This window comes from Microtus oregoni, unplaced genomic scaffold (genome assembly GCF_018167655.1).
Source record: "Microtus oregoni isolate MIOR12 unplaced genomic scaffold, Mior012 000008F_ref0000371, whole genome shotgun sequence".
NCBI lineage: Eukaryota > Metazoa > Chordata > Mammalia > Rodentia > Cricetidae > Microtus > Microtus oregoni.
The window spans coordinates 22,594,359-22,717,863 of NW_024543067.1; the positions used below are offsets into that span (position 1 = coordinate 22,594,359).

At 38.6% G+C, this 123,505-nt stretch overlaps 2 protein-coding genes and 3 pseudogenes across 6 annotated transcripts; 2 read left to right on the forward strand and 3 right to left on the reverse strand.

Annotated features, from left to right (window-relative positions):
* Window positions 1–1,699: 1,699 nt before the first annotated feature.
* LOC121451876 lies at window positions 1,700–4,986 on the forward strand (annotated as a pseudogene).
* A 14,779-nt stretch (window positions 4,987–19,765) lies between these two features.
* Window positions 19,766–20,685, reverse strand: LOC121451943 (annotated as a pseudogene).
* Window positions 20,686–26,999: 6,314 nt separating this feature from the next.
* Window positions 27,000–32,599, reverse strand: LOC121451704 (annotated as a pseudogene).
* Window positions 32,600–50,633: 18,034 nt separating this feature from the next.
* Aasdhppt (aminoadipate-semialdehyde dehydrogenase-phosphopantetheinyl transferase) lies at window positions 50,634–77,223 on the reverse strand. Of its 4 annotated transcripts, none has more exons than XM_041656682.1 (7): window positions 76,942–77,223; window positions 76,437–76,662; window positions 71,344–71,465; window positions 70,607–70,768; window positions 69,575–69,646; window positions 66,836–67,012; window positions 50,634–50,651 (listed from the first exon to the last, which is right to left on the reverse strand). In XM_041656682.1, exons 1-6 carry the CDS (start codon window positions 77,122–77,124, stop codon window positions 66,848–66,850), a joined length of 930 nt encoding a protein of 309 aa, XP_041512616.1. In that variant the 5' UTR covers window positions 77,125–77,223; the 3' UTR covers window positions 50,634–50,651; window positions 66,836–66,847. The 4 variants fall into 4 exon arrangements, with proteins under 4 accessions (XP_041512616.1, XP_041512614.1, XP_041512617.1 ...); XM_041656680.1 differs by lacking the exon at window positions 50,634–50,651 and adding an exon at window positions 60,006–63,525 and having other exon boundaries at window positions 66,862–67,012; XM_041656683.1 differs by lacking the exon at window positions 50,634–50,651 and adding an exon at window positions 60,213–61,556.
* A 142-nt stretch (window positions 77,224–77,365) lies between these two features.
* Window positions 77,366–120,343, forward strand: Kbtbd3 (kelch repeat and BTB domain containing 3). Of its 2 annotated transcripts, none has more exons than XM_041656678.1 (4): window positions 77,366–77,578; window positions 96,677–96,821; window positions 102,499–102,740; window positions 113,685–120,343. In XM_041656678.1, the coding sequence occupies exons 3-4, from the start codon at window positions 102,523–102,525 to the stop codon at window positions 115,285–115,287; spliced, it is 1,821 nt and encodes a 606-aa protein (XP_041512612.1). In that variant the 5' UTR covers window positions 77,366–77,578; window positions 96,677–96,821; window positions 102,499–102,522; the 3' UTR covers window positions 115,288–120,343. The 2 variants fall into 2 exon arrangements, with proteins under 2 accessions (XP_041512612.1, XP_041512613.1); XM_041656679.1 differs by having other exon boundaries at window positions 77,576–77,695.
* The last annotated feature ends 3,162 nt before the right edge of the window (window positions 120,344–123,505 follow it).

The following is a 123,505-nucleotide window of genomic DNA, read 5'->3' on the forward strand; positions in this document are numbered from 1 at the left end:
TAGCATTTGCTCCAAACTCCTAGGATAGGAAATTATTGGTATTGAATAATTTTTATTTTTAAAATGAGTAAGATGCCAAAAGAATAATAGTTTATAAAACCATCGATTGAGTTTGATTCCAAATGTGCTGAAACTATCATTGTTCTCTTGTATGTTTTCCTCATTTATTTGTCATACGCAAAAGGAGACAGATGTATAGTGACTTTTCTACAAATCTAGGACAAAAACCTGAAGATACATAGCATATATGGCTTTCAGAAGCTCATGGTTGGCCTGCTCCTTCTGCAACAGACAACTGAAATTACATAATTCTGTGACTAAAAGAATTAAGTACAATGGATCTTGATTCATTCCCAAATGACAACTTATCACCACAGACATTTATATTCATGTGTTGATTTGGGGAAAGATCCTGAAATCTCTATTAATCCAAACTTATCCACATGGGCTTTCCCTTATGAATGACTCCCATTAGAATGTCTATGACTTTACTACTAAGGCTATCACTAATAAAATTAAAATTTGTCTTCTCCTTATACTCATTTCAATTGAATTGATTGATAAACTCTTCCAGAAATATTGAATTCATAGTTGTCCAAGTGGACTGACATGGTGTTATGCAACATGAAACAGGAAATAGGAGGATATAGGATTAAAAGCTGATGATAAATGCAGAGTACTTCATCTTCTGTTTTTACTTTTATTTTTCTTTTTGCTTCATGTATGTATTTAAATATCACATCAAGGAAACTGAAGAGAAATCCTGGAATTCACCTAGCTATAGCTGAAGAAATTACCTGGGACATTGCTTCCTTCTTGATTAAACACCAGAGCTGGCTTCATCTACAGCAGATTCTTCTATTATCATCAATTTTTATCATATTCATGCATATACTCTTATCTTTGCCTTTTCTTCAGTATTTTGTTTTGATTTTATGCTCATGGACTGATTTAATTTCATTGTAGAAGTGACATTTTATGACAAACAATAATGACAAAATTTTATATGACAAATGATGTGAGGGAAGTCTCATGAAGTTAAATGATTCATCTGGCTTACAGTGGGATCATTTAAGAATCAAGTGTGACTAAATTAAGTTTCTTTCTACAATACCACATATTGATGTTCAATTCATGAGGTCAGATGAGAGACCATAGTGTCACTTCAACATGCTCCAATTTTTAGGGGAAGGGAAGTCTGCAGAAGTCATTGTGGCTTGTTACTTGTGATTTCTGAGTAGATATGATACCCAGGTAGGATAGTATGAAGCAGGGTAAATATGAGCAAACATTCTTAATTCTGTATAAACAATGCTGCAAGCATTTGTTGATATTTCAGACAGAATTGTGTTTGAAATTTAATAGATATCTCATGCAAAATAAGATCCAAGTACACTTAGAAACTGATATATAATCTTTGAAACGTAGAGAAGCAAATTCTTCAGGTATAATGTGAGACTGCAAGAATCAGTCTTATGTCTTAGGCCTTTACTTCTCATCTTAATTAAAAAGAACACTGGGACATATCACTGAGGTAAGTTGATCTGAACAGATGCATTTAAACTGATTTCAGAGTATGAAGTCCTACGTGCTCCCCTTCCACCTCTAGTCATCAAAATTTTTTCATTTGTTATAAAATAAGAATGAGTGTTGACTTTTTTCATTTGTCTTTAAGGTAACTTTAAGTCTTTTGGGGATTATGCCCTCAAGAACTTATTCCATAGAAGAAGTAAACAATGTCAGTGAATTTATTTTCTAGGGCCTTTCTCAGAGTCCAGAGATTGAAGAAGTATGCTTTGTGGTGTTTTCCTTCTTTTACATGGTTATAGTGCTGGGAAATCTCATTATGGCCACAGTTTTCAGTGGCAATCTTTTCAAGTCCCCCATGTACTTTTTCCTCAGCTTTCTATCTTTTGTGGACATTTGCTACTCCTCAGTCACAGCGACCAAGATGATTGCTGACCTGCTGGTAAAGAAAAAAAACTATCTCCTGTGTAGGGTGCATGTTACAACTTTTGGGGGTTCACATCTTTGGTTGCACTGAGATCTTCATCCTTATTGTCATGGCCTATGATCGATATGTGGCCATCTGTAAACCCCTCTACTACACGACTATTATGGACCGGGAGAGATGCAATAAGATGCTGCTGGGAACGTGGGTGGGGGGTTCTTTTTTTTAATTTTATTTATTTATTTTTTATTGAGAAAAAGAAAAAAAAAGTTTCCGCCTCCTCCCAGCCTCCCATTTTCCTCCCCCTCCTCCCACCCTTCTCCCCCTCCCCCCTCTCCTCTCCCCCTCCCTCTCCAGTCCAAAGAGCAGTCAAGGTTCCCTGCCCTGTGGAAAGTCCAAGGTCCTCCCCCCCTCCATCCATGTCTAGGAAGGTGAACATCCAAACTGGCTAGGCTCCCACAAAGCCAGAACATGAAGTAGGATCAAAACCCCGTGCCATTGTCCTTGGCTTCTCATCAGCCCTCATTGTTTGCCATGTTAAGAGACTCCGGTTTTATCCCATGCTTTTTCAGTCACAGTCCAGCTGGCCTTGGTGAACTCCCAATAGATCAGCCCCACTGTCTCAGTGAGTGGGTGCACCCCTCGTGGTCCTGACTTCCTTGCTCATGTTCTCCCTCCTTCTGCTCATCATTGGGACCTTGGGAGCTCAGTCCAGTGCTCCAGTGTGGATCTCTGTCTCTATCTCCATCCATCACCAGATGAAGGTTCTATGGTGATATGCAAAATATTCGTCAGTATTGCTATAGGATAGGGTCATTTCAGGTTCCCTATCCTCAGCTGCCCAAGGAACTAACTAGGGACATCGTCTTGGGCTCCTGGGAGCCCCTCTAGGGTCAAGTCTCTTGCCAACCCTAAGGTGGCTCCCTTACCAAAGATTTGTGCTTCCCTGCTCCCCTATCCAACCTTCCTTTATCCCAATCATCCTGTTTCCCCAAGGTCCCCCCCTCCTTCCCTTCTCATTTTTCTCTCCCCATCTCCCCTTACCCCCATCCCACCCCACCCCACCCCCAAGATCCCAATTTTCCCCCCGGCAATTTTGTCTACTTCCCATAGCCAGGAGGATAACTATATGTTTTTCTTTGGGTTCACCTTCTTATTTAGCTTTTTTAGGATCACCAATTATAGACTCTATGACCTTTATTTATGGCTAGAATCCAATTATGAGTAAGTACATCCCATGTTCATCTTTTTGGGTCTGGGTTACCTCACTCAGGATAGTGTTTTCTATTTCCATCCTTTTGCATGCAAAAAACTGGAAAATGTAAAAGAAATGGACACTTTTTTTAGATAAATACCATATACCAAAGTTAAACCAGGACCAGGTAAACAATCTAAATAGACCTGTTAGTCGTGAAGAATTAGAAGCTGTTATCAAAAACCTCCCTACCAAAAAAAGTCCAGGACCAGATGGTTTCAATGTGGAATTCTACCAGGACTTCCAAGAAGACCTAATACCTATACTCCTTAATGTATTTCACAATATAGAAACAAAAGAGTCATTACCAAATTCCTTTTATGAAGCTACAGTTACTCTGATACCAAAACCACACAAAGACTCAACCAAGAAAGAGAATTACAGGCCAATCTCACTCGTGAACATCGATGCAAAAATCCTCAACAAAATACTCGCAAACCGAATCCAAGAATACATCCAAAAAATTATCCATTATGATCAAGTAGGCTTCATCCCAGAGATGCAGGGCTGGTTCAACATACGAAAATCTATCAATGTAATCCATCATATAAATAAACTGAAAGAAAAAAACCATATGATCGTTTCATTAGATGATGAAAAAGCATTTGACAAAATTCAACATCCCTTTATGATAAAAGTCTTGGAGAGATTAGGGATACAAGGGTCATACCTAAATATAATAAAAGCTATTTACAGCAAGCCGACAGTTAACATCAAATTAAATGGAGAGAAACTCAAAGCCATCCCACTAAAATCAGGAACATGACAAGGCTGTCCACTCTCTCCATACCTCTTCAATATAGTGCTTGAAGTTCTAGCAATAGCAATAAGACAACATAAGGGGATCAAGGGGATTCGAATTGGAAAGGAAGAAGTTAAAATTTCGTTATTTGCAGATGATATGATAGTGTACATAAGCGACCCCAAAAACTCCACCAAAGAACTTTTACAGCTGATAAACACCTTTAGTAATGTGGCAGGATACAAGATCAACTCCAAAAAATCAGTTGCCCTCTTATACACAAAGGATATGGAAGCAGAGAGGGAAATTAGAGAAGCTTCACCTTTCACGATAGCCACAAACAGCATAAAATATCTTGGGGTAACTCTAACCAAGGAAGTGAAAGATCTATTTGACAAGAACTTTAAGGCATTGAAGAAAGATATTGAATAGGATACCAGAAAATGGAAGGACCTCCCTTGCTCTTGGATTGGGAGGATCAACATAGTAAACATAGCAATTCTACCAAAAGCAATTTATAGATTCAATGCAATCCCCATCAGGGTGGGGGGGTTCTTACACTCCATTATTCAAGTGGCTCTGATGGTACAGCTCCCCTTTTGTGGACCCAATGAGATTGATCACTACTTCTGTGATGTCCACCCTGTACTGAAACTTGCCTGCACAGACACCTACATTGTAGGTGTGGTTGTGACAGCCAACTGTGGTACCATCGGACTGGGAAGTTTTGTTATTTTACTAATCTCATATACCATTATTCTGGTGTCTCTGAGAAAGCACTCAGCAGAAGGCAGGTGCAAAGCCCTCTCCACCTGTGCTTCCCACATTGCTGTGGTCATCATCTTTTTTGGTCCCTGTACTTTCATGTATATGAGGCCTGATACTACCTTGTCAGAGGATAAGATGGTGGCTGTGTTTTACACCATTATCACTCCCATGCTGAACCCTCTGATTTACACTTTGAGAAATGCAGAAGTAAAGAATGCAATGAGGAAGCTCTGGGCTAGAAAAGTCACTTGGGAGAGGACTGGAAAATAGCAGAAAGTTATCATTAAGTAGGCAAACTTCAATTTCTTCAGCTTTGAATAATGTCATTGCTTAGTGAGACAACAATAGCAACCTCACTGGATTCAGGAGAGAAATGTTGGGGCACTGTGTTACACAGATGTAAGGTACAATAATCATGAACATACTGTAATATTTTATGTGCAGATAATTTTTGGAAATACGAATGAAAAAGAATGTATTACTGGGTCATAAGAATGATCACATAAAATCATTGCTGTCTGCTCTTCCTAATTATTTAAGGGAGAATCCAATGAAATACTTAAGACTGTTTTTAGGTTTTAAAAATGTGGTATTTAAGTTTCTAGGAATTCAAACTGTGGTGGTAGCACATGCTTTTAATTCCAGCACTTAATAGCCAAGAGAATCTCTGTTAGTTCAAGGCCTTCTTATTGCACAGAGCAAGTTTCAGAATAGCCAGGGCTGTAAAGAAAAAACCTGTCTTGACAAATGAGGGGGAAAAGCTATATTTACCTATTACACTCTCATTGTATGTATATTGCATAAATGATCCTATACATGTGAAGGATCACATCCAAGTTAATGTCTTGACAGATTTCAGAAATCAAGGAGAACTAAGCTTCATAACATTGAAACTGTGATACAGCCGGCAAAGAATGTAAAAATATATGGTAAAACAAAAGTTTAGTTTTAATCATTGGTTTTGGTAAATAATATTTTCTTTCATTATTAGTCATTTTCTTTTATTCCAACTATTAGAACACTGGATAGACTGATTTTATGATATCTCAATTCAGTTATACCATTCCACTCTACCCTTTCTCATTTCAGGCATAGATTTCTAAGAATAAAATTTCCTTTCATTGGGATCCACAAACTCAGATTTATTTCATTAAGGCAAATGTTGAGTATAAATGCGTCTTTACCATTGTTTCATTGTATTTCTTAAAATATAATTATCCAACTATTATTTCTCTTTATATATAGGTTCCAATTACGTAGAAAAATTGAATATAAATGTTACTCCTTGGGAAGCCTGTATTGCCTAATAATACAAATGTTGAATTCTTGTGGTTAAATGTTCTTTTTTAAGCAGTATGTTTACTGGAGATTCCTGAAACCTTAGCACTGAAGAGGTGAGTATGTGGGCACAAGTGGAGTTGTCAGGATGAGGATCAGGATTTCAGAGTCAACCACAGCTACATAGCAAATTCATGGGCAATGTATCAGAATGAGACCTTGTCATATCTGCTCACCTTCACTTCCCTGAGTCAGATCATCCCAGCAAAAGTTTCTTTCTCCCCATGTAAATAAAATTTGACAGTTGACTATATCTTCCTGCCTCCTTTTCATATATTTTATCATTCTTCTTGTCATATTTCTAAATATCCAACTCTTTTTTAAACAGAGCCAAACTCTGTCTTTTAGATTTGGAAAAAAACTCTCACTAAAATTTTTGCCCTCTCATGGATCCTTTTTAAAAGGGGTTTTTGACCTTTAAATATAGAATCCTTTGTAAAAGAGATGGAGATAGTTGAAGAGATTTCAAGCCATATTTCTTTTAGAGTAGACTGTTGTACAGACGATGAGCATCAGAAATATTATGTTTGAATGTCTGAGGAACTCCTACTCACTCTCTGGGCAGTAGCTCATCAGTTTTGAGGTGCAATGGACCCAACCCAGAGTTCCTGCCTACTGCACTGAAGGTCTAAGGAGAAATAAAAGAAATGCCTATTAGTATCCTAAGATTATGTTGACTTATACTCCAGAAAAAGTTAGTTCCAACTGTTTCATTTTTCTTGTCCAGTTTTGTTGTGGTATTGATAAAATTATTTTATTTGATATGTATATGTTGTTCAACATGCATACAGTATAAAATGAGTATTAAAAGCAAATACATTAGGCTATCCATCTCCATAGTCATTGTGTGTGTACATATGTGTGTGCATGTAGTTATTTTGCCACAAGGTCTTATTTATTCTATAAGTGTAGGGCAGGTTTATGTAAAGAAGATATTGACACGACTAAAACAGTGCAGAAAAATATTGATTTCTATGCTCTGTTTTCAGTAAAGAAAAGCAAATTGTAAATAAAGAATTTTCAATTTCTTTATTTTTACATTTTCCTAAGTTTTGAGTTTTACACTACTTTGAAGACTTCCTATGCTCCATATTTGTAAAAAAAAAAAACAAAGCAAAACAAGTATATACTTGTGGCCTCATGATGACTTTTTAAATGGGGCTGTAGAGTCTTATTTATGAACTTGAAGAATAAAGATATTCATCACCTGATTTGAAATGTTAAATTGAAGTAATATACCATAATTAAGGAACTGATAATTAAATGCAGTGTTTTCCCATGTTAATAAGTGAGTGGCGTTTACATAGAATTACATTTTCAGAAATAGAGTTTGTTTGACAGGATTATCATATACAACACCCATATTTTTCATTTTTAAAAAATTTAGTGCAATCCTCAACTGAAAGTAGCTAGGACCTATTTCTCTTCATGGCCAGTAACTCTGTCAACAAACAAGTTCAGGGTTGAGCTGTATATTTTGTACAGTTTGCTCTGGTAAGAGCATCATCATGATGACTGTGGACAGGAATATAAAGGAGAAGACATACGGATGTGTCAGTGCTTCAAGATCCTCTAGTACTTTTTTATGCAGAGCCTCAAACAATAAATCAATACAAAGGCACAAGCTAGCCAGCTTCTCTCTTAAACATTCCAACTTGAAGTTTACGTATTTGGGGGCTGGAGAGATGGCTCAAAGGTTAACAGCACTGGCTGCACTTCCAAAGGTCCTGAGTTCAATTCCCAGGAACTACATGGTGGCTCACAACCATCTGTAATGAAATATACTGCCCTCTTCTGGCCTGCAGGGACATATCCAGGCAGACCACTGTATACTTAATAAAATATAAATCTTTAAAAAACAAAATAAGACTCAGGGCAGACAGAATTTCACTTCAGAGCCACCTGGCAGACTCTGGAGAATAAGCACAGCTCTGCCCCCGGTCTCTACACTTGGGACAGAAAGAATTCCACCCAGGAGCCTGCCCAACACCTATCACACCAGGCAGTCTGGGCACCTTTATGGTAAGTACAGAGTGGCAAAATGGGAGGGGGGTGCAGAATACTGCACGTGCTGAAGAGAGAGACAGGTCTGAAGAGGTGGAAGGAAGAGAAGAATGAACTGAAGTACAGGCCCAACTTGCGACTCAGGGTCAGATGTCTAGATCTGGGCTTCTTCCAAAGGTCATTACTTGGTTCGTGACCCTAATGCAGAAGTGGGGGTCTGTTGCCACTAAGTTTCATACTGAGGACTGCAGTCCAGGCTGAATCCTGAGACCATGCCGATTTTTACAGGGTCTAGATGCCACACAGAGCCATACAGAACTGTGCGGCCTATAATGTTAACGCAGGGTCATGGTGTCATCTAGTCCCAAACTGTAGAAGTAGCCGGTATATGTATCTGTGGCCCTACCACAGCAAGGGTCTGTGCTGATGTCTATGGCTTCTATTACCATCTAAGATTGAGTGGACCTGGGGACATATTGCTGTTTGGGGATGATGCTGTTTCTTTGATCATGCTGATCTGAGAAATTAATCCGTCAAGACTAAGTAGGACCACGATGACATCCAGTTTGGGCTGTTGCCAAGGACCATATCTGTGTTCGTGATTATTTGTGACCCATGTTGCCACAAAGGACCACACTGTTTCCCAGGATCCCGGCCTCCACCTGTCGTTTTCTTGAAGCCTGAGGGCTATGCTGCTGTCGCACCCATCCCAACCTGAGTAACATACGCTGTCACCCAGGGCCAAGGCCTCATATAATCCTGTGCTGCCATTGGGGCTATGTCTTGTTCCTTGGCTCTGCCTGGGCCTACACTGATGTTCATGGCTCGGGAAACCACTGAATGCAGTGAGGATAGGGCTGTGTAGAATTGGCCCTACCTCTAACTACAACACTTTGGAGAGCAGAACCCTGCACCTCCCTCGGGCATCACAGGAAAACTGTTCCTGCAAGTGCGAATCCGCATAATCTGTCCCTAAATATGCAAGAGTGGAGGAGCTAGCTGTCCCCTTGGTCTGTCATGCTGTGGTGTATGGGAAGAAGAGATACCCTCCTTGTTCCTTGTACTTCATCCCTTAACACCTACAGCAGGGTAGAAAAACTGGTCCCAGGATCTTGAAAGTGGGAGAGTTGATCCTACCCATCACTGGCTGTAGCACTCAGAATAGTGCACCCTTGCGCCTACCCTGGGCAGAATAGTAGAGCTGACCCCATTGACAAAGGCACAGGTAATCCAGCACCACGAATACACTTGGGAGATCTGACCTCATCTTTTGTCTGTCATATGGTGGAGGGAGTAATGGAGGGATGATTTCACCCCCTTGTAGTTTGTGAAGGCTTGCTGGTGCGGCCTGTTGTGCAATTCCCATTTCCGGGGGGGGGGGACAGGAGGCCAGGGGCAGGGAGTTAGAAGACAGGGAGGCAATGACACAGACTCTGAGAGATTCCAAAGCACAAGCTCTTTATTGTAAAAGGGTCGGGTATTTTTATGGGCTAGGCAAGATAGAGTTGTCCTTGTTGGTGGGGCACTGAAGGCATAAGTCACAAACAATGCCACACCAGTTTGTAATTATGATTAATAGGGTGGTATTTATTTATTTATTTTTTATTTTTTATAGTATATTTTATTTTATCCTTTTGTGGTATTGAGGTTGAACCCAGGACGTCATGCATGTTAGTTAAGTAATCGATACCACTGAGTTATTCCCATCCCCCTTTCTAATTTTTTTCTATTTCCACTCCCATTTTTTTTAAATTTATTTATTTATTAAGGATTTCTGCCTCCTCCCCGCAACCGCTTCCCATTTCCCTCCCCCTCCCCCGATCAAGGGTGGTATTTATTTAAAGGGGAAAAAAACTTACAAATCACTGTCAGCCCTCTGCGCAACCAGGAAGGCGGAACGGGAAGTGAAGAGAGAGAGGAGAGGGAAGTGGCTGCTTTTTTAAAGGGAGAGAGACCACGCCCCAATGGGCTGGTATCTCAGCGGCTATAGGCTGGAGGAGGGAGGACCTCCCGCAACACCTCCCCCTTTTGTTTAAAAAAGAGAGTTCTAAACCTACTATGAAATTATATACAATAAGTACAAATATCCTATTCTAACTAGCTTAGGTCTTGTATAATAAATAACTTGGCCAAGTCATGAGAGAAAAGTATATAGTCTTCAACCCCATCGAAGATCTGAGAAGGGAAATAATGTTACCTGGGGAATTAGGAAGTTCAGTAAAACAACTTCAAAAACATGCAACAGATCACAGAGACAACTAGCTACCTGGGCAATCACCCAAAGTCACGTTAGCAGCGTTGAAGCAATCAACTTTGGCTAAGGCCTAACATAACTGACATACCATTTTCAAAGGCAAGCAACTTTTCAAAACTATCTTACCCTGTCTTGGCAGGATATGACAGTCCTGTTTAATCCATTGATGCATGCTCTGTATCTTTGTCAGTGGTTGAGGTATGGGCATTTCTTTGCCCCAAGGCCAGTTCTGCCAAAAAGAAAGGCTCCAGGTGGAGTGTCTTTGGTGCTCAACATTCTCTCGGGAATAGAGCGGTGTTGCCAGGAGCAATTGTGTCTCACTACCACAAAACTCTGAGTTAGATTAAAGGCCATTTTCTACAGCTCTTTGAAGAAGTTGAAGATTATCTATCTATACTGAGTATAATCTCTATATATCTAAAGAACCTGATTAGTCTAATTATAAATGACAAACTTAGATGACTATTAGTCTATATAATTCTCAATATCTATCTAACTTAAAGACTAAGACAATAAATGACTGTGAAACAAATGAGGACAATGACCTTCAAATATAGACAATGTACAAATATACACTGCAGTAGGTAAATATATATCAATACACAAACATTATATAAGTATCTTAATCAGAGGTAGAAATTTACACTGCAATATGGTAAATATATACAATATATATATATATATATATCAATACAAAATATGTCAATTCATAAAAATGTTTTAAACAGAGGTAGAAACATGCATGCATACGATAGTCAATAAAATTTAACTTTGTATCAATATACAAGAATCTATACCAATATATTTGTCTAAAAACAGTAACTCACAATTACAATCTATTATCCCAACATCCCTCTTTTTTTTTTAAAAATGATCCCTGAGCTTATAAAATTCCTCCCCCAACCCTCAATCGTATACTAATTATAATCAACCCCTAAATGATGTCCCTAAACCCAAGGGCAAACTTTACTGGGAGAGGGGACGTCGTCCTCTAGAATTACTTCCAGCTGTCATGGGGGCGACGTTCTTTCTGGGGGATCCTGTGAAAGTAAAATGATGGTTAAATTTCAAGATCAATGTCTTTTAAAATTGCCAATAGTCTCTGAGTATTTTGTGCAGGTCTGGCCAAAGTGTTGTATAAGATGTGCACCACTTCAGCTAACCAAGTTGGAACTGTCTTGTGCAGCTGGTACCCAAAGCAGGTCTTGTAGTAGTGCCATCAGTATCATGACGTCATATCAACCAGGTGGTGTTGTTGTTGTGGGGCCCCATCTTCTTCCTGGAAACTTCAAATGTCACTTCAGGAAAAACTCATTGTTCATTGTGAAAAACTTAAACATTAATCATATAGACATATATAGACATATATATATTCAATGAAAGACATGATAGATATATTCAATGAAAAGTATGATAGATATAAAGAAAAGCAAAGATGTTTTCTAAACTCATATTTCTTTCTGTCCCACATCATGGCTCTTGACATGAGACAGAAACTCCAGAAACTCTGGGTTTTTCTCTTACTAACAGGCTTGGAATTGGAGAGGGACTGAGCCAGAGTCCAACTTCAAAACCAGCTTTATAAATTTAGAAATAGGGTTTAATATTACTTACACAACCCATTCAGTTTTCTTGATATTTCCTATTGGGCAGGTATTTTTCCATCTGTCAGTATCCAAACATCCAGGGTCCCTTGAATTTCTCAAAGATGAGTGTTTTCCTGTGGAGATAAGAACAGAACCCGGCCCCCATTCTATATGTTTTTCTTACCACCTGTATGAATATCATCATTGTGGATGAGTTGTCATTTCTCCTTTCCAAGAGGTTTCTCCTCTTCAAATCGAAACTTTATTAATTTTGATGGTATCCACAATTTTTCTTCTCCTGTGGAAACAAGAGCAAAACCCCTTCCCCAACGTAGCACATCTCATGGCTTCCACTGAGAGGTCAGCACATCTTTGCAATAAATCGGTTGATTTGGTTCAGCAGACTTTTCCATTATCCAATGTCTTTCTGCTGCTGCCATTCCTTTCTCATTAGCGTTAAGAAAATTCAAGGTTAATGAAGCATTATGTAATCTATTTCTGGGGGTATTTTCAGTCCCTTTCTGTTTGTTCAGCATATCCTTTATAGTACGATTTGATCTTTATATAACTGCCTGACCTGTAGGATTATTTGGTATACCTGTAATGTGTTTTATATTATAATAATCAAAAAAGCATTTCATTTTCTTAGATACATATGCTGGACCATTATCTGTTTTTATTTGTGCAGGTATACCCATGATGGCCATAACTTCCAATAAATGTGTGATTACTGAATCAGCCTTTTCTGAGCTCAGGGCAGTAGCCCATTGAAAACCTGAATATGTGTCTATGGTGTGGTATACACATTTTAATTTACCATATTCCATAAAGTGGAACACATCCATCTGCCAAATTTCATTTCTCTTAGTGCCCTTTGGGTTACTCCCTGCAGGCAATGGTGTTTGGTTATAGAAAGAACAAGTAGGACATCTCTTTATAATGTCCTTAGCTTGTTGCCAAGTAATGGAAAATTCTTTCTTTAGGCCTTTACTATTGACATGATGCTTCTTATGAAATTCTGAGGCCTGAAACACACTTCCAATCAATAATTGATCAATCTCAGCATTGCCTTGGGCTAGAGGACCAGGCAGACCTGTATGGGACCGGATGTGTGTTATGTACATCGGACAAAGCCTGTTCCTGATTATGTCTTGTACCTGGATAAACAATGAAGTCAACTCTGTGTCATCTGGTATAAATTCAGCGGTTTCAATATGCAAGATAACTCTTTCTGCATATTGTGAATCTGTAACTATATTAAGAGGTTCTTTAAAATCCCTTAGCACCATAAGAATGGCATATAATTCTGCCTTCTGGACAGAATTATAAGGGCTTTGTTCCACCTTACTCAATTCATCTGACTTGTAACCTGCTTTCCCTGATTTATTTGCATCAGTATAGAACGTATGGGCTCCAGTTATTGGAGCATCACGTACAATTCTAGGAAGAATCCAAGAAGTTCTTTTTATGAGGTTAAGTCTACCACTTTTGGGATAGTTGCTATTAATTTCTCCCAAAAAATTAGCACAAGCTCTTTGCCACAGTTCATTGTCTTCCCATAACTTTTTTATTTCTTCAGTAGTAAAAGGCACTATAATTTCTGCTGGGTCTATACCTGCTAGTTGACGAAGTCTCAGCTTACCTTTTATAATTAATTCAGAGACTTTTTCCAGATAAGTTTTTAATTTTTTACTTGGTTTATTAGGTATAAATATCCACTCTAAAATAATATCTTCCCTCTGCATTAGAATCCCTGTAGGAGAAATTCTGGAAGGCAATATGACTAGGATGCAGCTAAGATTTGGGTTCACCCTATCCACATGTGCCTGTTGTAATTTTTCTTCAATCATTGTCAGTTCCTTTTCTGCTTCAGCTGTTAATTCTCTGGTACTATTTAAATCTTTATCACCATCTAAGGTTTTGTTTAAATGAACTATTAGATCAGGTGTTATCCCAACAGCTGGTCGTAGACTGGAAATGTCTCCTAACAATCTTTGGAAGTCATTAAGAGTCTATAACTGGTCTCTCCTAATTTGTGCCTTTTGCATTTTAATTTTCTCTAACCCTATTCTGTAACCTAAGTAATTAATAGAATTTCCTCTTTGAATCTTTTCAGGGGCAATTTTTTCTTTAAAAATATTTATTTATTTATTATGTATGCAATATTCTTTCTGCATATATGCCTGAAGGCCAGAAGAGGGCACTAGACCTCATTACAGATAGTTGTGAGCCACCATGTGGTTGCTGGGAATTGAACTCAGGACCTTTGGAAGAGCAGGCAATGCTCTTAACCTCTGAGCCATCTCTCCAGCCCTTCAGGGGCAATTTGTAATCCCCACCTAGGCAAGACTTTCTTTACTTCTTCAAACATCCTTTCTAAAGTATCTTTATTTGAATCAGATAACAAGATGTCGTCCATGTTATGATAAATTATGGATTTGGGGAATTGTTTACGAATTATTTCCAATGGCTTACTTACAAAATATTGGCACAATGTAGGACTATTGAGCATACCCTGTGGGAGGACAGTCCATTGATATCTCCTATTAGGCTGAGAATTATTATAAGTAGGCACTGTGAAGGCAAATTTTTCTCTATCCTTTTCTTGTAACGGTATAGTGAAAAAACAATCTTTCAAATCAATAACTATAAGAGGCCATCCTTTTGGTAACAGAGAAGGCAAAGGAATTCCAGATTGTAGTGGGCCCAGAGGTTGAATTACTTTGTTGACAGCTCTTAGATCTGTCACCATTCTCCATTTACCAGATTTCTTTTTTACAACAAACACAGGAGAATTCCAAGGGCTGGTTGATTCTTCAATATGGTGAGCATCTAGTTGCTCTTGCACCAGCTGTTCCAATGCCTGTAGTTTATCTTCAGCTAGAGGCCACTGTTTGATCCATATTGGCTTCTCAGTTAGCCATTTTAAAGGTAGGACTGTGGTACCTCTAAAGGTTCGGTATTTGCTGTATGTTCTTGTACAGACTGAATGGCTGGTGACCTTTTTCCATAATACCTCACCATATCCTGTTGAAGTACGGAGCGGCGGGCTGTGTCCCGCCACCCAGCTAGCTTTACCCGAAATAATTACACGGAAACTGTATTCTTTTAAACACTGCCTGACCCATTAGTTTCAGTTTCTTATTGGCTAGTTTTTACATATTGATCTAACCCATTTCTATTAATCTGTGTAGCCCACGAGCTGGCTTACCAGGAATGATCTTAACCTGCGGCTGTCTGGAGTGGGAGAATCATGGCGACTCCCTGACTCAGCTTCTTTCTCCCAGCATTCCATTCTGTTTACTCCGCCTACCTAAGGGTTGGCCTATCAAATGGGTCTAGGCAGTTTCTTTATTAATAAGAAATTACTCCCACATCATTATCCTTCCCAGAATTATGAGTTCCTGGAACTACAGGAATGTTAATCTGGGTATTCCACTGCTGTAGCAGGTCATGGCCCCATAAATTTATGGCAATATTGGATATATATGGCCTTAGTCTTCCTATTTGCCCTTCGGGCCCTATGCATTCAACCCATCTTGTGCTTTGTTTTACACGAGATAGAGTTCCAATTCCCAGGAAATGAACATCTACCTCTTGAAGAGGTCAATTTGGATGCCAAGATTCTGGGGTAATGATACTTACATCCGCACCTGTGTCTAATAAGCCTTCAATAAAAGTGCCATTTATACAGACTCTTAGCTTTGGTCTTTGATCATTAATAGAAGTCTGCCAAAATATACATTTACTCTGTCCTACTGGGTTTTTTGACTCATCCTCCACATGTATTTCATCATTTAGACCAGTATTACTTTTTACAGCAGAAATTGGAGCTTTTAATTTTCTTGGTGAGGCACATTCTCCACTGTGACTGGGAATGACTGGGCCACTGTTGGCTTGGGGGCCTGCGAGAGGCCCCTCAAGGAGTTTCCCAACGGTATCGGGTTGCCTTGTTTGTCTGTTGTTGACCTGCATTCGTTGGACCAATGTTGGCCTTTACTGCATCTCCTACATATACCTGAAGGCCTAGGTCTCCTATTTTTGTCATTCCCAAAGGAGATATTATTCCTAGAAATTCTGTGCCTGCAATCCCTTTTCAGATGTCCTTATTTACCACAATTAAAACACCTGGCAGTTTGATGTCTCCTCATTGCTGTGGAAATCGCTTCTCCTACCCAAGATTCATTGTTATAGCTAAACGTCTCAACATTCATCATATGCTGAATCCATTCATCCATAGGTGCTGAACTAGACTTTAAAGGCCCAATTATCTTTTTGCATTCTATGTTTGCATTCTCAAAAGCTAGAAATTCAAGAAGTATTCGTCTAGCTTCTGGGTCTGTTACCGCTATGTCCAGAGCCTTAATTAATCTTTGCAAAAAGTCAATAAAGGGTTCTCTCTGTCCCTGCCTAATTCTGGTATATGATTCAACCCTTTTTTGCTGGATCTTGTATCCTATTCCAAGCATTTAAAGCTGCTTGGTGACATAGACACAGTACTTTATCATCATAAAGAGCTTGGAGCTGTGGAGCAGCATATTCTCCTGCACCAAGAATTTGATCTTGGGAAACCTCGACACCTTTTGCTCTTCCTTGCTGTTCCATATGTTTGGATTCTTCTCTGAAATAAATTCCAAGCATCAAGGAAGGTCCATTATCTAAAACTGCAGACACTAACAGATGGAAATCATGGAGTTAGCTCTAGCATTAGGAGCCTAAGTCCTTATCATTTCCTTTACATATGCAGAGTGCAAGCCAAAATTAACAATACCTTGCTTAATTTCTTTTAGATCATTCATTGCTATTGGTGTCCATCTAGCTTCTCTGACTCCCTTTGAGCCTTTAGAAGTTGACGCTTTGTCAGAATTAAGTATAGGGTATGCCGCTAAAACCTTGGGTAAGCCAGTTCTAATAGCTGGTGTTGGCATTGTATCCTGTCCTTGTGCCTTATTACTCTGTTCACCAGTTCCAATCATTTCTTCAATCATTTCATGTCTTTCTATTATTGTCTCTTTTGAATCCTGAATCTCCTGACCTGCATGAGTTTCTAGTAAAGATTGTATGGTTCTTAGGAGTGCCATGATCTTCCTAAATGATAGAATATGCAAAAGAATACTGAAACCTAGTAACCAGTAAATTAAGTTATCCCCATAGTCATAAAAAACCTTGCATGATATAACCCATTGTATTGGTAACCAGAACAGTAAAATTCGCATTGGGAACGAAAAGTGCCATATTACCTATTATCCAGCAGGTGGCGCTGTTGCCAAGTTGTGACGAAAACAGGGTCCTGTTTCAGAGTCCGCAGAGTATTTGTTAAAAACTGGAAAATGTAAGTTGCTCAACAAAGTAAATGTAATTAAATCAATTCCAGAGACATAACCAGAAACCCAGAATCCAGGGGTAGAGAAGAGCAACCTGGAAGCCGCTTATGCCTCCACGTGATAGAGTCACCCTGAGGGGTTGCAGCTTTCAGCAACTGCGTGCTCTGGTTCGCGCCACTTAAGAGCTGTGCTTGCAAGGGAGATTTAAAAACGACTCAGAAAAGAGCAAATCACGCGGGCAAAGACTATGTGGGCCTGTGGAGTTTAAATCCACGTGGGGAGGCCAAGGCCGCCGCTGCAAGGCACAGGCAGCGGCTGAGGAAGGGAGGGCTCCCGCCAAGCTGAACTCGAGGCCGGCAGCCGAGTAGGGAAAGGAGAGGTTCTAAAACCAAACGTTGGGTGCCAACTGAAGGCGTAAGTCACAAACAATGCCACACCAGTTTGGAATTATGATTAATAGGGTGGTATTTATTTAAAGGGAAAAAAAACCTTACAGATCACCATCAGCCCTCTGCGCAACCAGGAAGGGAGTCTAGTTGCCGGCGGAGCAGGAAGTGAAGAGAGAGAGGAGAGGAAAGTGGCCGCTTTTTTAAAGGGAGAGAGACCACACCCCAATGGGCTGGTATTTCAGCGGCTATAGGCTGGAGGAAGGAGGACCTCCCGCAACAGGGCATAGGTAAACATCCTGGGATTATAAAAGAGGGAGAACTGAAACAATCCCTTCCCCTGTCATCCTGCATGTGGTAACATGCATGAAGAAAAAATTCCCTTCCTCCCCTCACTCCATGACTCCTGTGGCAGATGAGATAGCTGGACCCAGGGCTACAGGAATTGGAAAACTTGCCCTGCACCTCACCAACTGGAACACATGCAAGAGCAGAATACTAGAAATGACCCTGCTGGCAAGGGCCCAGGTGAGCTGTGCATATAGGTATGAATGGAGTAGAGCTGCCCCCACCCTCCCTGGTATGTCACAGGGTGATGAGGGTAATGGGAATAGGCTCCTCCCTCTTATGCAGGCCCCCAAATCATGGCACAGAGACTTATAATTGAACCTCAACTGTAGCTTCAGCTTGTTTCTAACTAGTTCTTAGGACTTAAGTTAGCCAATTTCTATTGATCTATATCCAGTCACAAAGCTCATAGTTTTTGCCTATCTCGTCCTCCACATCCTGTTTTCTCTGGATCTGGCTAATCTCTTCACTATTCTTCCTCAAGACCTTTCTGTCCCAAGAAGTCATGCCTAACCTCTTTGTGCCTATTTATTGACCATACAGGTCTTTATTAAAGCAATCAGTGACACGTCCTTACACAGTATAAAGGAAAATTCCACAACACCCCTCATCACTTGGCACCTATGACAGGCAGGAGAGTTAACCTCAGAGGCATGAGAACAGGAGAGCTGTCTCTGCTCCTCAGGAAGTACAGTAATAAGAGAGTATGCCCTGTACTTCATCTGGGCAAAACAGTAGAGCTGGCTCTGGTGATGTGAGTACAGGTTAGCCGTACTCGAGCTGTGAGAACAGGAGAAATGGTACTGCTCCTTGCTCTCTGCTTCATTGTGTGAGCTAGGCAGGGCGGTGCTGGAGAGCTCATCTGGATGCTGACAACGAAGGGAAGCTGGCAAGATGACCAACCCAGCTACTATGCAGGCTTAGAACAAGGACTAATAGGTAACCTACCCCAACAACTATCTCAACTAGGAACTTCTAGAAAGTGGGGGCAGATCTGCAGATCCAAAGCTACATGATCACTAGGACACAAGGCAACAAAAGGATATCCAAGAAGAGGCCCAGTGAGAGCTGACTCTCAACAGCATAGCCAAAGTCAGAGGCTTTGATCCAGATCAATGACTCAATGCAGTGAACACTTACAAGTAAAGGTGTATTAACTAAAGGGTATACTGTGTGATTCAGGAGGCAACAACACCATAGCTTCCATTCCATACCAAGCATATATATATTTGGGGGGAGGTTGAAAGGCAGAGGGTAGTAGTAAGGAAGGGAATGAGAGAATGAGATGCATGATGTGAAATTAACAAAGAACCAAAAAAAAGTTTCTGAAAAAGAATAAGGAGTACGTGACAAGAAGAACATGCTTACTCATGCTAACACACATATTCACACACACTCAAAAATAACACACAATGACTGCACAATGTTATAAAGAAAATATCTACAAATTTATGAATATAATACATTCCTTTGAATGAAGGTTATGTTAATGGAAAAGTCATGAGAAAACATATCATCTATAATAAAGGAAGTCATTTGAAAGAGGATAAACATTACAGGCTCTGAATCTAAGTTGTTTCCCCTAAACATGGGCCTACTAGCAATGAACATTTATTAAAACATGAATGAGATAAATATTCACTTCCTCCTCATATGTCTTCTTTTACAAACTTCTTGGTATTCACTTCAGGATTTATCCATTATCCCATTCTCTAGAAGGAACCAAATCACTACTCCCAGGAAATTTCTATTCTAATCATATAACTGAAAGATAAGGTATTTTTTATTAAGATAAATACAATTGATTCCTTATATATCACCCGAGACTTTTCTGCTCCAGAACTTCCTCAATGGCATTTTTCACTTCCGCATTCCTCAGTGTGTAAATCAGAGGGTTGAGAAAGGGTGTACAAATTGTATAAAACACGGATATCATCTTGTCCATGGGAAAGGTGGATGCAAGACATGTGTATATAAATATGCAAGGCACAAAAAACATGACTACAATGATGTGGGAGATACAAGAGGGCTTTATTCCTCCCTTCAGCACTGTGGTTTCTCAAGGAATAAAGGATGATTACATATGAGACCATGAGCATGAGAAAACTCACAGTGCAATGGATCCCACTATTGGCCACAAAGAGAAGGTTGATCACAAAGATGTCTGAACAGGCAAGTTTCAACAGTAGTTGTAAGTCACAGAAATAGTGGTCAATCTCTTTGGGACCACAAAAGGGTAAACTCAAAGCCAGAAATATCTGCACTAAAGAATGAACACATGATCCCACACAGACTATGGCCACCAGCATCCCACAGACCTGGCAGCTCATGATGTTCATATAATGCAGAGGCTTACAGATGGACACATAGCGGTCAACAGCCATGAGGTTGAGAATGAAGACCTCCTGGGCGCCAAATAAATGTAATACAAAGACTTGGATTAAGCACTCACTGAAAGAGATAGAGGCCTCCTTTCTGAGTGAATCCACAATGGTTCTAGGGGCTATAGTTGTAGAGAAGCAGGTGTCAGACAAGGATAAGTAGAACAGGAAGTAGTACATGGGACTCCCAAGTGTCTGACTTGTCTTGATGGTAGCAATGATCAGCAAGTTACCCACTAATGTCCCCATATAAAAGAACAGGAAAATGGCAAGCACTATGCTCTTCCTCCTGGGGTCCTGTGTTAAGCCAAGGAGAAGAAAATTGGTCACATTGATACTTGGCTGCATGGCTCATGAATGAGAAGGAAAGTGTATAAAATGTGTCATCTGCAAAATTTTAACAAGTAGTATGACATAGTTAAAATAAATGTATTTCTTTCCTATAATTATATATTCTACTTCTTGATTATTAAATTGCTATTCCCAATCTCTATATTCAGTTTCAAGATCTTTATTAGTGTCACAGAAGCTCATGAAATTAACACTTTTTCCACAATACTGTCCATATATAAACTCACTGACTTTAGCATGGTTCTGATTAAATTTGCACTACAATTAATATAAAATGAAGTAGTATATACTTTCCTTTTTTTTATTTAACTAATTGATCATGGGCAAAACTTCTGATGGAGTATGATTTTTAATCTATTTTTCTTATTTTGAATAGAGTTCTAGTCCAATATATATATATATATATATATATATATATATATATATATATATATATATAATGTCTAATCAAGCTACTCACTTTTGGGTGTTAATGATAAAAGCATAACAAAATTAATGGTTGATCTCTGGCAAGAACTCAAACCACAGGGAAGCAAATGTTGATATCTGAATTTCAAAATCATGACTAAAGCCTTCCTACTTAAAATTTTTGTATAAAATGAAATATGAACCTGAGGACATGAGGTGGTCTTTCAAGACCAAATTATGAAGAAAAACTCACTCCTAAAAATCTAATGATTTTACAGTTTCATTGACTATATAGCTTTTGATTTGTTTATCATCAACCTATATATTGTCAGTTTCTACAATGAAGTTTTTTTTTTTTTTGGTTTTTCTTTTTTTTTTGTTTTTTTGTTTTTCGAGACAGGGTTTCTCTGTAGCTTTGGAGCCTGTCCTGGCAATAGCTCTTGTAGACCAGGCTGGCCTCGAACTCCCAGAGATCCGCCTGCCTCTGCCTCCCGAGTGCTGGGATTAAAGGCGTGTGCCACCACTGCCCGGCTTGAAGTTATTTTCTTTATGCATTCAGGCAAATATTTAAAAATAAACTAAAAATTATAGATTCATATTTGAATAAGATAAATATAATTATGAGTCTTCATCAAGCATTTAATGACTAATTTATACAATGTTCAATCTTGCTTAATCATTTATCCATCCATGACAGATTTAAAGCTTCAAACAAGAAACACGTATAAAGAAAAGTATGATTACATTTGATGGGTAAAAATTGTTTTGCATCTCTCTAAATAGAAGAACTCCAAGATTTTTTGAATAAGAAAGTAAATGTAATATAATTCATTTCTAGTCAATAAAGAAATTAATTTTCTATGTGGTATGAGGAAGTATTTTAAGAAAAATATATTTCTCATATCCACATTCTACTTGTAGTTTGTTTTTAAAGTTAATTCTTTAGAATTTACTTTTTACTTTTTCATAAAATTATGCATTATTGGAAAAATATAATTATGCATACCTTTCACATAGCTTCTTTTGTGGAAATCTACGCATCTTCAGCAATACTCTCAGAGATAAATTCAGTGTCTTTTGCAATGTAGAAGGTTCGTGGTGTTTCAAGTGAAATAGTCTCTATTAAAATTTGAATGCAGTGATAATTATCTAATATTGTTAATGGCATTCACATTATGAAAACATTCACATAGCTAATGTATTGATGATTTTATCAATCATGTAGAGAAGATAACAAATTCATTTAAAATTTATGAACCCAAGACAAAAACCCAAACAGAACCAACAAAACTGAGATTCATAAAAATATCTTAATGAGTTTCCTAAATGACTTGGAATGGAAGGGCCCATGTGCTGTACGTCTTAGCATAGTATGAGATGCTGTCTTCTGGAAGAATGGCTGTTTTAACATAAAACACTGAGACATCAGTACTTGACCTTTGAAGCATGCAAGGATAATGTTAAAAACAATATTCTCCTTTGACTGTACTATGAGTTTATTGTTTGTATGCTTATTTATTTGTTTAATCTTTGGATTTGTGGGTGTTTTGTTTTAGTTTGGAGTTTTATTTCTTATTGTTATTTTTATTTATATTTTGGTTTTTATGCCTATATGTAGTAATAAGGGCGGCGGGGCTGCATCCCCAGCACCCCAGCCACCCGCACGGCTAGCTTATGCCCGAAATAACAACACACAAACTGTATTCATTTAAACACTGCTTGGCCCATTCTCTTCTAGGCTAATTCTCACATATTAATTTAGCCCACTTCTAATCATCTGTGTATGGCACCCAAGGTGCGCTTACCGGGGAGATTCTAGCCTATGTCCATCCTGGGTCGGAGCTTCATCTCGGGAGTGGGGCATGGCGTCTCTCTCAGGCGTCTGCTCCCAAGAGGAGAGCTGTCGAGACTGAGCTCACTTCCTCTTCCTCCCAGCGTTCTGTTCTGTTTTCTCCTCCCACCTATCCTCTAACCAATAAAATGGGCCAAGGCAGTTCCTTTATTAGCCAATGACCTTCCTCCATCACCTATAAATAATATCTGTCCCCATTTCTCCTCAAAAGTAGCAAAAAATTCAATTTTTCAGGTTATTAGTCATTAAAATGTACCTCAATGTCCTCAAGACAAATAGCAGGAGAATACAGCATAATTTCTAGAAACAACTGTACTTAACCTAAACTTTTCAAATAAGATCAAATAACTTTAGACTGGCTACAATGGTTAAAATATAGTAAACCCAGAGCATGTAGGTATTGGATGTGATGGTTAAGATCTGAAATAACAGTAAACCAGAAAAGGCAGCAAATGCAGAAGGGTGGAAATTAGTGTCTGTTGGCTCCTTTCATGGATCTACACTGCTTTGAAGAGACTGTACTGGAAAGAATCTGCTTTTCAAGGATGCTGTCTTATCACCTATCCTGAATTCAGTGGCACTGTCTTTGTGTCTTTCAGAGACTCTCACTCTTAAATATACTTCTTTACATCAGTTAGCACAGTCTGAGAATATTAACTAGCTGCCATAATTTCTTTAGCATTTTAGAGCTTAAATTAAAGTGTTACATAATAAACCCTTTTCAAACCTCTCATGCTGTATCATCAAAAATGAGCACTGGGAAATACCTGGGCAGAGATACAGAAACACACAAATTAAATACATTTAAAGTAGACTTTCTGTATCTAGTTCCCTCAATTGTCAGTAATTACTATGCAGTTATTTATTTTTTTTTGAGTTTTACTAGACAGATAGCAGGTACATTGTGAAGGACTTAGGATTGAAAAGGTGATACCTGCTATTCATATAAAAGCAGTTTCTCAGTGAGATTTCAGGAACACCCCTATACATTATTATTGTTATTATTATTACTCATTATTAATATTATTAATTTCATACGTAAAATGTGTCCTTATTGTTTTGTTTTGTCTGAAGTTTATCTGAATTTAAGATGTTAGTCAACTTCTTAAAGTAAATTTCAGGTGTATATCTATTATAATATCACCTTAGAAGCATGTAAAGAATATTCATACTATGCTATGATATACAGTACTCTGCTCAAGTATTGTATTTGCTCATCACAAAGCTGCTGCTCCCAGAAGTGCTGTCCATTATTCCATATCAAACTTTTTCTCCAAATTTTAGTTAGAGGTACAATCTTCTGGGCTTTTTTGTGAACATGAATAGTTCTTGGTCAATCTAATCTCATCCAGAAATGTTACAGAAAAACATTTGGGAATGTTTCTATACTTTAGCAGGTCAAGAAACAATCTTAAATTTTAATATATCAGATGTATCCTATTCTTCCCACACAATAATGATTAACTTTCACATATCCATTTCTTATGTGGTATTTATTGACTTTAGAGATTTGCTTCATTCCAAAGACAGGACTTCATATTTATCCTAACAATAATTTTTTAGCCGGGCAGTGGTGGCGCATGCCTTTAATCCCAGCACTTGGGAGGCAGAGGCAGGCGGATCTCTGTGAGTTCGAGGCCAGCCTAGTCTACAAGAGCTAGTTCCAGGAAAGGAACCAAAAACTACGGAGAAACCCTGTCTCAACCCCCCCCCCAAAAAAAACAAAACAAAACAATAATTTTTTAAAAGTATACTGTTCTTTTAAAGTTAATGTTTCTTTTCCAAAGCATAGTGGAGTAAACATATATTCACACAGTGTATTGAAACATATGAAAATAGGTATATTTACCAAATCTGTAGTAATGTATGTCTGGACTCACAATGTGAAAATAATCTCTCTCTCCTGTTATAGGACCAGCTTCATAAGTCTCACCTGTCCAACACCTTTTAATAGCAGCCAACCCACAGGATTCTTGAAAAAAAATATTTTTCTGCCCTCCTGAGGGCAGAACATTGATGTTGTTTGTAGCATTATCACCTGAAATTTCCCCTCTGCAGTTAGTCAAAACCATTCCAGAGACTTTAATATATCTAATTTACACTTTTTAGACTATGGCAATATTAAATGAATCATCCTTGAATTCACTAACAAGAAAGGAGTTAGAACAAAAAAATTGCATTAAAGTTGCCAGAGTAGAAAAAATGCAAATGTATGAATGAGTAGTAAGACAATATTAGGACCAAAAAAAAAAAAAGGAGAAAATATTATTGGTACAAGAGAATTTGAATCATGAATCCTTGCTTCAATGTATGACCTTAAATTAGCCTTACTACCTTGGATGGGGGATGTGGAGAAATTGTAGCTCACATGATGAATTTGGAAAGTAGTTGTTAAATATCAGGGAGGAAAGTTTTGAGTGATAAAACTTAAAGTCTATTCTGTGGTCTACAGAAGATACATTTCAAGATCACAGAATTATTAACAATTTCTCTGAGGATTAGTATGAATACAGAGCTCTGAATCTCACTTTAAGAAAATAACTTCTCCATTTGTTTTACAAACCCAAATCATTGGAAACAGATGTTTTCATCTTTCAGGTCTTTTTAGATAAAATAAACATTACTCAGATACTTGAGTTAGATCACATCAAAATATGGAAATGAAAAATGAAACAAACAAAACCCAAAACAAATGAATAGAGTAGACAAGCTAGAGATAGCCCCAGCTCCTTGTAGAAAGAATAAATAGGGGAAATTAGGCTTTTAAAGTTATAATCAAAAACACTCTCAGGTTTAGTAAAAGAATTCTGTAAACAATCTAATGGGAAATGGGATGTATTCAGAAAGAATGTCTAGGGTTTCAGGGCATGCAGCTTAGGCTTTGGTCCATTGTGCTGAGATAAGATCGGAAAGAAAAATAAAAAGGTTTCTGGGTTGGAAGGCATAAAACAGGTATCTTAGCAGTGAAGGTCTGCAAGCAACTACATTATTCAGAGGGGCTTCTGGGGCATATTACAGCATATCTCATCCAGGAGACAGTCCTCCCATCTTATGACTAACTACATTAGTCAGAGGGGCTTCTGGGGCATATTAAAGCATATCTCATCCAGGAAACAGTCCTCCCATCTTACTGTTTCACATGCATCATGTTTATTTTCTCCCTCTGGAGTCACGCCGCTCTGATCAGGATGTAAAACTTGATTTTCTCCTACTCATAGGCTTCTTTAGTTGTGCGAGTGAACCTCTCTGGAGTTCTTGTCAGAAGGTATTATGAACTGCATGACGCTTTTGTCAAGGAGATTACTGGCGATCGATCATAATATTTTAAAATCCATGGAGTGATAATTTGATGCTTCTTTCTTCTTTAAAAAGTTAAGTGTTTACCTCACTCAGGATAGTGTTTTCTATTTCTACCCATTTGTATGCAAAATTCAAGAAGTCCTTGATTTTTACTGCTGAGTAATACTCTAATATGTATATATTCCATACTTTCTTCATCCATTCTTCCGTTGAAGGGCATCGCTTTGAGGGAGCCTAGGCAGTTTGGAGGCTCACCTTAGGAGACCTGGATAGAGGTGGGCGGTCCTTGGGCTTCCCACAGGTCAGGGAACCCTGGTTGCTCTTCGAGCAGATGAGGGGGGGGGACTTGATCGGGGGAGGGGGAGGGAAATGGGAAGCGGTTGCGGGGAGGAGGCAGAAATCCTGAATAAATAAATAAATTTAAAAAAAAGTTAAGTGTTAAAAAGAACACATGGTATTATATCCAAAGCATAGTTAAGCAGGAATCCAGTCTTCTATAGCTTTCAAACCTGATATATATATATTTTTTTTTGCCATCCAATGTGTCCCAGGCTTTATTTATTATTTAAGACCAAAATGAGTGACAGGCTCACGATCAAAACAGCATCACTGAACTTCATCTTCCCCACCCTTTTTGTGCTTGCGACCCCTCCTCAGTAAAGGAGCTTCACCCCCAAAGCTGTGGTGGCTCCAGTTTCTATCTACCTCTCCCTCGCCTCAGCTCATCTCATCCCCAGGCAGGGCTGGCACCTCAGTTTGAATGCATGGGAGAGCCCAGAGCAGCGACGGGAAGAGTAGGAAAGGCCTCGCCCTCAGGAAACGGGACCGCAGAGTAGAGTGTGGTAAAGTGGGAGCTCCCATAGCTTGGGGTACCAAAATGGGGCCCTGGGGGTAAAGGAAAAGATACAACCCCCTCTTCCCCCCCCCCCCCCCGGAAAGGGGACCCAGCAGCCTCATACTCTTCTCGTTGGGAATAATCAGCGCTTGATCGTTTGCCCTTCTGGCGACGGTTACAGAACCACACTCGGACCACATCCTTCTCCAGGCCGAACTGCTTGGCGATAATGCTTATCTGCTGTAGGGTGGGCTTCGGGCACTGAAGAAACATGCTCTCCAGGTTCCCCCTCACGCTGTTCTCAATGCTCCTCTGCTTTCTCTTTCCAGCCTGCACCTAGGTCTCTGCTTTGCATAGCTCCTGAAAGTTCTCGTTGTTGTCGGCTTCCTCTACCCACTTCTCCAGCAGGGGGCGCAGCTTGCATGTTCTTGAAGCTGATCTGCAGCGCTTCAAAACGGCAGATGGTGGTCTGGCTGAACACTTTTCCAAAGAGAACACCCAGGGTGAGCCCCACGTCGGCCTGAGAGTACCCTAAGGTGATCCTCTTCTGCTTCAGCACCTTGGCAAACTGCTCTAGCTCCTTCTGCAGATCTTTCATGTCCTGGGACTCCTCGGGACTTGGTTCCACCTTCTCCAACTTCACCGCATGGGGGTGGACAGTGCCGGGCTCAGGGGAGGACCCGTCCGAGTTGCTCTCCGCTCCTGCTCCTCCTGATCCTCAAATCTGCGAAGTCTCCAGGCCAACTTGGGGCACTAGGCCCAGTCCAGCCTGAGGTCCACAGTATGCCATCCCTCCACAGAATTCATACGGCAGGGGATAAGGGGAGATCCCCAACACCTCTGAGCCTGGCCCAACAACCCCTGGCCTGATTCCAGGCTCACCTGGAGGCCCTTGGAAGCTTATCCAAGTCCGAGGGTCCACCAGCCGGGCTCCAGCCCTCCGGACCCATCACTCCCACCAGGTGTCCAGCCATAGGGAAAGCAGACACCCCAGGCCGGGGGCCTGACGGAAGGAGTGCTCACCTAGGGACGGCTTAAACCTCTCTCCCTCCAAACCTGCTATTTTTTAACTAGATACCTGGGAATTGTGGTGAAAACACACTGTAAATTAGCTATCTAGCAATTTCAGTAAAAAGACACATTAAAGAATACATTTTTCTTAAAATAACATCCAATTGTTTTAAAAACCTTCATGTAATAATTTCTTATTTATACTTGAAATGTTTCCATACTCCGGTATTAAGTCTCTCTGTAGATGGAATAAATCAGATCAAGCTGAATTAAAAGTCTAGGGTTAATGTGCAAAGCAGCTCCTGGGTGGCCTCAGTAAGGAAGTAGAATACCACGAGGGGTAACCACGAGGCAGGTGGGTTATTGCATCATAAGTATTGTAAGCATGGTCCTGTGCTTGTCCGGGGAGGAACTGACCCTTGACAGGCTTTCTGAGGGGACGGGGTCTAGAATGGGAGGAATGAGGCTGGGTGGAGCTTCCACATAAACATCCCAGAGTTCTTGGGTATATGGGTACACATTCAAGTCTGACTAATTCCTGGAGGCATGGGACAACATGGGGAAGGGGTAGATAGGAGTCTGTGGGCCCAGGCTTATCAGGTGATACGAGTGGAAAAGCAGCTAATTGTCATCCTAGAGACCTTAGGCATCTGTTCCTTAAGGAGGGTAAGAAGAAAGGCTGGTAAGGAAACTATAGATTATCACCAGCCCTATGAACTGGGCTAGCCATGGGAAGAAAGAAGACTGGCAGAAAGAATGGAACAGATGGGCTGGAGAGATGGCTCAGAGGTTCTTCCAGAGGTCCTGAGTTCAATTCCCAGCAACCACATGGTGGCTTGCAACCATCTGATCTGGTGCCCTCTTCTGGCCTGCAGAGATGCATGCAGGCAGAACACTGAATACATAATAAACTAATAAATAAAAAATAAAAATAAATAAAAAAGAATGGAACATTTAAGTACCCTGGTTGTACAAAAGAGACAAGGCTGAAAGAGACATGAGAGTAGGTGTGCTCTTTATTGGGACATGTTTGGAAAACTAGGTCCCAGTTGCTCGATAGGTGTCTGCTCTAGTGTGGAAAGGTGGTACCAGCACTGATGTCCCAGGAGCTTGGGAGCGGGAGGTAGCATGCCAAATAGATGGATGATGTGTTCTTCAGAAGTACTTGAGGCATCCTATCTCCTACTTCAACAGAGGTGGTGAATACATCCATCCTCTAAAGGTGTTAATAAAAGTTAACAGATAATGGTGCCCCCTGTCTGTACTCTTAAGAGGAAATGACTAGCTGGGCGGTGGTGGCTCACGCCTTTAATCCCAGCACTTGGGAGACGGAGGCAGGCGGATCTCTGTGAGTTTGAGGCCAGCCTGGTCTACAAGAGCTAGTGCCAGGACAGGCTCCAAAGCTACAGAGAAACCCTGTCTCGAAAAACTAAAAAAAAAAAAAAAAAAAAAAAAAAAAAAAGGAAATGACTAATGAACCAAGAGCTACCAAGCTGGTTGTAGCCTTGAGGGGGTGTGGGTCAGGGGAATGCTGCTAAACTGCTAAGGCTATCAGTATCCTACTCATCCAATGCCATCAGATCTGAGAAGGATAAGCATAAGTGAGACAGATTTCCAACTACCTAGGAAGTCCCAAATTTCTCCGTGGTTATTGTGGGACCAAAGATCCAGAAGCAGTAACTGTCTTTAGATTCTGAGTTCAGAAGATCTGACAGACATTCCTGTGGGTAGGAATTTGGGGAGAGTGACCTACTTGACTTAACAAAATGGAGCAATGGATCCTCCAATGTACTGTTGTGGAGTCTTGACAGGGTCCTGTCCTTGGTTTAAAGATTAAGCAGTTTCTTGCTTCATAGCTGGTTTTGCCATATTTAAAGCATGCTTCCAGGTAGAAGTTCTGTGGCCAACAGTCTTTTTTGAAGAGATACAGGACACTGCCTTCAAGAGGACAATATTCTTCTTATAAAGATTTCTTAAGTCAGAATGGTAAAATAACATGCTTAAGGCCATTGCATCCATTGGTCTTGAGTTCAGAACTATTCTTTTCTTATTGTAAAGCCTGTCCTTTCAGATTACCTCACAATCATGATGATGAGCTTAGCTAGAGTCACAATATATGACCAGGCTTCCTTTTAGCTTACTAATTGCATTAGTGACTAAGCAAGGCAAGCACTTCAGGAGCATACTTCTCTGTTAAGACTGTACCTTGAAAGTATGTTTTCTTGGTCCAAGCTATGCTCACTCAGGGGAATTCAGTACCTTACTGAAATATTTTTATAGATGTTCTTCATGACTTTGAGCTAAGCAAGATTTCTACTACATGTGCCTAATATAGTTTTTCTTTAAAGTAGAATCTTATATATACTCACTCATGAGTATACTCCACAAATGAGCATGTTTAGGAGTGGTTTTATCCTCTTGGTCAAGGAGAGCAAAAATATCACAGGAGAGGGTATTGGTTTTATGTTAGATATTTATGAGTGAAGACTGCACTTGTTTCTACAGCCATTACATGAAATGCCTAAGCTTTGTACTGTGAACCAAGAGAGAATATATAAAAAAATAAACATGTATACAGCTGTCATAGATCCTAGCCAGGAGTTAACTTCTATTGTTTGGTTAAATAGCTATGGTATGTATGTCAAATGATTTCTAAACATCTGTCTATGTCAGTTAGCTACTGTTAGTCATGAACCTTGTTCATGGAATAAAAGGTCTTTACAAATTGGTGGTAGTTACAACAGAGAGTAGCAGCAGGCCATCTGTACATCCCAGCCTCCCATCCCGAAATAACCTCACAGATACTGTATTAATTAAATTACTGCTTGGCCCATTAGCTCTAACTTCTTATTGGCTAACTCTTACATCTTAATGTAACCCATTTATATTAATCTGTTTATTACCACGATGTTGTGGTCTACCAGCAAAGACTCAGCATGTTTGACTCCAGCAGCTCCATGGCGTCTCTCTGACTCCATCCTTCTTTCTCCCCATTCAGTCCAGTCGTCCCCACCTACCTAAGTTCTGTGTTATCAGCAGGCCAAAGCAGTTTCTTTATTCATTAATGGCAATTACAACACATAGAAGGGACTTCCACATCACCTCCTGTTTTCTGTTTAAATAAAAATGAAGGTTATAACTTTAACATAGTAAAATTACATATAAGAGGTATCAAGCAAAAATTACAGTTACAATATTTATATTTACTTTATCTATTATCATAACTCAGGAAAAATAACTATCATTATAAATTCTTCAACTCCATCAAAGACTCCAGAAGGATATAATATTACTTAAGTAAACAGGAGATGCATTGTAAACAACTTCCAAAGCTCTAGAATAAACAGACATCTCGCTGCCTTGAAAGTCAACCAAAGTTTTTCTGTACCATTGGGACATCCATCTTCAGTCTACAGACCCATAATATCCAGCAGACTTTTCATGAAGCAGGAAAATATGACAGTTTCATCTATATTGGCAGTTTCTTTGTCCCTTTTTTTTCTTCTATATCCTGCAGAATGTCTAGCAGACTCTTTTATGAAGCAGGGACCTCAAAGGATCATCTCACCTTTAGGTAAGTTCAGCAGTCAGCAGGGGAGGGGACAGGAAAGGGGGGGAACAGAGAAAAATGTATAGTTCAATAAAATAAAAAGAAGAAAAAAATAGGACTAATTATAGCTCATACAGCTTAGTCCTCCTATAATCAATCAAAAGGTAAAGACAGATGGACACTTGAATCTTTTTGACTATTTAGTTAGACAAAGCTTACACTGTGTGCTACTATTCATATTATTATTATTATTATTATTATTATTTGGTTTTTCGAGACAGGGTTTCTCTGTGGTTTTGGAGCCTGTCCTGGAAGTAGCTCTTGTAGACCAGGCTGGTCTCAAACTCACAGAGATCCACCTGCCTCTGCCTCCCGAGTGCTGGGATTAAAGGTGTGTGCCACCATTGCCCGGCTTTACTATTCATATAATTAAATTGAAGGCATTGATTATGTGGCTTTGGATGAGGTCAACCATACCCCAAATCTTTAATTCTAGAATTATCACATTGTGACTTTTCTCTTCCCGTCCAGTTCCAATACAAACTGCAACAGACTCTGCACACAAATGCCTGTCATTAGAAGTCTCACATGTCTCCACTGCTAATGAAATCTGGTTCTCCGTCTCATTATTACTTCCCATCCCTTGATAGCACACCACTGTCGCAGATCGTCAGTCCCTCTTCGGGCTTCATTTGCTTGCCTAAGCAGCCTTGACGTTAGGGTCAGTCATTTTATCAGATTGTCACACTCGCGTGCCCAAGAGCTGCCATTCTAATTCCCAAGAATGGGTAAGTACAGTCATCTACCTTCTGGCCTCCCAGTCCCAGGCTGCCAAACACTGCAGGAGAAAGTCACACAGACATGTGGCCTGGTTCCACTCAGCGCTGGGCACTCCGCAGTCTGACAGAACTTGTTCTTGTGGGTGTTTTACAGTCTTTGGTCTCCTCAATGCCATGTGCAATATTCCTTCCCACTTAGGTTCTAATGGGGTACTTTCTTCCAGGCCCGACAGAAAGTGAAACCCAGCTTGATTTTCTTTCTCTTTCTTTCTTTCTTTCTTTCTTTCTTCCTTTCTTTCTTTCTTTCTTTCTTTCTTTCTTTCTTTCTTTCTTTCTTTCTTTTTTTTCGAGACAGGGTTCCTCTGTAGCTTTGGTGCAGGTCCCAGAACTAGCTCTCGTAGACCAGGCTGGCCTCGAACTCACAGAGATTCGCCTGCCTCTGCCTCCCAAGTGCTGGAATTAAAGGCGTACGCCACCACCGCCCGGCCAGCTTGATTTTCTTATCTAAAATTTCAGCTTTCCTGTCTGGTCCTCTCTGGTCTCTCTGTCTCTTTGAGTCTTCAGCCATTTTATACTGTAACTTCACCTTATGGACCCTCCTTACCGGGTCACTTTGGGGACTCATTGTGCCGTGTTTTGTCCTTGACCTTACTTGGAAAGAATGACTGCATCAATTGTTTTTGCCTCCCTGCCTCCTACTCTGTCAATGTCTCCTGCTTTCTCTGATGACCTGTTTAGCTGGCTCCTCTCTGTTCTGTGTAAGGTGACACTGTTTTGTGTTAGTCCGCTTTGTGTCCCCATCAGAAGCAGTCCCCTCTGATGCCAGGTTCCCTTTAGGGGCAACCTTTCTTCTGCAAATTCAACATTCAGAATCCACAATGTACCTGCTTTCTGTATCTCTGTTCCTCCTGAGCAGCAGTTGATCCTTCCTGCCGCTTCCATTTGTAAAACTTCTCCCACATTTGTGTTCTATCCAATTTTTCTTTTCACCTAACAATGTGTATGTGCTCTCGGATTTTAAAATCCATCAGTGGTTCCTAATTTATCTTTTATTCTTAGATATTCTCACCCTTATTCCATTATAAAGAAGCCTGTGCTCTTCTCTATTTTCTTTTATTTAAATAACATTTTAAAATTTATTTTACATACCAAGAAATTTCCCTCCCCCCTCCTGTCCCCTTCATTTTTCATCTATCTCCCTCCCCATCTACTCCTCCTCCATCTCCATTCAGAAAGGGACAGGGCTCCTATGGGCTTGCACAAAGCATGGCCATCAAGTTGAGACAGGTCCGAGCTCCTCCCCTGCCAGGGCCAGGGAATCCATCAAGTTACCAGGGGAAGTTCTGCTCTGTTAGAAGCCTTACTAAGACACCCAGATACAGAATGGTCATACACATGCAGAGGGCCTAGGTCAGTCCCATTCAGGCTCTCTGACTGTTGGTTCAGAATCCATGAGCTGTCTCTGTGGGTCCCCCCCCCCCATCAAGACCCCCTTGGTTAGTACAATCCCTCCTCCCTTTCTTCCTCAAGACTCTCAGCAAAGCGCTTTTCTGTGGATCTCTGCCTCTGCTTCAATCAGTTACTGGATAGAGTATCTCTGATGCCATTTAGGAAGTCACCAATCTGCTTACAGTAGATGGCCAGTTCAGGCACCATCTCCACCATTGCTAGGAGTCTTAGAAGTGGTCATTTTTGTGGGTTTCTGAGAGTTTCCCTGGCACCATGTTTTTCCCTAACCCCAAAATGCCCCCCCCCCATCAAGACATCTCTTTTGTTACTCCTGTGCTCTTCTTTCTAAAGCCTGACATTACCAACCACTTGCCTGAATTTAGAGATGGAAGAAAGAGGATTGTGTGTGGGGTGGGGGGACCCAATTTCCTGCCAAATATATACTGCCAATACCCATGATATCTGACTAAAGATGAAATTATAAATTATAAAACACAACAATAAAAACAGTCTTACAGGCATTACACAGATGAAGAGGCAGAAGCATGTACAATTGAGCAATGTGTTTATTAGGAGGAAAAACTAGTTAAATAAATACTGTGCAGGAAGTTTTGGTCAAGTGTTAGCAAAATGGCCCAGTGGGCAAAGGCTCCTGTTGCCAAGTCTGATGACATTGGTTTGATCTCTGAGACCCCGATACTGGTATAACACCTGATTCTGTGTTACCCTCTCAGTACAGTTGGTGCACCACTGTACAGTACGTGAGTCAGGCAAGGGCCTGGAGATTGAAAGAACACATAAGAGATTTACCTGAGCTTGCCTTTGGCTCTGGCACCGTGAAAATATGAAGATGATGCTCCAGCACCTATAAGCACTCCTTAAGGAGGCTGTGCCTGCTCAGTCCTTAATAAGTCTGCCCGCAAATTGGAGCCCTTAAGTAAGGTCTCAGCACTGGTGGGAGGAACTCTGGTATAGTTAACTAGAATAATCTCAAGAGCCAATTTTTAAATAGTGCACTCCAGAGTCAGTGAATAACAGCAATAAGCCTTTTACTGTATAACCTAGCAGCGTTCTTCAACCACAACCAATACATAATTAACTGTAATATTCATTTGTAAATTTAGCTCAATTTGGATGGCCAAGGCATTTGCAACCTGCCCTGAGAAGGTATCCATTGTGCTAGCAGAAGCAACTGACTAATGAAAAATCTAGCAGCCATAGCCCCTCTGGCAGCCACAGCAATGACTGCCATAATCATGGGAAGGGTTTATAGAGGAATAATCCTTAGCACTTGGACCACCACAGCCAGCTCCTCAGGATCCCAGCAACTCTTCAGTTGACAAGCCGGTGTCTATTTGATCTCTTGGCTCTGTACTGTCTTTAGGCTTCTGGACAGAAAAATCCACAGCATGCACCAGATGCTCAGGTACCCATATTGGACTGTCAGTATCCTGCGGGAAAACACAAACAGCCCCTCTTCCCCACACCAGTACAGGATCTGGACCATACCAGGTGCCATCTGCTAGATTCTTCCATGTGACATGAGGCATCCTGGAAGAATCTGGCCACCAATGCCAGTCGAAGCAGTATGAGATTGAGCATCAACAGTCAAAAAAATGAAAATGTATAAAATAAAAGACAAATGGTCTCTGGGGGTGCAATCATATTACCCCTTTTTTGTTTTATGCAAATAGGCTTTGAGCTTATGTTGTGCTCACTCTCCTATGGCTTGTTCTTGAGGAATAGGGTATTCCTGTTTTATAAGAAATGGAGAACTCAGCAAAAATTAGCAGTGCTGTTGTAGGTTGGCCCTTTGTCAGTTTTTACAGTTTTTTGGAACTCCTATGTTCCAGGCAAAAGCCTGGAAACTGTAACGGCGTAAACAAATGCAGACAGATTGTAAAAATATATATACAGCTTTAATGGCGAAATAGACTTACAGAACGACCGTTCCTGCGGAGACCAGGAAAGCAGAAGGGACGGCTGGGAGCACACTCGCCAAATTTATAGGCAAACATTAGCCCGAGGTGAACACGCCCCCCAAGGGGCGGGACTTATCCCTACATCTCCCCTTTTTGTCTAAATAAGACAGAACCAAACCAAATACAACTATATACAATAACAACAAATAATAAATATAACAAACAATATTGAGAACAAAAGCTTTGCTAAACATTCTATCTCAAGGAGTCCAAATAATGTAGAGAGTAACTACAATTATATAATTTTCAACTCTGTCAAAGATCTGAGAAGGGAATAAACACTACTCAACAAACGAGATATATCCAAAATGTGCAACAATTGACAGAGACAACTGACTACCTGGGCAATCACCCAGAGTCTCGTTTGCAATGTTGAGTCAACCAATTTTGGCTAAGGCCTAACATAACTGACATACCATTATTAGAGGCAAGCAACTTTTCAAAACTATCTTACCCTGTCTTGGCAGGATATGACAGTCCTGTTTTATCCATTGATGCATGCTCTGTATCTTTGTCAGTGGTTGAGGTATGGGCATTTCTTTGCCCAAAGGTCAGTTCTGCCAAATAGAAAGGCTCCAGGTGGAGTGTCTTTGGTGCTCAACATTCTCTCGGGAATAGAACGGTGTTGCCAGGAGCAATTGTGTCTCACTATCACGAAACTCTGAGTTAGATTAAAGGCCATTTTCTACAGCTCTTTGAAGAGGTCGAAGATTATCTATCTATACTGAGTATAATCTCTATATATCTAGAAAACCTGATTAGTCTAATTATAAATGACAAACTTAGATGACTATTTGTCTATATAGTTCTCAATATCTATCTAACTTAAAGACTAAGACAAGAAACAACTGTGTAACAAATGAGGATAATGACCTCAAAATATAAACACTGTACAAATATACATTAAATATGGTAAATATATTTTAATACACAAACATTATATAAGTATCTTAATCAGAGGTAGAAATTTACACTGCAATATGGTAAATATATACAATATATATTTATCAATACAATATACGTCGATACATAAAAAAATGTTTTGAACAGAGATAGAAACATGCATGCATACAATAGTCAATATAATTTAACTTTGTATCAATATACAAGAATCGATACCAATATATTTGTCTAAAAGCAGTAACTCACAATTATAAATCTATTATCCCATCATTCCCTCTTTTTTTTTTCAAAATGATCCCTGAGCTTATAAAATTCCTCCCCCAACCTCCCAACCCCTAAATGATGTCCCTAAACCCAGGGGTAAACTTTACTGGGAGACGGGACGTCGTCCTCTAGAATTACTTCCAACTGTCATGGGGGCGACGTTCTTTTTGGGGGATCCTGTGAAAGTAAAATGATGGTTAAATTTCAAGATCAATGTCTTTTAAAATTGCAAATAGTCTCTGAGTATTTTGTGGAGGTCTGGCCAGAATGTTGTACAAGATGTGCACCATTTCAGCTAACCAAGTTGGGATCGTCTTGTGCAGCTGGTATCCAAAACAGGTCTTGTAGTAGTGCTATCAGTATCATGATGTCATATCAACCAGGTAGAGTTGTTGTTGTGGGGCCCCATCTTCTTCCTGGAAACTTCAAATGTCACTTCAGGAAAAACTCATTGTTCATTGTGAAAAACTTAAACATTAAGCATATGGACATATATAGACATACATATATATATTCAATGAAAGGCATGATAGATATATTCAATGAAAAGTATGATAGATATGGAGAAAATCAAAGATGTTTTCTAAACTCATATTTCTTTCTATCCCATTTCATGGCTCTTGACATAAGACAGAAACTCCAGAAACTCTGGGTTTTTCTCTTACTAACAGGCTTGGAATTGGAGAGGGACTGAGCCAGAGTCCAACTTCAAAACCAGCTCTACGTATTAATAAAGAAATGTTTAATAAGACATATATATATAAAAATTATACTTACAAAAATGTGTCCATCCATCAGTAATTAAATATTCAGGGTCCCTTAATTTCTTTGAAGATGAGTATTTTCCTATGGATATAAGAAAAGAACCCTGCCCCCAACCTATCTGTATTTCTTACCATCAGTATGCTCACCATCCTTGTGAATGAATTGCTATTTTTCTTTTCCAAGTGGCTTCTCTTCTTCAAACCAAACCTTTATTAATTTTGACGGTATCCACAATTTTTCCTCACCTGTGGAGATAAGAGCAAAACCCCTTCCCCAATGCAGCACATCTCCTGGCTTCCATTGTGAGGTCAGCACATCCTTGAAATAAACTGGTTGATTTAGTTCAGTAGACTTTTCCATTATCCAATGTCTTTCTGCAGCCGTTGTTCCCTTCTCATTAGCGCTGAGAAAATTCAAGGTTAACAAAGCATTATGTAACCTATTTCTGGGGGTATTTTCCACCCGTTTCTGTTTGTTCAACATATCCTTTATAGTTCGATTTGATCTTTCTTTGACTGCTTGACCTGTAGGTTTGTATGGTATACCTGTAACATGCTTGATATTGTAATAATCAAAAAACTGTTTCATTCTCCTAGAGACATAAGCAGGACCATTATCCGTCTTCATTTGTGTAGGTATACCCATGATAGCCATGACTTCTAATAAATGAGTGATTACTGAATCAGCTTTTTCTGAACTTAAAGCAGTTGCCCACTGAAAGCCTGAATAAGTGTCAATGGTGTGATGAACATATTTTAATTTGCCAAATTCTGCAAAGTGGAACACATCCATCTGCCAGATTTCATTCCTTTGGGTGCCCTTTGGATTAGCCCCTGCAGGCAGTGGCGTTTAGTTATAGAAAGAGCAAGTAGGGCATTTCTTTACAATCTCCTTAGCTTGTTGCCATGTAATTGAAAACTCTTTCTTCAAACCTTTGCTATTAACATGATGTTTTTTTATGAAATTCAGAGGCTTGTAGCACACTACCAATCAATAATTGATCAATTTCTGCATTACCTTGTGCTAGAGGACATGGCAGACCCAAATGGGATTGGATGTGTGTTATGTACATAGGGCAAAGCCTGTTCCTGATCAAATCTTGAACCTGGAGAAGCAATGAGGTTAGTTCTGTATCATCAGGTATAAATTCAGCAGTTTCAATATGTAAATTAACTTTCTGCATATTGTGAATCAGTGACTATATTAATAGGTTCTTTAAAATCCCTTAGCACCATAAGAATGGCATATAATTCCACCTTCTGGACAGAATTATAAGGACTTTGTTCCACCTTACCCAAGTCGTCTGATTTGTAACCTGCCTTCCGTGATTTATTGGCATCAGTATAGAATGTATGGGCTCCAGTTATTGGAGCATCATGGACGATTCGAGGAAGAATCCAAGAAGTTCTCTTTATGAAGTTAAGCTTCTTGCTTTTTGGATAGTTGTTATTAATGTCTTCCAAAAAGTTAGCACAAGCTCTTTGCCATGGTTCATTATTTTCCCATAATTTCTTTAGTTCATCAACAGTGAAAGGCACTATAATTTCTGCTGGGTCTATGCCTGCTAGTTGATGAAGTCTCAGCTTACCTTTTATAATTAACTCAGAGACTTTTTCCACATAAGTTTTCAGTTTCTTACTTGGTTTATGTGGTAAAAAGATCCATTCCAAAATAATATCATCTCTCTGCATTAAAATTCCTGTAGGAGAAATTTTTGATGGTAGTATGATGAGAATACAATTGAGCTCTGGATTCACCCTGTCCACGTGTGCCTGTTGTAATTTTTCCTCAATCATTGTCAGTTCCTTTTCTGCTTCAGCTGTTAATTCTCTGGGACTGTTTAAATGTTTATCACCATCCAAGGATTTTTTCAAATGAATTATTAGTTCAGAGGTTATTCTGATAGCTGGTCGTAGACTGGAAATGTCTCCTAACAGTCTTTGAAAGTCATTAAGAGTCCGTAGGCGATCTCTCCTAATGTGTACTTTTTGTGTCTTAATTTTTTGCAAACCTATTTTATAACCTAAATAATTAACAGAATCTCCCTTCTGAATCTTTTCAGGAGCGATTTGCAATCCCCATTTAGGTAAAAGTATCTTTATTTCTTCAAACAGTCTGTTCAAGGTGCCCATGTTTGAATCGGATAACAAAATGTCGTCCATGTAATGGTATACTATAGATTTGGGAAATTTCTTGCGTATTATTTGTAATGGTTGGTTCACAAAATATTGGCACAGGGAGGGGCTATTTAACATACCCTTGGGGAGGACGGTCCAGTGGTACCTCCTCGAAGGTTGAGAATTGTTATAAGTAGGCACTGTGAAGGCAAATTTTTCTCTATCTTCTTTTTGCAAAGGTATAGTGAAAAAACAATCCTTTAAATCAATAACTATGAGAGGCCATCCTTTTGGTAATAAGGGCAAAGGAATTCCAGATTGTAGAGGGCCCATAGGTTGAATAACCTTGTTGATGGCCCTGAGATCTGTCACCATTCTCCATTTACCTGTTTTTTTCTTAACCACAAATACAGGAGAATTCCAAGGGCTGTTAGATTCTTCTACATGTCCAGCATCGAATTGTTCTTGTACCAGCTGTTCTAAAGCCTGTAACGTTTCCTCAGCTAAAGGCCATTGCTTTGTCCATATTGGTTTCTCAGTCAACCATTTTAGAGGCAAGGCTGTTGGTATCTCTGAAGGGACATCAATTGCTTGTTCTTGTACAGCCTGAATGGCTGGTTTTCTCCGTTTGTAATATCTTTTAATATTATTCTCAGAAATATAGGCTCTAGAAGTAGCAGGAATGTTAATTTTGGTATTCCATTGTTGTAATAGGTCACGACTCCATAAATTCATTGCGATATTGGCTACATATGGCCTTAATTTTCCTATTTGTCCCTCTGGCCCTATACATTCAACTCATCTCGTGGTCTGCCTTACTTGAGATAGAGTTCCAATTCCCAGGAGCTGAACATTTACATTCTGAAGGGGCCAATACAGATGCCAAGATTCTGGGGTAATGATACTTACATCAGCACCTGTGTCCAGCAGGCCAGCAATAAAAATGCCATTTACACACACTCTCAGTTTAGGTCTTTGATCATTTATAGAAGTTTGCCAAAACACACGTAACTTATCTTTCTGATCTTTATTGCTTTGTAACAGTAGGCATGGGGCATCCTAATTGTCCTGATGAGGCACATTCTCTGCAGAAACTGGAAATGACTGAACCATGTTTGCTATGGGGGCCTATGAGGCCCCCCCCTCACGTTTCCCGACTGTATCAGGTTGCCTTGTCTATCTCTTGTAGACCTGCATTCATTCGTCCAATGTCTGCCTTTTCCACATTTTCTACATAAACCTGAAGGCTGAGTTTTCCTATTTCTGTTACTTCTAGAAGATGCATTATTATTAAGAGTTCTGAAAGATGCATCATCATCATCATCATCATCATCATCATCATCATCATCATTATTATTATTATTATTATTATTATTTCTGAAAATCTGCTGTCTACAATACCTTTTCATATGACCAATTTTGCCACAATTAAAATATTTGGTATTCTGGTGACTCCTTTTACCATTGGAAATTGCTTCTTCTACCCATGCTTCAGTGCCATAATCAAATGTATCAACATTGAGTGTATGCAAGACCCATTTTTCCAAGGGCGCTGATATAAGCTTGAAAGGGCCCCAAATAATTTTGCATTCCACATTTGCATTTTCATAAGCCAAAGACTCAATCATTATACGTATTGTTTCTGGATCAGATATCCCCATTTGTACAGCCTCAGTTAATCTTTGTAAAATATTAATAAAGGGTTCTCTCTGACCCTGTTTAACTCTGACAAATGAGTCCATTCTCTACCCTGGGTTAAGGTTAGGGTTAGGGTTAGGGTTAGGGTTTAGGGTTAGGGTTAGGGTTAGGATTAGGTGTTAGGGTTAGGATTTGGGTTTAGGGTTAGGGTTAGGGTTAGGGTTTAGGGTTAAGGTTAGGGTTAGGGGGTTAGGGTTAGGATTAGGGGATTAGGGTTAGGGTTAGGGTTTAGGGTTAGGGTTAGGGTTAGGGGGTTAGGGTTAGGATTAGGGGGTTAGGGTTTAGGGTTAGGGTTAGGATTTGGGTTTAGGGTTAGGGTTAGGGTTTAGGGTTAAGGTTAGGGTTAGGGTTAGGGTTAGGGTTATTTTGAGTGAGGCAACCCAGACACATAAAGACAATTATAACATGTACTTACTCATAGGTGATTTTTAAACATAAATCAAAGAAAGACAGCCTACAAACCACAATCCCAGAGAACTTAGACAACAATGTGGACACTAAGGGAGACTTATATAGATCTAATGTACATGGGAAGTAGAATGTAGAAAAAGAAAAGATCTCCTGATTAAATTGGGAGCATGGGGACCTTGGGGGAGGATTGAATGAGGGAGCATTTAATGGGGTGAGGAGAGCCAGGAAGGGGAGCAGAGAAAAATGTATAGCTCAATAAATATCAATAAAAATGTATAAAAAATCTATTTTACAGAAGTCATTTGCTTTTTTCTATATTATGTATTTTCCTTAGCATATTTTAAAGTAAGAGAATAAGGCAAATAGTAAGATATATATATATATATATATATATATATATATATATATATATATATTATATAATGAATGCCTGTGAAACTATAACAATAACCAGACATGAAAGCAATGTAAGAACTGCAATAGTGACTTTTGTTTAAAATAATGAGAGAGTATAGAGAGATTTATATTCAAAATATTGTCCTTTCTCGAAGTGGAATTGAAATTTCTAGTATAACGTTTTTGCTTATGGTCTGCCTTTTTCATTTTCTTACTAAGAAGAAAGTCCCAGTAAGTAATCAGAAATCATTCACATTGTTTTAATATATGATGCAGACAGGGTACTTCTGTAAGGTGGGACTCTTCTCCCTTCTTTCCTATATGATTGTTAACATTAATTGTTCTACTTGACAACAAATGTAATCACCCAGAAGATAAGATTCCAGGTCTACTTGTGAGGGTATTTCTAGACAGGGAAAACTGAGATGGGTATTACTTAGCCGTAGGTGGAACCATCCCATTGCTCTGTTCCCATATTGAATAAGAAGAAAACTAGGTATTCACCTCTCTGCTTCCTGACTGCAAATCCAAGTATGACCAGCTGCCGTATGTTCCTAACTCCATGATCCTCCACCATCATGGACTGTGGCCTGGAATTCTAAGCCAAAATAATCCTTTCCCTCCTAAAGTCACATTCATAAGCTATTTTGTTGCTGAAAAATGAGAAAAATAATACGCTGCAATTATACTCTGTTCCAGAGGGTGGTCTCTTAACCTTATTAACAGCTGCTGAACTCATATTTAAAGCAAAATGAACTTAATTCACCTATTCAGATCTGTCTTCAAGACCTGGGATTTGAAAACTAAAAAGAATAAAGCAAACTACAGAGTAATGCTGCAGAGAACTTCACTTCTGTTTCAGAGTACTGTTATACATGCATGTAACAAAGAAAGCAATGATTCAAGGAAGGATGTTTGAGTTCAGAAAAACATGATTAGAAAAACATGTAAATAAATGTCAGTAAGCGCATACTAAATATTAACAGAGCACAACTTTCACAGAACTTTCTCAAGACAGAACAATTTAAATACATATGCCTGTCATTACTATTACTATAGATTTTATATCTGAGGAAACATGAAAACAGATGGAAGACCATATCCAGATTCAGGGTACAAAGAAAACAGCACTCAGCAAATCCTTTCATCAGATTGGGTTTTTATATTTATATTGTCATCCAACAAAGATAAACATGTCTTATAAAGAGAATGCAAATGTTTGTTTAGGGAACAAAATTCATTTAAAATAAAAAGACCCTTTATCTATTATCCTGGAGCCTTTCACAGTCCCACAAGGCCTTGTTTACTATGCACCATTATTTTGCCTGAGTTCTGCCAGTCCCTCTCACTCTAATTAAAACAAAAGGAGATGAAGAAAAATGTGTCAGATGGGGAGAACTCAAATCAAGTAATCCCATACTAGCTCTGAATAGGGTATAATAAGGTGTTCTTTATTAAAGGGGAACTCATGGATGACAACAAAGAACAGGAACAGACTCCAACATCCAGGTGTGGTGAGTGGGGAGAGAGAGAGTGAGCAGTGTTAGGACCCATGTGCTTTTTGGTGTCCAAGGTCATGCCCAACCTGGTCCAGCCTGTCAAAGGTCATTGGCTGAAGGAGATTCTTCTTCACCACCTCCCCTTTTGTCTAAAGAGAGTTCCAAACCCAATACAAAACTATATACAGTATAAAAAGATATCAAGTATAAAAATTGGAATTATAACCAAAATAAACAATATTAAGCAAAAAAAATATGCTAAGTGTTTCAATAATTTTTCTATCCCAAGGATTCTGTCTTGTATTAGAAATGGCATGGCTAAGTCATAGGAGGGAAGTACCTAAAACTATTTAGTCTTCAACCCCATCAAAGTCCCGAGAAGGGAGATAATATTATTTGAGTAGGCAGGAAGTGCAATTAAGTAACTTCTAAAATGTGCAATAGTGGACAAAGACTATTAGCTATGTAGGTAATCACCCAAAGTCACATTTGCAATGTTGGAGCAACCAACTTTTTCTAAGACCTAGAGTAACTGACAGACTGTTTCCAGAGGCAGGAAAATTTTCAAAACCATCTTACCCTGTCTTGTCAAGGTTTGGCAGGCATAATTCACTTTCCTGCTTTAGGTAATGTCAGTAAATTGGTGTAGGTGTAATAATCTTTGTTGGTCAGCAGTTGTAGTTGCAGCCATGGAATGGAGGGATGCAGAAGAGAATGATACCAGCAGTTGCAAACCTTAATCAAGATCAGAAATACATATACATATAACAAAATTGACTGTAAATCTCTTTCAATAAAGCAAAATCTATACTAATACAAATTATTCATACCTATATCATATCCCCCTTTAAATGTAAAAGAACATTTATAAACCATATTTGGGAACATGGGCATAGTTTTTTCTCTCCAAACTTCTTCCTGCTGAATGGGGGCGTCGTTAATTAAGTCTTTCGTGGTATAGCATGTGTGCTAGTTTCATCTCAGTTGGCAGTTGAGCGAAGCAATTTTCTGAAGATGTTCACAACAACCCTTCAGGAGGATGTGGTCCATCATACCATATCGGGATAAATGCAATCCACAAGGTCTGATCCTCTGTGAAAACAAAAGAAGAATCTCTTTTCCAAAGTATCATATCCTTAGATCCAAATTCAAAATATCTATGTTGGATTAGTTCAGCAGCATTTATAAACAAATATCTTTTAGCAGCTGTTGCTCCTTCCTCAGCATTTAAATAATTTAAAGAGAGCATAATAGCATACAGTATCAAAATTCTCTGTGTATTTTCCATCTTTGTTCGTTTTATTTTAACCTCTATTTTGTTTATTTTTACTTTAAACTTTTTGCTTTTTGAGATAGGTTCTCTATATCTTTGACCTGAAGTAACTCTGTAGACCAGGCTGTCCTTGAACTCTCAGAGATCTGCCTGTCTCTGCCTCCCAGGCATTGGGATTAAAGGCGTGTGCTACCACACCTTGAAGTCACAGAGGTCATGCTCCCTCTGCCTACCAAGTGTTGGGATTAAAGGTGTGTACTACCACACACAACAACTCTCTTCCTTTTTTTGTTTTTTACTTTAAGAACTTCAACTTTTAGTCTGCGTATATTTTTAACACACTTTAAACCATTCAGAAATTTTCTCTGTCTTTGAATCTCTCTTTACTGTATATCTCTTTTTCTGACCACATGAGTCTTTAATTTACCAAGCAATCTCAGTAGGACTAAAGGCGTGCCTTTGCTGGCTGGATCCAGCCCATTCCTTAGCTTTCCAGCCTCATGGCTGAGGTACTGGCTGTAGCCATGTTTACTGCCACAACTCTAGGGCATTTCAAGGTCCCTGACAGCAAGCGAGCTTCAGCAGCCTGTGCTTGCAAACCACACGAAAAACCTGCGTAAAAGAGTCAGAGTTTGCCCTGGCAGGACAGCCCAGAAAGCCGGCATTTTTAAACGGCACAGCTTTTTTCCTGCTACGGCTAAAAACGGAAAAGCATGCGTTCAGCTTTTCGTCAACACCGTTTAAGTGTTTCATGGCAGGACCTCTTAATGAGCTGCAGGCTTTGCAGCTAAAGCTGAGTCAGGAAGCCTCTCTTAGATGAGGCGCTTGCTTGCCTCTGGCAAGCAGAGTAAACCCGAGAAATTGTTGCTACCACGTCGGGCGCCATTTGTAGTAATATGAGCGGCAGGGCTGCATTCCCAGCACCCCGGCAGCCTGGCTAGCTTATGCTCCGAAATAACAACACACAAACTGTATTCATTTAATCACTGCTTGGCCCATTTCTATCTAGCCCTTACTGGCTAATTCTGATATTCCGATCAAGCCATTTCTAATAAACGGTAGCACCGGTCTTGCCGGGAAGATTCTAGCCTATGTCCATCCTGGGTCGGAGCTTCATAGCATGCGTCTGCCTGGGAGTGGGGCATGGCGTCTCTCTGAGGCGTCTGCTCCAGAGAGGAGAGCTGTGGAGTCTGACCTCACTTCCTCTCCCTCCCAGCCTTCTGTTCTGTTTACTCCACCTACCTATGTTCTAACCAATAAAATGGGCCAAGGCAGTTCCTTTATTAGCCAATGACCTTCCTTCATCAGGACAGAAGGAAGACTTTAGGAAAAAAATTAGTTTCTCCATGCCTGTTTAGTCTATATCATATTCATTGTAGATATGTTTATATGAATTGTATTTGAGTTTCCATAACGAACAATAGATTTTCCTATAGTTCCTTTTCCTGCAGTAACCTTTGAAGTTTCCAGGAAGAAGATGGGGCCCCACAGCAACCACTTCACCTAGTTGAAACGACATCATGATATAGATGGTGCTACTATAAGACGGTTTTTGGTACCAGCTGCTGAAATTGTGCACCTTCTCATATTCTGGCCAGAACTTCAAATGAGAACTTTGAAAGAAAAAAAAAAAACTATTGACTGCTAGTACTAGACAGTAATTTTGGAACTTAACCACCAGTTAAATTTTGCAGAATCCCATTAAAAGTACATTGCCCACTTGAGAGCAAGAAGTAATTCTAGGAGACGACATCCCCTATCAAAAAAAAAAAGTTTGTCCATAGGGTTGAGAACACTGTTTAGAGGTTGTTGATCATTACTTGTACTAGATAGAGAGTTGGGGAGAAAACTATATTTGTTCAAAAAAAGGGGGGAGAAGATAGTAATAGTGAGTAATAAATACTTGAGAGTTATTATTTATGGATAATTTACTTTGGTAATAGTTTTTGTATATTGATACAAGTTCAAATTATATTTGTTACTTTTGATTTTATTATTTGTACATATATACAGTTACTTTATCAGATTGTATATATGCATGTTTCTACCTCAGTGTAGAAAATTTTGTATATTTATACAACTTTTAGAGTATATTTTCATATTGCATTACAAATTCCTCCTACCTCTGATCAAGATACTTATAGATTTTTTTATATTTTTAAGTCATTGTCCTCATTTGTTGCACATTTGTTTACAGATTATTTAATATTTTTTTGATATTTATTGAGCTCTAAATTTTCTCCACATCCCTCCCTGCCTCTCCCCTCCCCCCTTCAGTCCTCACCCAAGGTCCTCATGTTCCTAATTTACTCAGCAGATCTTGCCATTTTCTACTTTCTAATTCCCATGTAGATTAGATCTATGTAAGTCTCTCTTAGTGGCCTTGTTGTTGTCTAAGGTCTCTGGGATTGTGGTTTGTAGGCTGGCTTTCTTTGCTTTATGTTTTAAAACCACCTATGAGTGAGTACATGTAATCATTGTCTTTCTGGGTCTGAGTTACCTCACTCAAAATAATATTTTCTAGCTCCATCATTTTTCCTGCAAAATTTAAGCTGTCATTATTTTTTTCTGCTGTGTAGTACTCCATTGTGTAAATGTACCACATTTTTTTCTTTTCCATTCTTCAGTCGAGGGGAATTTAGGTTATTTCCAGGTCCTAGCTATGACAAACAAAGCTGCTATGAACATAGTTGAGCACGTGTCCTTGTGGCACAATTGAGCATCCTTTGGATATATACCCAAAAGTGGTATTACTGGGTCTTGAGGAAAGTTGTTTCCTTGTTTGATGAGAAATAACCACACTGACATCCAAAGTGGTTCTACCAGCTTGCATTCCCACCAGCAATGAAGAAATGTTCCCTTTCTCCCATAACCTCTCCAGCATCAGTGTTTTTGATCTTGGCCATTCTTACAGGTGTAAGATGGAATCTCAGAGTTGTTTTGATTTGCATTTCTCTAATGACTAAGGATGTTGAACATTTCCTTAAGTGTCTTATTTAATATTTTTACATGAAGTTTTATTCTTTAAGTTATACAGGTATTAATTATTACATGTCAATAGTTGTTCATGTTTGTTGTACATACAGTCAGATCAATTAGGTTCTTTAGAAACCTAGAGATTGTATTCTTTCTAGATAGGTATTCTTCAACCACTTCAAGGATCTGTGGAACCTGGCATTGAAATAATTTAGGGTTCTGTTGACATGAGACATGATTGTTTCTGACAGCACCAAAAAACAAGAGAATGTTGAGCACTGAAGACACTCTACTTGGAGCTTGTTTTCTTCTTGGCAAAAACTGGCCTTTGGGCAAGGAACTGACCATGCCTCAAACACTGACAAGTTACATTGTATCTGGAAATGGATAAGCCGGACTGTCAAATCTTACCAAGGCTGGGTAAAACAGTTTTGAAAATTTTCCTGCCTCTGGAAATGGCCTGTCAGTTACACTAGACCTTAGCCAAATTTGGTTGCTTCAACATTGGGTGATTTTTCAGGTAGCTAATTGTCTCTGTCATATATTGCTAACTTTGGAACCTACTTGATTGTATTTCCTTCCTGCTCAAGTAGTACTATCTCCATTCTCAGGCCTTTGATGGGGTTGAAGATTAGATAGTCATAGTTACTGTACTCTTATGATATAGCCAAGCCATTTCCTATACAAGACTTAGAGTCCATAGGATAGAATATTTATTAAAACATTTAGCATATGTTCCTTGATTAATATTGCTTATGCTTGTTGTAATTCTAATTATACTTGATATCTGTTCCTAGTGCATATAGTTTTGTATTGGGTTTGGAATTCTCTTATTTAAACAAAATGGGGAGGTACTGTGGGAACATATTCTGCTCCTTCAGCCAATAGCCTTTAAGATACCATTATGGTCTTTTATAGTTTAAAAAGCAGTGGGAACCGTGAACCTGGTCTCTTGCTTCTGGCTCCTCTTCCAGTTCCTGGATTCTGTCCCTATTTGTGCTGTGAGGACTGTTGTTTAGGATGGTGATCTGTAGTTTTCTTCTTAAATAAATAACCATTTTATTATCCTAATTCTGAACTGGTGTGGGATTGTTTGCAGCATCACCTCAGTCTACCTAATTTTCACCTCCAATCCCCAACCCTATACTACTTATAATAAGCCCCTAATAGATGTCCCTTACCCTGAGGACAAACATTGTTGGGAGAGTGAACGTTGTCTTCTAGAATTACATCCAGCTGTTATGGGGGCAATGTTATTTCTATGGGATCCTGTAAAAGCTAAAATGATGGTTAATTTCAAGATAACTGCCTGGTATAATTGAATATAATCCCAGAGTAATCAAAGGGTTTTTCTGAAGTTCTTATTTGAAGTTCTGGCCAAAACGTTGTAGGAAGGTATACCATCTTGCTAGCCAAGCTAGAATTATCTTGAATAGTTTATAACCCAAAAACCGATCTTAAATAGTGCTATCAGCACTACTGATGTCATATCAGCCAAGTGGAATTGTTGTTGTGGGGACCCATCTTCTTCCTGGAAACTTTAAAGATTACTACAGTAAAGTTTATTGTTCATTGTAGAAAATTTAAACATTATTCATATAGACATAGTCAATGAAATTTAATATAGAGAAAAAAGTAGAGATGGGGAGAAACTAAAACTTTTCCTTAATTCTTCTTTCTTTCCCATACCAGATGACTCCTGAATGAGACAGAAACTGATTTTTTTCTTATAACAACATGCTTGGACTTAGAGAAGGATAGCCATTTTCCACCTCCAAAGCCAGCTTTGATTTTAAGTGATTTTTGCTTATTATTATACTGAGAAGTGTGTGTGTGTGTGTGTGTGTGTGTGTGTGTGTGTGAACAGTTACTAACATTTTACCTTGCAGAGAATATGGTACCATTAGTCAGATTTCTCTTTGGTTGGTGATTTTTTTCTGCATAATTATCTGTTCTTCTTTAGGCATCTAGACATCCAATGTCTTTTGACTTTATGAAGATGAGTATTTTCCTGCAAAGTCAAGAAGAGAACCCCTGCCCCAAATCTTATGAGGTATTCTTCACAGCAGTAGGATTGTCACCTCTGAGGATGAGTTGTCATTTTTCTTTCTCAAGAGGTTTCCCTTTTTCAAACTAAATATTTATTAATTTTGATGGCATCCATAGCTTTTCATCTCCAGTGTAAACAAGAGCAAAATCCCTTCTCAAGTGTAGCACATCTCCTTTCAGGTCAACACATCCTTGAAATACACCAGCTGATCTAATTCAGAAATTTTTCTATTATCCAATGTCTCTCTGGTGCCGTTTTTCCTTTCTCATTAGCTTTAAAAAATTCAAGATTAATAAATCATTATGCAATCTATTTCTGTGTTATGGTGTAAAAGAATGGCAGATAGAATTTATTATAAAATATTAAGCTTTTAATAAGGGAAGGACTTACAAAACCAAGGTTCCAGAGGAGAGCAGGAAAACAGAAGGGAAGGCGGAGAGCACACCTGCAAAATTTATAAGTAAATATTAGCCTAAGGGTATCCTGCCCTTCAAGCAAGGTGATTGGCTGGTCTTCCCCTCCATTTCTGAAAGTATTTTCCACCCATTTCTATTTGTTTAACATATCCTTTATAGTCCAATTTGACCTTTCTATAACAGTCAGACCTACAGGATTATTTGGTATACCTATAATATTCTGTATATTATAATGAGAAAAAAGCTTCATTTTCTTAGAGACATATGCTGCACCATTGTCTGTTTATTTGTGCAAGTATAACCATGATGGCCATAACTCCTAGAAAATGCATGAAATTCGGAATTACCTTTTCCAAGTTCAAAGCAGTTACCCATTGAAAACCTGAGTAGGTGTCAATGGAGTGATATACATATTTTAATTTTTCAAATTCCAAAAAGAGAAACATATCCATCTTCCAGAATTCATTTCTTTGAGTACCCTTTGGGTTACTCCTTTTAGGTAGTGGTGTTTAGTTATATAAAGAACAAGTAGGGTATCTCCTTATACATCTCCTTAGCTTGTTTCCATGTAATAGAAAACTTTTTCTTTAAATCTTTGCTATTGACATGGTGATTTTATGAAATTCTGAGGCATTCAGCACAATTCTAACCAATAATCAATCAATTTCTACATTATCTTGTACTAGAGGACCTGACAGACCCGTATGGGATCAGAAGTGTGTTATGTATATAGGACAATGCCTACTTCTGATTATATCTTGAACCTGAATAAATAAGGAAGGCAATTCTGGATCATCTGATATAAATTCAACAGTTTCAATAGGTAAAACAACTTTCTGCATATTGTGAATCAGTAACTATATTGAGAGGTTCCTCAGAATCCCTTAGTAGCATGAGAATAGCATATACTTCTGACTTTTGGACAGAACTATAAGGGCTTTGTTCCACTTTAGTTAAATCTTCTGATTTGTAATCTGCCTTTTCTGATTTATTTGCATCTGTACAGAATGTACAGGCTCCAGTTATTCATGTGCCATGAACAGTGCAGGGAAGAATCCAAGTAGCTCTCTTTAAAAGTTTACTTCTATTGCTTTTGGGATAGTTGCTCTTAATTAGCACAAGCTCTTTGCCAGGCGTCATTGTCTTTCAACAATTTTTTTTTTAAAAAATTTCATCATTATAATCTCTGCTGGATTTATTCCTGTTAATTGGTGAAATTTCAATTTTTTTACAATTAATTCACAGACCTTTTCAACATAAGTTTTAAATTTTTTACTCAGTTTGTGTGATAAAAAAGATCCATTCTAAGATAATGTCTTTCCTCTGCATTAAAATTCCTGTAGGGGAAATTTTGGAGGGCAATGTGACTACAGTTAAGATTCAGATCCATCCAATCCACATGTGCCTCCTGTAATTTCTCTTTAAAGTCAATTCTTATCAGCTTCAGGTGTTAATTGCTTAGGACTATTTATGTCTTTGTGTTACCATCTAAGGTTTTGTTTAAATTAATAATTAGATCAGGTGTTATCCCAATATTTGTTCATAGATTGGAAATGTCTCCTAACAATCTTTGAAAGTAATTAGGTGTCCACAATAATCAATTTCTCCTAATTTGTGCTTTTTGTCTTCTAATTTTCTGTAAACCTATTTTATTACCTAGGTAATTGATAGAATCTCCTCTTTGTATTTTTTTTTCAGGAACATTTTGTAATCCCCATTTAGGAAAAACTTTATTTACTTCTTTAAACTTGTATTCTTTTTTTAAAGTGTCTACATGGAATTAGATAGCAAAATGCCATCCATGTAATGGTAAATTATAGATTTAGGAAATTGTTTACATATTATTTCCAATGGGTGACTTATAAAATATTGGCAAAAGGTGGCTAATGACAATTTTCTGTGGGAGGACACTCCATTGATACCTCCTAGTAGGGTGAGAATTGTTATGAGTAGGTACTGTGAAGATAAATTTTTCTCTATCCTTTACTTGTAAAGGTATAGTGAAGAAACAATATTTAAATCAATCACTATACTGTTAAGTAATAGGGAAGGCAAAGGAATTCCAGATTGTAGAGGGCCCATTGGTTGAATTACCTTATTGATAGATCTTAAATCTGTTATCATTCTTCATTTTCGAGACTTCTTTTTAACAACAAATACAGGAGAATTCCAAGGGCTGGTTGATTCTTCAATGTGGTGAACATCTAGTTGCTCCCGTACCAACTTTTCTTAAGCCTGCATATTCTCTTCTCTTAAAGGTCTTTCTTTAATCCATATTGGCTCCTCAGTTAACCATTTTAAAGGTAGGACCATTACTACCTCTGAAGGTTTGCTACTTGCTTTGTGTTTTTGTACAGCCTGAATGGCTGGTAACTGTTTTTTATAGTACCTTATAATAGCCTTCTCATAAACATGAGTTGGTTTAGATCCCATTGGTGAGACTGCAGGAATGCTGATGTGAATATTCTATTGCTGTATAGATTCACTGCTATATTAACCACCTATAGTCTCAGCCTTCCTCTCTGTCCTTTTGTACCTATGCATTCAAGCAATCTCATGCTTTCTTTTCCTTGAGATAAGGTTCCAATTCCTAGGAGTTGAAGATCTGTCTCCTGAAGAGGCCAATTTGAAGGCCAAGATTCTAGAGTAATAACAGTCACACCTGCATCCATGTCCAGTAATCCTTTGAATACAATGTTATTTATTTGTATTCCCAGCTTTGGTCCTTCATCTTTTATAGAAGTCTTTCAAAACATATGTTTCCTATTTTCTCTTGAAATTTTTGATTTGTCCTCCATGTTTATTCTATCATCCAGAGCAGTATGATTTTTCTTACAATAGGCCCTGGAGTTTTTAAATTTTCCTGGCGAGACATGCCCTCCACAGTGACTGTGAATGACTAGACCACATTTGGCCTGGAGTTATATGAGAGGCCCTTCAAGGAGTTTCACAATGGTTAACAAGTTGCCTTGTTGGTCTTTTGTTGATCTACATTCATTGGTCCAATGTTGGTCTTTGTCATATCTTCTACATAATCCAGAAGTTTGAGACCTTCTGATTTTGTCATTCCCAGAGAACACATTTTTTTTTCTAAGAATGGCTTGCCTATAATCCCTTCTCAGATGTCGTATTCTACCACAATTTAAACATTTGGCAGTTTGATATCTCTTCATACCTTTGGAAATTGTTGTTCATACTCAAACCTCAGTATTACAGTCAAATGCCTCAATGTTTACTGTATGCAGGATCTATTCATCCACTGGTCTGATCTAACCTTTAAAGGCCCAAATACCATTTTGCATTCTAAATTCACATTTTCAAAAGGCAGAGATTCAATAAGTATTTATCTAGCTTCTGGATTTGTGACTCCAATTTGTTCAGCGTTAGTCTTTGTCACTAAAGGGTTCTCTTGAGCCTTGTTTAGCTTTAATATATGATTCACTTTTTCGTTCTAGTTCTTGAAACCTGTCCCAAGCATTTAAGGGTGCTACAAGGCATAGGGACAAGATATGTTTATTATAAATAGCTTGACTCTGTTGGTCAGCATAACAGCCATTGCCAAAAATTTGATCTTGAAAAGCCTCAAATCTTTTAATCCTTTCTTGCTGTCCTAAGGCTTTAGCCTCCTCTCTCCAATAGCACTTCTACTGTAACTATAACCCAACTTCCAGAACCACTGAGACTAAATGAAGCCAACAATGCAGAGTAGACTTATTGCTAGAATTCCATGTCTTTACCATTTCCCTAACAAAAGGTGAATGCATGCCAGAATGTACTACTGCTTGTATATCTTTCTATATCTTTCATACCTATAGGTTTCCATTTATATTCATTTGTGTATTGTTTGGTGGCTTGCCAGAGGTAATAATGGAATAGGTAGCTAAAACTCTTGGTAAGTCATCTCTTGACTCTAAAGAGGTACTGGTGATGGTAAATCCTTTTCTTGTACCTTCTCACCAGTTCTGATACTTTCTTCAATCATTTCAAATCTTTTTTTACCATTGTCTTTTATAAGGCCTAAATCTCTTGACCTGTGAATATTTCTAATGATTTCATGGAATCAAATATTTTCTGGTCCTGGTTGTGCACATGTGATTCCAAGGTAGTAAATTTTTCCATTAATGATAAATAACTTCTCATCCTTGGATATTATTTGGATGGCATGCAGAATGCCTTCCTGAAGAGATACTTTATCTGTTAACTTATCAACTAGCTTTTAAACAGATTTTGACTGTCAATTCTAAAAGTATGAATCCTTTCAGGTAATCTCTCAGTACTTTTTTGTAAAATTCAACACTACTCTGTTGTAGATTATAATAAAATAATCCCACATTAGCCCAGAATAGAACACAATAAAAGTTTCATTTTTAGGGGATATACTCACAGTTCATGCAGTCCTCTGCATGAGGGGGGAACTGGAATCATTTTAAGCAGCAAAAGTGCCAGGTATACTTTTACATCTTCATGTAGAGTACATGTGACCTTGCCCAAAGATGGCCAGTATCTTAAAGGCTATTGACTTAAGACGTTCCCACAGCATGTGAAGGAAGTAGTATGTGTCACATTATACATTGTAGTGATTTTCCTCGTTATATTTCACTTTTTGGGCGGTTCATGACCCAGCTCCCAAATAAATAACACATGGAGTCTTATTCATTCCTATTAATGCCCAGTCTTAGTGTGGGTTGTTTTTAGCCAGCTTTTCTTAAATTATCCCACTTACATTTTGCATCTGGGCTTTTCTTACCAATATATATCTTACTTTATTTCTCCATGGCTGGGTTTTATAACTGGTTGATTAGCCCCAATGTCCTCCTCTCACTCATTGATTTCCTTCTGAAATTTCACCTCCTCTTTATTCTCTCCGCTGACCAGCCCCACCTATCCTTTCGCCTGCCATTCAGCTCTTTACTATACCATCAGGTGGTTTAGACAGGTAAAGAATCACAACTTCATAGAGTTAAACAAATTCAACATAAAAGAATTTAACACATCTTTACATCATGAAAGCACATGTTCCACAGCATAAACAAATGTAACATCTTAAAACAATATTCTACAATACAGCAGGAATAAAAAGGGAAGGAAGGTCTTTTCATAGCCACTAGTTGGGGTAACATCTGTGAGCATCCAGAATCTCCAGGGTGATGGAGGTGGGTCTTGTATCTTATCTGTTGCTTTCATTGGTTAACTAATAAAGAAAACTGCTTGGCCTGATAGGACAAAAAATTAGGTAGGTGGAGTAAACAGAACAGAATGCTGGGAGAAAGAAGCCGAGTCAGGCAGTCGCCATGATTCTCCCGCTCCAGACAGACGCAGGTTAAGATCTTTCCTGGTAAGCCACCTTGTGGGCTACACAGATTATTAGAAATGGGTTAGATCAATATGTAAGAGCTAGCCAATAAGAGGCGGGAACTAATGGGCCAGGCAGTGTTTAAAAGAATACAGTTTCCATGTAATTATTTCGGGCATAAGCTAGCCATGCAGGAGCCGGGGTGGCCGGAACGCAGCCCCACCGCTCATATTAGTACAGAGTGGCTTCCCACGTTGGGCGCCAAGTGTAGCAGCTTAAATGAATTCAGACAAAAATTGTAATAATATATACAGCTTTAATTGGGAAATAGACTTACAGAACCAAAAGTTCCAGCAGAGAACTGGAAAACAGAAGGGAAGGTAGGGAGCATGCCCACAATCTTTATAAGTAAAAAATATCCTCGGGGGACCCCGCCCCTCTGCAAGCAAGGTGATTGGCTGGGTCTCCCCTACATCTATGATATAGATATAATTTGCATTGGTATGGATTTTAAGGTCAATTTTGTTATATGTATTTCTGATATTGATTAAGGTATTGTGATTGTGTAGTTGATTTAAAATGTAACGTATAATAGAAAATATAGGTTGCTAATGGATAATCGATAATAGTAAAGCTTGTAGTCATGTTAGATTTTCTAGATATATAGAAATATATTTCAGTTAGATAGACATTCTTCATATCTTAAAAAGACTAAAGAATATGGCATTTTAAATATTTTAATAACTTAGAACTTTTCATGACAATGAGCCACGTCTGCTCCTGGCAGGACCAATCTACTTCAAGAGGAAGATGGGCATCAAAGAGGCTCCTTATGGAGTTTGATAACCATTTGGACGAGAAACTGCTCTTGCCTGGACTGTTGCATAAACTGGACACAGAGAATCCACAGAGAGAGGACTGATAAACTTGTCTAAAGATGAGATGATCTTTCGGGGTTCCTGACTCATGAAAGAGTCTGCGAGACATTCTGCAGGACACAACAGATAGTGACTGAACTGTCTTTGAAATTTCCCGCCTCATGGAAATATCTGCTGGAATATGGGCCTGTAGGCCAAAGATGGATGCCCCAGTGGTATAGAGGAACTTTGGGTGACTGTCCAGGCAGCGAGATGTCTCTGTCACTTCTAAAGTTTTGGAAGTTTCTTACCTGTTTACTTAGGTAATATTATATCCTTCTGGAGTCTTTGATCGAGTTAAAGAATAGTTATAGTTTTGTTTAGTTATTATAAAAGACAAAATAGAAATATTGTAAGTGTAATTCTTGCTTGATAACTGTTTTGTTATGTGTAATTTTACTATGTTAAAATGAAAGCCTCTTTTTTTTTGTTTAAACAGAAAAGGGAAATGATGAAGGTGGGTCATCTTTCTATCTGTTGTTTAATTGGTTAATTAATAAAGAAAACTGTTTAGCCTTTAATAGGACAGAAAATTAGGTAGGCGGAGTAAACAGAACAAAATGCTGGGAGAAAGAAGCTGAGTGAGGCAGTCGCCATGACTCTCCCACTCCAGACAAATGCAGGTTAAGATCTTTCCTGGTAAGCCAGCACGTGGTGCTACACACAATATTTGAAATGGGCTAGATGAATATGTAAGAACTAGCCAATAAGAGGTTAAAACTAATGGACCAAGCAGTGTTTAAAAGAATATAGTTTCCGTGTAATTATTTCGGGTAAAGCTAGCCGGGTGGTGGGTAGCAGCCTGCAGCTCCTTCAATAGTACACAAGGGTAGGGGTGTGTGAATTTAAAAAATTAGGTAGGAGGAACAGGGATACAAAAGAAATACAGAGACATAGGACAGAACTGGGTGGGCTATCCAGTGAATACTGAATATCAAATAGACCCACATTTATGTTCCATACGCTTATATACTCCAATCCGAAAAGGATAGAAGGCAAAAGATTACTTTTAACACGACACAAAGGAAAACAGAATAAATACATGCTTGAAAACTTGAGAATTCAAGCAACTGTTTCCTGAATTAAGCATTCTATGTTTTAGGCAGGTCCTTAGACCAAGTATCTTGTAGGCAGCCACTCCCTAGGTCAAACCTCCTGTCTTAAAAATGAAGAAACAGGAATTATCTGACCTTTTGTCAAAGTGGAGTGGATCTACCTCTATTAACCATCTCAGTAGCTACAACACCAAGTTATCACACTCTAGGTCAGGCTATCTTGTTTGGAGCCACTCCTTAGGTCAGATTTCTTGCCAATAACTTTGAAAGAGCAAGAGTAGGCTTAAGCTCTATGATATTTAGTCAAGGTGGAGCGGCCACACTTATGTGGGGATTGTGGAGAGAATGCTGTACAAATTCTGATAAAACGTAACCCACTAGGCCGGGCGGAGGTGGCGCACGCCTTTAATCCCAGCACTCGGGAGGCAGAGGCAGGCGGATCTCTGTGAGTTCGAGACCAGCCTGGTCTACAAGAGCTAGTTCCAGGACAGGCTCCAAAACCACAGAGAAACCCTGTCTCGAAAAACCAAAAAAAAAAAAAAAAAGTTACCCACTAAAGAGATGTTATTTGAAGATCTGATGGGAATAATGGTGTACTGTGTAAAAATATAAAGCATTCTAGACAGGGTGGAGTGTGAATGGAAGACTCAAAGAATATGGTATTGGTGAGTTGTTACAGGAGAGATGATGAGTAAAAACCAATAGGAAGTAGGGTCAGGTAAGTATCTTAACCCAGTCCACACAAATTTCTGGCTTTTCCTGAGTAAAGTGGCTGCCAAGAATTAACGGCTGAGGGGAGAGTGGAAACAGTAAGGAGTCTGAGGTGATCATTCAGCTAAGAAAGTGGCTTATATGAGAGTGATGGCAGTGAATGTGGTTTGACAAATTTGTTGTAAAAAAAATCAGGTGTCATGTGTTGTTTTTGAGACAGGTTCATGCCATGGAACTCTGGTAAGCATTCATCTTACAGGTCAGGGAGGTCTTCAACTTATATCAATCTTCTTGCCTTCATCTCTTGAACACTGGGATTATAGAAGTGAGTCGCTACACTGGACCAAACCATGTAATCTTCATTCTTTGTTAGCACATATTCAGTGTTCATCACTTTCTTTATTCAGTAATATAGTTTGGTTATATTCACCTCCCATTACTCTCAAGGTTCTGGCTTTCCTTCTACTCTTCTACTCCCCACACTCACACACACAAATCTAGGCTCTATGTTCAAGAGAAAATATTTGTCTTAAGTGTGTCATTTCCTGTGGAGGCATTAGCAAATATCTACATCTCAAGGCAGGCCAAAGAAATGATCCAACTCCAATCTAGGTTACTAGACCTAGCTTATTAATTACTTAAGTGTGGTGATTTGAAATAAAATGACTCCCATAAGCATGTAGGGAGTGGCATTATTAGGAGGTGCCTTGTTGGAGTTAAGTATGTCACTGCAGTGGGGTTTGAGATTACAGATACCCAAACTAGGACCAATGTCTCAGTCTCTTCCTGCTACCTTCTGATCTGGATGCAGAACTCTAAGCTACCTCTCCAAGTATGCCCTGGTGCCATCATGCTTCCCACAATGATGACAATGACTAAACCTCTGAAGTGTGTAAGCCCCAATTAAAAATATTTGTTTATAAGACTTGCTGTGCTCACGGTACTTCTTCATAGCAATAGAATCCCTAAGAAGTATTAATGTTTTAAGACAGCTGCATCACTGAAAACCCCACATCACCAAGGGTATCAACAGATATAAAAAGCTGTATTCTTGGAGGTCCTTGTACAACTATCAGGCAGCTGGGCGGGTGATGGAGGAAGGTCATTGTTTAAATAAAGAAACTGCCTTGCCTTGATAGGTTAGAACATAGGTGGGTGGAGTAAACAGAACAAAATGCTGGGAGGAAGAGGAAGTGATCTCAGACTCGATAGCTCCCCTCTCCCGGGCAGAAGCGATGAAGTTCCGAACCAGGATTGACGTAGGCTAGAATCTTCCCGGTGAGCGCACCTTGGGGTGCTAAACACATTATTAGAAATGGGCTAGTCAAGGTGCGAGAGTTAGCCGAGAAGAGGCTAGAACTAATGGGCCAAGCAGTCTTTAAAAGAATTCAATTTGTGTGTTGTTATTTTGGGGCATAATATAGCCAGGCGGCCAGGAGCCGGGCAGTGGGAAGAGGCTCACAGCTCCCGCAACAGGATGGTCAAAGTCTCTGCATCCCAGCATCTTCTTTTAACTGTTGTGTTTCATATGGGATGTTTTACATTTTGTTTACTTCCTCAGTGTCAGGAAGTTTCAATTCAAAGCAAACTGCAATACAAGCCTATGAATATCTCTAAGTTGATTACATTTTCTTGCAGTGACAATTTTATTATCTATGCTTAAATAAAACTTAATTGGATACAATTTTGTATTCATCCATCTGTTGATGGACACTCAGGCCAAATCCATAACTTGATTACTATGAATAGGTTCATAAAAACATAAAAAATATATAGCATGCCTAGATACCCAGAAGTGGAAAATTTAATTCATATGGTATTTTGAAATCTCTTTTTGAGGAATATATTTAGACTATTTCGCATGCCAAGGATGGTGTAATGTTCTACACTCCTTCCTCCAGCATTTATTTGTATTATTTTTGTCTTCAACCACACTTTTAGAGATGACATGAGGGAAGAACTATTTAATACAATTACCATCAAATAGAACATGTATATTCAAACATTTTACATAAATTTTATAGGCATTTAGATGACATAACAGGCCTTGTACCAAAGAAATTGTTCCACAGTGTAGAGCAAATTCTCAAAAGTTATATCCATGGTAAATGCCCAAACAATGTGGGCTGAATTTATTTAATTTATAAAGCTACCAATACCTCTAGAATAATGCCTTGTCTATTAAACTCTAAAAGTGCTTTAGATTACCCTTGAAGAGACAGTACAGATATAGACATAATGACTCTTTATCACCCTTTCATTAAAAAGCCAGCACTCAAGTGACAAACAGGCTGATCTCTGAGTCTTAGGCCAGACTAGTCTACAAGATGAGAGCTTGTAGACTAGAGCAACACAGAGAAACCTTGTCTCAAAAAATAAAACAAACAAAAACAGATAGGTATAGGTTAAGTAGAGACAGATAATAGATTAACAAAAAAACATCAGTACCGACAAAACAGTATTGTAAGCAATAAATTTCTATTCCAACAGATAATTAAAAACAATGCAATCCTAAGTGATACCATGTTAATTTTGTGTCAAACAGTCTACTAATGATATGTGTTTACAAGGACTTATTTAGTTTTGATCGTTTCATATACATATAGAATATATTGTGGTCATATTCACCCCTTATCCCATTACCCTCTTATCTCTTAACTCCTGCTGATGTTCTTCACAAGTAAACTCCATTCTGAGTCCATGTCTTTGTATGTAGGTCTATATGTATTAAACAAGTAGTCACAGATGCTCTGTGTTCATGACTACAGCAACCATGCAATATCCAAGACTCTATCTCATTCCATCTTCTCTTTCCATCTTCCAGCTTATAAAAATCTTTCCACCCTATCTTCTTTGATGTTTCCTAAGCCTTGAGAGGGTGACATATATGTCATTTAGCATTCAGCAGTTATTCTCAGCACTTCAACAGTTGCAAGTCTCTGCATTATATATCGTCCTCTGAAAACAAAACAAAACAAAACAAAAAGCTTCTCTCTCAGTGAGTAGCACTAGTCTAGGGATATAAAGATAAATATCCAGGGGGCAGTTTTGCTACATGTCCATGTAGCCAAATATCAGTAGTACATTTGCTCTAGGGCCTATGATCTCACCAGACATAAGCTTTTACAGTACCAGGCATGAATTCATCCACAAGAAGATGGCCTCCAATTCAAGTAAAAAGTAGTTGATTATTGCCCAATCATGTTACTATTACACCAGAAGATACACCTTGCCTCAGCTGGGAAAGTCATTCTTACTTAGGGTTTTTATTGCTATGAAGAGACATGACCACAGCAACTCTTATAAATGAAAACATTTAATTGGGACTGGCTTACAGCTGCAGCAGTTTAGTTCATGATCATTATGGCAAAAACCATGGAAGCATGCAGGCAGATATGGAGGCAGTGGAACTGAAGAGTTTCACACCATGATCTGCAGGCAACAGTGAACTGTGTACCACACTGGGTGTGGCATGAGACCTCAAAGCACACACAGTGACATACTCCTAATAAGGCCACACCTACTCTTTACAGAGCCATACCTATAAGCCAAACAAACACATTAGTCCATGGAGTCCACGCCTATTCAAACCACCAGTCATTTATGATTTATTTCAGCCAGCAACCTACATAGGGCTTTTTTTTTTTTTAAATGTGCATTGATATGAAGGTGTCAGACTACCTGGAACTGAAGTTACAATTATGACCAGCCATTTGGGTGGTGGGAATTGAACCCAGGTTCTCTGGAAGAGCAGCAGAGCTCTTAAGAGCTGAGCTAACTCTTCAGCAACCATACTATACTTTCCTGCACTTCCAGCAAGCAGGAAGCTCACAGCTGAGTTCTGGTTGATTTCTCTGAGCCATGTATACAAAGTATATAGTGTCTTGAGCAATAGGATTTTATAACCATTTCATTCTTGTAGGCAACCAAGAGCAATGGCAATACTATCTGGGAAGGCTCTGGGGGCTCTCAGGCCAACAATTCACTGGTAAGTTGCCCATGCTCCAGGAAGTAACCGCTTCCCCAAATACATAAAAGTGACACTAAGTAAAAAAAACACAAAATAGGAGGATGACTTGTTAGAAAGGAGTCATTAAGAATATGATTATAATACATTGCATGTATGTAAGAAAGTCAAACAACAAAAAAAATTTGTTGTGTCTGTACATCAGTCAGATCTTGGCTACTTTTCCCCCCTAGACAGGGTTTCTCTCAGTAGGTTTGGAGCCTGTCCTGGAACTCACTCTATAGACCAAGTTGGTCTCAAACTCATGGCTATGTGCATGCCTCTGCCTCCCAAGTACTGGGATTAAAGGTATGCACCACGATTGCCCACCAGGCTGTATCTTCTTTATTCCTAAAATAAAACACTATCTGAAAAAAAATATGGTATTATGTGTTGGTTACATATGTGACACGAGTCTTCCAGATTCTACCATGCCTGCCCCAGTATTGTTGGTTGTTCACTATTTACCAACACAACACAAAGATTACAATAGTAGCTCAGTTTAGGCATTGACATATATACTAAACAAACCTGAATAATAAATCTACCCACCAATCAATAGATGTATGGTTACACTGGATAGTTTTATGTCAACTTGTCACAAGTTAGAGTTATCAGAGGGAAATCTCATGAAAATGTTTTCATAAGGTCAGACTGTAGGCAAGCCTGTAGGGCATTTCCTTAATTAGTGGCTGATGTGGGAGAGTCCAGCCCATTATAAGTAGAGCCACCCCTGGGCTGGTAGGCAAAAATTCTATAAAACAACAGCAGCAAAACAATCCAGGCGTAGCAAGCCATAGACAGAAGCAGTCAGTGGCAATCCTCCATGGCCTCTGCATCAGTTCTTGCTTCCAGACTCTTGTCCTCCTTGAGTTCTTCCCTCACAACCTTTGATGATAAACTGTTATATCCAACTGTGATCTACATAAACATACAAGAGTCAGCTAATATTTAGTTGATAAACTGAAGATCCATCTAGCCATTTTTACCAAACTCAAACTGACAGATTCTATGGTTGTACATTTATCCCTTATCCCCGATGAACATCATTTGCTGTCTTCATGTCTTCTTATTTAAAAATATAAGTAGCTGAATTGCTTTAAGGGACTTTTTTTTGGAATAGCTCTATGTACATTCTTCTTTTTAGTTCTCAAAGTTTAGATGGCAACATTTCAACTACTGAGTCTGTTTTGTAAACCTAATTCTTTAACAGACTTTAACTGAGTAATAGAATTTGATAATTTTTAACTGAAAATTTGCCCAAATGTATAAAATTGCAAAGGATAAATGGACAGACAGACAGACACTCACACACCCTTAAATTAACCCAAATTCCTGTGTAAGAAATTGTTAATAAAGACCCATCAAGCATACATTGAGCAGTATGGTACAATGTAAACAATGGTTTTTGATCAAAGAGACATGGATATGTTACAAGAAGCAGGGCCCCTTGTTTATCCCTGCAGCCCGGCCCAGCTAGCTTTGCCCCTGAAATAACCACACAGAAACTGTATTATTTTAAACACTGCCTGGCTTTAACTTCTTTTTAGCTAACTCTTATATATTAGTTTAACCCATTTCCATTAATCTGTGTATCACCACGTAACTGTGGCTTACCGGCAAGATTCTAACCAGTGTCAATCTCAGGCAGAAGATCCATGGCGTCTCCCACTCTGCCCTTCTTCCCAGCATTCAGTCTGTCTTCTCCGCCTGATGGAGGAAGGTCATTGGTTAAGTAATAAAGAAACTGCTTGGCCTCATAGGCTAAAACATAGGTGGGAGGAGTAAACAGAACAGAATGCTGAGAGGAAGAGGAAGTGAGCTCAGACTCGACAGCTCTGCTCTCTGGAGCAGAGATGCCATGCTCCTGTCTCCCGGGCAGAGGCGATAGCTCTGCTCTCTGAGGCACACGCGATGAAGCTCCAAGCCAGGATGGACGTAGGCTAGAATCTTCCCGGTAAGAGCACCTAGCGGTGCTACACAGATGATTAGAAATGGGCTAAATTAATATGTGAGAATTAGCCTAGAAGAGGCTAGATAGAAATGGGCCAAGCAGTGTTTAAATGAATACAGTTTGTGTGTTGTTATTTCGGGCATAAGCTAGCAGGCGGCCGGGGTGCTGGGGATGCAGCCCCACCGCTCATATTACTACATCCACCTACCTAAGTTCTGCCCTATTCGGCCCAAAGCAGTTTCTTTATTCATTAGCCAATGAAAGCAACACATGAACAGAAAAACCTCCTACACCATGGATACTTGGGGAAAAAGGGGGGAAATTAAAATTATTAACGAACAAGATGGCTTGGAGTAAAGAGAGGTAAATTATTTATGAAAACATCTAACTTCACATCACTTTGTTCAAGGAACTTTCCCTTTTTCTTTCAAATTATCAAAAAAAAATTCTGTCAAGTGCCTTTGTTATTAAGATGTTAACTGAGATTACACGTCACATAATGGAATACATACTGGGCAAAGGAAGTCAACACAGGAGAGAGGCAAACAATCCCCAAGCTAACAGTGAGGGGGATACCATAATTCTGCTGCACACCAGCCACAGAAAGCAAAATGACCAGCCACAGAAAGCAAAATGACAATAAAGCCATTTGTTCAAGAATCACTATTTAAGATAGTTTAAATTGACCGTTTCAATGCTAGCTGTATAGTTACACAGAAGATGGTCATGAATCTGGCCAGGCCAATTATTAACACTACTGGCACACTATCAAGCCATTTTATTCTAATAAAACAAATGATTTTTCATTTCAGTATTATACTCATGCAGGAGTTAACAATATTTCATCTACTAGAAATGCTACAAGGTTTTCTATGTTTTGTAAAATTAAGCATGCTCAATAAAATAAAAAGTACAAAATACTTTTACTGAATAATTTTATACAACTTACACAATTTTTAATGTTAGTAATAAAAACAACAACATTGTTGTATTTCTTAATATTTAACAGTAATAAGACTAATTCCTGAAGACATGCACTATAATCATATAGTAGATTCTCTCATCAATATGATGGTCTTGGGATCTTAATATATGATGTTCACACTTTAAGTTTATTTAGTAAGTAAAAACAGATGAAGATAAACAAGAGATTCATAAAAAAAACAAATAACCAGTAACGATAGCATATCAACCTCATTTGTAATGACATAAATGCAAACTTAAAATATGGTATCAATTTCAGTTATCCAGACCAACAAAAGGAAAGAATAAAAAAACAAAAAAACCCATCCAATCTTCAGAAAATAAAATTGAGGCAATATCTACAGATGACCAGAGGGTACACAGATGGTGGTACACATACACAACTAACTGAAGTATAAACTGCAATTTTTCAAGGGCACTATAATAACGCATACCAACAATATGTTTAAATCCTTTGAATCAATCATTCCATTTCTAAAAGCTGTCTGCAAGACACAATTAAGCATGGCACAGAAAATGCCAGAGCTTTCACTGCACTACCATTTACACTAATGATACAATTAAAACCCCTAAGAGGAAAATTAATACAGTATGATACATCTTCCTTAAGCCCAGTAGTGTTACCTCAATGAAATTCTCCCAAGCCAGCCTTAGCTTTCCTTTCAATAGTGTCTTCTTGACAGTGGTAAAATATGTCAAACACATTTGATTGATGGAATCTTTGGGGGGGGTTATTCATCTCTAATAAAACAAATGTCACAACTTCATAAAAAATAAACCTGGAAGCTCCAGCAGCAGTTTCTGTTACTGCTGCTAAGGCAAAATTAGTACTGTAACACTAATGACAACTTAATGCCACACAGACATCACAGAAGACAATATTTTAGAACCAAATTTATGCAGCAACAATAGTTACGAAGAGCAGTTGTATTCTCTTAAAACTATAAAACATGTTATCACTTTTTAAAAAGTTAATATAGAATTTATTTAAATAATAGTTTCTTGGACAATAACTAATTTTAGGGTAATTCTCTAAAAATGCTTGCCTTCAGCATGCTTACACTTTACTGTTTTCTTTCTATAAAGCACATTTATCATTGGAAAATTCTGTCATCATTTCTATCAATTAGAGTTCTGGAAAGGAAGATGTAAACATATTCAAAGAAGCCACTGAACTGGAAATCTGCTCTTAAAAAAGCCTTTGGGTCTTTAAAAATGTTTTAATAAGATCTGACCACATCGAGCACTTTATTTAGTGAACACAGATTGCCACCCCCCCCCCCCCCCACTTACTCAGGGAACCTATCATGACTTAGTACCATTTCGTACTAGAATTTCTTCTGTAAAGCAGAAACAGTCCCAAAATGAAGGATCCTCAGGTGTCATGGGAATAGCAGATGCTATCAAATCATTAAAGTTAAGAATGGTAAACTGCCTCTGGGATGGTTTAGAATCATCTTGATATGAACTCTAAGAGAGAAAAGAAACAGAAACAAAAATAGATTGCCTTGTTTTTATTTATACTTCATGTTAACTGAATGATTAGTTTTACAATTATAAAATAATTTCAGTTCACTAATATTAAATCAAGGCTTAGGAAAATTTCTAGAATATTGTTTTTGCTCCTTATACTATTGTTACCAACGTAAAAAAGTGAGATGTGAACTTGCTTTCCAATTTACACACAGCCACCACCTACAAAATTTGCTTAACACAGACTTAATGAGATCTGTATGCACAAAGTTTGACTCAGCATACATACATACAAGGAATCTGAAGATGTGTAATTTCGGGAAGCAGAATTGGGCCACAGGCAAAATTTTTGAAACACTACTGAAGTGTAGGCCTGCTATAACAGATGTGCTGTAACTACACAGGGATGACACTCATTCAAGAAATTATTACTAAGTACCAACAAGGCACCTGACTTCATGTGACAAGCTAATCAGAACACAGAAACATTAAAAACATTGTATAGAATTACCTTTAGGCTCCATGTAGGTGGTAGATATGAAATCATAAATGAAGTTCATATTTAAAATTGGGTCAACTCCAAAATATAATTATATATAAGTAAAATAGTACAAAATCTAAACTCCAAAACACTTTCAGCACAAAGCACTTCAAATGAGGGCTATCAATTCATATTAAATACTTGAACTTCAGACATTAACAAAGTTCAGTACTTATTTATATGGCTTCTAGGCTATGCTAAAATATTGTCATCTCAATTTTACAGATGGGAAACCAAGGGTCAGGAAAAGCTGACCACACAAGTCAAAAAGTTAACTTTGACTTACAACCTAGTTTTCCCACTATGCACTGCTGCAGGAGGTTCTACAGAAAGAAGAAGTACTGAAAGCACAAACATTTAACTGATGTTGCAAAAGTGGCATATCATTATGGTGGTAACCAACCACTTTCTTACTGGATATGGGGCTTGATCCACAGGAGGAATTTCATACCTGGTAATGCAAAACTGGGTCAAAAGATCATACTGGGGACAGCACAGGCCCTAGGGGCTGAACCTACAATTGTTATGTTGAACTGTCATGTAGCGAAATTGCCTTCTATTACTTTAATGCCCATAGTACTGCTTTCCCCTTTGATCAGGTTTTTTTTTTTCTTCCTTTTTTCTGTAATGGGTAACAGTTAACCAACAGACTCATAACTGGTCATGTGCCAAACATAAATAACAGTGAGTGCTCAGCTATGGATGAAGCCTTCTACAATAACCTCCCCTCATCTAAGGCTCAGGGAACATAAAGAGTGGACAGAAAAAATTTAAAAGCTAGCACATGAAGAAGAAAGCTGTAAAATGCTGACTTCAAGACACGGCATGGTATTACACCTATCAACTCTTAAGACCTTCACAAAATCAAGCACATCAAAATTCCTACATGAGTAAGATAAGGGTCTCTGAAACTCCATCCTTACAGGGAGAGGTAGACAATCTACTTTGGGGATATGGCTGTCAGTAAAATAGCTCATGACTCAGTGGATCTCCCCATTCCTATATAGAGCAGCACTAACTGGACTTGAGATTATTAATAACAGCAGCAACAACAGAAACCCTACCCTAAAGCACATGAAGCTGGAAAAAAGGCAGAGTAAGGAACCAAAAAGAGAATTAGAGGTAATAGATATGATCACAATACATCCTATACACATTTAACATTTTCAAAGAACATATTGTTAAAATAAAGAACTATATAAATGTACTCAAAAAAGTATTCGGAGGGAGCATGAAGCTGAATAAGATGAATAACCCAAATCACACTGTCTCCTATCAAGTATCAATTCTAACATTCTAGCCTTCACAAGACAGTCCAAGACAAAATTCAGTCTTTATTTACAAAAGAAATGCTCTGTGGATTACATCATTTTTCTAGAAGTAATAATGAAGGCGTGTGTGTGTGTGTGCATGTAAAACAAAGGCATACGTTTTGTTACTAGTATTCCACAAAGAAATTGCACACAACTACAGCTATATGTAGATTGAGTCTTGGAGTTTTCACCATTAGAAATATAAACAGATTATGACTGAAAATACAGAAGACCAATATCATACGAAGTCTCACATAAACTCTGGAAACAATTTATAATGCTAGGAGTAAGTTTAATTTGTAACATGATTCCACTATCGACCAACCCGGTGACCTTTATATTCAATACACCCCCAATTCACCAGGAAATAAATTCTTGTTATAACTAGGATAGTGGCGATAATGAATTTCTACTGAAAATTTGACAGTACTATCAAAACTTTACTTTGCAATGTTTAAGGGTGTCTAAATATAAGGCTAGCAAGATCTTGTAAGTTTTTTGTGAGTGTATAAAATACCAGATAATTTAAAAAAAATTTGATAATAAAAAACCTTGTAAACTAGAAGCTCGTGAATCAAACAAAACCCCAAGACTTCTGACCCCCTAACTCAACTAGGTAAATTAGAATTTTCTTCAATAAAAGCAAAACCATCATTTAATCACTCTTATTTTTAGCAAGATTTTTAAAAGACCATAAAAGCTTACATTCTGTTGTCTAGATCCATCAGGTTTCCTAACAGCCACTGCAACAAAATGGTGCTCATCTATTTTACTTTCCTGAAGAAAAAAGATAAATGCAAATTATAAAACATAAATCAAGACTTCTTTTTACATTTCTAAATCTTATTTACTTTATACATACCTCTACTACCTTCCCTCCAACACACACACACACACACACACACACACACACACACACACACCTCTCTTGGAACCATGTAACATGTAAGCAAGATTAAGTACTTTATTCACTAACAAAGGATATGCCTTGTTAATCTCCATTGTGACAGTGTGCTGGCTAGTTTTGTGAACTTGACACAAGCTAGAATCATCAGAGTTGAGGGAGTGCCACAATCGAGAAAATATCTCCACAAAACTGAGCTTTAGGCAAGCCTGTAAGGCATATTCTTAATGACTGATGTAGAAGGGCCCAGCCCATTGTGGGTGGTGCCATCCCTGGGTTAGGGTTCTGGGTTCTCTAAGAAAGCAGGCTGAGCAAGCCATGGGGAGCTAATAAGCAGCTCTGCTTGAGTCCCTGTCCTGACTTCTTTAGTAATGACTAAGACATGGAGGTGTAAGTCACACAAACCTTTCTCTTCCCCGCTGGCTTTTGGTTACCCTGTTTCACCACAACAATAGTAGCCCTAACTAGGACAGACAGTAACATTTTAAAACACAAGTCCCAAGCCTTCTTATTAATATATTAATACTTGTTTTTTTGGGTTCTTTGAGACAAGGTTTCACCAAGTAACTGGCTGGTCTGTATACCAGCTGGCCTCCAATTCACAGAGATCCCAAATGCTTAGGCTAAAAGCAAGCACTACTACTACGCCATGCTAGGACAGAAGAGTTTTAATAATTAGATTTCTGTTATACACTTTAAATCGATTCATAATCAAGACAGACATACACTCGTAACTGCTCACATTCTTCTTGTAAATATTAGGAACATCACAGATTCCTCACACATATAAATATGCAAAGTCTTAGCTATAACAATTACAATAAATTTCTTACCTCAAAAGCCCATTCTTTTTCTTCTTCCCCATCCAAGAACAAACGTGTTTCCTTATAAACCTGGCCTATATCCAAGTTTAATGGAGATATATCAAATTCAAGCCTCTGCATTTCAAATCCCAATCCAACACCAATAGCTTTTATGAAGCTTTCTTTTAGTGCCTACAAGGAAAATGGACATTTTTCTCTTGAAGTATTCAATAATTAAAATGTTTCATAACATTTACAAATACAATACATTTGCATTTCTAACCATGTTTTTATTTTTTCCTTTGCTTTGTTCATTATAACATAATTGGAAACAAATAATGCTAGTAGTATTCAGATAAATTATTTATTATGATATCTCAAATGTAAACTATAATGACCAAGTAGTGCCATCCTCAACAGGTTGCTAAAAGAATTAACTAAACTATAAAGACACTGAAGTGACATCTTCTGTTAATTAAGGCTCATACGCATCAGTTTAATGCAGAACATATTATCATGAGTAAATAAAAGTTTAGCTTTAAAAATAAGCTATCTTCTAATTGCACATTACAGGTTAAAATTTCTCAAAATAAATGGTATAACAATATAATATAAATAATAAAAAATATCAAAGTTCTCAAGGAATTTGTCCATTTAAATATAGCATTGTATGATAGTATCAGGAAACCAAGTCTTCATGCTTATTTCTAGTGAAGACAAGGAAATTATTATACATTATTACTGTTAAAATCACAAAGAAATTATACCCAGTGCCGGTAAAACATATCCAGCTGAGTCCATTCATTACTAAAACTTCTGATTGTATCCCACTCCTTGTTGGTAAACTTTCTTTTCATAATATGAAAGAATTCTGGAATAGAACCACGACCTGTCAAATCAAAGAATATAAAAATAAAAATAGTCATTCTATTCAAAAGGGAAATAAGAACAGAATTTAATAAGCTGTTTATTACTGAAGCTACTGAAGAGCACTTAAAAAGGAAAGTCAATTTATACAGGCAATAATTCTAAAAGAGGCTGAAATGTAGTTCAGTGGTAGAATGCAAGCCTGGCATATGCAAGACCCTGAAATGAATTCCTACTACCATAAACATCAAAAACAATAAGAAATACTCTTACATAAAATATCAGCATATCAAAATTAGGTAGGAATTAAAAATAACTCACCATGACAACCATGGGTTAACCTAGAAGAGTTTAATACGAGTTCATGAAATTGTGAATTAAGTAATTAAGCAGAAAAAAAACTTTTTTTTTCAAAAGATGCTCCCAAAAACTTAATACTTGGCAGTCAAACTTGTTATAAATATTAAACAAGTAAAACAAAATTTCTTATATCTGACCAAATACTTTTCAGAAAACCAAAACAACATTTCTATGCTATATTTGGTTTTTAAATTTTTAACATATTCCCTAGGGGGAAAAGAAAATAACTGTCTTATAATAGCTTGCAACTAGAAGTCAGTTAAACAGTGCACACTGTTTAACCAAATACCTCTCCCATAGTGAGTCAGGGAAGAAAACATTACAAATCAGTTCTTGTGCAAAGATGTTTATGGATCCCCTGTGCTCCCACTTCAAAAATAGATCCTTTCTGCTTAACCCACAAATATGTGGTGCTTCAGACTGCAACAATGATTCTCATTCACTTTCAAGCACTGAAATATTATAACGTGATCTTTAGAGTCCTATAACAGGGAAATATTACCATTTGGGGACATGGATGGAACTTTTTAGTAATCTAAAGCTCATTTTCACCTTACTAAGAATTACTAGAGCATTTCAATAAAAACTAGTTCATTCACCGATTCTGACCTTTACTAGCTTCATAAATACCATGCCAGAGAAAGCCTTAAAAAAAAGTTAAGGAGCGGAAGAGATGGCTCAATGGGTAGCTTGCTTAGCAAGCATAGGAACCTGAGTTTCAATCCTCAGCCCCTGTGAAAAACAGGCAAGTATAGCAGTCACCAGTGTCTGTAAGCCCAATGCTGGGGGAAAAAGCACCTGCCAGGGTAAAGGAGTAAGAAGAAGCTGATCCCAGGAACTCAATGACCAGTATCCAGGTTTAGTCAAGTGACCATGTCAAAAAACATTAAGGTGGAAAGTGACAGAAGAACACACTTGATGGCAACCTCTGGCCTCCAAATTCACACTCACACACACACTCTCTCTCTTCTTTCTCTCTCTGTCTCTCTGTCTCTCTGTCTCTCTGTCTCTCTCTCACACACACACACACACACACACACACACCATCCAAAACCACAAAATTAAAAGAGAAACATTTGTTTTTTAATTAACTCTGGCATAAGTAGCATATATAAAATCAAGAGAGAAACATTTTAACTTGGATTTGGAATATTTCATTCTTTGTATAAAACTAGTTTTAATGGTGTAATAAACAAAACTCATAAATTTAAGATAAGCCTGTTTTTATCATGTCATTTTGTCTGTTTTTTTTTTAAGTTTTCCACTTAGAACCCACAAGAATTCCTTTAATTTTTACCTAAGTATAAAGGCAATCAGATAAAAAATAGGAATATATTAAACTATTAACCTACAAGGAAGTCAAACAACCATATAAATCATTACTTAAGCCTGAAAAAATATCAATGAGTATAGTTTGCCAAATATTAAAGCAGAAGATAAACAGCAAGCAATGGGAAGTCCATAAATACTTAACTAAAGGCCAGCAGCACCACCCTGTGGTTTAATAGGGGAAAGCGCATTAGCCAAGTATTTTTTTATTCCACTTTACATAGGACATTAGAAGAAAAACTATTAGGCAATCCCAAAAGAAAAACAAATTTGTCCCTCAAAATATCAGCATAATTACTGAGCATACAAGCAGAAAAATTCTTAACACTACTTGTCTATATTGATGTCTACTATAATAATCATCCTACTGAATATTTAATCATCCTACTGAATATTAAAAACATATGTAAAAAAGGTGAAAGACTGGAAAACATGTGAACTCTCAGTTAAGTTTAGAAAAACTTGATCCTTCTTCAGCGTTTAATTAAAGGAGTAGTTATTAAGGAGAATGACAGTTACTAACTTGTTCTATGTAACCAAGATCACACAACTAAAAAATTGTTGTAAACATAATAACCCAAAACAAAAATCATCAACAAAACCCTTAGCTACTATTCTAGACTTATCAAAAAACATTCTAATGTACTACCAGAACATCAGAGCCCATCTACATCACTCTCAAACAGGGTCTCCAGTACTCCATGTAATAGAATAGCATCTCAGTAAACACTCACCATTCAGCTATGAACAAAGTTCATGGAAAACTGAGTTCAGCCATTAGAACCCAAGTGAAAATTCTAAGTGTGGCTGTGTGGCCTGGAGTACCACTGCTGAGGAGGAGAATGGAGGAACCCTAAGGCTCACAATGGCTAACCAATGTAGCTTAATTGCTGAGCTACAGATTTAAAAAATTCTGTTTCAAGAAGACTGGTGACATTTCAGAGGGAAACATCAGCTGTGGGTTGCTGTCTGGCCTCCATCCATAATATTGGCACCATAACCATACATATACAAAAACTCAAACAAGCTGGGCGGTGGTGGCGCATGCCTTTAATTCCAGCACTCAGGAGGCAGAGGCAGGTGGATCTCTGTGAGTTCGAGGCCAGCCTGGTCTACATGAGCTAGTTCCAGGGAAGGAACCAAAAAGCTACGGAGAAACCCTGTCTTGAAAATCCCAAAACTCAAACAATAAAATTATTCATGCTTCTCAAAGACTATGGGAGCTACTTAGGGAAGGTGGAGGGATAAGCAATGTCTATCTAACTAGAAGCAATAAAAGAGCAGCATGGACAGAAAATGATGATCAAAGAAAACAGAAAGAAATGAGAAGTGGTAGATGCCTACAAAGGGAAAGCAGAAAAGAACAAGATAACATGATTATGTTCAGGAGTTTTGATTCTATTATATGTGTAATGAGAACTTACTTCACAATTTTAAAACTGATGTCCATATCTCAAAATCACTCAGCTCTGTCTGGAGAATCACTTAGGAATGTATACTAATACTAAGGAGGAAAGAATGTGAGAGGAAACAAGAAATAGGCTGTGACTCTTTAGTAATATCCGGGCCTATTTTATACCAACTACACTTAATTTATACTTATAATCCAATAGCTCCTCTAGAGATCAATTCTTATAACAACATCTATTTTGGGATGTGTGTCAGATAAGGTCTTGCAATGTAGTTCAGGATGGAGTTAAACTCATAATCAGTCTGCTTCTACTTCCAGAAGTACGGAGAATAGAGATGTGTGTTAGTACAACTAGCAACAGTCATTTTTAATTAATTATTTAAAATTAGAATTGCTTCTCAAAATATTAACTTATTTTTATATACATCTAAAGTATTTTATAATAAATTCATACATGAAAATGAAAACCATGCAATTAGAATTCTTACTTCTTCCCAAACTTTATTTTTTAAATACTGCCAAATTGAACAATTCATAAAACTATCTTCTTTACACCCGAATCTCCAAACATTTTTACCAGTAAATGAAAATTAGGAAATGAGGACAAAACTTGACCAGGCAAACAACATTATCCCTAAGCATTGGAATTTCCACAACTTGTGCTAGGATCTCAAAGTCAAATCTACTTAAGAAATGAGCTGTACTTAGCCACCATAGGTAATATGAAAAAGGACTTCCCACATTATATCTGACATTATAGACACAAAATGTGGATAATAGAATTGTCTCTTTCGATATGCTAATGGTACTCTTCTATGGTGACTATATCTCAAGAGTTAACAATGCTTGGTAAAGAGTAGTTTCCCTTCTATTCAACACTACATCTTCCATCTTTTAACAAGACTGAAGAACATTCCTTGATCAGCTGCTTCACCTATCCTGGTCTAATAAATCACCAGAGAAGCAAACTGGCGTTTATTTCGTCTTCACTTAGAAAGGATGATCCTATCACAATTTGAAAATCAGTCAGATGGTAATGACCCTAGTCTCAACAGAATGTATCTCTTCCTTTGTGATACTGAGCATCTAAACTTTGAGCCAAATAAACCGTGAAGGGAAAGGCTTTAATCAAACTTGCTGGGGGTCAAAGATTTAATAAAGCATTAGCAGAATTTTCAACTTCTGCTCAACTACCTTCTCACCATTAAAAACTTCAATTAGTAAAATGTTTCCAGGCAGACACTGTTTATTAGTAAAAACTTATTCAGTACTGACCACAGTTAACACTGCACAAAACTGGTTGTAAAATCTGTTTATTTCTAGGCAGACAGTGTCTTGTGCTGTCTTCCTTCTCAATGTTAGTGGCCTCTCCACTAACTTCTAGTTAGAGGAAAAGCTAGTGTGAAGATTTCCCCTCTTCATCCTGACTCCTTTGCAGTAGCAGTTAATTTTGAATAAGGCTTCTATAATACCAGGTCATTTCTCTGGCGTTGCGTTTCAATAAAGTTAGTTACCTTGAAAATTCATGTTGAAATTTACTTGCAAAATACAATAGTATTGGAAGGCCATAGGTGCATCACCTTCATGAATAAATCAATTTTTATCCCAGTCCTCTGGATTTCCCTGAACCCAGAAAAATGAGCCTAAATAAATATTTTTCTTTGTAAACCAGCCTCAGGTATTCTGCAACAGCAAGAAAAAAAGAAATATGCCAAGAAAAATTTGTGCATGCCTATAGAGAAAATGTAGCTGTAGGTGGTTAAAATGGTGCAGTAACTATAGAAATTAAGTATGGCAAGTGTCTACACTTACAAGCATTCTGGTCTACAATTGTCTAATAGTTAAGATCTGAGACATAACTCACTTTACTACGACATAAAAATGAACCATTACCTGGGAAACTAGTCTTCATTACATCAATGCCAACTTGTAACTCAGGTTCTGCAGCAAGAACTGCAAAGTCTCCTTGATGAGAGATATTAAAGTTGAAATTGGGATAGGGATTCAAAGAGTCTTTTGCAAGAACCGGCTTTCCTTTTGAAGTTCTTTGCAGACGAATATGATCCCAAGGGATATTCAATTTCTCTGCAACTAATTTCCTTATCATCAAACGACCGGCCTGTTAAAAGACATAAAAACCCACGGTACATACTGTGTATTTGGTAACTTCCAAGCTTTTAACTTTTAAAGCATATGCATTACTAAACAAACGATTACTACGGACTCCAGTTTTAAGTGGACGGCCCTCCCCAGGCAACATCCCGGGGGAGGAGTCAGTGGTGAGAGCCCCAGGCCTCAAACACAAAGGCGGAAGCAGGTGGCGCACGCCAGAGCCCCCCCCCCCCCCACCCGGCTGGCGACTCCTGCCCGCCTCCCCACAGCCGCAGGCCTCGAGTACCATGGCCGCCTTGGCGTCCCGGGCAAACACGAACTGGCCGATGCGTTCCTTCTCCTCGGGCTGGATCGACCGCACCGCCAGCAGCCATTCGGCTCTACTCGGCAGCCAGGTGCCGCAGGAGAAGGCCCAGCGAACGCCCTCCATGGACGGCACCACGCAGAGCCTCTTGGCGGGGAACACCATGCGCCTCACAGCAACTGCCGCTCTCCAGGCCGATGGCGCGAGCGGGGCTGACCAAGGCCTCTGCTTCCGAGTCTGCGCAAAGGGACTCCACCTCCTTTCTGGCGTCCGTACAAAGAAGTAGGGCGCCTGACTGTGACGTAGCCACAGCCTCCCCTAGAGCAGACGGGCGATGGGCGTGGCCTTGTGATGCTCCGCCCCCAACCCGAAGGTCGCGTCGGGAAGAGGGCAGGGCTGAAGGCGGCGGTGTGGGGGAGAGGCGGCTCCGAGGTCCGCCGCACAGCGTGACGTCTGGTGAACGCGGCTCCGGAGCCTCGGAGAGGGCGGGACCAGGGCCTCCCAGTACCGTTAGGCCACTTACAGTGGAGGACGAGCTAACGGGACAGCCGCACGAGCCAACCACAGCCGGAGCTCTCAGGCTGGACCTGGGTGGAGACTTCAGGCTCTGCGGTTGCAGGTGGGTGAGCTGCGGGGGTCTGAGAAAGAGGGCAGTGGAGTCTTCTGGAGGGGCAAGGGGCCAGCGACCCCCGGCCTCGGTGCAGCCCGTGGGCGCTCCGAAAAGGGAGGATGTACAGTAAGGAATCTCCTGCCCCCGGGAGTTGTGCATGGCGAAACGACCCTCCCCGTACCTCCCTATTACCCCAAGCCCTCCGAGAGCCGCCTGGGTGCAGGCCTTTTTACTTTCACACGAGTTCCGCAAGAGTTTAAGTCACGGCTCCTTGCACCTTAAGTCCGCATGCTGTTCTTAGACTTGACACAAAGTCACAGGGGTGCTTTCCTGTTTCCTTGGTTACTCTTGTAAATAGATGTTGGCGGCTCTTCTGTGAACGTACACTTGAGCAGAGACTTCCCGGAGTCCGAGTCCAAGGAAAAGTTGGTCTCTGGAGATGAATATGGACGCTGCATTTGATGGTAGATAGGTGCCATGATGATTCAGCTTATCCCCTGTTAGGACTATTGCTTAAGACGAGCCTCTCCGCCGACGCAAATAATTCCAACCATACCAAATTAGACCGAATGCCCATGTTTAGTGCATTGTTTTTGGGTGGCTCCGGGAAAGCATGGAGAGGGGAATAGAGGAAACAGGTGACCACGTGAAACGAGGAGACCACATCTTAATTCTCTGGGGTGCAGTTTAAGTAGCCTGTGGGAGTGGACTTGACCTTCCCTGTAGAGGTGGGCTATAATATTCCAGACTCTTTGTATAAAGGGGTGTTAGGGAACTGGGGTGATGTTTTTGACCAAACATTTGTAATATTATAATGGGAGCCTCATCCCAGGCCCTGGATTCCGTCTTTGGAATACTGGGCAGGAAACTCCATTTCAAGCCCCCTCCCCTGGGAGTTGCCTTAGTTCATACTCCACTCCAAGAAAGCCTGCCAAATGGTGACCCCCAGGGAGGGTCAGGAAAGCCCGCAGTCTAGTTTGGTCTGATTGGAATTATTTGCATTGGCAGAGAGGCCCATCTTAAGAAATATTCCTAACATCCCACTTAAGACTGCCAGGAAGGATCTGGAAAGGCCAGCAGTACTCTAATCTACACAGCCACTGCCTATTAGTTATGTACTCTTGAAGATGGCTTTAGTCTGATCCTACTTGTTCCCATTAACATTTTTGTGATACGACATGCCCCCTCGACTTGGGTTTTTTGGAGTGTGTACTTACAGACTGTACTATCTTGATACAGCATCTTGCCTGTTAAAAGCATGAATGGGATGCTATTTAAGAATTGAAGAGAGTTCACAATGCGACACGGTATCTGCAGCATACAGAAAAAGCTACAGTAAGCAATGTGAGGATGAATAGATAAGTAAGCAAGTACTAAAGCCCATGATAGTAAATATAATTCACTTATATTTCTGCTTTGCGTCTTATGTAATTAAGCATCGTATTGCAGTGTATCATAGCCTGTGTTTTTAATGATAGTGTGGGCAGCTTGAGTAGGGCTAAACAGGAACATGACTAGGTTCATCAGGACTGGAAATGATGGAACTAGAGTATTGTCAAACATATTTTTCTGGATAAGGAGTAGAAAAATACAGTGGTACCTAGGGGAGAATAAGAAGTCAAGGGATGGACTATTCTTATTTTGTTTGATGTGATTTTAAAGAGGAGAGTTCTGGAATATGCATGCTATGAAAAGTGTCTTTTATTGGGTGTGGGTTTACAAGGTCAATGAAATAAAGAAGACTCGGAGGCTCTCTGGAATGAATTTTTAGCCTTCCCAGCTGCAAGTGGGTCTCTGGCAAACTTACCCCTGCTGCTTTGCAAAGGGCTTTTTTTATTTGTTATACAATTCACACCTTAAGTAAGTTAATTTCTATATACTAACACCTCTTATCTATGCCCCCCAAAGAGACAATGACAATGCAAATTCCCAAAAATCACAGGACAGTCTCAGTTTGCTGAGGTCTCCTGTAACCAGATTTTGCATAGGCTTTAATCCCTTCAGAAACTCTCAGATAAGATTTACATACTTCAAACAGAAGGTAGCAGTCACAAAAGACAGATCAAGGCTAATACTAATATTTCGGAATCAAACCAGCTACATAACTCTGCAGAAACTCACCACAGTGTCTAGCAGAGAAGGAAAATTTGTGTGTGTGCTGTAGAGCTAGAGGTCTGATTACCATTCTAGCAATCACTTTAGAGTCGTGGATACTGTTGCTTTTTATCATGTCCCTGGGCTAAAGATACAGCTTAGTAGGAAATGTCTAGCTCTTTGTTGTCATACATTTTTAAAATGCCTTCCACAATAATAACTACTCTGTAAATATACTAACAAATAATCTTCCTTCAACTTATCTGTCACTTATGAACTAGAAATTTTCTAAGAATGACAATAGCACCAAAATACTGCCATGTTTTAAGTCAGTGGTTCTTGATGTTAGAATCACAGCTATTTTACCTGCTCTCTGCTATCTCTGTCTCCTAGGAATTGTACTGGCCACCTATAATTTTCTAAAACTCGCTTTTCACTTGAGGGCTTTATATATTTTCTCCCACCAGTGATTTAACTTTTTGTCATTTAGGTCTCAACAAGCACATCCACAAAAAGGCTGTAGTGTGTAGTTGATGACAGCAAGGGCTCCAGAGTCTTACTATCTGGGTTTACATTCCGGCTTTCCACTTACTCATTGTATGTGACTTGGATTAGTACTTGAATTAGCAAAACTTCATTTCCCCATCTATAAAGTTAGGGATAATAATAGTATTTGCTTTTATAAGTAGCTAGAGGAGTTAAAAAGGATACAAGACATGCAAAGCAAGTGGCAGCACATCCTAACTGGAAGATAAAAGGAAGGAAGGAAAGAAGGAAGGAAGGAAGGAAGGAAAGAAGGAAGGAGGGAAAGAAGGAAGGAAGGAAGGAAGGAAGGAAGGAAAGAAGGAAGGAAATATGATGGGGGAGAGTCTTCTGGCTTGTGTTAATTTCATTGGTTAAATAAAGAGACTGCTTTGACCCTTTAATAGGACATAAACTTAGGTAGGCGGAGTAAACAGAACAGAATGCTAGGAGAAAGAAGCTGAGTCAAGGAGTCGCCATGATTCTCCTACCGGACACAGACGCAGGTTAAGATCTTCCCTGGTAAGACACCTCGTGGTGTTACAGGGATATTAGAAATGGGTTAGATCAATATGTAAGAGCTAGCCAATAAGAGGCTGGAACTAATGGGCCAGGCAGTGTTTAAAAGAATACAGTTTCCATGTAATTATTTTGGGTATAAAGCTAGCCGTGCGGGCAGCCGGGTGCTGAGAAAGTAGCCCGCCGCTATTAACACAACAGAAATAAATGCAGGAAGTATAGTTGTATGTCTGCCATATTCTCCAAAACAGCTCTAGTTCCTACTCAGTACTTGTGATGGTTGTTCTTGGTTGTCAACTTAGGTACATCTGGATTGAGCTACAACCCAGAAATGGAGGGCACACCTGTGAGACATTTTCTGCTTGGTTTAAAGTGAGTGAATCAACTTCTTGTCGGGATGTTTGAGGCAGGAAGGCATGCACCTTTGATCTAGATATTGAGTCAGAAAGATGCACACCTTTAATTTTAGTCTTAAGGTGGGAAGACAGCCCTTTAATATACTTCATACCTGCTTCTGGATGCTTATATAAGGACATAGAAGAAGGAAACTTTTGCTTTTTGCCCACTTGCCTTCACCTTACTTGCATGCCCATTCCTTCACTGGCATCGGAGAATAGTTCTTTGGGGATTCCAGCATATCCAGAAGACCAACTGACACCTCCAGCTTGTGGGACTGAGCTTTCTTGGTACTGTAAAATGGGATGAGTGAAGACCATGACAGGTGATAGAATATACCATGCAGAGAGAGCCTGAGTGTGGAGATAAAGGGAAAGGGAAGGGAAGAGAAAATGGGAGAGACAAGGAGGGAGGAGGTGAGAAGCAGAGAGATCTGCATCTTCAGAAGAATGATCTGGAAGTGAAAGTGGGCAGAGCTTGACTCCTACAGGAATCTTTGCACCTGAGCACAAGCCAGGACCCTGGGCTGGCCAGAATACAGCCTGGGTACATTCTGTTAGATGACAGGCCAGACCAGCATAATGCCTGAATTCTAACATTTGGACTTCCCATTCACAGCTAGCCATTGTTGGATTAGCTGGACTGCAGCCTGTAAGTCAATCCAATAAATGACAGTTATGACATATATTTTATGTATATATTGCAAATGTAATATGTTATGCATCATGTATATATCATACATATAAAACATAACATATACATATAATGTATATATTATATAGATAATATATCATATATGTACACATTACATATATTAGAGAGAGAGAGATTCATTCCCTAAGTTCTGTGACTCTAAAGAACCCTGACTAATACAGTACTTTTGTTAACTAACTTCTATCATAAACTCCATATTTACATCCCAATGACTGGAGGCTCTAGTGAAACAAAGCCCAGATAAGGTTAAACCCAGCCTAGCTTTAATTAATTTTACTTATTTCAGGTAGCACGTGCATGCTTTTATGTTACTACTTTATAACAAGAAACTGTTGTTAAGCCTAATTCTTTAGCTTTTAAATTTTTAAAATGATTATTGTAATTTCAGTATAGTCTGTTTGAAAGTTACTTCCATAACCACTTAGCATATGTGTTCTTCCGCATAGTAGTTAATGATAAAGGAATAGCACATAGTGTATGAATTTGGAATCTGGCTTTAAGAGGCAGCATAGAATGATCCTTGTATATAGGAAGTTGATGTACAGTATTGCCAATTAACGCTCAGCCTGCTATATTTAGTGAGTTCTTCCAGATGCCTCTGGCTGTTCTCTCTATCTTAATTGCAGTAAAAACCTAAACCATATTGTAGAGTGGTGAAGTTGGTAATTTTTTAGCTGCACCCCCTCAAGTGGATCTGGTGCAGAAAACTGGGGGATATGTATGAGTGTTTGACACCAGATATACAGAAGAGGGGTGCAGTAAAGAAACTGCTGACATAAGCACTCTGCAGTGTGCTCAAGGGGAAAGTGATTTTTTGGTCTGTTTTGTTTTGTTTTGTTTGTGTGTTTTTGTTTCTTATTGTGCATAAGAGAGAAAATATATAGAGGCATCTTCCAAAGTTAAAAGCAGAGAGGGGAAGGGGTAGACTGGACATGGCTAGTGAAAAGGGGATACTAGCCAGAGACAGAGAATAGACAGAGCCCAGAATAGTGAGAACAATCAGGTTATAGGGGTGAGGAATATAAGCGTTACAGCTCAGGTAGAAGGTTATCCTGGCAGTCAGGAGTTAAGGAATACCACAAAGTCATAGCAAATAACAAACCTCACACAAGAGATTTATTGGGAGGGAAAAACCCAGGAGGGTGGCTGCCTCTGCTAGGACAAAAATAAAAAGCAGAGAACTGAGAGGAAGGCAAGACTTATATAGACTTTCTTTGGGGAAGGTATTTGGGGGCGATGGGACCTTTTCAGGATGAAGCTTTCCAAGGTGGGCATTGGTGACATTGGTGGGATTTCACGTCTAGAACTTGGGCTTTTTACTCTGTAGGGTGGAGCCTCGGTGCAACTGTTAGGACAATTGGAGTGTTCTGTGGGTGGAACCTGACAGTTGGAGGTCCTAGGTGAGCGGCCTGGCCACTCCTGTTCCTCAAGTGGCTTACATGCCCCCCCCCCATTTTTTATTATTGATAAACAATCAGGTTATGGGAAAGAGGGGTGATGTTATCAGTGTACTACTTCCTGTTGGATGGGGTATTGAAGTCCTTTGGGCAAACTTGATCTTAGCCATCAGGGAATAATTGGGAGTCATTGACCTGTCGCTCTGTAGCTAGGGACCTGTAATCCTGCATTAAAAGTTTGGTTAGAAATCTTTTGAATCTGTTGTTGAAGAAATCTAGACAAGAAGTTTGTAGGGTGGGGTTCGACTAGTATAATTAAGAAAAGGAGGAGAAAGGGGTTAAGAAGGGCAGTATCCAAGACCATATTATACTTCTCAGTGATCCACCAGCCAGAGTCATCGAACTGTTTCTTATATTCTGGAGATCTATCTGGAATTGTCAGCGCTTGTCTCTTCCTATACCTGATTGGTTGACATAGAAACAACATTGCTCCTGAAGAAGAGACAAGGGACCACCTCTTTGTGCTGTTGGTAAATCTCATCCTTGCTGACTTTGTAGCACTTATGGTGGCGAGTTAGTCTATTTGGCCCTGGAGAGTAAAGATGATCAGAGCTACCCATTGGAGATCCTGGATGAACTGAGAGGAAAATGTATGGTAAATAGCTGGGGAAGTAGTCAGTCGTGCTGTTCCATTGGTGACACTAGTGGTTGGACTCAAAACTGCAAAAAAGGGTAGGAAGTTAACTGCTTATTTTCATCCCATGCAGCTATAAACCCTGTGATGGGAATTGGCAAGTTCTTCACCATATACTGTAATAACATTTCATTTGTATTTTTAATAAATAAAGCTTGCCTGAAATTCAAAAAGTAAAACAGCCGCACTGATCACCCTTACAGACCAATAATGTCTCCAGAAGTTCCTTTATTGTATAAGATTGTTTTGGCTATCCTGGGTTTTTTTGTTTTTCCATATAAAGTTGATTATTGTTCTCTCAAGGTCTGTGAAGAATTTCGTTGGGATTTTAATGGGTATTGCCTTGAATTTATAGATTGCCTTTGGCAGAATTGCCATTTTTACTATGTTGATCCTCCCAATCCAAGAGCATGGGAGATCCTTCCATTTTCGGGTGTCTTCTTCAATTTCTTTCTTCAAAGACTTAAAGTTCTTGTCAAATAGATCTTTCACTTCCTTGGTTAGAATGACCCCAAGATACTTTATGCTATTTGTGGCTATCATAAAAGGTGAAGTTTCTCTGAATTCCCTCTCTGCTTCTCTATCCTTTGTGTTTAGAAGGGCTACTGATTTTTTTGAATTGATCTTGTAACCTGCCACATCACTGAAGTTATTTATCAGCTGTAGGAGTTCTTTGGAAGAGTTTTTGGGGTCACTAATGTACACTATCATATCATCTGCAAATAATGAAAGTTTGACTTCTTTCCGATTCTTATTGCTATTGCTAGAACTTCAAGAACTATGTTGAAGAGATATGGTGAGAGAGGACATTCTTGTCTTGTTCCTGATTTTAGTAGAATAGCTTTGAGTTTCTCTTCATTTAATTTGATGTTAGCTGTTGGCTTGCTATATATTACTTTTATTATATTTAGGTATGATCCTTGTATCGCTAACCTCTCCAAAACCTTTATCATAAAGGGGTGTTGAATTTTGTCAAATGCTTTTTCAGCATCTAATGAAATGATCATATGTTTTTTTTTCTTTCAGTTTATTTATATGATGGATTACATTGATAGATTTTCGTATGTTGAACCAGCCCTGCATCTCTGGGATGAAGCCTACTTGTTCGTAATGGATAATTTTTTTAATGTGTTCTTGGATTCTGTTTGCCAGAATTTTCTTGAGAATTTTTGCATTGATGTTGATGAGTGAGATTGGTCTGTAATTCTCTTTCTTGGTTGGGTCTTTGTGTGGTTTTGGAATCAGGGTGACTGGAGCTTCATAAAAAGAGTTTGGCAATGACTCTTCTGATTATTTGAAACACATTAAGGAGTATAGGTATCAGCTCTTCTTGGAAGTTCTGATATAATTCTACATTAAAACCATCAGATCCTGGGCTTTTTTTTTTTTTTTTTTTTTTTTTTTGGGAGGTTTTTTATGACAGCTTCTATTTCCTCACGACTTATACGTCTATTTAAATTGTTCACCTGGTCTTGATTTAATTTTGGTAAATGGTACTTATCTAAAAATAAGTCCATTTCTTGTACATTTTCCAACTTTGTGGCATATAAGCTTTTGTAGTAAGACCTACTGATTCTCTGAGTTTCCTCTGTGTCTGTTGTTATGCCCCCCTTTTCATTTCTGATCTTGTTAATTTGCATGTTCTCTCTCTCCCTTTTGATTAGTTTGGATAAAGGTTTGTCAATCTTGTTGACTTTCTCAAAGAACTACCTCTTTGTTTCATTGATTCTTTGGATTGTTTTCCATGTTTCTATTTTGTTGATTTCAGCCCTCAGTTTGATTATTTCCAGTCTTCTACTCCTCCTGGGTGAGTCTGCTTCTTTTTTTCCTAGAGCTTTCAGCTGTGCTGTCAAGTCTCCAATGTGAGCTTGCTCCATTTTTTTTTATTGATAGGTTTCCATTTTTTTTTTTAATGTGGGCACTTAGAGCTATGAAATTTCCACTTAGCACTGCTTTCATAGTGTCCCATAGGTTTGGGTATGTTGTGTCTTCATTTTTGTTGAATTCAAGGAAGACTTTAATTTCTTTCTTTATTTCTTCCCTGTCCCATGTTCAGCTTCCATGAATTTGTAGGCTTTTTTGGGGTAGAATTATTGTTAAATTCTAACTTTATTCCATGGTGATCCAATAAGAGACAGGTGGCTACTAATTTTATTTTATTTATTTATTTATTTTTTTTTTGTATCTGTGGAAGCTTGCTTTGTTACCAAGTATGTGGTCAATTTTTGAGAAGGTTCCATGAGATGCTGAGAAGAAGGTATATTCTTTCCTATTTGGGTGGAATGTTCTGTAGATGTCTGTTAAGTCCATTTGATCCATTACCTCTCTTAAGTCTCTTATTTCTCTGTTAGGTTTCTGTCTGATTGACCTGTCCATTGGTGAGAGAGGAGTGTTGAAGTCTCCTACTATTAGTGTGTGGGGTTTGATGTCTGCCTTGAGTTCTAGTAATGTTTCTTTTACATAAGTGGGTGCTTTTCCATTAGGGGCATAGATATTCAGGATTGAGACTCCATCCTGATGGATTGTTCCTGTTATGAGTATAAATTGTCCATCTCCATCTCTTCTGATTTATTTTAGTTTGAAGTCAATTTTGTTAGAAATTAGTATGGCCACACCTCCTTGTTTCTTAGGTCCATTTGCTTGATAAACCTTTTCCCCAGCCCTTTACTCTGAGTAGATGTCTGTCTTTGTGGTTGAGATGTGTTTCTTGTAAACAGCAGAATGTTGGATCCTGATTTTGTATCCAATCTTTTTGCCTTTTTATAGGTGAATTGAGTCCGTTGATCTTAAGTGATATTAATGACCAGTGGTTGTTTTTTTTTTTTTTTTTTTTTTTTTTTTTGGTTTTTCGAGACAGGGTTTCTCTGTAGCTTTGGAGCCTGTCCTGGAACTCCCTTTGTAGACCAGGCTGGCCTCGAACTCACAGAGATCTGCCTGCCTCTGCCTCCCGAATGCTGGAATTAAAGGCGTGCGCCACCACCGCCCGGCAATGACCACTGGTTGTTAACTCCGGTTATTTTATTTATTTATTTTTTTGGTAGTAGAGTTTGTGTGTTTCCCTTCTTTGAGTTGTTCTGGTAAAGGGTCGCTAGATGTCTGAGTTATTGTGGGCATTGTTGGATTCCTTGGTTTGTGATTTTCCATCTATTACTTTCTGTAAGGCTGGATTTGTGGCTACATATTGTTTAAATTTGTTTTTATCCTGGAATATTTTGTTTTCTCCATTGATGGTGAATGAAAGCTTGGCCGGGTATAGCAGTCTGGGCTTGCATCCCTGGTCTCTTAGTTTGTGCAGCACATCTATCCAAGACCTGGCATTCATGGTTTCCATAGAGAAGTCAGGTGTAAGTCTGATCGGTTTACCTTTACTTGACCTTTTTCCTTTGCAGCTCTTAATATTCTTTCTTTATTCTGTATGTTTTGCGTTTTGATTATTATATGGTGAGGGTTTTTTTTTTTTTTTTGATCCAGTCTATTCGGTGTTCTGTATGCTTCTTGAACCTTCATAGGATTATCCTTCTTTAGGTTGGGAAAGTTTCTTCTATAATTTTGTTGAATATTTGTTCTGGGCCATTGAGCTGTAATTCTTCTTCTTCTACCCCTATTATTCTTAGGTTTGGTCTTTTTATTGTGTCCCAGATTTCCTGGATGTTTTGTGATGAGAATTTTTTGGATTTGCTGTTTTTTTTTTGATCAGTACATTTATTTTCTCTATGGTGTCTTCAGACTGAGATTCTTTCTTCTAGCTCTTGTATTCTGTTGGTTATGCTTGTCTCTGTCATCTCTGTTCGTTTACCTAGATTTTCCATACCCAGCTGGCCCTCGGTTTTTGTTTTCTTCATTGCCTCCATTTCAGTTTTTAAGTCTTGAACTGTTTCCATTATCTGTTTGATTGTTTTTTCTTGGTTTCCTAGGGTATCTTTTACGGATTTACTCCATTCTTCATACTTTTTGTTATTCTTCTCATCCATTTCCTTAAGGGAGTTTTTCACATCCTGTTTAAGGGACTTTATTGCTTTCATAATGTCATTTTTTTCCACTTCTTCTGGATTAGGGTGTTCAAGTCTCCCTGTTGTATGTTTGCTGGGTTCTGGTGTTACCATGTTGTTTTTCAGATTGTTGGAGGAATTCTTGTATTGACACCTGCCCATCTCTTCCATCAGATGCACTCCAATGGATCTTCTGGTACAGGATCAGGGCCCCTTGCTGGCCAGGGACCCCTCTGATGTATCTTCTGGTACAGGGTTAGGGCCCCTTGATGGCCAGGGACCTCTCAGACGAAAGGCCTAGCTTGCTGCTCGCAGGCTTAGTGAAACCAGGGACAGGACTCTTGGAGTTCGAAGGACCCCACAGACAAAAGAGTGAACTTGGGGGGAGGGGAAGGTTGCCGAGCCAAGAATCCCCTGCAGCAGGAGGTGGAGGTGCTGTGCACTCCCCTCCGGCTGGGCGGGTGCACACTCACCCCTCTGGGTGGGTAGCCTCAGTGCAGGAACAGGAACTCCACCTTTAATCCCAGTAGCCACACTAGTTTGACATAGCACCAGGTGGTAGTGATGCACACCTTTAATCCCAGCCCTAGAGATGAATATAAGATGGGAGGAGACAGCTCTCACAGACAGTCTTATTCTGAGATTCCTGGAGGCAGCATCACCATTTTGGACTGAGGTAGAGGTAAGAGATAGTGGATGGCTGTTTTGTTTTTGTGACCTTCATATTGAACCCCAATTTCTGTCCCTGGGTTTTTATTAATTGTACTACAAGGTATCACCTCTAGTTTGGAAACAGGAGCTTCAAGGCACAAGTCCCAGACCACCCAGCAGGCAGGCAGTGATAAATGTGGGTGCCACAGAGAATTGAGGCACAGTAAATGTTTGGGCATAGGAGCTGGGTGATAGTATTAAGAATTAAGGAATTATTGCAGTCTGTCAAGTCCAGTGTGCCCACAAACCATGTTCCTAAAGAGTTAAAGCAGTCTGTGATACTAAGGAGAGAGATGGGGAATAAAGGGTGGTAGTGATATTTGGTTTAGAGCAGTTAAGAATTTGTGAGAAAGTCTAATAATGACTAAGGCCACAAAAAAATGGTCATAAGTGTGACCCAGCAGGGACACAACCAGTATTCTCCAAAGCAGTCAGGCAGATCATTATTCAATAGCTGCTAAGTAGAGGTTAAGGTTTGAAATGAGAGGGAGGTGTGATTAGTGTCATCAAAGAGGGATGTTATTAGGGATGTAAGGACCTCTGAGGACCTTTGGACTACTTCTTCTACCTGTCTATACTTAGGGGTTGAGAGAATGGAAGGTGTACCCTCTATATTTTGATTTTACTTAATGGGTGACTGTGATAAATGCTGCAGTAAAGTTTACCAAGACTCCTGGATCCCATCTGGGGTATTATAAATAACATTAATTAGAATATAAAAGATTGGTTCTTTTGCATAAAAGGTAGAATACTTTTATGCATCATATCTCTTACAGGACCTATAAGAACATCCTTCATAAGTCTCTGGCCAACATCCACAATAATCTCTAGTTTGGTCATAGAGAGAGCAAGCTCAGGGGACAGATGTTTTAGACATCAATTTAGGTTTCAATAGGGACAAGTATTTCCCTTTGGCAAGATGCTTGTGAATAATCTCAATACCCCACCATGTGAGTGGTCTTCTTGAACAATTAAATATAGGTTTCCTAAACCTTTGAAACATTAATATAACAGTAGCGTGGGGTGTTCGGGAGAAATCTGCAACAGTTTTTGTTACCTTAAATCACTTTCTGTGCCTTCAGAACCTTCATTTACATGCCTTAAAATACTTTCTTATACCTTCAGAACTTAAACTTTTGTATCCTCAGATGTTTATACACTTTCTTAGACCCTCGGAACTTACTGAAGCTTTTGTATTCTTAGACATCCATAACACTGTCTTCAACCCTCATTGCAAATGGAATGCATTTTCACTAGTAGCTTCACTTGGGCTCTCTTTAGGAACTTCAGTCCTGCCACATGGTGCCAAGTCTCAGTTTCTCTCCATGACCCCTTCATGTCTTTTTAAAACTACTACCACCTAGTTGACTCATATTACAAAGTTTGGTTAGAGTATGAAGTACTTTCCTGTATGAATACATGGAGGTACAGCTTTAATATTTTATTAAACAAGTATTGTTTTTTAAATCTGATCATAAACCCTGTTTGATGTGGTTTTTTAATTTTTATTTTCAGGACAGGAATTATCACACAGAAATAGAAAAAGTAAGCACGGGGGTATGTCCCGGCAAAGGAAAGATAAACAAGGAAGTTATAGGGAACTGAATCAGCCTTTGGTAGCCTGATATAGATTCCTGACCCTATTAGGACAAGCTCTTGATTAAAGGTGGGGGGGGGTCTGTTGAACAATAAACATCTATATGTAAGAGCTATCCTTCTATATCTTAGGAAGAGAAAGAAGAGAACAATTTTAGCTATAAAAAAATTTCAGATCATTTGTTAGTGCAGTGGTAGAAGTTGCCACCACTGAAAATTAAACATGCCAATTTAGGTCACCAAATTTTTTAAGACCAAGAAGTTTGTAGTATCAGAGTGAGATTTTAATAAACCGAAGTCTGTGGGGGAAGAGAGGAAGGGTCACAAAACAAACTCTGCTGGAGGGAGTTTCTGTAAACTCCAAGTGGGAGCTGGAAGGCAAGAGAGAATTCTGTGCAGGGGGGCATAGAGAATCTGTGACTTCCAGAACAGAGCCGGGAGAGAATAATTCAGAGGCTTAATAAGTTAGGCCTGGCCAAATAGATGTGGAATATTCCAGAACCCTAGGGTAGGACTGTCCAGAAAGTTGAATGGAAAGATGAGTGTCCGGGTCAGTCCAAGTAAAGGCAAAGGTATTTCTGGCTGGGGAACAAGAGGTATGGAAAAGAGGTCTTTGGGGCTAGGATAGAAAAGTGGGAGGTATCTGAAGGAATGTTAGAGAGGAGAGTATAAGGGGCTACTACTATGGAGTAGTACTAAGGAGAACCACTGCAGAGTTGATTAGTCAGAGATCCTGAAACAAATGGTAGGTTCCATTGTCATAATCTCCCCACCGCCACTACCGCGTGTCCCAAGAATATGGATGTATGAAAGGAGGAAGAAATGGGCTACAGAAGATTCTTAGAGGTCAAAAATAAGAGGCTTAAGTCCCCCGAGACTGTGCAGAGAGAGTGGGTATGGATCCTTGGTGATATTTGGTGTGGTTTCATGAGACTGTTTCCCTGCTCTGGCAATAGAGGAACAAGAAAGAGAGGTGGGTTCCTAAAACTCCACTAAGTAGGTAGTCCCAGTGTCTACAAGAGAGCTAAGTCACCCTGATACTATATCTAGCCAAGGCTTCCAGTCAGAGATGGCAGTGGTCAGACCAAGGGAGCACAGGCCTCTCTCAGTTGTCCATTGCCAGATCTAGAAGGTCATCTGAAGGGCCAACTGGGCTTGATGCCCCCATGCCTCAAGGGACATGAGACCAGTAAATACCCCATGTACCCTTCTTGATGCACCTTAAAGATGGTTCAAGTGATTTGCATGGGTTCAGACAGGCTTGGGTTTTGTGACCGTCCTAACTGCCTTTGAAACAGGAACCCTGAGGTTCAAGGGGTTTGGAAGATCAGGGAGCCTATGTGGTTGTTATTGGCCCCTTGAAAGGCTTTAGCCAGAATCAGTATTTTTGCTTTCAGGCTTTTTCATCTCTCCCCTGGTACACCTCAAAAGCCATTGCTAAGACTTCTACATGTGGAATCATGGGTACTTTCTTTAGATGTATAAATTAGGCCCTAATAGTAGGAAAATTCTGGGGAGAAGTGTATTATAAGGAGTTGTTTTTCATCTAAGGTCTCAGATCCAGGTTGGTATATTATGAGGACCTTTGTAAGTCAGTGTAGGAATTGAGATGGGATTTCATATTTGTCCTAAATGACCACTTGGATTTTTTCATGATTTACCACTTTAAGGGAGGCCTTGTGAAGACCAGCCAGGATGCAAGTTGCAAATTAATCTCTAGCAAGGATGCCCCATTTGTTTACTGTAATTCCATTCAGGGTTGCTGGTTGGTAACATCCTCAGTCCTGATTGGGTGGGCAGCCTGTTGCTGAGGAGGGAGATGGGGATGCTAGAGAGGCTGGAGAGGAAGGTGAGGGACTGTGGGCTGAGGCTTGTTAGTGTGATTGAAAATAGTGGCATCATCTGGTTTAGGCCGCACAGCTAGATGAAGTTTTTTTTTCTTGGTTGGCTTATGTCATGTGGGCACTTTTAATCAAGCTGGGTATGAGTGACATGACGAAATCATCCTTTCCAACCCTAGAAAATATGACTATCAGACACCCAAATGAGGGGACAACAGCTAAGATGACAGCAAGCCACATGTTTCTTTTAAGATTACCTATGTATAGCTTTTTAACTACCAACTCTGGTGTTATTATGATGGTAAAAATAAAATGGTTCCGTTCCCTGGGTGGGGGGCAGCAGGCGACTGTGGGTAGTTTAGGGCAGTGGCAGGTAGGAAACCACAGGGGTTCAGCCAGTTTTACAAAGAGCCACAGTATCTGAGAGACAGAAACGGATAGACACACTATGCAGAGAAAATGGGTATTTATTTAGTGGGTTATGGAAGGGTTGGGAAAAGGGGAGAGGAAGGGAGAAGGGGAAGAGCAGAGAGAGAGGGGAAGAGAAACGAGGGGAGAGAGGAGAAGAGAAGCTGCTTTGGGAGAGAGAAAGAAAGGAAGGAGCTCAGGTTGAAAGCAGAAGGAAGATTCACTGCCTTGATGGGCAGGGAAGGAAGTGGACAGGGCTTGTCTCTTAAAGGGACAGGACAAACCATTACATTCCCGCCTCTTTCTTATAATAAAAAGGCAGGAGGTTAGGCACAATAGGTTAAAGGAATTGGGACGGCGGATTCTCAAGACTTCCTCCTGCTTATATGTGGGTATCATCCTGGGGTAGGGGAACCTAAGAAAGCTGGGGACTGGTCATATCCTGGCGTAGCTGGCCTCTTTGCTCCTGTCTGATGTTTGTGGTATGGAAATCTCTGGTCTCTCTTACACCCATTTAAGGTATTGGCAGAACAGAGGACAAAGTTACATTTAGGGGAAAAAAAATTAGGACCAGGGAATTGAGAGGGGTATATCTGACCTGTTTAAGGTAGATCCTTCAATTCGGCTCCCTGAAATTCACAAGATTTTTTGGGTTTGTGAAAACCCAAGTTTTAGCTGTCAGACTACATCAGAGATCTTTGAGAAGGATAAAATTTTACTTGAGTTATTTATTTAAAAATGACAGAGAACTTACTTGGTTAGCACCTAGAGCTACTCCTTAGGGTCCTCCATGGTCACAGAGGGTTGTATTTGCCTTCTGCTGTTTAGTGCAGGGCCTGCCAGGCTCCAGAAGATTCAGTGGGCTAAGAAAACTGTAGGAAGGCAAGCCTACCCTGACTTAAACATCTAGGCTGTCAATTCCAGTGACTCTGTCCACTGTCTGGAGATCTTCAGTTTAGATGAAAGGCAGTTTTTCCCAGTGGTCAGTGCTTTGCAGTTGAAGCGTATTGCGGATGGATGTTATTTTGTGCCCATTTGTCTTCTGTCTTCTTTGGAGGAAATAGAGTGCTGCTGCTAGGAGCCAGCCTCTCTTTTTGTTGTGAAAAGTCTTTTAATAGTTAAATATTTAAATGTCATATTCCCCAGATCTTTAAGCAGTTGAGAGCTATTTAACGGATATAGATGAGTTCTAATTATAGAATCTGCCTAGAGAGCTGGGTCTGTGCTCGACTGTACTGGCTCTAACTTAACAGGTAAGATTTACACTTATAAAACACAGAAAGAAAAAACTGCTTGCAATAGAAGGTTAACAGCAGAACTGACAATAGTAGAGAACAGCTTAATATATATTATACTGTATTTTTGTAAGAGACTTAAAAGTATATACCAATTTAAATCATGAGGCTTATTGTTTTTATAGTCTGAAATGAGATACAATGAGCAGACAATTATAACATTTAACAGTAAACATATGTATATTTAAGTTACATGTATGCACACATACAGTGAACAGGAATTGGGCGAAGAAGAATATTGGGCGTGCTACTGCACAAAACACACATGTAACAGAGTCAGCTCTGGGGATCAGGCAGGGAATACCTCAGTAAAGCTGGAAGGACTTGGTTACCTGATCTGGCCCTCAGTTAAAATAGCAGTGAAGTCACCTGACCTCAGTTAAGATGGCAGTAAGGTCACCTCACCTTAGTCAAAATGGCGGCGGTCACATGTTGCATGGAGAAGCCACATTTTTTGAGCTGCAGGAATTTTAAACATAATAACAAGAGTGATCTAGAGGTATGATTCACCCTGTTGCCATGCCGATGCACCAAAACCTATGGTGGGGAACAAAGGTTAGAATTGTAAACAGCTGCCTGGAGGACCCAACTAATATTGTCAGTTTCCACAGGACCAGAGGTAGTGGTGGCCAGGATAGTTTGAGGAAAAGCAGAGCCAGCCTGACTCCAGCAGTATTTACAGGTGGGTGGCTGATAGTTTCAGGGTTTATATTCCATAGCTGAAAATGTGAAAACCCTTGAAAATAACAAATGAACACTGCAAGGCCTGTAGACGAACATCTATCTACAGGAGGGATGTTAATGAAGCTGACTAGCCCCAGTCCAGGCGAATGGGAAGCCAGAGGCTAGAGAGCAACGGCTCTACAAAGCCTATGGGAAAATGTCTTTTCTCTACAGGTTGGGTGTTGATGAACCTGACTGTGTGTTTTGTGCAGTGGCATGCCTTTGGTAGGGCCGACCAAGAGCATCTACTTCATCCAATTTCTGTTCACTCTGTGTGTATGTGTTCATACATGTAATTTAAATGCACCTATGTTTACTGTTGAATGTTAAAATTGTCTGTTCATTGCATCTCATTTCAGACTACAAAAACAATAGGTCTCATATTTTAAATTGGTATGTATTTTTAAGTCTATTACAAAAATACTTTCTATTTAATCCAACCCTCATTTAAAATATATTAAGATGTTCTCTATTATTGTCAGTTCTGCCGTTAACCTTCTATTGCAAGCAGTTTTTTCTTCTTGTTTTATAAGTATAAATCTTACCTGTTAAGTTGAAAGCTAGTACAGTCAAGCTTGGGCCCAGCTCTCCAGGCAGATTCTATACTGTAGCTATACCTGATAAACGGCCCTCAACTGCTCAGAGTCTAGGGAATGTGGTGTTTAAATATTTAATTATTAAAAAACTTTTTATAACAAAAAGAGTCAGGTTGGCCCCTAGCAGCAACACTCTTATCTCTTTCAAAGAAGACAGAAGACAAATGGGCACAAAATAACACCCATCCACAATTTGCTTCAACTGCCAAGCGCTGACCACTGGGAAAAACTGCCTTTCATCTAAACTGAAGATCTCCAGACAGTGGACAGAGTCACTGGAATTGACAGCCTAGATGTTTAAGTCAAGGTAGGCTTGCCTTCCTACAGATTTCTTAGCCCACTGAATCTTCTGGAGCCTGGCAGGCCCTGCACTAAACAGCAGAAGGCAAATACAACCCTCTGTGACCATGGAGGACCCTGAAGAGTAGCTCTAGGTGCCAACCAAGTAAGTTCTCTGTCGTTTTTTAATCAATAACTCAAGTAAAATTTTATCCTTCTCAAAGATCTCTGATGCAGTTTGACAGCTGAGAGGTTTTGTCAGTTTAAAAGGACAACCTCATCAAACAAATTTCAGCAAATTAACAAATACAAGTTATTAAGGTGTGTACCTGCAGGTTATAAAGGTATGAGGACAAGTGCATGCTGTTAAATTTCTCTCCTGCTGCCTTTCATAGTCTTAAAGATACTTTTCATTGTGGAAAAATATCTGTCACAGTCATTTTGACATAAATATGCTACTGTTTATACAATGTATATATCTAAAACTTCTGTTTTCACAAACCCAAAGAATTTTTGTGGATTCCAGGGAGCCAAATTGAAAGATCCACCTTAAACAGGTCAGGTACACCCCTCTCAATTCTCTTGTCCTAATAATTTTATTTTCCAAAACTTAACTTTATCCTCTTTTCTGCCAATACCTTAAACAGGTGTAAGAAACACTAGACATTTTGTTACCACAAATTTCAGACAGGATCAAAGAAACCAGCTATGCCAGGTTCTGACCAGCACCCAACTTTCTCAGGTCCCCCTCAAAGACGATGCCCACAAATAAACAGGAAGCAGTCTTGAGAATCTGCTGTCCTAATTTTTTTAACCTGTGGTGCCTAACCTCCCGCCTTTTTATTATAAAAAAAGAGATGGGAATGTAATGATATGTCCTGTTCCTTTAAGAGACAAGCCATGACCACTCCCATCCCCCTTCTGCCAAGCAAGCTGATCTTCACTTCCAGCTTGAGTTCCTTCCTTTTCCATCTCCCTCTCGAAGAGGCAGCTTCTCCCCGTTTCCTCTTCTTTCTCTCTGCCTCTCTGCTCTTCTCTTCTCCCCTTCCTTCCGTAACCCACTAAATAAATATCCAACCTCACCCTGCATGGCATTCCAATCCATGTCTCTGTTTCTTGCCTGCCGCGTGGCTCGCTGCCCAGAACCAGCCACCTTTGGAGACCTGTGCTGTGTCCTCGTGGTGTACCCCATCTGTCTGTCTTTCCTTGTGGTCTTAGGTGTTATCTGTGCCTGGGACTGGCTTTTCTTGTGACCCCTCTGCTTGCTGTCTGCCACCACATAGTTCATGGCCTACCGCCGGGGATCCTCAGCATTTTACTTTTACCATTACAGGTACCTCTACCTCCAAGAGTGCCAGAGAAGTACCAGATGCTCAATGGTCACTTTCTCAGATTGGGAAATGTTTACACCAACCAAAGGGGAAACTTATGTAATTGCCACTGGTGAATGGGATACCAAAAGATTGGTGAGCCTGAAGGTGAGTCTGTTGTGGGTGGACTGGAGATGAAGCTAGGGTCCCAGTGAAGCTTAGACCCAGAAGGGAAATGCAGGCAGTAGGAAAGCCTATCCCAGGTTTCAGCAAAAAATGTAAGCATTACATCTCTGATGGGAAGGTGACTTGGCAATGAGAAGCCAAAGAGTACCACAATATCACAGCACAAAACAAACTTCACAAAAGAGATTTATTGGGAGAGAAAAAAAACCAATGGAGGGGCTACCTCTACTTGAGTGAGAAACAGCAGAGAACTGAGCAAAAGGTAGGTCTTATATAGAATTTCTTCTGGGTGGGGTGAGGAGTGAACCTTTTCAGGGTGCAACTTTCCAAGGTGGAGATTGGTAGCATTTTGCATGTAGAGTTTGGGCCTTTTACTCTCTTGGGTGAAGCCTGGGTGCTGCCATTAGGACATTTAGAGTATTCTGTGAGTAGAACCTGGCAGTAGGAGGTCTTCAGGGGAGGGGCCTGGCCTCTCCTGTGCCTCAAGTGTCTTACAAGGAGTTTCTGAGGGAAGGGAAGCCCATGAGCTGGAGGGAGTTTAGGGTAGAGGAGATGAGAAGGACTAGGATGCTAGTGTGGACTTTGAAATTGAAATATAAAAAAGGTACAAGAGATATTGAAGGAACCTGAGACCAGCATGTTCTTTTGATATGCTGATAGGTAGCCATATGTTCCTTCTCCCAGAGGTAAGGGAAATGACAGATGGGAACCGGGTTAACAATTCCTGATGGATGCTGGCTTTTATCTAGCTAATACAATCCTCAGGTTGAGCTCATTTCTGGACTGCCTTTTATAGTTTGGGAAATTGGAGTTCCTTTAGACAGACAATCATGTTATAATAGAGTTATAGGCAGAAGCCTCCTTCAATTCAAAGCTAGCCAACATTGTGAGGCCCTGTCTCAGAATTGATCTCAATTTATTGTAGCAACTTTTTTTAGCATTGCCTTATGAAGATCTTATACGTAAAACTGCTTTGTTTATTTGCTTGTTTATTTGTCTTATTTGTAGAGACAAGGTTTCTCTGTGTAGCTTTGACTGTTCAGTAACTTGCTCTGTAGACCATGCTGGCCTCCAATTCAGATCCACTTGTCTTGTCCTCCAAAGTGTCGGGATTAAAGGAGCTACTCTTTAAGTTTGGCATTGATTTTGGAGGGTAGGAATGTTCTAGACAGTATGAACTTCAAGTGAACAAGCCTGTTTCTATATTGAATGAAAATGGGTGCAGGAAAAAAAAGTAGCCACTCTTTGGGGGTACTGGGAGGTGGGAGTTATTTCAACACGTCAAGACTGCCTCCCAGAAAGCAAGGTGAAAGGACAGGAGAAAGATTTCCAGGGTTAAATGGGAACTAGAGAACTGAGGCTTGTGAACTGGGGTGGGGCTTGTGTGCGCTGGAAGGAGGGGGCCTAGAGGCTAGCAGTTACCTTGACAAGTTAAAGGAAAAGCCACAAATTCTAGACCTTTCTTTAAGCCTCTGAGGGAATGGTGGCCTTTGTCTAATTTGCCTGACCTTGGGAAAAGGACATTTTTTAAGAGACCAGAGTGCAGTGCATTCTGTATTCTTAGGAATACTGTTTAATCTGAACCTCAACTTGCTTATTGTTTTGCAGAAAGCATTGTCAATAACAGTCTTGAAGAGTTATTATCAGGACTGGAGAGATGTCTCAGAGGTTAAGAGCATTGCCTGCTCTTCCAAAGGTCCTGAGCTCAATTCCCAGCAATCACATGGTGGCTCACAACCATCTGTAATGAGGTCTGGTGTCCTCTTCTGGCCAGCAAGCATGCACACAGACAGAATATTGTATACATAATAAATAAAATAAATATTTTTTAAAAAGTTATTATCAACAGTGAGTGAGGTAACCACGGAGATTATCCAAAGTCCTAATGATACAGACTGGGGATTAAAGAAATAAAAGGGCAGGGAAAATCTCAAGGGCAACAGGTAGCAGCTGAGAAATCTCATACAGGGCTCAAACAGGAGCAGACAGAATCATCAGTAGTTGAGGAAAGGCATTTATAGGGGGTGAGGAAACACATGTATGCAGCAGACACACAGAGAAAAAGATCCTTTGTCAAGCCAAAACTTTTGTCTCTTCTCAAGTCTGGGGAGCTTACAGTCTCTGAAGGGTTTTCTTCTCCTAATTTTTTCCACCAATCCTAGGATCCTCTCCCTCCCCTCCCCCTGACTCCCCCACCTTCCCTCCACCCCACCCATTCCTCAGAGAGGGTGAGGCCTCCCATGGGGAGTCAACAAACTCTATCAAGACATTTGAGTCTGAAAGACCCCCAGTGCTGGGGAGACTCTCACTCAAGTCTCGGAATAACATGACCCCCTCAGTAACTCATGAGAGACCATCCTTGCTGCAATCACACGAGGCTTTAATGATGAGATGAGATGGGAACCAGTGCACTGGGGCCGAGACTCATAACCCACGCAGGGGAAGAGTTCAACCCCAAGTGACCCGGAGAAGGAGTTTTTAAGGGAAGAAACCACAGCCCAGTAATCCAAAAGGGTCATAGAAAATTCCGAAAATCCAGTGATGGTCACAAGGGGGCAACTCCCTGCCTCTCAGGACCACTCCCAAGGTCATAATCAGCTAGTTCCTAAAACACAGTACAATGATAATCACAAGGATGAAACTCCCTGTTTCTCAAGATTATTCTCAAGATTACAATCTAACTTTATCTTCAGCTAGTTTCTGAAACACAGTCACTGAACCAGCTAATCCTAGATTTTTGATTCTTCTCTTCCTGCTGGAGGGGGGTCTGGATTTATCCAGGTCTCTCAAGGCAGGAGTCAGTTTGAATAAAGATAGGATGGTTGGTTGGCCTATAACTATTGTGTAACCTGTCTTGATCATCTTGAACTTGTGAGACAGTCTATCTTCTGACTGACACAAAAGCCTATATAGGGCCTTTGTTTTAAGCTTCCAGGCTTTCTCCCAAGTCAGAAGGGTGAGGAAGGGACCAGCCATCTTGAAAATTTGCTGCCTTTATTACCTAACCATGACCCCTCTCCCTATCTCTTGGTCTAACTCCTAGTCTCTTACTGGTACTGTCAGGGTTGTATCACTAAGCAACTACAGAAGTTCTAACCATTTGTTTGTCTGCCAATGTTTACTGCTTAACAGAAGTGGAATATATATATATATATATATATATATATATATATATATTGTTATTCAGTTTATTGTATAAAATTCCAGAATTTTTAATTTAGGTATGAATGTAGATGCTGAATTTAAACTATTATTATTGTTAAAAGTTCTCTTCATACATACCCTCTCTTCTTTGTGTACTAATATATTCCATGTTTCTCCCTCCAAAACAAATATATATACGTAATATATATTTAGGGGGCTGGAGAGATGGCTCAGAGGTTAAGAGCATTGCCTGCTCTTCCAAAGGTCCTGAGTTCAATTCCCAGCAACCATATGGTGGCTCACAACCATCTGTAATGGGGTCTGGTGCCCTCTTCTGGCCTGCACGCATACATGGAAGGAATGCTGTATACATAATAAATAAATATTTTAAAAAAAACTAGAGAAAAAAATATATATATTTAATTTCTAAGTACCTACTTACTCGTACCTTGACTTTGTTGGATTTCTTAAAAGAATAATTGAGGGACCAAAGACCAAAGAGCTGGTTTAGTGGATAAAGCACTTGTCATGCTAGCATAAGGAATTCAGTTTGTATACCTATCTTATGTGAAGTGGGTCTATAATCCTAGTGCTCCTAAAAAGACATAGGAGGTAGAGATAGGACAATCCCAAGAAGCTAGTGGACCAGCTAGCCCAATGTACACAGTATTGAATAACATGAAACTCATCTCCCAAAAGGTGGAAGTCAAGAGAGGAATACCTGAGTCTATCCTACTCTGGCACAGGCATACCACCACCACCATCAACATAAGCAAAAAAAAAAAAAAAAAAAAATTTTTTTTCTACAAACTATTCCCATTTCATTTAAACCCATTTTAATGTTCTTCACCTCACTCCTAATTCCTCAGTGGTATTCTTTTCCTTTTTTTTTCGAGACAGTGTTTCTTTGTGTTCCTTTGGAACCTATCCTGGACTCTCTCTGTAGACTAGGCTGGCCTTGAACTCACAGAGATCTGCCTGTCGTGCCTCCCAAGTGCTAGGATTAAAGATGTCCACCACCGCCTTCCAGCTCAGTAGTTCTTATTTATGGCTTTCCTTAAAAGAGGCCGTGTTAAAGATATCAGACTTCAGGTGATTCCAGCCATAGTTAGACTCTCTACAGTTCTGTGAAAACCCAAGCAAGAAGCTCCAGTTAAGCCCTCAGTACCCTTGAGAGGACTAAATTGTTCTAAGCCACTGGGAATCAGGGGATTTTAAGGCAATGAACCACAAGAGAGATACTAGAGAATCAGTTTCCCTATTTCTCTGATTTCCCAAGTTTTCAGTCTTCCTTCCTGTTTTAGTTCTTAATTTTTGGTGTTAATTTTTTTGTGTGTTTGGACCTGAGTTTATTATTTAGGGAGTTAATGATTCTCTGGCCTCCTGATGGCCTAAATATAAGGTACATTCTTTACCTTATATTTAGAACACCTTTTTACAGTATTACTAGTATTAGTATGCTGTTTTTTCTTCTGCTTTCAAATAGGTCACCTTTCTAATGATCATTGTGTTATGGTTTCTATTGCTGTTAAGAGACGCCATGACCACAGCAACTCATAATTGGGACTGGCTTACACTTAAGAGGTTTAGTCCACTTTTTTTTTATCATAATTGGAAGCATGGCAGTACACAGGCAGACATGGTGCTGGGAAAGGAGCCAGGAATCCCAATGGCTAGGCAACAAGAAGAGAGAATGACACTGGGCCTGGCTTGAGCATTTGAAACCTTAAAGCCCTTCTACCAGTGACATACTTCCTCCAACAAAGCTATAGTTACTCCAACAAGGTGACGCCTCCTAATAGTGCCACCCTTCATGAGCCGATGAGGGCCATTTTCAGTCAAACCATCATAGCCATAAATCAACTGATACCACTAAACTCTGGTGGCTTTTTTTCTTAAGTCAGTTCTTTTGTGAGGGTTTAGGTTAGAGTTAGAAGACATGAAGCTGGCATGTCAGCTTCAGCATTTTAGTCCTGATTTTTTTCCCCAAAAGATTATGCATAAAAGAACACAGACTGTATACTGTACCCTAAAAGAAGAACTGCTTCAGGAATAATACTTGTTTAATAACAATAAGATGAGGCATGTAGTGAAGGCCTAAAAAGGGTAGGCATTCATACAGCCTGTACAGTCAATCCTGTTACCATAGATATCAAGCCTTAATTATATATTCATCAATTCAAATAAGAAATTTATAAAAACATTTTTAAAGTAAGGTTTACTCTTATGTTATTGCTGCTATTGAATATTATAATTTCACACCATGAGTACATTTTTATGATTCATTTTATTTAGTATTAAGTGTGTGGCAAGCATGTGGATGTCAGGAGATAATTTTATGGAGTCAGTTCTCTTCTTCCACGTTTAAGTGGGGTCTTTGTGTGAACCTGATTTAGGTCACTAAGCTTGCAAGGCAAGAGCTCTTACCTGATAAGCTATTTTGCCAGCCTGAAGAGTGTAAATTAAGTCTGAAAAATTCATTAGCTTTCTACAACATTAATTTTTTTTATTCCAGTTTTAAGAACAGGTGGAATTGGATATGGCTAATTCATATGATTTCAATGAACAAAACTCATGGAATGGAATCTCATCTGAAAAGAAGAATTTCCTTGCATCAGAAGATCATGGACAGAAAATTTTAAGTGTACTACAGAGTTTTAGAGAACAGAATATCTTTTATGATTTCAACATAGTCGTGAAAGAAGAAATAATCCCATGTCATCGGTGTGTGTTGGCAGCTTGTAGCGACTTTTTCAGGTACTCTACCCCCATCTGTACTTTAGATTTTATATATGGAAAATTACATTGTATTTTACAAATATACTCACTGCCCCCTGATCATACTATAGTAATTTTTAGTTTTTAATTAAAAGCCTTTATTAGAACTAGTTGGTTAATAATGTTTGAATAGGGATCTTAAGCTTCAGCTGTAAAAATAAGTTTTCCCAGGACACCATTCCCAAAGTTCCTTAAAATTACTTCCTGAGCTCTTCTGAGTAGGGGTGGGGTACATGTGGGGTCAGCTTTGTTTGAAATAACAAGTTGAACAAAAATAGAAGCTGAATTTATAGAAAATGACCAAGGAAAATATAATTTCAGCTGTGTCCATGCCATATCCCAGTGGTTGATGCCTATAATCTCAACCTCCAGGAGAATGAGGAACAAGGATTGCCGTGATGATAGTGGGTTTCTGATGTAAAGGATAAAGGTCTGATGTATTATCATAGTACTGTGCCAATTGTCTACTGGCCAGTAGAAAGATTATCTTTTCTGACATACTGTAGTCAGGCCTCCTAGTTATACTGCAGTAAACTCAAATCTTCACTTCAGCATTATGTCCACTTCTAGAGTAAAAATTAAGTAGGATTTTAATCTCTCAACAAATTTGGTAACAATGGGATAAGATACGATATATGAATCAAAATGGGAATTATACTGCATTTACAATTTTTAAATTGAGAACTAAACCCACGGCCTTGCTCTGTTTCAATTTTAATCATTAATTCAAAACCCGCTTTTTATGAACATGTAATTTAAGACCTTTTATACTGCCATTATAGTAAATTTTATAGGCTAAACTTTATTTAATAAGCAATTCTTGCAATTTGCTACTGACTGAACACCTGCCTGTGTGATGTTTTGCTTTGAATTTGGAACGCAGTATGCAATGTCCTTGGCCAGGGATACTCCAGCAGTCTTGAATTAGCTGTTTGCTTAGTTATGTCTAATTTTCCTTCTCTGCTTTTTGTTTCTTCATAGTCTCTAAGGCATTCTTTTACATCCGTTGGAGACCCCAGTGTTAAGACTTTCAAGCCACCTTTGTCTTCCCTCCTTTTGAACACAGCTTTCCGTCCAGTAACTTTTTGTAACCATTATCCTTATAAATGTGACTTTTTGTTCATAGGCATCTGTCTAGTTAATGACTAAATACTTAGTTTCTTAATATATATGCCCTAATTTAAATCCCAGATCTACTGCTTAGTAGTCATGTGACCTTAGATACTCACTTACCTTTTTCATACCTAGGTCTCTTCACTATTGACAAAGAAGTTAGAAAAATAAAAATAAGAATTAATACATAGGGTCATTCAGGAGGTTACAAATTAAATAATGTATAAAAGATTAGCATATTGTATTTTACATTCAGTCCATCTTAGTCAATAAACTCTTTGTTTCATAATGTAGCAAAACAGAACAATCCTGTTCTGACCATACATTTTGTTTTCCCTGCATTGTTCTCATGCTAATACAACAAAAAGTTCTTGTGAGCATTTGAATTTGAAAATCTTTTCTCTAATCAAACTTATTTTTAATTCATTATCTTAGTATGTTAATTGGTTGATAGTTTTTGACATGTATATAATGTATTCTGCTTGCTCTCTACTTGTCACGTCTCTCTTTCTACCTATATCAGTGCCCCTTCCCAACCTGTCCCTTGTCAGTGGTGACTGTTGGTGACCCATTTAGTTTAACAAGGGCTGGTGACTGCTGGATTGAGCATTTAAATGCTTTAACATATGATTTTTTGTTCAGTTTATTCTTAACTTTTTTTTCCTCAAGTGATTTAATGCTCTGCAGATGGGTGGGCAGTTATCAATTATAAAGTTAAATAATTTTAGTAGTATTAGTAAATAGTACATGACACCACAGAAAGAACCTAAGTACTCTCCAAGCTTTTTGAGTCTGCTTTTCATCTTTAAAATTCCTATTAGAATGAATAATAGGTTTTTTTTTACTTTAGAATGTTTTTAATAGCAGATATCAACAGTTCTTATTGGATTTTAATAAATGAATACATCGCTCACATGAAAATATGTACAGATGTGTACAAATATGACTAGAAATTTAATCATTTATACTCTTAAGGTAAACCGTTAATTCCTATTATTTGCAGTTTGATAAAATCATTTACATTGCAAGAATAATGTAAAATGAAAATATCAGAAAAGCATGCACTACAAATCAAAAAATGATTAATATGTAAAATCAAGGAACTGAAAATGAATCATATGTCTTACAGAAAACTACTTAGGATAACATGGCAAATCAGAGATAAATGTCAATTACTTAAAAAGTAGGATAACGTATAGGAGTTTGATCGTATATGTGCCTTCTGTGAGGGTCAAGTTAAAAATATATAGAACCTGGGACTGGAGAAATAGGTCAGTGGTTAAGTGCACGCTCTTCCAGAAGACCCAGCCTTAATTCCCAGCATCCATGTGGTAGCTTATAGCCATCTATACCTCCAGTTGCAGAGGATCTGACTCCCTCTTCTGTCTTTCTTAGGCAAAAGGCACATACTTGTGCACATATATACATGCAGTCAAACCACCCATAGACATAGAATGAGTAAAATCTTAATAGATAGGTAAACAGACAGTGATGTGGGGACTGGTGGGCTACTTCTCAGGAAGCAGTTGAATTCTTAATGTGGTAGCAGTTGATACTTTGCAGACATTAAGTCATTTATTCTTCTAAACAACTCATTAAATCCCTTTATTGTTCAAGTAATTTTGTTGATAGTGAGGTGAATTTTTTGAGTATGTAACCTGAGTTATTTTGTAGCATATTAATAATCCTTTAGATAAAATAATATATTCATTTAGAACTTCCCATTACAATACAAATTAATATTCTAGTTCATTTTTTTCAGATTCATTAGCCATGCTTTTTTCTCTTCTTATATTATTCATGTGTGATCCAGGAAAACAGTAAGCATTAATAGAATACCTTTCATATTCATCATTAATGAAACTTCCTGCTGGTTATGTAGCCAGTAAGTAAGGAAGCTGTATCATTGAGATAGCTGTCTCTAGGGACCATGAACTTAATACTACATTGAACCAATAATATAGTACATAGATAGTATAAGTATGACTAGAAATTTAATCATTTATACTCTTAGGGTAAACCGTTAATTCCTATTATTTGCAGTTTGATAAAATCATTTACATTGCAATATAATCTTTGTTTGCTGTTTAGTATTCTTAAGCTGGCATACATTGTTGAAGGTTCTTGTGTAACATATAGCATGTGTATAATTTTTGTTACTACATTTACTTGGCTTCATATTATTGAGCAGCCTTGTAAAAAGTCTCTTTATCATTCTTTTCTTTCTTTATTTGAAAGACCCCATCATATTCTTCAGGTAGATTCTGTGCTCACTAATAGATTTATTTACTCTCTGGGACAGACTCTAAACAAAAAGTCAACCCCAACACTACCAAGTACAAGCAAGTACTTAGATATACACAGCACAGGTATAGCATACAAAGTATTTGTCTTAGTTGCTTTTCTGTTGCTGTTGTGAGACACCATGACCAAACCAACTTATAAAAGAAAGTGTCTAATTGGGCTTAAAGTCAGAAGATTAGAGTCCCATGATAGCAGAGCAAAAGTATGGTGTTAAGAACAGCTAGCTAAGAGGTCACACCTTAGTCCACAAGCAGGAGGCAGAGACCACCACTCCTTTGAAACCTCAGATCTCCCCAATGACACATTTCCATAGGGCCACCCCATTTAATCCCTCCCAGATTATTTCACCATCTGGGTATCATGCAGACAAATTTGAGCCTACGAGCGTCATTCTAATTCAAACCACCACAATTTTTTGATGTTATCAGCACAGCTGCAGGCTTTCATAAAACTGGCATAAACAGTAAAGTACATTTCATTCCCTGATCAGACACTTCCAAATAACCTGTATTTTTTTATCTTTTCTGAGTTCAACATAGTCCCAATCTCTTAGCTTTAATCTCCAAGATGGCCTGATTATTTAAATTCGGAGAACAGTCTATCTCTTAGTGGTTGTTACCCCAAAAATGTAGGTTTGGCTTTTTTGACTTGTGTGGCTCAGTTTTTGGATATTATATTCCCTTGTCCCTTTTACAACATTGTTGTAATAGGAGTGGCGGGGCTGCATCCTCGGCACCCGGCTGCCCGCATGGCTAGTTTATGCCCTGAAATAATTACACAGAAACTGTATTCTTTTGAACACTGCCTGGCCCATTAGTTCCAGCCTCTTATTGGCTAGCTCTTACATATTGATCTAACCCATTTCTAATAATCTGTGTAGCCCATGAGGTGGCTTACCAGGGAAGATCTTAACCTCCGTCTGTCTGGAGTGGGAGAATCATGGTGACTCTCCGACTCAGCTTCTTTCTCCCAGCATTCTGTTCTGTCTACTCCACCTACCTAATTTTCTGTCCTATCAGAGGCCAAGCAATTTCTTTATTACTTAACCAATGAAACAACAGATAGAAAGATGACCCTCCTCCATCACAACATGAGTCTGATATTATAGATTTCTCCACAGCCATACAAAGTCATTGGTGTCTGTGGGCCTCTTATTGTGTTCCCTGTTTTTAATGTATATTTTTGAAACCTAAAGCCTTGAATTTGTATGTTATAAAATTTCAGTTATTGGTGCGTCAGGGACCTCCTTGAGAACAGACCCAAGCAAGGGACATCTGTGGGAACAGGACTGAGGCAGCGAAGTCTGCCAGAGCAGGCCTGAGCTAGTGACTTTCATTGGAGCAGGCCCAAGGTGGCTATCCCCCACAGGAGCAGGCCTAAGGCAGCGACCACTACAGCAGAAGGCCTGAGCTAGAGATCTCTGCCCGAGCCGGCCTGAGCCAGTGACTTTCATTGGAGCAGGCCCAAGGCCGCTACCCTGATAGGAGCCTGACCAAGGCAGCGACCACTACCAGAAGCAGAGGCAGGTACAAGGGAGCAACCACTGAGGGAACAAGCCCAAGCAAGAGACATCTATGGGACTGGGTGCAAGTCGTGAACCTCTGAGGGAGCATACCCAAGCCAGGGACATCTGTGGGAGCAGTCCTAAGCCAGATACATCAGCTGGAAACAACCAGAGGCAGTGTCCTTCATAGGAGCAGGATTGAGCCAGTGACCTCTGCCAGAGCCAGCCCAAGACAATGACCTCCACTGGAGCAGAGGGAACCCCAGGAGCTCTGAGAAACCCCTAGGAACACGGAGTATCCTCCAGGGTGACTGGAACCATGGTCCTGACTGCACAACGAGGAACAACCATCTGAGCCTTGAATGTACTGGAACCCAGAAGATTGACCACCAGAGTCACACCAATCAGAGGAAAAGATGGGTAGACAAGGTAAGAAGACACACAACACCACAAAGAGCAACACAACACCAATAAAAAGTAGTGACCCTACAACAACAAGACTTGAACAACCAAATATTGATGAAGTAAAAGAAAATAATAACTTTTGGAGAATGTTTGAGGCCCTTAAAGAGGAAATGAAAAATTCCCTCAAAGAAATGGAAGACAAACAAAATATTGGAAGAAATCAACAAATCCCTTAAAGAAAACCAAGAAAAAGCAATCAAGCAGATGAAAGAAACTATTCAAGACTTGAAAACAGAAATAGAGACAATAAAGGACACACAAACCAATGGAATTATTGACACAGAGATTATGACAAAATGATCAAGAACCACAAATACAAGCATGGACAGCAGAATACAAGAGATGGAAGAGAGAATCTCAAGCACTGAAGATGCAATAGAGAAAATAGACATTAAATCTAACAAAAGATTAACACAAAATATCCAGGAAATATGGGACACCATGAAAAGACCAAACCTAAGAATAATAAGGATGAAGAAAGAGAACTCCAGCTCAGAATCATAGTAGAAAACTTACCCAACCTAAAGAAAGATATGCATATGAAGATACAAGCTTACAGAACACTAATCAAAAAAAAAAAAAAATGATCCCCTTGCCACATAATAATCAAAACACTAAACATACAGAATAAAGAAAGAATCTTAAGAGCTGCAAAGGAAAAAGGCCAACTAACTTATAAAGCCAGAACTATCAGAATTACATCTGACTTCTCAATGGAAAGTAAAAGCCAGGAAGTTCTGGTCAAGTGTTATGCAGACATTAAGAGACCTTGGATGCCAGCCCAGATTACTAAACTCAGCAAACTTTTCAATCACCATAGACAGACAAAACATGATATTCCATAACAACCATATTTATCCAATACCTAGCAACAAACCCAGCCCTACACAAAGTACCAGAAGTAAAACTCCAACCCAAGGAAGTTGGCTACATCCACAAAAATACAGACAATAGATGATCTCACAGCAGCAAGTCCCAAAGAAGGGAAAAACACACACAATAAAATAACATCACCACCGAAAATGAAAACTAAAATAACAGAAGTGCAATCACTGGTCATTAATATTCCTTAATATAAATGGACTCAACTCACCTATAAAAAGACACAGGCTAAAAGACTTGATAAGGAAAGAAAATCCATCCTTCTACTTCATACAAGAAACACACCTCAACCTCAAAGACGGATATCCTTCAGTAATGGATTGGGGAAAAAAAAAATTCAAATCAAATGGGCCTAAGAAACAAGCTGGAATAGCTATCCTAATATCTAACAAAATAGACTTCAAACTAAAATCAATCAAAGGAGACAAGGAAATCTCATATTAGTCACAGGAAAAATCCATCAAGAAGAGATGGTTCAGCTATTAAGAGCACTGACAACTCTTCCAGAGGTCCTGAGTTCAATTCCCAGCACCCACATATCTTACCACCATCTGTCATGATATCTGGTGCCCTTTTCTGGCATGCAGGCATACATGCAGGCAGAATACTGTATATATAATGAATAAATAAGTTTTTAAAAAATCTCAATGCTGAACATCTATGCTCCAAATACAAAGGCACCCTCATATGTAAAAGAAACACTTCTAAAGCTTAAATCACACATTAAACTCCCAACAATAACAGTAGGAGACTTTAACACGCAATACTCACAGGTCTCTCAGACAAAATTAGCAGAAAAATAAGGGAACTAACACATGTTATGACTCAAATGGACTTAACTGACATCTATAGAACATGGACCCAAACATTAAAGAATATACTTTCTCAGCACCTCATGGAGCCTTCTCAAAAATTGACAACATACTAGGTAACAAAGCAAACCTTAACAGATAAAAAAAAAAAAGTTGGGATAACCCCATGTATCTTATCAGATCACCATGACTTAAAATTAGAATTCAACAGCAACACTAATTTCAGAAAGCCCACAAACACAAGGAAATTAAACAATGCTCACTTCAGTCATCAGTGGGTCAAGGAAGAAATAAAATAAGAAATTAAAGGCTTCCTAAAATTCAATGAAAATGACCACACAACATACCCAAATTTATGGGACAAAATAAAAGCAATGTTAAGAGGAAAGTTCATAGCACTAAACGCCTAAATAAAGAAGCGGAAAAAAAAATCTCACACTAATGAGTTAAAAGAACACCTGACAACTCTAGAACAAAAAGAAGCAAACTTACCCACTAGGGGCTAGACAGCAGGAAATAATGAAATTGTGAGCCAAAATCAAGAAAATAAAAACAAAGAAAAGAATACAACAAAACAATGAGACAAAGAGTTGGTTCTTCGAGAAAATCAACAAAATAGACAAGCCATTATCCAAACTAACCAAAAGGCAGAGAGAGAAAATATCCAAATTAACAAAATTAGGAAAGAAAAGGGGGATATAACAACAGACATGGAGGAAATCCAGAGAATCATCAGGTCATACTTCAAAAGCCTGTATTCCACAAAATTGGAAAACTTAAAGGAAGTGGACAATTTTCTGGTTAAGTATCACTTACCAAAGTTAAATAAAGACCAGATAAGCAAATTAAGTAGACCTATAACTCTAAAGAAAAACAGTCATCAAAAGTCTCCCAACCAAAAAAGAAAGCCCAGGACCAGATGGTTTAAGCACAGAATTCTACAAGATTTTCAAAGAACTAATGCCAATACTCAAATTGTTCCACACAATAGAAACAGAAGAAACATTGCCAAACTCTATAAGAGGCTACAATTACCCTGATACCCAAACCACACAAAGACATTACTAAGAAAGAATTACAAACTAATCTCACTCATGAACATGGATACAAAACTATTCAATAAAACACTGGCAAATTGAATTCAAGAATACATCAGAAAAATTATCCACTATGATCAAGTCAGCTTCATTCCAGAGATACAGGGATGGTTCAACAAATGAAAACCTGTCAGTGTAATTCATATAAACAAACTGGAAAAAAATGATAATCGTATTAGATACTGAAAAAGCCTTTGAAAAAAATACATCTCTTCATGATATAGGTCTTAGAGAAAGCAGGGATACAAGGAACATACCTAAACATAATAAAGGCAATATACAGCAATCCAACAGCCAACATCAAACTAAATGGAGAGAAACTCAAAGCAATCCCACTGAAATCAGAAACAAAACAAGGTTGTCCACTCTCTACATAGCTATTCAACATAGTTCTTGAGGTATCTAGAGCAATACAACAACAAAAGGAGATTAAGGGGATACAAATCAGAAAAGAAGTCAAACTCTCACCATTTATACAAGCGACCCCAAAATTTCTACCAAAGAACTTCTACAACTCATAAAACCTTTCAGTAATTTAGCAGAAAAGAAGATTAACTCAAAAAAAAAAAAGGTAGCCCTCCTTTACACAAATGATAAGTGGCTTGAGAACTAAATCAGAGAAATACTACACAATAGCCACAAATCGCATAAAATATTTGTTTAACAAGTAGAAGACCTGTATGACAAGAACTTTAAATCTTTGAAGAAGATACCAAGAAGTGGAAAGATCTCCCATGCTCTTGGATAGTTAGAATTAACATAGTAAAAATGGTAATTCTACCAAAAGTAATCTCCAGATTCAATGCAATGCCCAGCAAAATGCCAGCAAAATTCTGGCATTTCACAGAACTCAAAAGAACAATACTCAACTTCATATGAAAAAGCAAAAAATCCAGGATAGCCACAACAGTCCTATACAATAAAGGAATTTCTGGAGGCATCACAATCCCCTTACTTCAAACTCTATTATAGAATACAGTACTGAAAACAACATAGTGTTGGTATAAAAACAGACAGGAGGACCAATGGAACTGAATTGAAGACTTAGATATCAAGTCACACACCTACGAACACCTGATTTTTGACAAAGAAGCAAAAAATATAAAATGGAGAAAAGAAAGCATATTCAACAAATGGTCCTAGAATAACTGGATATCAACATATAGAAGAATAAAAATTGTTGTGTATTTATCACCATGCCCAAGAGTCGAGTCCAAATGGATCAAAGACCTGAACATAAAGCCAACCACACTGAACCTCATAGAAGAGAAAGTGGGAAGTACACTTGAATGTGTTGGCACAGGAGACCACTTCCTAAATAGAACCCCAATAGCACAGACAGTGAGAGAAACAATTAGGAAATGGGATCTCCTGAAACTGAGAATCTTCTCTAAAGCAAAGGAAATAGGCGACAAAATGGCAGCGTACAGAATGGAGAAAGATCTTCACCAGCCCCACATCAGACAGAGAGCTGATCTCCAAAACATACAAAGAACTTAAGAAATTGGTATTCAAAAGAACGAATAATCCTATAAAAAAAATGGGGTACAGACCTAAAGAGAGATCACTCAACAAAGGAATCAAAAAATGACTAAAAGACACTTAAGAAAATGTTCAACATTTTTAGCCATCAAAAATAAAATGCAAATTAAAACAACTCTGAGGTGCCATTTTACAACTGAATGACTAAGATAAAAAACACTGGTGACAACTTATGCTGGAGAGAGTGTGGGGTGAAAGGAACACTCCTTCATTGCTGGTACGAGTGTAAACTGATACAGCCCCTTTTAACATCAGTGTGGCAATTTCTCAGAATACTAGGAAACAACCTACCTCAAAACCCAACAGTACCACTTTTAGGTAGGTACCCAAAGGATGCTCAATCATACCCAAAGACAGGTGCTCAACTATGTTCATGGCACCATTATTTGTCATATTCAGAATCTAGAAACAACCTAAATGCCCTTCGACCAAAGAATGGATAAGGAAAATGTGGTACATTTATACAGTTGAGTACTGGACAATAGATAAAATCATGATACCTTGAAATCTGTGGGCAAATTCATGGATCTAGAAAACATCATATTGAGTGGGGCAACCCAGACCCAGTAAGACAGATACCATATGTACTCATTCATAAGTGGCTTTTCTACATAAAGCAAAGAAAAACCAGCCTACAGTTCATAATCCCAGAGAATCTAGACAGGGACCCTAAGAGAGACATACATGGGTCTAATCTACATGGGAAATAGAAAAAGACAAGATCTTCTGAGTTAATTGAGAGCATGGGGATTATGGAAGAGGGTAGAAGGAGAGTGGAGAGAAAGGGAAAAGCAGAGAAAAATATATAGCTCAATAAAAACAATAAAAAATAAAATAAGCTTTAATTATGATGAAAAATGTAATTTTAGTTATTACCACAATAGTAATTAATTTGCCACTGAAGAAAACTGAGTTTTATAGAATTCACCAATGCAAAAAATTTGAACCACTTTATAGCCTTTTTTCATTTTTTACTATGTCTAAGCTACATTGTAAAGTTTTTAATATGAAGGTTATATAATGTCAGATGTGTATTATGGCATATAACTATTTTAAATGCTAAAATAGTTCATTAGGATGCCATTGATTGTGATTTCATGAACATATTTTAAATTAACTAAAGGGTAAAGAAGAATCTGTATGGTAATATTGTTAATAATTGTGGACTAAAACACTAGTGCTTCTTTGTTCTTTATTTTTTCAGGGCTATGTTTGAAGTAAAGATGAAAGAAAGAGATGATGGATGTGTTACCATTACTAACTTGTCCTCCAAAGCAATAAAGGCATTTCTTGACTACGCCTATACCGGAAAAACAAGAATAACAGATGATAATGTAGAAATGTTTTTTCAGTTATCATCCTTTCTTCAGGTTCCCTTTTTGTCAAAAGCTTGCAGTGACTTTTTAATAAAAAGCATTAGTCTCGTCAATTGTTTGCACTTGTTATCTCTCTCAGACAGCTATGGCTCTACACATTTGTTTAATCAGGTTTTATGCTTTGTACAGCATCACTTTCATTTGTTATTTAAATCCAGAGAGTTTTTAGAGATGAATTTTGGAGTGCTGCAGAAGTGTCTGGAGTCAGATGAGTTAAATGTGCCAGAAGAAGGAATGGTCTTGAAGGTTGTCATTACATGGATCAAATACAACTTAGAGTCCAGGCGAAAGCACCTGCCTCACTTGATTACAAAAGTAAGGCTACATCAGTTATCCGAGGACACACTTCAAGACTATCTGCTCAATGAGGAGTGTTTACTCAAAAGCACAAACTGTTTTGACATAATCGTGGATGCCATTAAGTGTGTGCAAGTTTCTAGTGGCCTCTTCGCTGATGCCCGACCATCCACAACTGAAAAATATATATTTATCCATAAAACTGAGGAAAATGGAGAAAATCAACATACATTTTGCTATAACATTAAAAGCGACTCATGGAAAATACTGCCACAATCACATCTGATTGATTTGCCAGGATCTAGTCTGTCTAGCTATGGAGAGAAAATATTCTTGATGGGTGGCTGCAAAGGGAAGTGCTGTAGGAAGATTCGACTTCATATTGCTGAGTCTTATCATGATGCCACTGACCAGACCTGGTGCTACTGTCCAGTCAAAAATGAGTTTTTCTTGGTTTCAACCATGAAAACCCCAAGAACCATGCATACATCAGTCATGGCTGTTAGTCGATTATTTGTTATAGGTGGAAAGACTAGAGGATCCCGGGACATTAAGAGTCTTTTAGATGTTGAATCTTTTGATCCACTATCCAAAGAATGGATATCAGTTAGCCCTTTACCAAGAGGTATCTATTACCCAGAAGCCAGTGCATGCCAGAATGTCATTTATGTTCTTGGATCCGAGGTAGAGATTGCAGATGCTTTTAACCCATCACTTGATTGTTTTTTTAAATACAATGCTACAACTGACCAGTGGTCTGAACTAGTAGCAGAGTTTGGACAGTTCTTTCATGCTACTTTAATTAAAGCTGTCTCAGTAAACTGCACCCTGTATATATGTGACCTTTCCACCTATAAAGTATACAGTTTTTGTCCGGATACTTGTGTTTGGAAAGGAGAGGGCTCTTTTGAATGTGCAGGCTTTAATGCAGGTGCAATAGGGATTGAGGATAAGATTTACATATTAGGTGGAGATTATGCACCAGATGAGATCACAGATGAAGTGCAAGTTTACCACAGCAGCAAGTCAGAGTGGGAAGAGGTGTCACCAATGCCAAGAGCCTTAACCGAATTTTACTGCCAAGTTATTCAGTTCAACAAGTATAGGGACCCATGGTTTTCTAATCATTTGTAAAAGTAATATTTGCTTGAGTAGTCTAAAATGATACCTAGGAGAATTAGTAAAACAAATTAGCACAATAAAATATTCCTTCTATTGAAGAATGACTATAGATGTATGGTGTCTATAAGTAGACAGTTTCCAGAAAATTAAAATATAGAGTATATTTTACCAAAGTTACATTGAATGTGAATAGTTCAGAATACTTAGTATTTTCTTATGTAAATAAAAATTACAGGTTTAGGTAAAAGTTGGCAAAGAAAAGTCGGTGTTCATAAATGTTCATGGAGAATTATTTTTGTATATAACCGGTAGCTTCAGTACAATTTCAGGATTTAATTAGTACCTTACCATTTTCCTACCATGGGTTCTAATCAAGCACCATGTTGTTTTACAACTTTAGTAAATTCTAAGTGAATCATCCGAAAAATTACAGAATTTCTGATATCAGTAGTTTAAAAATCTATGTCTTTGTCAACTTCAACCAGAGCATGACCATCCTTGTTCCTGAGCAAGGTCATTCTGTTTTGCAAGAAGCATGCTTATTTAATTGCTCTAAGAGATACTGCCAATTTAGGTTTTAAGACACCTGATTCATATCTTAGGCATTATGTAGATCAAACAACTTAGAATTAGTGTAATTTCCTGCACTACATTATAAATATTAATTTGTAGTAAGTGTAGAGTTAAGATTATCCAAAATGAAAGTTCTTTGATTTTATCACACAAATTTCAGATGTATTTTCAAAGTATATTTGCATGCAGCTTCAAAACCAAACTCTCAGATATCAACTACACGGTATTCAGAACAATCAGTACCTAGTTTTAAGCACACAGACTGGTTGGCTCTGCCATTTTCCTTCATGTCTACTTAAGAAAAAAACTTAAGGGTTGCTTCTCTGGCATTCTTTGAGAAAGCAGGTAACAATTAGTAATCTATGCAGAGCTGTTACATATTTCTTAGTAAAGTATGCTTAAATAATGTCATCAGTAAATCTAGGAATTACTCATTTCTTCCATACACACACACACACACACACACACACATATATATGTATATATATATGTATATATATATATATATATATATATATAGAGAGAGAGAGAGAAACTAAATTAAAATAATCCCCCCCCCCCAACACTGTTACATTCCCCAATCCTTTTTATTTCTACTATTCTCTGTGATAATGTCCTTGACATCAAGACCCAACTGGTCTACTTTGTATTTGTTTTCTTTGCTTATACTGGTTCTTTGTTATATTGCTGTTTCCTTTTTTAAAAATACGGTCATTCCTTGCCATCTCTGTACATCTACATCTTGTGCTTTTTCCATTTTTCATTATGAAGAAAATACTTTCTCCAGTCATAAAACCCAGGCTCTTCATTTCTTTATCACCACAACAACAGGCTTGGCTCTACTAACTGATCCCAAACTTTGTATTTCCTTGTCATGCTTTCACTTCGTCTAACTGCCACAAAGAGGAAAATGGTCCTGTGTTCAGAATCTCTAGAAATCTATCCATACTGGATAGAACTTTGCTCCATGACTAAACTGGTGCATCCAGTGCACTGTGGCCTTGCAACCTAAGAACATAATGTATCACTCTGGCTTTCTTCATTCTGGTTTTCTAATATGCAAATCTTTGTGATCACTGAGGTCTATTCTCAGAATATAGCACCCTTCTATGATGTCTTCTTTTAGTTCTCTTTTTTTTTTCTTTTTAAAGTCACTCTTCCTTTCATGTTGACATTCAGCCAGGACTATATTGTAATGGCTAAATAATTGACCTCACTATCCAGACTGCTGGCATTCTTGTGGGGGAAAAAATGTCTAACATTTCTCCATTATTTTTGTCTTACCCTACCTCATTAGGAGTAAGCATCCAGAAATATTTGAATATTATCTCTTAAAATTGAAAGCATGTATATGGCATTGTTAAATATAGAAAAGGGTTAACATATGAAATAAATTTAGAGTTATTGGACATTCTTGTTGTGGTCTTTAAACTTAAGTTAAAATGCAGTGTACCGGGCGGTGGTGGTGCACGCCTTTAATCCCAGCACTCGGGAGGCAGAGGCAGGCGGATCTCTGTGAGTTCGAGACCAGCCTGGTCTACAAGAGCTAGTTCCAGGACAGGCTCCAAAGCCACAGAGAAACCCTGTCTCAGAAAAAAAATAAATGCAGTGTACCTTTGTTCATATACAGTCTTGAGGAAGAGTATTTGCATAACCAAAATTAACAAATCTCATAACACTTAACTCTATTGGTAAGGAAAGAAATATTTACCAGAGCAACATTCATTGCATTCTTTACTCATGAAAGCTGGATTATTTGAGGGCAACCACACATTGCAACTAAATTCCATCTTTTCATATAAAATTGAATATGTAGTCATTGTGTTTGGCTCAAGGATACATTTAACAACCAAAGTCTAAGACAGAGATATAGATCCGTTTTGTATTTTGATATTTGAAAGCAATATAATGATTGCAGGCATATATGAATACAGAACATTACTTTGGGATCATTGTTCTCAGATTAATTGGGTCCATTGTTCTGGAAGTTTTTCTGCTGTATTTAAAATTATTATTTTAAATTATTTTTATTATTAAAATTATTATAAAATTATATTAAAATTATTATTTAAAAATATTAGTTTCTAAAACATCTCCAAGAAAGCAACTTCAGAGGTGAGCCCTTTAAAATAGGGGCTAGACTCTATAGGAAAGCAGACCTCTGTTCACTGTAAGAAACAGCAATTGCACATTATAATGTCCCAAGGTTGAGACTATTACTACACATTTTAACTATTCTGATTTAACTTGTTTACATACTTGAGAATTTTAAAAAATAGGACTTGATTTTATGGACGGGAAATTTTCTCTGTCCTTCTCTCACTCCTTCTCCATGTTTCTTCCATTCTTCTTTCTTTCCTACTTCCACACAGAAAAAAACATTAAACTGAGTAAAAACACAAAGACAAGAAGCAAAACTTTATGAATTATTTCCCTGACACAGTACTTCTAAAAACGACTTATATAAACAGAAATGGTGATTGCCTACCTTTATATCTTAAAATTTAAAGTATGTTTAAAGATTAAATATGATGACCTAATGCCTACTCAAATTAATAACAAAGTTGAGAATTTAATCAAGGAGTGATACTACTGTTCGTTTACAAAATGTTACCTCTTCTAAGTTAGAATTATACATTCAAAGTGTAAATAATCTTGGAATAAAATATGGGGAAAATCTTTCTAATAGACATTTCAGATAAATGATTTTGTCTTAGTGTTTATAGTTCAATGCTTTCAGGGATAAAGAATTACTATACTGTACTGATTTCCAAGCAGATACCTTAGAAAGTGCTGTAACAATGAAATTATCTTTTGCAGTTGTAATAATAGCTTCAGTTCTTGCCTTAAAGTTGTTGTCTCTGCCTGTCAGTCATTCCAAGTACTTGGAGCAGCACCATGTCTCTTGTTGGTACAAAGTATATTCTCATTTTCCTTCTTGTTGCAGAACTTAACATATTGACTTTTCTATCAGTGGCCAGGTTGCATGATTTTTTTTTGTAAGGTTGCCACAGAGAATTTGTCTTCATTGTAGTACATGTTGTTGGGTTGAGCCTGACAGCCTTTTTAGAATCTTTCACAGGAGGACTTTACTGTCTAGTGCAAGTGAACTTGGTGGTTCAAGCATTTCATTCTAGTCTAGCTTTCCAAACTGTGGATTGGGACGCTTTCACAGGGGTCACCAAAGACCATCAGAAAACACAAATATTTACATGTCAGTTTATAATAGTAGCAAAATTACAGTTATGAAGTAGCAACAAAATAATTTTATGGTTGGAGATCACCACAACATAAGGAACTATATTAAAAGGTGATAGCATTGGGAAGGTTTAGAACCAATGGTCTAGAGTCTTGGTATGTATCTTGTAAACTCTCATCCCATCAACATAATCATAAACATATATTTTGCTGGAAAAAATAAAGGGAAAATTTTAATAATAATTTTTGTTATTAGATACAATTTTCAAAATTTTAAAAATGCTTTAAAAGAGTTCTTCGGAAAGTATACAAAACAGAAATCACAGATAACAGTTACAATATTAAACAGAGGACAATTTACTCACAGATCAATATAGACTAGCCATATAATAATAACAGCATGATATTTTGATAAAACAAGGCCACAATTCCATAATTTTCAACCACGAAACTTTATTCACCTCACTAACTTTGAGAATTTTCTAACCATACAGGTCTAACTAGCTCAACAACTTGTGCTATTGTTCTTTAGGGTAATGAAGTGGCTGAAATAACTCAGAGTATAGCCTTCTGTTAATAATATCAAACTAAATAAATATTTCCTTATATTTCTTATCTACCTGTAACTCACAGAGACTGAGAGATAACTTATTTCAGAACTCAGAAATTAGCTCAGTGCCTGTCACAGAAATCTGTCCAATAACCTAATTCTATTGAGCAATGTGTTTATATAAGGCAAAATGTATTTATTAGTTATATCATGACTGTGATTCTTCTGTAACTTTGGCAAATTGTTTCCTGAAGGTGATGTTCTAGTTTTTAAGTAATTCTTATAATTTTTTTGGAGGTGATGTTATAGCTTCTTTCCTGATGATGATGTTATTACCCCTAAGTAAATTTCTACCTATTTTTCAGGTAGTTGATAATAATTTATTTTCATACATTTTAACTATAATAGTAACTATCACAGCTAATCCTTCATTTCCTTTAAGTGACAATAATGGGTAACACACTCAGTACAAATTCCATTAATATATCTGCAGAACCCATTTCTCAGTGCAGTTGCTTCACTGTTGGTTTTTCCAGTTAGGAGAAGTAATGCCCAATGCTATTACATGGGTAATAAATTTTATTTGTCTGTTAGTGAAATGTGGGACTTCTGTCATATTCTATGAGAAATAAAATCAACATTTTTCAGGTTAGTATTAACCTTCATAATTATGTAGTAAAATATCTCAGTTCTATAAAGTGTTAATTTATTTAAATGTGTCACAATTCTGTCTTGTTATCAGAAATAAAAGAGAGAAAAGTAGATGCCAAGACTCTTCTTTTTTTACCTTTTTCCAGATGGTCTAGACTGATAAACAAGTCTGATCTCAGACCACTGAGATGATGGCATTTGAGGGGAAGGGTGTTAGAATCTCAGCCTTTGCTTGACAATATATATATGGGCCAGAGATGATGAAAGCAGGAAGATTTTTTCAAGACTGTACTTAAATATGTCTAAAACAAACTGTTCAATATCACGCTCTAGATATTTGAACCAGTACTAACTAACTAGGTCTTGTTGAATTAGATTTCCTTCCTGCTTCTCATTTCTTGACCAGCAGTAAACATTTGCAGGGACCCACACAAGTCATCTTCTAATTGGGACCATTGTACTTCATACCAGAAACTCATACTATAGACTTAGAAAAGAAAGCCAAAGCCTGAACATCTAAATGGAACTACAAAGAAGTTTGTTTTTTTGTTTTTTGTTTTGTTTTGTTTTGTTTTGTTTTGTTTTATGTACTAGCTTTGGGCAGTGTTATCTTTATTCTTGCTTCTATAATTTGCTTTCTGACAGCACTCTTACCTGTCATGTTTTTGATCTTGCTAAGTGACAATTTATAGTTTACTAAGAGACGTTGACTTCTAAATCCTTATTCCAGACAGGGGCCTAGATTGCAATAGTTACTTCTTTAAAAAAAAGTTCTCTATTGATTCATCCTTTGACAGTTGTGTGTGTGTGTGTTCAATTTATCTTGATCATTTCCATCTCCAGTTTCCCTACACCATCTCTATCCATAATCTCCTCAAGAATATGTCCATTTTGACTTATGGTTTCTCTTTTCAAAAACATAATCCTCTTAGACAAATTAATGTTGCCTACATGTTCATGAACAACCTGTCAGTGACTACACTCCTGAAAGAAAAATGAACATCCTCTTCCAGTAGCCAGCAGTTGTCTCCACTTGTGGAGGTAATCATAGCGACAGTGAGTTCCTGAGTGTAACTACCATGTTTCCAGCTCTTATACCTTCTATGTGCTTACCTTTCCACAATGTTCTCTGAGTCCTTTTAGACTTGATAGTGTTTCATATAGGGCTGCACCCTCAACGGTCACTTTTTCTTGGTATTTAACTGTTGTGTGTACTGACTGCTCTCTACTACAAAAAGAAACTTTGACCTATGTTGAGAGCAGCACTTATTTATTGATATGAATAAATAGTTAGAAGGTAATTTAACATGTATATTTAGCAAAAATCAGTATTAGGTCTCTATACTCAAGTTATAAACTTTTAATCAAGTTTATAGTACCAGGCATTAATTACCTCTTGGGTAGCAGTCCTTGACATAAAAAAATGCAGTTGGTTACCTTTATAACAGTCATGCCACTATTGCACCTGAAGGCATATCTTGCTGGGCAATTCAGCACTGTATCATGAGGTCTTCATTGACTGATGAATTTAACCCCTCAGCAAGAAAGTCAAACCCTGAAATAAGAAGAGTCTTAGTGTATTATAGGCAGAGACTGCTTGATTGTTCCCTGCAGCTCAGACCTGAAATAATCACACAGAAAATTGTCACTTGGCCAGTCACTTAAGTGTATTGCTAGCTAGCTCTCATATCTTTGGTTAATCCATTTCTATTATTTTATATATTACTATGAGGCTTGTGACTTAACAGCAAGGTTAGAGCATGTTTTCCCCAGTGGCATACATGGGCTCTGTATTGACTCTGCCTTTTCTCAGTTAAGTTGTCCCTGCTTTGCTCTATTCTGCCTTATTAAAGCCCACAGCAGCTTGTTTATTCATTAACCGATAAAAGCAACACATATACTGAAGGACTTTGCACATCATTGCTCCTTTTCTGTCCAAATTAAAAAAGTAGGTTTTAACTTTAAAATAGTAAAATTACATATAACAAGACAGGTATCAAGCAAGAATTATAAGCAACATATATTAAATGTAGAGAGATATATTTCAGTTAAATATATCTCTATATATCTAGAAAATCTATCATGACTACAAACTTGACTATTATAGATGATTATCTATTAACCTGTATTTCTTATTATCCATTTCATTTTTAAGTAAGTTTCAGAAACACAACCAAGAACATTTATATCTACTTTATTTTTCATCATCACTAAAAAAAACTATAATTATAACTATCTATTCTTCAAGTCCATCAAAGGCTACAGAAGGACATAATATTACCTAAGGAAATAGGAAGTGCATTGTAAGCAACTTCCAAAACGCTAGATTTAACAGAGACATTTTGCTACCTGTACAGTCACCCAAAGTTCTTCTGTACCATTGGGGCATCCAGCTTCAGCCTACAGGCCCATGGTATCTGGCAGATTTTTCCACAAAGCAGGAAATTTCAAAGACAGTTCCACCTTTTTTGACAGTTTGTCAGTCACTTTCTTTTGTGTTCTTCAGAATGTCTGGCAGACTATTTCATGAATCAGGAATTGATGGAGGAAGGTCATTGGTTAACCAAAAAGAAACTGCTTGGCCCTCATTGGTTAGAAGATAGGTGGGAGGAGTAAACAGAACAGAATGCTGGGAGGAAGAGGAAGTGAGCACACAGACTCGACAGCTCTCCTCTCGGGAGCAGATGCCTCAGAGAGACACCATGCTCCCCGCTCCCGGGAAGATGCATGCAATGAAGCTCCGACCCAGGATGGACATAGGCTAGAATCTTCCTGGTAAGACCGGTGCTACATAGATGATTAGAAATGGGCTCGTCCAGGTGCAAGAGTTAGCCGAGAAGAGGCTAGATAGAAATGGGCCAAGCAGTGTTAAAAGAATACAGTTTCCATGTAATTATTTTGGGGCATAACCTAGAGCTAGCCATGTAGGCGGCCGGGGTGCTGGGAACGCAACCCTGCTGCTCTTATTACTACAAGGAATCCCAAAGGACCATCTCACCTTTAGGCAAGTTCAGCAGTCATTTTTCTCTGGTACCTTGCATGTCCAGTTCATAATAGCAAGCAGTCCAGACAAGAGCAGTTTCTTGCTCAAATGGCTAATAAACTCCATGAGGAGCCTCTTCAATTCCCATCTTTCTCTTGAAGTAGATTGGTGCTGCCAGGAGCAGATGTGTGTCATTGTCCTAGAAAGTCCTAAGTTCTTAAAACATTTTAAATGTCATACTCTGAATGTCTCTGAAAGATTTGAAGAATACCTCT

Coding starts and splice junctions, on each gene's coding strand:
- Aasdhppt (XM_041656680.1), bottom strand. CDS start 77,124: ATGGTGTTCCCCGCCAAGAGGCTCTGCGTGGTGCCGTCCATGGAGGGC. Junction 76,663..76,941: donor GGGACGCCAAGGCGGCCATG/GTACTCGAGGCC, acceptor GTCTTTTAACAG/GCCGGTCGTTTGATGATAAG. Junction 70,769..71,343: donor ATATGTTTTACCGGCACTGG/GTATAATTTCTT, acceptor TTTTCCTTGTAG/GCACTAAAAGAAAGCTTCAT.
- Kbtbd3 (XM_041656678.1), top strand. CDS start 102,523: ATGGCTAATTCATATGATTTCAATGAACAAAACTCATGGAATGGAATC. Junction 102,741..113,684: donor GCTTGTAGCGACTTTTTCAG/GTACTCTACCCC, acceptor TTATTTTTTCAG/GGCTATGTTTGAAGTAAAGA.